This window comes from Plectrocnemia conspersa, unplaced genomic scaffold (assembly GCF_051122295.1).
Source record: "Plectrocnemia conspersa isolate PC_06_02 unplaced genomic scaffold, ASM5112229v1 ptg000012l, whole genome shotgun sequence".
Classification (NCBI taxonomy): Eukaryota; Metazoa; Arthropoda; class Insecta; order Trichoptera; family Polycentropodidae; genus Plectrocnemia; species Plectrocnemia conspersa.
Window position 1 is genome coordinate 18617209 of NW_028277176.1, and position 114597 is coordinate 18731805.

General features: G+C 29.7%; 2 protein-coding genes across 5 annotated transcripts; one reads left to right on the plus strand and one right to left on the minus strand.

The window, feature by feature from the left end:
* The first annotated feature begins 30286 nt into the window (after window positions 1-30286).
* Window positions 30287-84754, plus strand: Atf3 (Activating transcription factor 3). Of its 4 annotated transcripts, none has more exons than XM_088198976.1 (6): window positions 30287-30489; window positions 74611-75304; window positions 79109-79195; window positions 79275-79436; window positions 79513-79671; window positions 81744-84754. In XM_088198976.1, the coding sequence occupies exons 2-6, from the start codon at window positions 75038-75040 to the stop codon at window positions 82311-82313; spliced, it is 1245 nt and encodes a 414-aa protein (XP_088055102.1). In that variant the 5' UTR covers window positions 30287-30489; window positions 74611-75037; the 3' UTR covers window positions 82314-84754. The 4 variants fall into 4 exon arrangements, with proteins under 4 accessions (XP_088055102.1, XP_088055103.1, XP_088055104.1 ...); XM_088198977.1 differs by having other exon boundaries at window positions 79287-79436; XM_088198978.1 differs by lacking the exon at window positions 74611-75304.
* Window positions 84755-84872: 118 nt separating this feature from the next.
* Pcif1 (Phosphorylated CTD-interacting factor 1) lies at window positions 84873-93287 on the minus strand. Its single transcript, XM_088198975.1, has 6 exons — window positions 92721-93287; window positions 87975-88549; window positions 87586-87903; window positions 87234-87511; window positions 86885-87154; window positions 84873-86452 (listed from the first exon to the last, which is right to left on the minus strand). The coding sequence occupies exons 1-6, from the start codon at window positions 92974-92976 to the stop codon at window positions 86200-86202; spliced, it is 1950 nt and encodes a 649-aa protein (XP_088055101.1). The 5' UTR covers window positions 92977-93287; the 3' UTR covers window positions 84873-86199.
* Window positions 93288-114597: the final 21310 nt, after the last annotated feature.

Genomic DNA, 114597 nt, shown 5'->3' on the forward strand with positions numbered 1-114597 from the left:
TTCGAATGACCCCTAGGTTCAGACGTATTATCTTGTTGCATAGTTCCCACAGATGGAAAATGCAGTAAAATGCATATTTACGTGATAAAAAATATAAATCCCAAACTGACAATATGTTGACTATTATTAGAATGAATTTGCGTATAGACATTAATAATGCAAATAATTAAATATATAAAAAAATCGAAGCTGACAGCTGAATGTAAGTAAAAGGCTGTTTTCGCCTTCGATTGTCAAAATGTTGACGGAAAATCTATGAGATCGTGATGATTTATGGACAATTTGCCAAATACATCTATAGCCCGCATGCCAAATTAACAATCGTGATTATTCAGAGTTGTTGAAACGTCAAATCTTTATAAATGTATGATTTTTAACTAATTGACGTGTCGAAATATCAGTGAATTATTTATGTTAAGTGCGAGCTGATTGGACAAAGAGTGAGTGAAGGTAGAATTATAGTGAATGAATAAGGTTGGAAATTGTATTAAATAAAATATATATTAAAGTACAGAAGCTAATTACGAAGATTATCATGTAAAAAGGTTGCTTATTAAGTTGAGAAATAAATAAAAAACATGTGCTATGACGTGTCACTCAAAAACTCTTCGATTTGTCTTCACGGGCATAGAAAAATATATACCTACATGTGTGTTTTATTATACCTAGAGATAAACACAATTAAATAATAATAATATTTGCTTCTATTCTATTGACATATAAGTAATAATCATAATAACAGAATCATAATTTATGGGCAATAAACTTTTGAAATAAAATAAATTATATTACTAGGAAATTAGTTTCATTTAAAAATATTTACTTATCCAAGAATTTTTTTATTATTTAATTGAATCAAAGTTTGACGTATTTTGTTAAAGATTTAATATATGTATTACTTAATGAAGTATTAATAAGTTAATCAATTATATATTTTTGATCAGCTGGTATGATAATAATCAACCTTTCTGCATGCATATTTAATCCATCTCTGTTCAATTTTAAATACTCATTTTAATATTTTGATCAGATGGCATAATATTAGTCTGTATAATGTTCACTTACATTATTGAAATAAAAAAAATAATAATGGCTTTAAAAAAGTGAACTTCGGGTAAAGCAAGCTCTTTAATGATAAGTTCTTAATACAATTAAGTTAATTCATTTTTATTCATTGCAACGTGTAATTGAACATTGTCGTGCCGCAACCCATCTCTTTTCTGTTTACAAAATCAAGTAGGTCATTATTAAGACGATTTATTGTTCCCGGGAATTCAAAAATTAAAAAAATTATATATATAAAAAACACTGGGGACTTACGGATCACATTATCCAGGGGCACAGTTCTTTGAAAACGCACTATCTAATGGCTCTTGATGGCGAGGTGTATTCTGATTTCGTCATACTCAAAAAAAGTGCAGACTCCTGTCTGACCCTTTCTTCCTGGAGGCAAATTGGAAGATTACCGTCTGGGTGAAGAGGTCCTGTCCGGAGAATATCTCATTCGAAAGCCTCACATCAAGCCCTCTGCGGTGGATGCTGCTTATAATTGTTTCTATCTCTGGCACCTGCAGGAAGCGAGGTTTTTTGGGACTTCAATTATTGTTGACAATAATTGACCCACTTAAATTATCATTGCACAATAATTGAAGTGGAGCAATATAATACTATTGTTGATTTTTTTGTATTTAGATAATATATCTATTTTTCTACTATTTTTATGATTATGTAATTACAATTTTTCCTAAAACTTTATTTTTTATATAAAATTAGTAGTTTTGTACTATCGAACATATCATTTATTTTAACTTTTTGCTTTCTATTTTTTAGATAATTATTAAAACATTTCAAAACAATCTCACTTATACCTATAATCTCAAATACATTTAACATTATACTTTAACTGCTTTAATATTTTTTTTCGTATCTAAGTCATACCGCATACAAATACTAAGAAGTGCTTTAGAATTGAACGCGAAGTTGCGATGGAACAAACACGCCTTCGTAAAGTGTTTGGTGAAGGTGCCGCGATACTACAGAACAAACATACTTTATCTGGTCTCAAAAATCAAGACTGTCGAAGAAATTAGGAAGCATGCGCACGGGCAAAAGCTGCGTCTGCTTTAGAATATGAATACTGAGGCAGTAATATTTCTAAATGATGCTGACTACACAATAAGACTGCGTAAGACTCGAACATCCGACCTCGGCAAGTGAGTTATAACTTGTTAAGTCTGCAACTGATTGAGGGTCATCTGTGGATAACATTTTCATGTCGATTCCACAAACATTTGTGAGAAAATTAACGATCGTTACAGATTTATGTTTAGTAGTATCATAAATACGCTAATATTAAATATACATATGTACATACATATCAAAAAAAATAATATATACATATATGAAACAACATAAAACGTATAAAAGTTCGTTGCGCTTTCAATGATACTGAATAGCTTAAGGGTCACCTTTATGGGTTTTTACCGTTTGTAACATTCTAATAAGTCAACAATTTAAGTCTTCCACTATGTTTTAAGTTAAGCCCTGTTGAATATTAGAATCGTTCCGACTTTCAAACCCACATATTTTATATTCGAAAACATAACAAGCGCCATTTATTTACTTATAATAATATGGTGACCATAATATTTTTAAAACAAAAAGTATATTGTTTCAAAATTGATCAACTTTTTTTACTTGCAAATTATAAAGCAAAAAAAAATATTTTATTTTTAATTCAAAAATTAAAATAATATTTTTCAATCGATTATGAATGGTCACCTTAGCGTATGCGTGTGTGCACACAATCAAACATTCAAGAACGTATTTTTAAAATACATGGGTATATAAAGGTTAGACAAGTTTGTAAATTTACGTTCACGATTCATCGTGACCATTTTTTGTGAAATTAATTCCATTACTCATATTCGCCGTTAAGGTGTTGGGCTATTACAAAAATTCAAATGTACACATATTTTTTCCTTTAAAATGTTTTATTGATAATTTTGTAATATTCATTAGTAATTCTGATTACTGTGTAAGGTAAATAGTAAAGGAAAATAGCTTTGATTAATAAAATAAAAAATGTTCTATGAACTTTACTATTGGAATTATTTAATCTATCTAAATACCTATGTAGCTAATTATGAATCAAAACATTTTATTTCATATAATAGTCAGAATGCAATTTTGTATAATTATATTGTCTTTTAATAATACAATAATAATTGCATTGTTTAGATATCTGAATAATAAATCGACTTGAGTTTATATACATTTTTCATGGCAGATAAACATTAAAGATTTACCTTTTATTACAGAATATAATTACATTTGGTATTATACGATCTTCATTTAAATGAACCAAGTTTAAAATCCAATATGCTCTTGAGCTGCTGACAAGTAATAAATTCACTTTGTTGTGTTGCATGTTACAAAACGTTGACATAGGTAAATACCTATTTGCATTTGATAATTTATCAAAGGCACGTTTGCGATTGCATCACAACTACAATAGTCACCCGACTGAAGATTTTTCTATAATAACCTCAGAAGAAGTGGTTGGTAACAATGTTAATTATATATTATACCACGTGAAATGATCTTTGAATCATTTTGAAGGATGCATGATTATTACAAGTGTTGATTTAACGAATAGTTTTTTTTGTAAATTTTAAAGTGAATGATACTCAATCATCAATTATTTTGATCTATGTACTAAAATTAATGATATCAGATTATGATTGATAATGTCAAGGAAATGTATTAAAAATAAGTACCATAGAACCTTCAGACTAGTGAGTTTGTTTATTGTATTCTAAACTATTGATGTTTAATATATAAATAATTTTACGTAATAGTACTTATAATCAAAGCGTATCTTTACAAAGTCGCGAAGATATGTCATATTATGGTGCTACGTCGTAGTGGGGTGGACTATCTTTTCACTAAGCCATTGTTTTATTAGTTACCAATAAAGTTAGCAAAGGTCAAGTTCTTGACATTTACTATCTCTTTCCTGTATTAAAATATATAAGAAGTTATCAGTATAATCTTAAAAGGATTGAATTGACTAAGTGACTTTTTTAAATTATATCTTAAAGCACCATTCCGTTGATTATATTTTAAACATGATTTTATCTCCTGTAAATATCGATTCGATAATGAAATCGATAAGCTGAATACACAAGTTTATATTAAGTTTCCGATTATTAAATATTAATTTCGTATTAAAAGCGACTGTATTTGGAATCAGCAGTATTTTTAACGACTTTTTTTTTTGCTTTCAATGGATTATTTACTAATGATTTTCTATAACAAACACTATATAACTAAGTATTAAATGTTTGGTTGCCTACTCCTGACAGTCTGATCGTCACTTGGCACGGGCTTATGAATTTCGTATGAAATCAATTTCCCAGAAGTGTTAGTGAAGTAGCCAATGGATCACGCAAAGGGGAGACACATTTTCGCAGAATTTTCCAATAGAAGTAGCCAGCGGTTAGCGAAATAGGGTCAGTGTTTCGTTTTGGAAGCTGAGTTTGGCACTCATAGTACCGGTGCAATGATATAACAACCGATATCCGATAACCGGATCGAATTTTCCACCGGATTTATTATTCTTAGAACTCCAACGTTGCAGTGTCACTAATGAGATTTTATTTTATGTGAAAATTGCATACGATTTACATATAAAAATTATAATCGATTGTTTATATTGTGTAATAAAATATATGTATGTGATATTTCTCAATTTATTTATTTAGAAATACTAGTAAAAACAACATTAACATATAACTAGTTTATTGATTTAATTACAGGACATTTATTTTATTTATATAAATTTTCTCATCATTTATTTACTATATTGAACTACAAATAAATTTACGATAATCAATATTTCATAGGATATAAAATTTATTATTAATAGCCTTGTTATTTTATATGATATTTATAGACTAACGTTGTGTAAATGTATTCATTACTCTTCAGAATTCAAGATTATAGACTAAATACTATAATATTACTATTACGTAATTCTTTCATGATGTTTACAAAAGTTAAATAAACAGTTTTTAAAAAAAATATGTTCGTTTGTATATTTGCAGGATGTGGATATTAAACCTAATATCCGGTGATTCTCTATAAATTGAACATCCAAGAATCAAGACTCCATTAAATTGTACTAATAAACATAATTAAAAAGGTGAAGGTCGTTTGAATTGCATCTCTCTATAATAAAGAAGGTCAAAATGCAAATGAGCCTCGTTCTTTTCGGACTTATGGATATAAGATCGTGTCCTATTAAAACAAGGGGCCTTCGAAACGTGTTTCAAACAACTCAAATATGACAATTGAATACTTCCTTTGAAAAACAAGCAATGTCATTTATACGATTTTTTATGTATGATCAAGATTGCTTACTTACATATATAAGTAATATTAAGGAACTAAAATTAGGGTTATTGTTTAAATGCTGATATAAAATACAATTAATTATTAGTATGATATTCATATTTTTTACAAAAAACATATAACATTAAAGTTAAACGAACCGATCTGTTTATATATGTTTTTAAAATCACGAAGAGTACACCAAAGTAGTGTGAGTTAACCGAAAGCTTTTTATATTGTTCACCCATGGAAAATATAATACTTTAATATAATATTAAATTCATGTATTTTATGTTCATTCTGTACATAGTTACTCTTTATGACCACGCTATTAAAAAAATATAGTTACCCAATATAAATATATTAATCAGGAAACACAAAAGTAAATGTTTAGAATGTACTTTATTATTGGTATGTTTGCCTTCAAGATTAATGCATGTAACGCTTGAAATACTTGAATTGCTTTGACTTTTTTAGTAAATATTTTTCTACCATTTCTGATGAACCAATTTATCTAAACTATCAAACAGAAAAAATGTGTCTGTCACAAGAACTCCTCCCAATCAGTGAACAGTAGAGACGTGACAGTTGCCATTATTTGGTCAACTGTGCTATTTTAAAATTTTAGGTCAAGTTGAACAACGACATGCTGACGACCGATTATGTGCTACTGCAATATGTGTCAATTTAATCGCTGAATTGAATACAACTGCAATATGTGGAGACAAAAGGCTAAACATATTTTATAGAGCCAAATAAATAAAATCCATTAATAAAATAACATTTACTCATAGCTAACTTCGTGTTTTAAACACAGATCTGAATGTTTCTTATAATTGTGGTATATGTTTATATATAAAATATAAAAAATATAGTATTTATTGCTGTGTTGGTTACATAAATTAAACAATTTTTTTCTTCACAATTAGAGAGATTAACTCATGCTATTAAATTATAAAAAAATGCTAGTCTGGCTTGTGATAAAGCATTTTAACCGTCTAAGAAAAATAGGGTTCTGCGTAAAAAATAAGATACGACTGTGAAAAACCGTTTAACAACTTAAGTAACAATATCATAAATTACAAAGGATTAAAGATATCTATTGCCTTAAAAAAAGATATCGGGTTTGCCCTAAAAACGGCCGTTTCTAATGGCCGTCACCATTCGCCAACGGTAATTTATTCTAAAAAACCTAACCACCCTTTTGTAATTGGTCGTTTTACCGAAAAACACTGAAATATCCCATGAACTTGGGCAACCAATAATCACTTCCCTTTGGACACTTCATCTGAGAACTCTTCTGAGACTTTCTTATACACTTTTATTGCCATTCACACCTCGAGGTTTAAAACTTTAAGAGCTCTCAAACTTGGACTATAATCAAGAGGAATCCGAAAGCTCGCATCCACTAGTCTAGCTCAACTTTCGGAATCCAAATTGAACCTACTTTAAACATTTTTTAATTATTGCACAACATATTAGCAAATCACAAACTCTGTCTCTACAAAAAAAATATACATATATTGTGGCATTGTTTGTTTTTCATAGAATTCTTCAATTTATGTTATATACACTCACTGTAAGCGTTTTTTAAACAATACGGAAAATCCAATAATGCCAAAACAGGATATCTGCGCATGTTTCACTTGTGTCAACGATTAATCATTCAACCGCTTCTGTGTTGGTTTCTTTAAGCATTCCGATTTGGTTCTTTCGACGTCTAAATCGTGATCGGTAAATGAGTCTTAGCTAGAGGGGAAACGAGTCGTTTAGATTCAAAACTAATAACTATAAAATAACTAGTGGCTTTGACACTAATAATGTTGAATTGAAGTACTGACTTAGATGGAAATCTATTCATACTTTGCTTACGCATATAAAAGTTTCAGATAAATATCAAATGTGAGATGTATATCTACAAGTCTACGAACGGAATAGATATTACATAATTTTATTTTTTTAATGCATTTTTGAATTGTATATTGATTAGAGGAGTTTTAAAGGGACACGACTTGTTCATGGTAAAAATTTACAATGCGTGTCCACCAAAGGTCCTATTGCTATTTCTTAGCGTGACACTAGGCATTTGGGTTGTGGCACGGGTCAGACCGGTAATTGGCAACGTGCGAATACAACCACACCAAATACCTTCGTTTCTTATTATGTGTACTTAGGTGAAGGCTGAGTGCAGCAGGAGAAGGTGGTAAATGGACTTGGACGTGGGCTGATAACCTTTGTGACCCGCTAGAACGCCATAAGAAATAACTTATGCTACAAAATGCGTTTGATACTTTTAAAGAGGACATATATTGTAATTATACTTTAGGTAAATACTTATTAAATATTAATTTTATCTACACTTTACCACTCAAGTAATTATAATATCTTTGAATATATGTTAAATACATTAGATTAGCACGTTTGGAAACTAACGTATAAATTATGAGACAAAACTACTATATATGTACATATATGTAAATTGAATCAATCAATAAGAAGACAAATAACTGAAGAAATAATAACCCATAAACTATACTTTTATATGTGCTAAGATACGTTTATATACTATATTATTTGATGTAATTATTAACACATTATCATTATCGAAAAAAAATCTAAAATTTTTGATGAAGGGGATGTATTTGCTTATACAGTAATTCTAAATTATTAAACCCGATTCACGAATGCTGCGGACTGATTTTTTTTATGCGACACGAATAACTAATATAACGTCAATTTGAAATGCGTTCGTTTACGTGTAGAGAGAAGCTTCACATGGTCTAAATTATGAATACGATATCTTTAATGAAAGATTCTCTAGATGGAACGTTTCCACTGTGATCGTAGGAATATTCTGTTTGTGATTGAAATCGGGAAAATTACATAATATGGGATTTTTCAACGCTAAAAGGCAGACAGTTGACGAAAGCTCACCTCCATAGAGAATCAAAATCACTGTAGAAAAACACAACAAATCGGCATACAAAATAAAAGTATAATTTGTAACTGCCGTATTTATGTCGTGACTTTTATTAATTATTTACATGAATTGTTAGAAATATGCAAAATATAAATTCCATAGAAAATAATACATTTTCCTTGATAAGAAATTATATATTTCATAATTGACATTTATAAAAATAAAACAATACAGACAGACACATTGGCGCTGATCATTATTTACGCTATCTTAATTCTGATATCGTTTTAGCATCATTGAGAGCAAAGGTCTTTAATGCGATTTTTACATACCATTAAGCAAAATATTCATAATTGATGCTTCTTTAAAAAAGCGATAACCTTTCATTTATGTCATATTATACCAATTATGTAAACTAAAAAATCGTAATTCACGCAGAGCAATCGATAATTAAATTAATAAAATATAAGTTTTATCAACAGATTTTCCTTCAACATATAGAATGTGCAATATATGGATTATTCGTTTTATTAATTTAATGGTAAATTCTAAATTAGAAATATGTATTTTCTGAATTGTAAGTTATCACTAAGCTGTTATTGTGAATTTTGTCGCCCCATGGGTGGTCAGTCTTATCAAAATTAGAAAATAACTTATCGCTATTTTTTATTGATTATAAAGACATCCGGACATAATTATGGTCAATATTAAATGATTCGTCAGTATTTTCATTTATTATTGACTAATTATTCCTTGACCTTCGTTATTAAAACATGTTAACAATTCTTATAGTATTAAAAAAACCGTATCTATGATGTAAGGAGTTGTTGATTTTACGCTACGACTGGTCGTGATTTTCTTGGAAGGTGAATGCATGTCGATCTGGGGTAGGAAATCTTTATAAATAGATCCGCAGTCATGACGATGATCTTGCTCTACCGGGCTTGTGACGATTGATGACGATGACTAACTAAAAACGTCACGATAGGTGTGCCTACACCCCTAATCAAAGGTAATGTTCTATAATAAAATAATTTATTTAAAAAAAAATATTTACATTAATTTTAGCTTGGCTCGATATATAATAAAACAAATCTGAGGTAATGGTTTAATATTAAAAATATAAAAATAATTTTAATTTCCCATATTCAATAAAAATATTGGGTTTCATTGGTTCTGACCTTTGAATTGATAAATTAATAAGTTAATGGATATTATTGTGAATCCGTATCTGCAACTGCACATCTCAATTTCATAACAATAAATAATATTTATAACATGATACTAATAATAAAGTAAAAGACAAGTGTCATACTCAAATAAAAAAAATCATAATACATAATTCATTATAAATCTAATTATTAATGTTGGTGATATTTTATAAAATTGGCCTAATCAGATGATTGATGTGTGAGATTAATATTTTTGTATTTGTTATTATATATATGTAGATTTAAAATCAATTTAAATGTATTTTGTCCCCATATAATATATGTATGTATGTAAATACCCATGAATTTAAATATATAAATAAATGTAGTCAAGTTTGAAACTATTAAAATACATTTTATGCTATTAAATTTCTTTTGGCGGTCCATTTTCTTTTTTTATATCTTAATTAAAAAAAATGTGTAAATAATACAAATTTTATATTAAAGTAGTTTTCTGTGCATCTTGTATTTACTACAAATAATACGCTACTTGTGTGTGACGTTCAGAGAGCTTATGTCATAGAAAAACGTCATAAATTGCGGGGGTGGAAAACTCACGTCTACTAATAATTATTTGTTTTATGCAATACATCTCTACAATATAATACAAATATACTAATTAATGTACATATACAATATATAATATAATATTAAAAAAATAAAACGTAAAATCTTGAGGTAAAATCTAAAACTAATTTATAATTATTCAAATTAATATCAAAACACAGTATAAATATTTTTTTTAAATTTATTTAAGAATACCTTTATGTATGCATATGCACACAGAGTCTGAGAGGTTTTGCCCAAAGATTGTTTAAATAGCATATTCATTTTGAATGACTATATTGTGGTTTGATTAGTTAATTTTATTGAGAACTGAATCAACGATACTATTTTAACCGATGTGAAAATGTGACTGATCGCAATATTTATAAGAACAATGTTATTGCAAATTTTAATATTACAAAACGTTTGAATGAAGTTATGTATTTGGAAGACTAAAGAAGAGTATAGTTTCTATTTACATAAGATTTTATTTTTCTCTAGATTGAGAAATAATCCTATAAATGTTTGTATTATATATTTCTAAGGGATGTCCATCCATAAATAATTCGAAGAACGCAACCAAAATAAAGAAAAAACTATCAGAAGAGACACAGAAAAAATCATTGGTGGCAATTCGATCATCTAAAAAAATATTTTAATATTATAAAAAAATATTTTGAAGATTATAAGAAATTATTCGATTATATAAAAAAAATCATTGGTGACAATTCGATTATCCAATACAATTATTTTTTTAAAATCATCCAAAGAAGCAATACCTTTTTATATAAAAATTAAAAAAAGTCGTATTTAACACCCCTGATGTTGACAATACAAATGGCTCATAAAAAATAAAAAATATTTTTTTAGATGTGTGTATATGTATATGTGTGTATGTCCAAATTCATTTCAATTTCAATTAAGTTGAGCTTTCATTCATACATAAAATTAAGCTGCAACTGCTGTTATTGTTAACGATGATGCTCTAATGAGCATAATTTATTTGTTCTGAGAAATTTTCTACAAGCGTCAAGATGACAAATTTAATTGGCACATTCATGTAAATCCACACGCCATTCAAGACAGTTGATGTGTCATAATAATTGTTTTAATTTAAATTGCATATGATGTGAACTATTCAAGAAAATATACATTAAATTAAATGTGGAAATCCGGTCATGTTGCAACAACTGAAATCATCTTATGCAAATACATTTTAACATATTCTATTAAGATGCGCATGAAAAGTTACAGAATAATCCAATAAAATACACAACAAATTGCATATTCAACCGCAACATTGTAAGTTCAAAAGCATCTAGATAGTCTCATCGAATGTCGATGAATCCCTAATATCTTTCTCGATCGTGATTCATAGACGTACCAGGATCTGAATCTCTAACGAGATTTGCTCTACCTGACTTTGAACAGTAACTCAGGTGTGTGTATATGCATTCATAAAACGATGACCTAATGCCCATACAAAGATTTATACACTCATTCACCGACGGGTGTTAATTCTAAAAATACGAGAATTTTCTATCGGACAATTGATTTTGTTTATCTCATTTCATTAGAATTTATGTCCACATTGACCACAGTACAACCGCAAAGTAACACTATCGTTCAAATTAATTCTCTTATCAGTTAAAGAAGTGCTCTGATTACTATATATCTCTATGTTTATGTTTGTACGCACACTTACATGTACATTTATTGTTTCCCTATCCTATATAACAGATATTTTTTCATATAAATAAATAAATTATCTATACATATGTATCCGATTTAGCTCTGCTATAGGTCCAATTAGGAAAATGGGTAATGTAACCATAAAAGGAAAAGGTCGAATAAGCGAGTTATCCGTTTATTTAGATTATTAATACAATAAAGCAATTCAAACCATAAATGAACGGCCTGGCAAACTGAAATAATGCAAAAGTATATATTATTGTATAATTTTTGAAATGTTTGACTATATATAATACATAGTATTTTGTATGTATGAATTAACTACACTATCGAATACGTAAATTGACCTCTCACAATTCACTTTTTATCAACTTTTTTTTACCAGAAATAATTTAATTTCACGGGGAAGAAAGTTTTTATTTTAATTTGATGTAAATATTAAGGTGACTGTATTAGAAGCGCTTAGTTTAGAAATGTATGCATATAAACATTGAAATAGTTATAAACGATTTATTGTTAAATTAAATTATTTTGCTATTATTAAAACCATTTATTATTACGCACGGATAACAGTGTTTATTATATAAATTATATTACTTTAATGAGCTGCTTTTACTATTTTAAAAAAATATGAATTATAAATAATCCGCTGATATATCGATAAATATCTATCAACTAAGTATACGTAATTTACGTATGAAACTCAGAATTTGTAATACGGCGCAAGCGATCTTTGCTGATTCATAATTTATAATTCATCTAATGCTGATTCAATACAGATTGCGTCAACGGAAATGCGTTTAAGATATTATGTACTAGTAATTTGACACATTTTCACAGATGCCATTAACTCACCGCTATGTCATTTTCCGACCACGTTGAGCAACTATCATCCGCTCATATGAGTACATATGTATGTCTTAATTTGTGTTCGGGGTGTGCTTTTGACATGTCAGCCTCACAATCGAACATGTCAGCGCCGCCGACCTAATGATAGCCCTGGCCGTATGGTAAACAATGCGTAATCGCAATAACGTACTATAACATAAATACTAATCTGCCGCTTCTTTTGGGTCATGAAATCAATATTGGCCCAAGGGGCAATTACGTTGATCAAAGGGGCCAGCTTGCGGCGGCGGCTCTAATGTTAGTTTATTCACCGAACAATTATTGACAATCACTGTTATTTATTTGACTTTTAATGCACGGCCTACCATGTGAACGCGCAACTGAAAGAGTGCTCTCTTTAGCAAATAAATGCTACATAAATACCGCCAAAATAATGATAATTAAAGCTATAACAGTTTTAATACGTTGCTCTGAGTTTACTTGTGCAAGTGTGTCTGTGTGTGTTCATAAATTAATATAATAAAATAAAACAGATTTAGAATAATTCATTATGCGGTTATTCGATTTCATTATGACAAATCATCACCTCATTTAAATTTGTTCTCTTAAACAATCATTTGTTTTTTTATCAATAATATAAAAATATTTACAATTATATATCGTATAGTTATAATCTTATATATTTTTTATATGTAATTGTTTTGAGAAGTCTCAAGAAAATCGAGAATAGAAGAAATAAATATTCTCATTTCTCGAGAAATGAAAAATATTGAGAAACCAGAAATCGACGTTGAGGGTTCGTTTTTCTTTGTCCATTATCTTATCAAGTGAGTAAAATAAACATACTTTAAGGCCGGTTTCACACGTGCCGGATGGATTTGCTCGGCACCGGGCTGGCGTCGTGTAGTGGTGGTGTTGTATGGGCAGCGTCGGGCCAGCGCCGGATGGATTCGTCCGGCAAGTCTGAAATGGTCAGTACTAGCCCATACAAAACCACCCCCACTACACGGCGCCGGGCGAATCCATCCGGCACGTGTGAAACCGGCCTAACTGTCGTATTTTACATCGAGAAATTAATTGCATCTATTTTTTTATATTGATTTAAGACACGTATTACCTATTTTCTATAGCCATTATATGATTGTAAAAGTGTTGCATTCTTAAGTTTTAAGCGGATAGAAACAGAAAGAATTACATATAGTATATATGAATTTATATTATAAAAACCAGCTGAATTAGCAAAGTAAGCTAATAAAATTATGAATTTTTGAATTAATCATTTGAACGTCAAATGCGAGGACGTTTTTCTAATTAATTTTAGTGTCAATTTTCTTTCAAATATAAATTCAATCAAATCCAATCCGCTAATCTGTCATACATACGTCAGTCTGTCATTTTTTTCGTTTTCTGTATAGCCGAGAGCAAATCGACCAGAACCGCATCTAATTTTATAATTATAGAAGCCTTAACGTAGTTTATTTTATATATATTTCTATAATTGGCATGGTGCTAAAAATGTAATGATAAAAATCAATTATAAAAGTGTATATTTTATATTCTAGTAATAAAAAAAATATAATATATACAATAATTATTGTGTATATTTTTATTGGCAATATAATTCATTCTACTTATGCACAATATATTTTTATTATTTTTTTTAATAATAAGGAATTAGATATAACATAAAAAAAATAATGTTTAAAGTTCTACCATATTCTGACTGATTCATTCTTTTTAACATCACAATAATATTTTTTTTAATATGACATTAGTTTCACCATAAACATTTTTTTTATAAAATCCAAACACATTAATTAAAATAATTTATAAATAGTGATTAATTTGTTGAATATTTTTAATAGCAGCACGAGCGATAGCTCATTCACTTAAATTTACATATCGAAACGTCCGATTAACGATCGTGTTGCTTCACAAAAAAATCATATTTATATACGACTTAACCTTTTTGGGTGTTAAAAAATAATAACATTTTACACACATTATTAATGAAATATTACACATCATGCGTTTCAAGCACGCGTTTGAACCAACCGTGAAGTTAGCGTGACGAAGGCTTCTATAATATATATATTCGATTTGATATGGATAAAGGTCGGTCCTAGCCCCAAAGCAAAATGCTGGCCAAACCTAAAAGGCGTGATGATATTCTATAAAATCTCTTTTATTGTTGATCGGTGATCTCTATAATATAATATTTTATATGATTTTGTTGCGCTGTTATATTAAATATAAGTGATTATTTATTATTATTATTTGAGCGACAAAATGAATTAAAACATATTTTTTCCAATTATTACCATATAGGATATTTATAAATGTTTGTAGCGTTAATATGGACTTAACACATATTGTATGTACACCTTTTCTCCCTGACTAAAAGACCGACAGAGCATTATGTTTTAGCCCAAAAAATATGTATCGGTCTGTGTTTAATTGTGGCCGAAATATACGAGACTAAAAACAAAAATACTCAAAAACTGAACTAGGATCTCTTATCATTAAAATTCACTATAAAATAGTTGTATTTTACAAATATATGCATATATGCAAACAAGGGCCAAACCTCTTGATAAGCATAGAATAGCTTTTTTCTTAACGTATAATATAGCATATTTATATTTAAATTGAAAGCTAAGTTAAAAAAGTTTCAGTCGAAACTACTCCATATTACCAAATATAATTTTGCAAAAGCTTTTTTTTAGAATTCTGTATAGTCATTCGTCTTAATGTGTACATTATATTTACATCATTTTTGGTATGGGTCGACTGTACAACGCACTGTGGCATTGTGGCAGAATAATTAACGTTTGATATGTCAACTGGGCGCAGCAGGGGCGGGGCACCTTTTACCTGGCGACAAGTGAAACACCTCTTGCGGGGTTTATTATTACTAACTGACCGTTTTCATTACTGACCTAATTATATGTTACATTATCTGACTATGTGTATCATTATAATATATACCGGGTTCCGTACACAATCGTATCGATCCATCTTGTACGCCTACGCTTCTACTGACAACATATAATATAATATTAATTTCATTACATAGATTTAGAGACCATAGATATTAATAGTCTGATACAAACTGTATATCATTGCAAACTTGACTTAATAATGTCATATATAAAAAAATCAATATTAATTAGTGATTTAATTAATAACAACAATTCAACATTTTCGCACCTTTCAGACATAACTTATATGATTTCAAATCCTTAGATTTTTCATATTAACACTATGCGATTGAAAATCATCTGTGATTTCAATCATATTACTTATAATGCTATAGTATTGGTTTTTAATTGATGTTACGCAAAATCCAAGGGTATCGTACAATTTGTGCAATAAATTAAGGTAATTAAATAGATGCGTTCTGTGCTCAACGTGATCTTACAACTTAATACGATTGGAGATAAGGGAAGAGATTAACTCTTTGACCAATTTAAATAATTTTGAGGCATAACTGGAATCCGTTTTTATCTTTTAAATATCTTATTAAATTATGGCTCGCATTTTTCGGGTCAGAATTTTAATATGATTCGGGTCAGAATACTTCGTTGTTTTTTTTTCTTTTTTTTAATTGTAATCGAATCTCTACCTCTGGATTTTGGTGTTATAATTGTTGCCTATTTCATGTTCAAGACTGAGATAAAATATTTACATTTCAGATATATTCTCTAATATTTTTAAATAATACATATATGTATGTACATATGTATGTATGATATTACTTATGCGTAAAATTGATTATCGTTCATGTTATATGCATTTTTTAATAAATATAAATAATGAACAAGCAACAGCGGGTGGTATTTTTAATAAAGTAAACACGGCCTTCGCAATGAATAATTTTCACAACTAGATACAAATCATTAATCAGTCTGCGTTCTCTGAAGCTTCCGAAAATTATCATACAAGTCTCTAACTAATAACGCATATGTAGATTAGGGCGGTCAATTGAATAAAAAGATGTTAAATTACTTCGGTCACTCCGATTTAGTTTATCTTTGATTGCTATTTGATTTGATATGGTAGCACAAATAAACAAAGTTCAGATATATTAAAACACGTGCAAGATAAACTATAACAGTTATTAACGTAAAAAAAATATTAGCAAACGTTATGGGAAAACCAAAATGTTGCTGTTTTGAATTATATTATTAGCATGTATCTAGAAAATACTCTATATAAATATTTTAACCGGATATTATATTTTATTAGCATGCATGGTTTTCCTTTTCCGGTTCTTGAATATAGCAATGAATAAAAACCACGTGCTGTGAAAATATTATTGAGCAATACTCATAATAACAATTGACTTGAAATTATTAATTCGATTACCATTGAACTTAAAATGATCCATAATTTTGTTAATAAAATTTATGTTTGCACAGTAAAATCAATACAGAATCGCCGCCGCAAATATTATCGGCCCTTTGCCGCATCGTATATTTTCACATTTACATCAAATAAACATTTAGCAAAACTTCTAAACTTCGTCTGAGTACACAAACGGTCCATTCCAGACATTTATTTATACTGAATAGATCAAAAAGCGAAACGCGCGAAGGACAAGCGGGTCACGATCGTGTGACATACATTTTGCATTGTCCCAAAGGAAATCGCACGTCGGTTTTGCGGTCTAAATTTATATATATATATTACTTTGCAAATGTATTTTCTGCGTCAGTTTTTCTCCCGAAGAATAATATACACATACATACATAATCGATGTCGTCCATTAGCATAAAAAACGTCTCGGTCGAACGATACGATGGCATGTGATGATGGACCATTGATGCTGAGATATTCGGGCGATGGTGAACAGACGCCAGCATTGTCAACATATTCTCGGTACTAGTTCCACTATGTACAGATAGAATGTGACCATAAATCAAGAGGTCTTTCGACACTGTCACAATGAATCAATAATGAAAGTATTTTTCTTGCTTATTTTATTATTAAAAACTTTATTTAAATATATTTTAGTTCCTTTAGTTTTTTGTGTATTGCAAAATAAATCATTTTGGGTCTTCAGATGGGTCTTGTTGAACACAACAGGTGTAAAAATCTCGATAATGCATATAAAGTGTAATACGTTGTGTGCTGTCACTCCATTTGATTGATAGAAATCTTGGTATTCTTTAAATTGTTGGCAAACGATAGGAATTTAAGATGTTATACTTTTGATTTTTAAAAGATATGATAGGAATGAATCATTCGTGAAGTTTAGAATAGCTTATTACAAATTGTATATGATTTTTTTATAGATGTAATTACAGTATTTTTATGTAATTTATTATAGAAAAATATCGAATTGAAATATATAATACATAATACCATAACTCGACATTTGAAAAGTATTGTAGATTTATTAGTATATTTTTCGTTCGTTCGAATCGTGCTTTCGTATTACTTTTATTTATTATCATTTTGATTATTGTTGTTATTTCAACTTATATCATGATAAATTAAAATAATATCTTTTACATAATTTTAAAATGTATTATAAAGTTTAATTTCTTATTAGAAAATTAAATAACGATGATGTTACATATATCGAAATACAATTATTAAAAAAACTAAAGTACATAAAAATTGTTATCACGATGCAGAATTTAGTTTAATAGACACAAGCTTTGTTACCCTTCCTTTGTAAGCAAACTCCTGATAAATAAAACACTATTAAACACAATAGTAAATAACAAAGAAGTATAAGCTTCAGGGAGCCGATTTTTATTTTTATGTTGAAACAAATTTTGCTAATTATAATTCCTAGAATCAGCCATAAATCGTATATTATCAAACAATGGACTGACAAAACTGTTTTTTCTAAAAACTTGCTCTGAATACTTCTGTAAGCTTAGCGTATTTGAACAACTCTACTTGTTTTAAAATTACTTAAAAATATTCGTATTTTCGGGTTAAAGCTAATGCCGAAAAGTAGTTACAATTAACCACAGTAGTAATGTCATCTGCTATCTTGTCTCGAATGGCTTCTGCGCGAGCTTGTCCCCCATCTGCTGTGCATCTTTTATATACTTAATTTGAGACAGCTCTGGCGAATCACAGATGAGAATGTTAGTGGACCAATTGCATCGCTTTTTGCTCCCACCAACGAAGTATTGATATTATCTACGCCTTAGATTGAAACTGCAAAGTAGCCACTTTCGAGGTCGTTGTTAAAAGAAGTAGAAAACAATATTGGTTTTTGAACATTCTAGACATATTGTTTATCACGCATTCCGGGTCTAGTTTTTTCGGGTGCTTATGAGCGATCAGCGCCTCAGGATGAATGCGTTAACAGAAGGTTCATGAAATCTTAGCAATTATTACGCCAATGTTTAACATTATATTTAGTCATTTGTCAAGGCGAGTTGGTATTTTATTCTCGTGATATTATATTTTAATGATTAAACAAAAATAAAAATAAATATTATATTTTAACGATTACACAAAAATAAAAAATAAATATTTTTAGTCGAATAAAATACTTATCTAACCTTTTGAAATATATGAGCACATTAGGTACCTACGTATCTAATGTGCTCATATATTTCAAAAACTATTAATATATATATATAAAAATAATGCTTCGAAAATAAATTAACTGTTTGAAAAGTCCAATAACATGGAAGAGGTGTTGAAAGACGAATATTAGGGGTGTTTGTTCTATATTATGAATGTCAACTACTGATGAATGATGTGTACACACACAGAGTACATAATGCCTATCATATGCTATAATACCAACGCATTAACACATATATTACGTGAATGTATTTAAAAGTGTTAATTGCAACTAATAGTTTAAATTTGTAACAGCGCGTTAAGTTCTATAGGTCTATACCGTCACTAAATCTAGTTAATGGCTTTGAGATGACTATCGCTATATAATTTATACATATAATGAAAATAAAGAAATTTTTATATGCACAAAATTCTTGGAAATTTTGAACATCAAAGGACACGGACGTGTCATTGCATGGTCGCGTTAATAGAATGACATTTTGTAACTTCTGAAATGATCGTTAGTTAAATAAATCAAACGGTACGGTGCTACTGCTATTAACTGCAATTAATTGCAGTGCTTTATTTATTGCATCCTAACAATTGCATATAAATCACAAGCTGAATTTTCATTCTAAATATTTTTTGCTTGAAGATAATTTTAAAAATTATATTAAAAAAAATTAGTTACAGTATAAACTTATATATGAATCTAAGCTTGTGAATATTTGTAAATGTAAATACAGAAATCTCATTGCGAGGTAACAACACCAAATTATCAAGCGACAAAAAGAAAAAAACATATTTAATACATTTTATAAATATATTAAAAATATTTTTATTTTTTTAATTACTATTTTTTATAATAATTCGCTGCATTAAAATTTTAAATATACAATAATAACTTAGTCCTCAATAAATTAAAATTTGAGAGTGCCAAACATTACTGGATATTTACAAAAATATTTGATCTAAAAATGTGTCACTGGAAATCTGGTAATAGCTTATTCAGCGAAATATTGTCGAGTTATATTTAGTGGACAGTGTTGTTGAAGAAGCTGGTTGAGATGTAATGTTCTCTGGATGATCCTCTGAGGTCTCTCATTATTTATTCTCGAGCTCGGTGTAGTTTTAAAGTGTTTTATACTCTTTGATTCAAGTCGTCTCTGCCGTATCAGAGATGCAGAAATTGGTTGGTCAATTGCATCGCTTGCATATTTGACCAATAAAATATTTTAAAGAATAAATGAAATTTCTAGACAAACAAGTTTATTCATGATCTCGGTGTAGTTTTAAAATGTTTTATATTTTATACTCTTGATTCGAGTAGTCTCTTGTAAATCAGAGATGCAGAAATTGGTTGGTCCATTGCATCGCTTACATATTTGAACAACGAAATATGTTGAAGAATAAATTAAATTGCTAGATGAATAATCTAGAAGGTCGTTAATGAAATAATATTGCATTATTTACGCACAAAAGGGTTGTAAAATTGTACATCAAAAAAATAATTACAGCTAGAAGTAAAGTAAAGTTTTAAAAATATCGTTCAATTGAATTTGTATTTACAATATATCAAAGCCTATCATATTTAATCATAAAAATTCTAATTAAATTATTTTGAGTTTTTTTAATAGCAAGTAATTAAAAGTGATTAATGTTGTAAAAAAACTAGTTATATAATATATACTACTTCTAGTTGTACAGTGTAAATAGTAGTAGTCTTAGTCCAAAAATACATAAAATAAGTACTCCGATACATTCCTTAAAATCGTAGTTTATTTTCGATCATGTCACCGTACGTTAATTTTGGAAATTCTTTCATACGCCCAGAAGGCGTCTACGTATTAATATGAATGGTCTCATTAAAAGACGTCTAATAACGAATACGTTCTGTAACAGCACTCGATTGACAGGACAAAGACTGTTGGAGATAAATGGCCGTCTAGGGGCGTTTCGGATGAATATTACCAAAATATGTCTAAGCAACTGCGTCTATTTTGGAACCAAACGTGACTGTAATGTGATATATTGCCCATTTACAGTGCTATCTTCCCGAGCCACTGTTTGAGGGTGTATATGTGATTGATCTGTGTCCTGATTGCGACCGCCGAGGCGCTTTATTTTGGCGCTTTCCATTATTTGTTTTCAACTTTTAGAGAGCTTTAATTAATCGAGCGACATTAGTCTGTTTCACTAGTCTGAAGCGGCAGTGAATAATTAAGACAACGACTGCTCTGACTAAATGGTAACACATTTTTATTTGATACGTAGTATGTTAGTCTAGGAAAGTATTTTTGTGGCCATATTTCATATTCAAGCAGGTGTTGCAACGGTAGCTTAGTTATATTTAAGGGTTAACAAGAGAGTTGTATCCAATTAGCTTTGAAATATAACGATGTTTTGAGCTTACAAGCAACTATATTATTATTTTTTTTAGGTTTTCTCGTGTCAATGAATGAATAACAATAAACATTTCCACGAATACAAAACTTCGTTATTTATATAATTTATTTCTACAAGCAAATCTCTGTGAATCTAAACATATTATTACAATTTATGTATGTATGTCAGTTGTTGTAAAGTTCACCATTATAAAACATAAAAGTCAACATTAACTTGTTGATTTCCAACTGTTAATCCTTTAAGCTGTTTAAATTTATAAACTTGTACTATAAAATGTCTAAAGTCTAAATGTTTTATATGTTGAGTTTATTTCCATTTATACAATCACAGATATAAACTATATTATTTAATTAAAAAAGTAGAATTTTAAGATAGCATTACAAAGCAGATTTATGAGTAAAAATGTATGATACGTAATATAAAACTATCCTGCAGGATTGTATAGTACCATAAACATTGCCTTTAATTAAAATCGTCGATAGAAAAAAACACTTACGTGATGGAAAAAACATACTTGAAACCATCATATAATCTTACATATAAATCAGTATATTGCGTTCTTGTAGCAAAAACAAATGTTAGCCATTTTATTCCAGCGAATTTTTGCATATGGCTATGCTTCACACGTAGCTGTAAAATGATAAAATCGCAAAAAAAATCAAAAAACTAAGCACGCTGCTAAAAAATATATATTTTTTAATTTTTTCTAGTGATGTATGTACATATATTCAGAAAATTTAACTTTTTCTACTTTAAATCTTTAAAGTTAATAATTATTTTTTGTATACTATATTTAAAATTATAGTATAATTACAAATAGCAAATAGTTTTAGCATATTTAAAACACGTTTTTACATATAAAGTTAGTTTATCTTTGTGGAAAAAATAGTAGTTAAAGCAGGGTAAGCAATCAATACAGACACCAGATTGAAATCATAATCTCGGAATCAGTGACATATACTTTGTTGATTATAAATAATTCATATGTTTTTTGATCAACAGATGGCATTTGAAGCTGGGTCTGGTCTTTAATTATAACATATTTTTATAATTAAAAAATCGAATCTGCTGTGGGACAATTGGGCGACGGACAAATGGGCGATTCCGGTAAATTGGGCGACGGTCAATTGGGCGATGGTTATTTGGGCGACGGTCATATGGGCGACAGAAAAAACTTGCACGCTTTGCTTTATTGTAAATATTAATAAAATATACATTAAAACGAAAAAGTATATTAAATGCTAAAAACAATTTTATTTTCAAATTATTAACTCATATTATAATTATATACAATACCATGTAAATATTCTATGATATTTTTTCTATTGTACCTCAAAACTTTTATAAAAATTCTTTGGTCTGTTCTTTTTATAAAGATATCCATTCCAAACATATTTTTCCTTGTCTTTTTGACTTAATATGCCTGAATTATCCATTTATGAAGAATATAAACTGTGGTAACTCAAATTAGTCGTTCTCAACAGTGATCTATAAAAACCAATTATCTATAAATAGCACATAAAATATAACCCACATGTGAATAAAAAGACACATACTTATTTTCTTGCTGTACTGAATTTTTTACCAAAAACACAATGACACTGTGACAAAGTGTTTTAAAACCACGACAAAAATAATTTTCAAAGACGCAACGAAACTTTTTGCGAACATTTTCAGTCAAAATTCAAAAGTATACTGAGCGCTAGTTATGGGTTTTTATATTTATATATAACTACCCTATCTAGTTTTAAATAGATAACTGTAAAATATGCGATTTTTGTGAATTCGCAAAGTTTATTCTCACACTAATTTCCAAGGCGCAAAACATAAAAAAAATTCGCGTTAAGGGCAAAACCCACGATAAACATTTATCAGCGCTAGTTCTAGGTTTTTATATTTATATATATATATAACCACCCTATTCAGTTTAAAATAGATAACGGTAAAATATGCGATTTTTGGAAATTCCAAAAGATTGTTCTCACACTAATTTATAAGTCTCAAAACATAAAAAAATCGCGTAAAGGGCAAAATCCACGATAAACACTTATCAGCGTTAGTTCTGTGTTATTATATTTATATATAACTATCCTATCTAATTTAAAATAGATAACTGTAAAATATGCGATTTTTGGAAATTCCAAAGGTTTGTTCTCAGAGTAGTTTCCAAGGCTCAAAACATAAAAAAATTCGCGTAAGGGCCCACTATAAACATTTATCAGGTAGTATACTTATAATAAAATTACCGACTTAAGCCGTGTGTTTTAAGTGTTTTATGATAGCGGGTAACTCTCTCTCTAAAATTCTTGAATAAAAAAAATCACTGTTTAAGTGATATTTTATGATTAAATAAGCACAAATGATAAGTAAATATATACATACTATATCTTATGTAGGTATATTATATTTTGTTTAGACCAAATAATGTTTTCATCTCTTAATTCTATTCTAAAAAATATTACTTATATTTTAGTATGTACGTATATATATAATATACATATATATATATATATATATATATATATATATATATATATATATATATATATATATATATATATATATATATATATATATATATATATTTTAATATGTATTAAATTATGTTAATTATTTAATTAATTATAAGATCATGATTTACATCACATTTATTTGTAATGCATTATTATTCTATCGCCCAAAAGACCGTCGCCCAAAAGACCATCGCCCATTTGTCCGTCGCCCATTTTGAATCGCCCATTTGACCGTCGCCCAATCGCCGTCGCCCAATTGACCGTGTCCCGTGGGACTTAAGCCCACAGCCTCTAAGTTGTTAGTCCAGCGCTTTCGCATCAGCATATCGCATCGTCCTTGTTCTGCAGTTGCACAAAGTACGTAACACATACTAACTAAATTCAGAATTGAATAAAATAATTTTTAATTACTTGATAGGTACTTTAGTGATATAAAGTGATGGGTTCTTATGCTTACTACCGCCAGCCGGAAACTAAGAAAGCGAGCAAATAATGGCGTCATGCTTACTCACTAAAACCCAATAAATCTTAAACACAGCCATCTGCATTAAAGATTATGATGACTCGCTTTTTATGAACGAGGGGTAATTTTGGAACATTTTATGCACAGGAAGAATACCGTTACCAATACGACATAAGCAGGTCTTGAACAACCGCTGTACTTGTAAAATCGATGATTTTCACATATTTGGTTTCCTTAAGAAGCGATGGGAAAACATGGTTTACGTCTAGCGTACGTAGAAAGATTTTTTTCAATAAAATATGATTACAATTATTATATCATATACATATATTATATATATGTACATATCTGTAATATACATATTTTTACTAGAATGTTAATTTTATTTGATGGATTAAAGTAGGTTAGGAGCTCATTGAATGCATTTTAGTTAAAATCCACAATTTACAATGAGATCATAAAGCATATCTAGTTGTATATGTCATTCAATTTATTCACAGCCATCAAATTCAACACCATCTACAATGATAGGACCAATAGTTGCGATTACATGCCAAATTACGCTACACCCAACGGAGTGCAAAATTTCGCAAGATTAAACCCGATGGTTAGATTAATTGATGCCGATTAACGACGCCTTTATCAAATTCGGCGCAATTAATATCAATTGCGTTGTTTAGACCCGCAACGATGTGCAAATCCAAATTTTTTGGTGATTTATGGCCTCATTATTCACTCGGAAAGCCTATTGAATTAATTTATATTATGAATTTATGATCATAGAAGTTTGTGGATAGATAGATGTTTAAGCCGTAAAGCTGTCGTGGCGTCCATAAAAAATCATGACAATCGATCGTTCCTTTTAGAACGGACTGAGGATAAAAAATCACGATCGATATACACGCTATGTAGAATGTGGTATAATTTATTGGATCGAAATAGTTGACCGTTCGCGGTGCAACGGTTAAGGCCATGGACTATTGATCCGGAACATTTTATATATAATATGTATTTTTAATAATAATTTTAACATTTTTATAATAATATTTGTTAAATATTGTTTATGTCAATATGAACTTTTGCCCTTATTATAACAATTGCATAAATTGGCAATCGTATCTTATCGCAAATGATAACCGGATGGTAAATTCTTAGCGATTCATCTACATGTTTGATTTGTGATAAGATATGATTGTTGTTAAAATTTTGGTAGCTTATTATAATACGTATCTACGTTGCATATCGTAAAATTTGGAATTAACAACACATATTTGCTATTATATATACCGTTATGATAATATGTATACATATACCTTTTTCTATTTAAGTTGTTTTTTTGCCATTCTAAAATGTCTACTGCTATATATAAACATTCATTTATAATATTCCTAATTTATTATACATATTTCTATATTAGTGTAAAAAATATTAATTAATTCTTTCATAAAATGAATCATATGAGTGAAAGAGCATTAGTTTTCTTTCATCGTCTAAAATTTGGCAAAAACTTTAAATAGATAAACAAACATTTACCATTTTTTTTATCAAATGTGAAAATTTTGAACGTATATTATGTATTTATTGGAAAACTGAAATTCCTGCTTTATATTTTTTTCACTATGACAAATAAATTTACACTTATAAATTTAAATAAAACATAAGTTATTATTTTTCAATACCATTTTAATTTAATTCAGTTCCGAGAAAGAATAAAGAAAATAATAAAAATCATAATATATTTAGCTAAGAATCTGGAACCATTAAATTTGTGATTAATGGCTTAGCTTAATATTTTCTGGTGTGAAAAGAACAATGGTATTTAATTGTTGATATATTACAAAGATGAGTATAAAAAGGTATATTGTCAATTATTTGTATGTCTTTATTTTGTATAACTTGTAGTATAAAAAAAAATAGTGTTAAAAATGTAACTCTACAGCTAGCAAACATCTTATTAATTGTTTATATATTCGAATTTTATTTTTTGTAATTTTAGTAATGGCTCGCAATGACGGCAAGCCCTTTCGAGCAAATTTTCGATATTTTAAATTAAATTTAAGTTTGATATTTAACGCTCGATTTATATTTTATGCTACAACTCGGTTTACTTTGAAAAGTCGGTGACAAAGCTTGTTTACGTGTCTTTAATATATTTACTGCTTCATTAAAAATATTTGTTCAAATTTTAAAATGTTTTATGTAATTTAATCATGTATATCTGATATAAAAAAATAAATTGTATAATCACGTCTTTTAAAATTTAGTATATGCTTCAGAGAATGTGTATTTTTCAGTAAAATTATATTTTTCCTTGTAGAAGTATCACATTATTTCATTTATTAAGCCAATGAAAATGTATCAAACAATTGATTTATAATTTCACTGGTCAACATCAGTGAAATTGTATTGTTACACATATGTTCAGAAAATTTTGGCTTTAACAGGTGAAGTAACCAAACTCAATTTAATCTATTGAAATTAAAAAAATAGAGTTAATTTTATAGCTGTAAAATGATAATACTATGAAAGTGTATAAAAGTTTAATTAACAATGTAAAATAAAATGAAGAAAATAATAACCTGAGTGGAATCTTATTCTAAAAGCTCGTGTTAATGACTGTGACCAAAAATAATCATTCATCAAAATTTCATCCCTACTCCTATATAATATTAAAGATCATCGAAATTTAGATAAAATATTTTTTATACTATCTTTTATCAATTATGGAATGTAAAATATTAATTTAGCGGTAACATATGATACACACATATCCGGAAGAAAACAAAAACGTTTTTTTACTATTCGGGGGATAATATGCTTAGTACGAAAAATGCTGACCTTTAGAAAAGTACTTATCTTAACAGCTTACCGCCCGGGTTGTTTTTGCCGAGCTTTGCTTGGTGTCCGGGTGATTTCGCAGAATAATAGCAAATAATTATCTTTCTTAGTAAATTTCCTAAAACTTATAAACCAATTAAGGTATTTTATTGAAATTTAATATATAGCTTCCTTATGATTTTTCGCATAAATATAACTTTTTAAAATTAATCTATTAGAGTGTATGACACACCTTGAATTCGGGAATTCCACACAGATAAAAAAGTGCATTTTATAATTAAGGAATGCAGTACATTTAGTCTCTTCTGAATTATCGACCGAGACGCATCGCGAAAATTTCTCTTCTCTCAGTGATCTTTAGTGATTGTGATTTTAATTTTAAAAAAATATTTTCAATCACCCCGAAATGGACGAAGAAGATGAAACCTTTTTGTGAAAAATATAAGACAGAATGTCAAAAATATAAAATTAAGGCTCCTACAGATGAAACATGGCAGAAAAGGTAAAAGTCTTATCCAAATTTGTAAAACAAATAAGAAAAGTGGTTTCAAAATTATATCTACTTTTCATAACAGCCAGAATAGACACGGCAAAAAACCAGAACGACCAGCTTACAATATATAAGCCTCAATCTATAATGGACTGTAATAAATATAATATGTGAAGTGTCATCACGCCGATCAATACATAGTTACCTAATATTTAAAAAAAACAACGGAATAAACAAGCAAATGTTGTTTTTTATTTATTGCAATGCGCATTATTTTATTCGTTCAGTGCCTATCGAAATTTGATGGATGCAGAATTCAGTGGAATCTATCGATTCTGTAGACATTTCACCAGTTCCTACCACATCCTATCGTGCTTGTGCTGTCGATCCATCAGAAAAGCTTTTGGATAAACTGAAAAACCATCACCCAATAAAAATAAAAAAGTGTAGAGACATGTGAGAAGAAAATGTCGTGTTTGTTCTGTACATGGAATAAGGAAAGATACATGGAATAAGTTGTGAAATTTCTCTTCATATTGACGAATGTTTTGATACGTTTAAAAAATATTGAAATAGATAAAAAAAAGTGTAAATAATAAAAATAAAAAGTGATATAGTGATATATTGTGGTTTATACGTGTAATGGTGAAAATAAATATGTGACAGTTGTAAGCAGAGAAAGGACTTTGAAAATTTGGTGAGTGCAAATTACTATATTATATTACAAACGGATATTTTTCATAAATCGTTTATACAAAAAAATATAGAAGCATTTAAACATATATATTATTAAATAATAAATAACTAATTTGTAAATATTACAACCATTTTCAATTTACACAAAATATTAGAAATGAAAAATAAATATTTATTCGTTCATGATTTTATTCCTCAGAGATTCTTTTAAGTGCAATAATATTTTTTTTAAATTATATTATAATAAACTAATACGGGGATTATTTATCCGAATTGTAGCTTTTTTCTCCTGCTTTTTTAATTTATGAATCATTGAGGTTTTGACCCAGAAATTTATTTCTGTTAGAAGTGTAACATAAAATATTATTTTTTTATATGAAATAAATAATTATTGTTCATATATTGCATAAAAAATTTCACGTGCCTCAAAAAGGCGACGGCTCATTGCATTCCGTTGCAATGGGATAATACGAATCTTTTTACACAAATTTGAAGTAAAATATAATTTATTTTTCTTTTGATAGTACGTAGAAATAGTATACTTGCATTTTTGATGTTTATATAGTAACAAACTTGGTGGTATCCCAGTATATTTTAATGAAAGGAAACGCCTGACACAGGACTAATTCACGGCCATTAAACAATGTTCTTTCAAGACTCGTAAACGAGTCCACGGACATTAAGCTGTTAATATAAACAAATATTTTTTTTTTAATAAAAGGAATAATCTGAAAACATATGCAGAAAGCACCCTAATACAAAGAAGCCCTAAGCCGGGGCAGCTAAAGAAAATTAAAAAAGGTCACCTCGGACATTTTTCCTCGAAACAAACGAAAATGTCTGAGTTGCCTTTTTTTTGCTACAACCAGACATTTTTCTGAGGATGATAAATATCTGAGGAACGAAAGTGTCGAAACTAACGAAAATGTCTGTCCCAGTGTGAAACCGGAACAATCGCGGTCAAACCAGGACGTTTTCTGGTACGGATTGTTACAAATATTGTCATATCCGGGAAACACAAGTTAGATACAGGAAGCAGTGATTTATAGTACTAAACTTTAGCGGAATAGTATTAATTTATTTTTAGATTATTTAAACTTGGATTTTTTAATCCAAATAGTAATCAGATTGTTATTTAACTGTCGGTGTCTATGGCGACTGTATATATGTCAGTCACTAGTTACGCTACTGATTTTACTCAATTTCAAAAATTCATCAGTATTTTTTTATTTTACAAAGATAAACATTGAATTGATTTTCATATAAACGAAACTAGTTGTATATAGCACCTTTTTACACTACAAGGAAAAATTGTATATAAAAAATGACAGCTGCGGGGTAATACCGGACGACCAAAATGTCAAACGGTCGGCATGGCAACCCTGCCGCCGCGCCGTCTCCGCGCGCGAAGATAAAAATATATCCTGATCGAACCATCGAACAGCTTCCGTTTACTTCCGTCTCCGGCCATCTCGCGACCGGTCGCGTCTATTTTTTTGGCATAGACTGCGGGAGTTTCGCATCCCGCGTTACAGTTATCTCGCGTTTGACAGTTAGCCCCGGTCGTGTTTATGCCGTCTAGCCGGCGTTTTGATAGTGCCGCCGGCGTCGACCAATTGGAAGCCGACATGTCGTCATAGCGGACCAATCGCGAAGTTGCAATATGACGACATCGTCTATTTTTGGCCATAGCCGCTGTATTGGCGCTAAGCGGCGCGCGTCTTTGCGAACACACATGGGCGGGCCGCTGCCCGCCGCGGACGCGTTTGCAATCGGTGCATAACACGAAAAGGGTGGGGGTGCCCGCGAAAACGAACCGAACAGTGTTGCCAACGCGAGTGCTCCTTGACGTTTTTCATTTCATTCGATTTCTGTCCGTTGGTCGGTGAACGTCGAAGGGACTTCCGCGCCTGTGTCAGTTGCATATATTGAAGGTAAGACCGAAAAGCGCTTTTCATCAAACAAAACGCTGAAACGAAAAAAGCACGCTGATTTTTCGACACGTGAAGTGTGAACAACAGACAATCGCCCACAATAACATGGTAATGTTGCCGTGCAGAGCAATATTTTTGGATAATTTACTCAGTGACAACTTTGAGATTTAAGCTCTCCTATGGATTACCTCGATTATGTATTATACCAAACTACCAAATAATAGTTTTTAATGTGACCTTAACAAAGTTTCTTCGCTTGTCTACAACATCTCCAGTGCTTCGACATTTGCCTAAACATAATATTTACTTACATTTTTTTTATAAAATATACGCTTCTTCTCGTGCTGCTTTTTCGGTTTCTCAGTATTATTATAAAAAAATGTTTATAAATATATACCATTAAAGCATAAATAATTTGATGTAGTTTATAAATCAATTTATGTATATTGAAATAAAGTGATTTAATAAATTTACAAATAAACCTTTTGATGCGATAGGTTATTATCGCGAACAACTCAGAAATGTTGCAGCGCATCACAAAATATTTGGAATGTTCAGGATACTTGTCTTTTTCAACTATCGGTGCTCAAAAACATCACTCAACGTATGATCATCGCACGCTCTTAAATTTCTGCTCTGGTCGTTCGCTCTGATGAGCGGTACCGGTACGTTTAAGTACACAGGGCAATGTTGCATTGTTGTTTTCGAGCTACGTTTGTTAAGATCCCATCACCCCCTTCACTATTGATATAGTTATATGTTTTATTTGTTATAATCCTTGCCTTGCTCTACATATACCTTTCAATTATATTTAATTATAAAATGTTTAAATTGTTCTAATTCGGTTTTGTTCTTCGTTTATTTGTGTGTATCTCATAAAAACTGAGTTTCTATTAAATATTTTGGACAACAAAGTGCATTTTTCGATATTTTAATAAATAAAAACTTTGATATTTGAGTTTTGTGCTCTCCTATGAATTATTTGTTATTCTCGACTCACATTACTTTTTACTTAATATCTAGCTAGTTATTAATATTCACATGGTAGTAGTAGTCTTCGCTGTTATTTTTTTAATTTTGTCTCATAATCTTCTATATATCTGTCCTTGTCTGTGAATTTGTTCTGATGTTTACATTAGACAAAATTGTTAAACTACATATTAAATACATATGTATTGTACAACTAATGGCAAGTAACAATGAGGGTAAAAGATACATATAAATAAAATCTAAATAAGAGAAGAGTTTTGGAGCATACACTTAAACTGCTTCACTATCAGTCCAAATGTACACATAGTAAACTTGATTTCTTACATTTAAAACTGTATGCACTTTTTTAATGTTAAAATATATTTTCATTTATATACAGAATATCACCAGTCTATCTATCTGCATTATCTTTTCTTATTTCTAAACCAGTAATATATTCCTTTCATTAAAAATGAAGTTCAGTTATTTTCTTATTTGCTATATTATAAATGTGTGATTTAATATTATGTCAGAATTATGTGAGTGAAGTAGAATTATTAAGCTATTTTCTCCTAAAAGTAGAATTAACTGTCCAAGGAACTTAGACTATCTTTCCAGAATCTTTATTACTAAATTTAAGTATTGATTTTCTTATGAATTAATATCATATTTATTTAAATTAGTGAATACTTCACGCATTCTTCTCCCTATTTGGAAAATAATAAGTATTTATGTTTATGCTTCATTGCGGACTTTTATGTTTTGTACAGCAACGAATAATGAAACATATTAAAGAATAATAAAAACTGAAGTACTCTTGCACATGTAATTTGAAGAATCGTGTACTAAAATATGAGTTCTATTAATTATCTATTAACTTTAATATTACAATAAGGAAAATGTTTATCGCGCGTGGGTTATATTTATATTAATTAATAGTCGGAAACATGTTAATATTATTATTTAAGTGCATACTCACATGAGTAAAACAGTAAACTTTATAAAATTGTCCTTTAACAATATTAGAAAAAACTCTAATAAATTGTAATGAGAATACAAGATTTTCATTTTTCATGTTATATTTACAGAAAATGTGAAAACCGGTTTTTCCTACGCGCGAGTTTTGGAACATTAACAAAAGTTTCGTCTCAGTACTGGCACTCAGATTTTCTCGCACATATCTAAATCTATCCATCTTATAATCAATTGCGGATACTAAAATTTGGAACCCCCGCATAAAACCTAAAATAATTTTACGGGTTTCATAAAAAACTACTAATTTTTGAAAAATATCTTTTTTAAAAAGCAAAATTTTCGTTGAGAAAGTCGAGATACAATATTTACCTACGTAGTGCAAATTTTTGTTAATAAATGATTATATTTGTACTATTACGGTGCATAAAATCCGTGCGCTCCGGTGATGTACACTCGGTAAACAATGATTTAAAATTAAATAAAAAATACGGCTATTATTATGAATAATTATTGTAATATAAGTGCTGAAAGTTATTCAGTATAAATTTATTAATTTAACGCACTTAATAACAATTTTATTTACAGAATATTTTATTTGACATATCTATTTACATGATAATATAAGATGTACACTCGGTGTACATCACAGTAAAAATAAAATATTATTTTCTTTGTAGAAAATATCAAGAGCTAATTGGTTGCCAAGATTTTTTTTGATATTTTACTAAATATGATCGGTAAACGCATTTTGTGTAAAAATAGTATTATTATAAGTATCTGTATGATGACAATTTGTTCGTGGGGGAAACGAAAAAAGCTTTTTAATTTATTTCTTTCAAGCTGATATATAGCTGGTTGTTGACATTCACACAGTCGTTGTCTTTATTGGTGTTACCATGTTTATCAAGCACCATCTCATAAATATATGTTATTACAGATTGTTTTAGCACACGTTTTCTGAAACAAACATATTTCTATATATTTTACAGTTAATTATTGTTATTACTAAGGCTTCTAGTGCATTCGTGGGATCAATATCCATTGTTTCAAGTAATTTTGCTGTTATATTTATTTCTGTTTATTTTTTAGTAAATAAACATACAATATGAAAAAGTTAACTCAAACAGCTCCTATTGTTTTGATTTCTAAATTCATCTTCTCTTGCTGTTTTTCTAGTCCTTCGGTATGATTTTCGTACTGAAGGCTTTTATTGTATCTAAAAATTTAAATTTGATAACCAACAGTTTAATAATATATCGCTATGCTTATCATGTTGAACTTAATTCACCACCCAACTTGGACAATGATTAATAGAAATAACAATAGTAATACGTTTTAACAACTTTTTTTTCTAAATATATTTATCATTCAAGAAATAATAATAATCACGTTAATTTAATTGTGCTGATTACAATTATATTACCATTAAACATAATACATAAGGATACATCAAATAAAATATAATGATAAAATTAAAAATAATATGACTTAAACGGATTTTATTATGTATACCAATGCAAATCCGCTTATTGTAATAATTGTGGCGTGTTTATATTTTTTTGTTATTCTTATTGTATACTATCTTATCAATAAATATTGCATTAAAAAGTATGCATTCAATTTAATAGCTATTATTAAATAATATAACTAATATTATTTGTTTTACTTTTACATAAGCTATAATAATTACACGACTTATATTTAATGACATAAATAAACTTTATACACACATCTGTTACGGTTAGGAGACGCGAATATAGTTTACGATCTGTATGCATATTTATTATTTCAGTGGATTCTAGGAATCCTAATGGAGTCAAGGAGAATGTTCCATATGATCAAACGTACGTCTATGTGCGAATTATGCGCGTTTTATTAAATATAAGTTCATTAGAGTATTTACTTAGTTTAGAGATGAACTTTTCACAGCAACATTCTTATTTAATCAAATTTGAGTCAATAACCGTATAATATATTATTCCTAATGCCCATAATTAAATTCAAAGTATTTAATTAACATATGTACACAAAAGTTGTATATGTAAATTTTATCGCTTAGCATTAAGTCGAATTCGTGATGTATGAAGGAAATTTGTTCACGCATGTGTAATTTATCATTCTGCATCGATTTATTTACGTTTTTTAGTTACAACGATAACGTTAACGAAATAAATTCTAATAAAGCTTGCCTTTTACTTCTGTGATAAAGATGAAATATCTACTGCTAATAGAAATGCCTTATTCGATTATAAATCATGGATGTTTATTATCGTATTTTCCTTAAGCAATTACATATATTTATTTAATTGCCAACAAAGTAATAATTTATTTATGTGTTTACCTACTTTTAAACTATATTTAAAAAATATATTGTACCCAGCTTCATTAATCTGTACAATGTATTAAATTATTAATTATTAGAAGGCCGGAATTATCGATTTGTTTAAATACCAATCGCTGTATGGTCAAGTATAATTTATTATCACGTTTAAGTGAAACTTGTAAGGTTTAATTCTTAGCTAATTATATAGTATTAAACGCCATTAAATAAATGATCATTGTTATTAGATAATTACAATACAATATAATACACACAAGCTTGCTAGATATTTAACCTTTTGATATGTGTTTTATGTAGTTAATTTATGGACTATTTATAAATATGGATATCCATTGAAAATATTATATTATAGAAGTAGTCTAGCTAATACTAAATGCACCAGTTATTTCCCTAATAAATATTTTTTATTGAAACTATTATATTATGTTATATTTATTATCTAAATTAATATTTCACATTTTACGTATTTTGATTTTGTGTTATATTGTATTTCATTATATTATCTTACATAACAAATATGAAAAATATCATCATTTAATACAGGGATATCCAACCTTTTGAATCTTCATAGTCCGACAAAAAATTATCAAATGCTGCATGTAGAATTTAATATTTATTTTCTGCAGTGTAACCTATATAATTATACCAATGGGTCAATTACATTGCTTTTTACAGAATAAACAATAACATATTATTCATAATGTGTACATTGAGCTTGTTTTTTAGATATCAATACTGGTTTAATAATGGATTAATCGTCTAAAATTTTAGTCATGTCTAAGACATGTGATAAAATAGCAATTAAAGCAGCATATTTTTACTGTTTTCGTGGCTTTGTTCAGGCAATGTTTCAATGTGAATAATTTCGATTTGTGGCCATAATTTTAAATGCCATCGCTGTTTGAAACATTTAATTCATTAGCTGATTTTTATCTTGAAGATGGATGTTCAGTTAATTTAAATATGCTGTGATATCCACTAGAAATGTTAAATGAGCCATTTTTAAATTCATATACTCTAGACTACTCTAAGATATCAGCACATTAATATCAAATAGTAGTCAGTCTATATTTTCATTCGTTCTTTTATCGTATGTTTTGCATTTTCATTTAACCAGTTTTATTAAGAGATAATGTAGAAGCTATGCTAAATATAATGAGTAAAATTGAAATATTATTATTAATTTAATTTTTAGCTGGCTGGATTTTATATGTTCTTTACTTTAAGATGTACGTTGTATCAAAGGTTTTTTTAATGTGACTGAAAAGGAAAATTATCTACTTTATGGTATTATTATTAACAGTAAATGAAATGAACATAATTAATGATAATTTTATGTATTTCCAACTAACCTAACATTTAACAAACATTATCTGAAATCTAAATATGATTTCCCAGAACGTTAAAACGTTTATTTTATAAATGTTTATTATTTTATGACTAAGCAACTAGTTCATAGGTTAATATAATATTATTAATTATTTATTTTGAATCGAAAGTCCAGTCGTAAAACGAATATGTTTTTCGCTTCATTTTTGTGACTGCATATGAGAATAGAATTTTAATTCTCTGGTCATGCTTATCGATTAAAAGAATTGCCATTTTTGTATCTTGTCATCCACTCAAATGTCAGGGCCAGCAAAAGTTTTTATCTAAAAGCGTCCGCAAGATATGGATCGGGCAATTCAGACTTTTCCATTTGATTATCTTTTATTATTTGTGCTTAAAGAGCTTTTTATTAATTTACATTACATAATGTGGTATGATTATTTCTCATATTATTTACGCATTAAAAAAAATAATGTTTTAAATTTATGTAGCATATCCATGTGCATGTTAGCTACGCGTGTTCATATTTTATATATGTTAGTATTTAATTTTTATACATTTTGGCATCACACGCTAGAGAGTTCAATATTTATGAATTTTACTTGTCGAGGAAGCGCTTTTATATCCATAGCTAACGTGTGAAAATATGGCAAATTTGACAAGAAATAAACACCTTGATTAATATACAAGATCGTAAAACGTAAATTTAATTAGGCGTTAAATAGATGGGTCAATATTTTTACGATCACTCTGATGTTAAACATTTTTTTGTTTGATCAATTCGGCACTATCGTCAAAATAGTTCCATTGGATTGTTGTCTCTCTGAATCGAATTATTGGCAAGTAGCCATAATGAATCCGCTGTGATCTTATCTGATTTATGCTTTCGCAAACGGGCGAATCTTTCGTGTCGGTGGTTTATTTCAAAATATGGAACTCTTCCTAATTATTAGATACGTAGAGATATCCAGGTCGACCGTTCGATAGAAAAGATTGTTATTGAGATGAAGGAGTGCCAATGTTGCCGAAAGTAACGGTTCGTTTATTCGCACACGACGAATGCAGCGAATCGAGTGAAAGTTCGCGCGTGGGTGGCGAAAAGAGTGGCGATACACTTTTCCAATTTGGAAAGATGGATCTTTTCTATCGAGGCGATCGAACGATTCTATGGAAGATTTTTTTCTCGACTCGTTTGCCAATAAATAATGTGTTTATTTTTTATGCATGTAAATAAAATTTACATGTTAATTTCAACGCTGATTTTGAATTATAATTAACAAACGAGTTTATTTTTGTACATTTAACTGAATGCCAATAGAACATTTAATGACTGAATATCAATTTAGGAAATATGTTATTAATATTTTTAAGCTTACAATGAAAACTTATGGTAAGCCTACCTATTCAGTCTACTAGAGTAAAAACTTAACTTGATAAGATCGGGAGAAGTGGAGTTAAATAGGATGGGGCGATTTTTTCTAAATAGACAAATCACTTTAATTTGGTTAATTATTTTTTAAAGAAACTGCAACATTACTTGGTTTGGCCGCGTAGCGAAAAATATAATTGTCTTCTTTCTTAAATACTAAATTTTTAATAGAAAGTACATATAGTGTTTATTATGAAGTACTGCAAGTATGATAATTTTTAATTTTATTCTAAAAATTCTTTATCGCATTTAAATAAATCTAAAAAAATCAAAATGTCCGGAACGTAGCAAAAAAAAAACATTAAGATTACGTTCAAAATAGTATGCATAGTCAGTATAATATGGTTTTCACCCTTAGTAACCTTGTTCATGCAATTATCTGTACACTCTTCCAATCTTACCCCTTTAGATATATCTAGTGTTGTTTCTCAAAAAAAAATTATAAAATGTTTTTTTCTTTGTATTATAATAATTATTTTTTACACATATTTTTAAATGATTTACAACCGCTGCAATTTTGAAAGTAAGTGGTGATTTACATATGCTAAAATAAATGCATTAAGAAAAGGGACAGGTTTCTGAATAACTTTCCGAAAACATTGCTTGACAATATGAGTTTTATGACCGACACTAGGAATTACGATTAGCAAACATTTGGTATGCATACTAGATAGGTATGATATTTTTATTTATATTTTAGTTTATAAGATATAGATATTTGTAATGTCTCAAAAGATTGATTTTAGTACCATGTCTTTTAAAACGTTAATTGCTGTAGCGCTTACCAGTGCTCAGCACATACCAAAGACGTTGCGGCATGGTGTGCATCAGTGACCGGCAAAGATTAAAATCTTCTTGATCGGTCACTTCAATGGTAGGATTTAAACCAAATATTCCTGATATGTTTTTGTAGTCCAATGCATATAATAAACATTTTAAATTATTTTTTAAATAATGTGTTAATTTTGTTAATAACCCAGCGCAATTTATCTTTTAATCTTGCTTGCAAACGATTTATGATTATTATGATATTTTATCGATCGCATAATAAATATAAGATTGAAAGAGTTAATGTTAACTATCTTAAACGTAGAATCGTAATATGATACTTGAATATTTGTAACATTTCCTGTATTCATATAGTTAATAAATAAAATATATAGTTTGAAAGTGGAGATGATAATTTAATTGCTTAAAAAAACATATATTTCAATAATTATTTACTATAACCGTAGTTAATTCTAAAACTACGGCTAAATCACTTGAAATTTTTTAAGATGTTTTTATGAAGGGTGTACATGACATAACCTTGTTTTGCCTAAATCTTACACAGATTCATGATATATTTTTTTTACTTCGCCTAAAGTTACTTTTGATAATAATAAAAATACACGCATGAAACTACAGATTAAATTAATTGTCAAAATGCATTTAAAATTGTTAAATGTAAACTGTCTGTCTGTAATTTAAATAAGTACAACTCGATTAATGCTAATACTGATATTTATGATAACAAATAAAAAGGTTAAATGTCATTATAAATGCATTTTATTAGATTTGTTATTAAGATTCGCTTCGGTATTGTTACGCATTTTAATCCGTCGGACACTAGACTGGTCTCGAACAAAAACCTGGCATAAATTTCCATTGTATTTTATTACCGAGCCTAATTCATGGCCGATATTTTATACGCCACGAGATGGAAATGCGCTATTAAAAAATAATACAAGCGTGGGCGTGTTGTTGTCGCTATTGTATAACTATAGCTAGAGAAACATAAGAGTTTTTCATATACATACATAGATACATACAGTCAACCATTTTCTGTATGCGAAATTTCGCGTGCTTAGCACTGCAAAGCGACTGTTATAAATTATTCAATTTTTCGAAATGGTAAAGCGAGTAATTTGTCTGCCTTTTTAATCCTCGTGTCGTATTTATATGCATAAGTATAATATGGTCATTTTACATAGTACGCATTAAATTTTGTCAAATTTTATGTACTCTTACCACACTCATCTCTGCTTCTGGATAGTCTTGTGTGAATATATTAAATTAATTGTTGAGAGAGTGGATAAATTAGTAATGTTTTTTTGTGTATGAAATTATATTTATCGAACGAAGGGAACGAAAATGTATTGTGTTACTCGTATGAAAAATAGTTTTATTTAGATTCGGGTCAGAACGCGCTGTGAAGCTAACGATCTCTTGATGTGTTTGACGATTTGATGAATTGATTGGATTGGGATGCTGTTAAGCGTAGGATTAATGATTCTAATGGAAAAATAAAGAAAAATGGCAAATAATCATTCACCAATGAAACATTATTTTGAATACATATCTAATCGAATGGACTCAACTGCTTATTAGTTAGTATCCCCGTAGTGATTTTATGTAATACATCATATGTATATTTTTGAATAGAAATATTTTTAATAAATTATCTATTTTATTCTCTCCAGATTATACCAATGCAGATAATCTATCTATTATATTTAGATTATACCAACACAGATAATCTATGTTTTTAAATGTCACATTTAAAAATTGCTTAAGGCACATTATGTTTTTTATATTTAAATTTAGAGAGAAAACCTCACGTGAATCACCTAACGGATCTTGACTTTTTAAAAAAACTGCTTAGGAAATACTCTATATTTTTTGGAAACAAATATTTGATTATTTGCATATCTTTGCTGTAGTACGTGTCTAAAAGCTTTCACTGACATTTAAAGTAAATAATTGAAATGTAGGTTAAACAGAAAGAAAAAACATATTTATATAAAACTATTATATTTTAATTTTAATTAACCTTATTAGAGACAATAAACATAGTATTATAATTCACCTTGAATTAAATAATGTAATTCGTGAATTATTATGAAAAATTTTCTCCCTTTTTAGTGCCAGTTTTTTACTGTCAAGATAACCCAATTTATAGCTGCGTTGATAATTTATATTACCAGCGCTAATGAGTTATCTTCATTATGGACTGTGGCTAATTTGCATACTTATCTTGGATGTACGAATTTAAACACGCCGTTGTGCTTACAAAACCTTAGCTAATTTGTCCGTCTATTTGGACGTAAAATGACATATTGGATTATTAAGTTTTTACAAATAAAATTGTGAAAACTGTCCCACCTTGATGGTTTTCGTAATAGGCCGTTGCATCGTCGCCGCGTTTAAAGTATTCCTCATAAATCAAGTAAACTGGAAACATTGATTAATGGCTTGCTGGATTTAATTTTATGAGAGAAAAATTAACTAAAAACTCGTATATACAGTGTGCTTAAAAAATATACATACACACAAATTTATATATTTTTATGAAACTGTCTACAGTTCAACTTTCGTGATATTTTTATATGTATGATTTCGAATCGCATAACTAAATATTGAGGTAGACTGGTAATGGATTTATATTAGTTACATAAAAAATAATATGAATTATTCATCTATGTAATTCGGCGTACGATTCATATTTTAACAGTAACAAGTACACAAGACCAGTCACTAAAAATAGCTTTTTAGATTTATGGAAAATAAAGGACGGATCAATATTAATAAAACCTTACAAAAATTTACAACATTTCATGACCAATGTATATCTTACATTTAGCTACGGAAAAACAGTTTTGATGGAGTAGAATATTTTTCTTGGAAAAATAACAATGAATTAACTTGGTCTGAAAATAATGTTTCGGGTTAAAATATAATGAAACTGTTGAACATAATGCAATACATATGGATAAACTGTTTAATGAAGTGGTAATTGCAAAAGTACTGAGCTACTAAATTGTAGTGAATTTTTCAACACGATTAAAAATAACAAAGAAGTTTAAGTTAGTAATAAATATATTTAACTTTTTATTAATAATAAGCAATTAAAAATTAATTATTGCTTTTACAACGTAATTATTGCTTTTTGTTCAGCCTTTTTAATCATAAGTACCTAAACTAAGTTACTTTCAGTTTTAGGCAAACTTCCAAAATTATGGTATATTATAAGTCTAATTATAATATACATAAATACATACAATATATACCATTAATATTTATTTTTAGAATTTAGAAACAATTCATTGAGTTGATTTTTAGATTTTTCTAAATTAAAATTTCTCTATGAAATATATGTTTTTTTACATCCTTTTAGCTTTTAATGCTTAGTGTTAAATGTCATTTGGCTTACACTGTACATTAATTTGAATAATTGTACACAAAGGCAGGCTGTTAGATTCAGTATTAAGTAACGTTTTATAAGAAATTTCATTATGAAATAATTCTTGCTATTTTTTTAAATTTATTCATAACGTCTTAGTGATTTATATTCTTGAAAGAGCGACATTAAGCGCTCTCTATTCTTTCTTTTTACTGCTTTTAGAATTTAACACATGGAAGAAACTGACGATAGGCCATTATGTGCGGTCGAGACCCTCGTTTTTTTATCGTTATTTTTCATATATATACAATAATAAATTATAACAATAAGCAGCAAAAGAGTGGTGGAGCTTTTGCAAAAAGGAGGTCACGAGGCGATTAGGGCCCCCGTCGTTGAAGTGTGTAATTTTTTTAACGTTTCGGCGCATTTGATGCGTCCATTTTAAGCCATAATTTTCCAACGCTGCAAATTAAGGTCTATATAGCGTCTGCTCTCTGCTCCAAATTGGAGCATGGAGTGTGCAAAAATTTCAACAAGTTCGCGGAGTGAGTGCCAAAAAAATCTGCCATGTTTTATTAGCGGCCATCGTGCACGGCGGACTATCGAAATATTTGTCGACGAACAATATTTACATATTTGCGGAAGGCCAAATTTGGCTTCTATGGAGTAAATCAATAAGACGTGATGTGGAGTGTTTTCTAAATATTATAATTATTTGTAGACTTCTCTCACTTATTAAAAAAAAAACGAACCTTTCGATAAATTGAATACTACACTTACCTACGTATGCTATTAAGTATAATTCTATTTTAGATTAATCAAATATGTTAGGTTTAACGTAGCTGATTGTACAATATGTACAACATATAATATATGTATGTTTGTATACTATAATGAATCTATAGTTTGTTCTAAGAAAGAGTATAAAGAAAACAAAGCTGTTGAATGTTCTAAGAGGCATGAATGTGACTCAAAACGGCTTTGTTTATAGTATACGTGATTTGACACACACTAGAATGTTTAATTTTATATTTGTGTAAATAGTCCGTTTTTAATCTGTTTTTAGTATTGTTTGAATTTTGAGTTATGATTTCGATATTAAAACAAAGTCATACAAAACTCGTGATTAATTAATCACAATTAATCAAATAGGATCACAATATAATTTCTATGGTCTAGTAGTTTTCATTTGAAATCAAATCGAGAACATTTTACTTATGAGTACAATACATTCAATACACTTAGATTCCTGTGATATTATATTTTAAAACGGATTTGTAACGCGTTACTCGTTTTACGCAATTTATAAATAACTTATTTTTTTATATTCTTCATATCAAACATATTTGATTTCACACGTGTAGCGCGGCGCGAGTACAATAATATGGATTACTTCAATTTCTTGCACTTTTGACCTACATATGGAACCTCTCCCACTGCCCATGCAGTGTGTCCTGAGTTGCTTTTTGGAGGACACGCGCGTCACTGAAGTTTTTGTTATAGTTTAAAAAAATGAAAAAAGTTTACGTGGCTATTATTTGATCGTTACGTGATATATCACTAGAATAATAATAACCGTCAGTAATCATAATTCAAAGAAATTATTTATTAAAAAATACAGACATTTTTGCAAAATTATGTAATAAAAATAAGTTCGCAACTAAGTCATCAAGCAACGGTTTATCATGAATTCGTGCAATTAACGCTTAGAAGCGCATCTTTATATATTTGTTAACCACGCATGTATTAACATTGCATTTGAGTAACGAAGATCAGATCAGATGATTGATCAATAAACTCTTGGGAAAAGTGGATATCAAATAAAAAAAAACTTGCATTGTTGTCAACAGTAAAGGAATTACGCCCAAAAATGATTACCGATTTTGACGTTTCACAGTATATTTTGCATCGTATTTGCAATAAATCACAGCAATTTTGTAAAAAAAATACAGTTTATATTTCATTATTTATCTCGGCTAATATTCAGTTCTAAACATTACTTTTCTGTGGTGTCATATCTTTGTTGTATATAATAATAATCATTTTTTAAAATGTGTTATAACATAAATAAATAATTATTACAAATATTTATAATTAAAAATAATTATAAACCAGATAATGCCAAGTCTTTATTTAGAAAAAGTAATATCACATGTGGTGAAGTTGATTTTTAGTAATGAAATAGAAAAGTTAAAATTAATTTAAAACATAATTTTAACACAAAATAAGTAATATTAGTGAATTACTTACAAAATCAATCATATAAAATATGTTTTAGATACACTGAAAATTAAAAAAAAAAACAATAACTTTCTTCAATAAAGCTTTTCCCAGGAATGTTCAATTTAATTTTTTTTTTAAATAATAATCGAAATTCAACGAATTTATTAAAAAAGAATAATAAAATATCCATTTTATTTCAAAGTACTAATTTGTACAAACAAAATATTTGGACCTTAGTGGTTTTCAATTATTTCTATCTTGTCTGAGAGACCGGAATTAGTGATTATTATATAATTATGATTCCGATCTATCAATACAGTTTAGGTTGACCTAGATTTTCCTAATCTCACAGATGAACATATTATGTATTGCAAATTCTCTATTAATGAGTTATTTCAGCCAATAGATATTATGTTATATGTATTTAACAAAAAGTGCTGAAATTTAGAGAATCTCACAGAGGATTAATTGATCAGTTCACGCCATCTCGTCAACACATTTTTGTGGACTATTTTTTATTCTGTCAGCCGCGACCTTGTCGAGGTCATGACAAATATACATTAGTACTCCAATTGTCAACTATATGCCATGTGCAAGCTAAACTTGTCACGCAATTATAAAAAGCTTGATCATACAATGAAAATATATTAATTAACTATGATCTTCACAGTCGATAATGAATTATTACGAACCGGCAATACTTTGGCATTTGACCACCACTGACTGGGATGGGAGTGGTATACGATGGTCTTGACCCGAAATAAGCCAATTAATCAAATCAAGAGTCGGTCGTGTAGCGCCAGTTGTGTGTTTTGGAATCACTATAAGTATGGGTGTATATATTAAACTTTTAGGATAATAATAATTTCTATTCGCTTCGATTGATTCCTGCGCTATTTTGGTTTTGAGTGGTTTTTGATTGCTATGATTTGGGAAAAGTCGAGTTTTGCGTGTGAATGAGTAGCTTTTCGCTGGCGTTGTCGGTTTCCTGTAATTTTCCAAATGCGATTACTCGATTTCGGTTAAAACTTGAGACCTTGATGGGGTGTACAACAATGGACGATTTGCATAAACAATTTTCGAGTACCATTAAACGTCCACTCGGTCTTCACGGATTGTTGACCACATTTAATGACATTAAGCATTTTGCTGCAAAAAGACGCGCGATTTGCATATTCTCACGAGCTTTGTTGTTATTTTTTGTATATTGCGGTGTCCTTTTGTTAATTTGACTATAAATGAACATGAAAATGTATTTAACTATTTATATTCCTTAAGTAATAAATTATATGCATACACCTGCCATTGTTACACTGACATTGAACAACTATATAATTTAATTTTATATATTATTCCTAAGAGCTTAGAAATATTTTGGTGCAATAGAATACAACATATGTACCTACATTTAAGTGTCTAAAATAAAACACTTGTAATTTATTATTTTATTAGGTATTATTATAATCATTGTAAAATTCGCCTTAAATCCGTAATAAAATATTTTAGTTCGTGTGTATATTTTCTGTCGTGTAACATCGAAGTAGTATTCGATTTAATTTATTCGATAAGGCTACTACCTTTTTAATCATATCTGTTTTCCATGATACTAAACTGTTCACCTATATTTTTTTTAATATCCAAAGAAAAATCAACTCCTACACAATATGCCTTTTGTGCAACTGTTTAAGAACCCAAAATATATTCAATAAACACACCAGTATTTTTTATATATGCTGTCGTAACAGAATAAGTGCGTTACGTGCCCACTTTATTTGCTATTCTCTTCACAATCGATTTTGAAGATGTTCAAGAGCGAGAAGGAAAATATACGTTCACATTCCTTCCCAAAACTCGCCATCACATCGAACAGCTGTTTTTGACAGTTCTTTCCGTCTTCTTGCACTCGGATTGCCAAACAGTAATTTTGCACTCGGTTAACCTTTGGCTTTAGCACGTGTCGATCGTAACTAGGAAATGGAGCACTTAGCGGTCGACGGACGTGAAAATGGTCGCAATTATGCAAATGACATCCCGCCGACGAGAAGAAGATTTTCGTTGGCGTCAGGCAAACATTCACTTCCCCTTATTATTCAACGTCTTGCATTAAGCGCAAGATTCATATTGAGATATTATGATCGTACTAAAATTACCATTAAATATCTTTACCAAAATATACGACTGGATTAAACCTAATGGTATTTAAATGTTATGCAGCATACAACATAATATAATAACATTAATAAAATGTATACATATACATATTTTTACAACCGAAAATTCATATATACTTATCCCTCGATTTACGCGGTAGATACGTTCCAGAAAAGTACTTGTTAACGTTTCTTTAACTCAAAAAATAAATGAACAAAATATACAACGACACGCGTGCACTCAAAAAACGCAACTAAGAGCACACTGCATGGGCAGTGAGAGCGGCTCCATATGTAGGTCAAATGCAATAAGTGGGAGTACGCTAATAATTAACCCATGTGTTTGTACATCGCCGCGCTACACGTGTAGAGCCAAATATGTTTACTTTAGATTATTTAAAAATAAAATGCTTTTTCTTAACCGCATAAAAGTGAAACCGTGTAAATTGAGATAAATGTAATACGTATGAGTAATGTGCAATCTCTGTCTATAACAAAATTTAAGTCAAAAATAAATATTTTTTATTTTAATTTGCAAGCGATATAGCGCAATGATGCAAAATATCATAATTTTGAGGTAATCAATATTATTTTAGAAATAAAGTTTTTGCTATACCAGCTGTTAATTATAATAAATATTTTTTATTATTATTCATTGTTATTTACTTATTTCTAAGTTTACTTTTTACTTTAGATATTATAGAAAACACGCTTAACATTAAATCAAAATATTTAAATATTTAAGCCATTAAAAAGAAATATAAGTAATTTCTAAAATTTCGGTAGTTACAAAGTGTTTCTTGGTTTTTAATAAATTGTATTAGAATCTCGAGTTGCTAGTATTTTTTTATTTATGCAAGCATCGTGTAGAATGTAGCATTACTTCTATATATTAACATTACATATTTGTCAAAATTTTAAATATTAAAAAAAAATAGAATAAATCTGACAATATTACGAAAATGACATCACAATATGAATATTATAAATAAATTAAAACCTTTTTATCATAAACAAGCTTAAAAAATAAAAAAATCGCATATTGACTGATTAATAAATATTATAAAATCGTCACTCTTAAGCTGTGACGTTATCTAAGAATAATCTTTATATGAATTAAAATTCAAGCCACATTTACTAGGCACTACAGTACTGTCATGAATAATTTACTAAATATGACTATAAACTACAAAGTGGCGCATCTAAAAAGAGCTTATTTATTTTAGCTCCATAGATTGCATACTAACATAAAATATTTTGAAAAAATATTGGTATTTATGTATATTATATAAAAGACTAGTTAGATTAAGATCAAATGGATATATTTATTTTTCGTTAAAATACAAGTGTATTTTTTATATCGAAATTATACATATATTGGCATGTATTTTATTAGCAGTTTCGCCTTATTTTTGGTAGAGAAATGTTTGGGAAAAATTAGTATCATAAAACAGACCTATTCATGATCTTGATCGTGTACTTATCAAAACAGGTGATTGTTTTGAGTTTTGTTGAAACATTGATGTTAGATTAGGCCATTATACGATGTTTTTTTAATTATATACATATATTTTTAATATATCTCATAATTATTTTGCAACTTAGAAACAGCCTATATAGTTTATTATATGATATAAAAAAACACAACGCATTTAGGTAATCGCAAGTTTATTAATAAGCATGTCCTATACAAAATTAAAATTGATTTTTAAGTCGAGATTGTAGAGAAATTAGTGGGAAAAAAAACTATATACATAACATTTACATGCCATTATTAATTCAACCAATTTTATATATTTAATGGTCTGATAGTGAAATCAAAATTCAATCTAAATGGATCATTGCTCAGTTTGAATCATTTGTATGTTTTCATGGGTCGCCCATAGATATTTGCGGTAGTCTAAAAGTGAATAGCCAAGCATCCTAGAACGATAGGCACAAAAGACTCGTTGTGCGAATGATTAATAGGCACAAATCGCAACGTTTATAATGGACGGGCTCGAAAAGGGGTAACGTAACGAAACCGTTATCTATACATCGATTGCCACCCATTCACCCACGGTGCCAGAGGCGTACGAATAAATAATTTACGATCAGTCATTAACATTCTTCATGCGTTTCGAAGTGGTCACCTTGTTATTTGCCCAGTGTACACGTTACGACCACCTCACGTGCCCCATTGTCACGGAGATGGAAAATCACGTAAAAGCTACTTTCAGCAACAACAAAAAAATGTAAAGAACTTTAAATTTAGGCAACCAGTGTTACATGATAATATGTTCATATTACATTTTTCATCTTTAATTATGATATTTTTACTATACAACTTTTCATTTTTAAAACAATTAAAAAATACAGATAAATATGTTAAATATTTGGTTTAACTACATTTATGTTAGTTACCACGTTCTTGCTTTGACCTTCATATAAAAGGCTTTATAGTTTTTATAATTAAAATGTCTAAATATTCCAATAGAGTCAACATGATATTATTATTGAAAATTTACCATGGTAACATAACAGACATTAGTTTAAACTTTAAAGCGTTACAGCGTATAACAATACTGTAGACAAGCAATCAAAGTGGTATAAACACAGAAACATCATCAATTTCTGCTGTAAATCTATCCTAAACCAATACTTCTTTGCTTTAATATGAGTAGTGAATACGATGTATTGAAATTGTAATTATGTTGCAAAGCTACCGGCGCGTCCGTAACGTAATAGTAGTAACAGTGGGTTGAAATAATTTAGGCAACCCAATTTAAAACTAATCTGTTTTTATTAGTTGTAAATTAATTTGATTTTATTTTTTTATCAACTGATACTTTTTATTAATGGCTTAATTTTAAATGATTTTTAATTATTTTTCGACAATTGAACATAAATTTAATATTCAAAATAATATGCTTAATAAAAATATTAAACATTTATTTTTAATATTCTTATATTTTTATCGTATTTAAAAAAATAACAATTGTATATTATTATGATTAATAAACGTATTGATTTAAAGATTATCTTTATCTATAATAGATTATATTTAAATATGAATTTATAAGATAATTCATAAATATTTCCATGTTTTAATTATATTTTCTTTTCGTTTCAGGTGAGTTTCTTTGATGTCCATCAAACTATTGTTAAAATTGTGAACCAGTGCGAGAGAATTTTACGAAGATCACACTCCAGTCTCCACAGCTTGGCATAAGTGGAATAATATTAATGCTTCTCAAATGGCAAGTCATAAATTATTTGCAAAGTATACCCATTCACTCCCACTTGGCAGTCAATTGGATCAGTGTTAGACTTTAAGTACCCGAGCGCTGGATAGCACACGCGCTACGGGTATGAGATAATTACGATTGACACAAGCTTCTCTTCATAATCCAATCAAACGGCGCTTCTCAAACGTCCCTTGCCATATATTCTTGAAGCTTATCGTAAACAACGCACCTTTGATGTGCTCAAATCCGTTTTCAAGCGAAGCTTTATCTGCTTGACGTATGACCATCTTTCAGCAGATATGTTTGGGTCAGTGAGGCAAGGATACACGTCAAATCTTTATCTTAGCACTCTGAGAATATAATAAGTGTGCACTTTATATGCCGCTAGTTAAAGTTAAATTATAGTCTGCCTTCAACGGCTAGGACTTTTGAGGTCAGGCGTATTTCATTGTTTCTTTGGCTACCTGTGCACGATCAGTGAGCGTTAAGACAATGCGTTTTTTTTATATATAATATAAATAAAAAAGCTTTTCAATCGAATCGTCTTGAACGTTCACAAAAAATGTAATGTTATTTTATTGTATATGATTAGGCGATGATTTTAATGAAAAATCATAGTAGGATTTGGGTCAATGATTTAGTCGTAGTGGTTATCCGATATCTTCAAAAGAATTATTTTCGTTGTGCAAGGTGACAACGAATCGTTTATTTGACTATGGTTTGATTATTGCCTTCATTTATCTCGAATTATATTCGCACGAAGTAGTACATTATTAACTTTAACACTCGAGAAGTGCGTGAAATATTAAGAAACACTGCACAAGCCGTTCGTCTATCAACTCCAAACAATAACCGTAAATAATTAAACGCTATTTATATTTTACTATAAAATACACTGTTACGTGATATTGTTCAAATATTAATATGTATAGTATATTTCTTTTTATATATTAATAATATACTTACTGTGCTTGGAGAATAATATTTTTGATAACCTTATTTAGTTAAAATTGTATTGATAAAAAGAGATACGATTATTTATATAGAGAAATTGTTTTAATTTTGCTTCTTGGCCCGCTGAGCCTAAAATGTGTACTATCTGGCTCTTTACATAAAAAGTTTGCCGACCCCTGAAACTTTTTAGCTAGATTTTATTTTCAACATGTTAGGTAAACGTTTAGTGCATATGAAACCCATGAACTGAACTATTCAATTAGAGCACATTACCAGTTTTTATGATAGTAAGCAGTGGTTTATATTAAAATTAATTATTCTACCATTCATATATCATTGGCTTATCTAACACAGACAAAGAGTTGGCAGTATTGAGCTTTACCAGTGCTTCCATCCAATTCCAAAGGGCATAATCTTGAGTTCATCCATGAGTTGATCTAAAACATCGCCCGTCATATTTATACTTGTAGAAGGTATGATGTAATTTACGCATTATTGAACACTTGGTTCCAAAAACCAATTTAGTGTTACCTTATGAATATAATTGAGCTTTTTGGTTCAGCATTTATAGCGAGTCAGAGTCGCGTTATCGTTACAAAGAATTTTGCACATCAAAAACACGGAGGTTCCTCGATTCTAACTTTGCCATGAAAATATGTTAACTCAAATTAAAGTAATCTACTGTACATCAATTTAATAATTATTACGGATTCATATTTGAATTGTTATTTCTCTAAAATCTATTAAGAATCTCTGCTCTAATCCTATTCATCTGAGCTTTTCGCGGTTTGGCTCAAACGTAAATCAAGCTTCCAGTTTTGATCTTTCAAATAGATCGTCGTATAAAAAAACAGTAGAGAAGTCGCAGTAACCGTTTATATTGGCGCCAATCCGAATCTCTAACATTGGATGTATATCATAGGATTTTCACGTAGGTTTTTCTTTACGATTTTCTTAACGACGTTGAATCATCTCTAATGCTTTATGAATTGGCTTGATTGGCCTGAAAGCATTGCTATGAAGCTTAATCGAAAGTAATGATGTTTTATGCGCAATCTTGCACATAGACGCTTTTGACTAAATTTACATTATGATGTTGAAATGATATACATAAGCTGTTAAAATATTTGCATACTCCCATTGTGTATGTGTACATATATATTCGATTGAAAAAATAATCAATATAATGCATTGCATATATCGGTTTCTTCGATTCAGATTGTAGTGTATTTTTTACATATATTGTAATATTAAACTAATCATTATTCTCTTTTTTTAAATAAACATGCAAATGGGTCGATTAGTGTACACTATATAGTTTGCGTGCATCTCAATTGAAATATAAAAATATACTCTAACCCAGTTTTAATAATATCCACAACCACAGCGGTTAACAGCAAACCATTATGTTATACACACATAGTTTGAAACAATAGAATAGATATAGGCAACACGTATTTCAGAATGTCAATCAAAATCTATTGTCGTACAAAAGTGTTGTTGTTTCAACAAAAGGCTCGCCTCCAACGAAATATCGAATTGCACGGGTCGAAAATTTCGGCCTTCGATAATATATATTATATAGAATGGTTTATGTGTGTAGGTTTATTATTATTGTATGTATTTTTAGAAAAAAAATATTGATACGTTCACACGAGCCGTCAAATTTTCAAAATGGGCCTCTGAAAGATCGCGTGTCGCGTTATCGCAATATTTATACAAATTTTGGATCTAAGCCAGAGAATAATCTTCCAATTTTTCACGCTTTGTTTTATTTCTGTATATATGAAGTGCATGTGTACTAGGTGTGTTTTTGATGCAGGTTTCCTGTTTCTATCTCGATTTGGCGTGATATACTATACTGTGATTTATATTTTCAATAGCGAGTCTCTGGAATGTGTCTAGATAGATTTATAGCACGTACTGTTTCATTTTTTTTTACCACGACAATAGATCAGTCATATGACCAATTAAGATAAAAAATAGCTTAACTGAGTCATTTTGTTTTTTTCTTATATATATGTATGTACATATATAAAGGAATTCTTTAAAGTTTAAATAACTGTATGTGTTGTTTTCTTAAGCTTGAGCTGTTGAGATGTTTTGTATATTTTCATGTAAAGAAATATTAAATTATGTATTACAAAACTTGTACTACTTCTAGAGCACATGGAATTAAATGGAATCAAAATCATATTTTTAGAATAATGTTTTATAACTTATTTTAAACAAATCACACTATTAATATTAAATCTAATAATTAAGTTTAATTTAGTTTTAGTATATGCGAATAAATAATTTTACATAATAGGCAGTGATTTTGAGTTTATTCGTAAAAAATATTATACATCCTTCAGAAAGCCTGCCGAGAGTGGGGACACATTCCCGTTCTCCTTGAGGGGTCCGATCATAGCAAGAATATGTTTATTAAAAAAGTGAAAACTGACCTCAAATAATGAATCTGATCTAAACTACAGTTGTTTGAGATGCATGTACTGATGTATTTCATGTATAAGTATCTTCAACTCTTTTTATACATACAATAAATAAAAGGATCGGAACATTGCCTTCAAAAGCAGTACTTTCACAATAAATGTTATTATTCAAAGGGACAGATTATAGTTTTTTGACGCGGCTCCGTTTGTCTTAAAATTTGTTTGAAAATTATTGTTGACTTTTTTGTTATTTTTTTACGAAATAGTATTAAGACTTTCAACTAGATAAACTATTTTTTTAATATTTTAAATTAAAATTACAGTAATCAATTTAAATTCAGAAATAAACTGGATTTTTATTGCTCGCCATTTCACTCAGTTAAGACGTCAACCGCCGTTTATCGCTACGCAAAAACGCGACAGGATTTATCTTATGGCTGCTTTTCCTTCGCACTCATGCTATATTGTTATTATCATATTCAACAAATCGGATTTTCATGCACGTACACGTTCGTTATTTGGGACGACATGTGTTTTGGCACAGTGCACGCTTTCTCCGCGCGAAATGCATGCAGAAAAGACACTCTCGTGTGTCATTTTATTACACTAGATGTGAAAGATAAGCGAAAAAGCTTCATTATTTCGAAGGGTCGAGATAAAAATCCGCAGCCAGGAATCATAAATCTTTTAAAAATAAAAATATAAATCGATCAATCTTCTTGAGGCAGATTGCATTCAAGTTACTTTTAATTAGAATTATTAAAAATGTAGTAATAAAAATTATATTTAGTTAGACGTAAACACAGTCATAGTATCTGTTAAATTTCAACCAATTAATTCGGAGCCTTGTCTTATAAGAAGATTTTTCTTCAGCCCCCGCGTGATGCTACGTCGCCAAGTCAGCAGCAAACTGATCGCTGTCAAGTCTTCAAGAAGATTACCTTGAAACTTATTGATAATATGTAGCGTTACACGCATTACTGACTTCATTGCAGTGGGTTGTGTGGCACATGCCCTTCAATTGCCGACACTTGAAGCAATTTTCGTTTAAAAAGATATTGATTTAATATAAAAATTCAGAAAATTATAAGTTATTTTAAACGCAATCATAAGACAAGTGTCAATACACAGCGCTTCTTAAAACCATTATTTCAGAATAAATACACGCGTTTGAATACTACGTACCTCATAAAAAATGATTGTTTACATACCCACTTAACGATATGATATTTTCTACTTAAAAAAATGGCATTCATTTTTGGCGACTTCAGTTTTACATCTTAGTGATTATTCTGCATCAAGATCAACCGCCGCTTCTTAGACTATTTTAGAAGCAGGGGCATTGGGGGGCAGGTGGGGGCCTCCCTGAATTTGCTCAGAAAAAATGCATATTATTTATTAAATACTATGAATTTTAATGAAATCGAAAAATTAAAAAAAAATACCGCTGTTTGGCTAACTATTGCCTCCTCCGGGAAAAGTTGAAATGACGTCTCTTTCAGGAAGCTTGTTAAAGTTGTTAGTATTATCGTAAAATCTCTAAAATTAAATGGCTCCATGCAAGAATAAGCTTCTTTATTATTTATTCTGTCAACATTTATGCATATTGGCATTCAGTTTCGGTCAGTCTCTAATAAAAACTCAGCTAAAATATCTTTTAATCCATCTTATATTTTATGAAATATGGGACGCCACTGAAAATGAAACTGAAAAATATTATGAATGTTCAAAAAGATTAACTGCTACTATTTATGAATCGGATCGTAAAACTATTCACATTAAAGTGTTGTGTGTTTCAACATAATTGTCATTACAAAAATATGCATAAACTATAAACATAAATAATATATTACATTTCTTAGTTGAGGCGAACGCGCAATATCTGTACAAATGGAACGCCTAGAATTGATAGTATTTATTTTTAATAAATTAATAAAACATATTGTTAAAACTAATTCATAATATATCGTATTGTCAGATACAGTGTGTATTCACCTTCATTGACCTATATTCATCGCATTCTCTTCAATTCTAACAATGATAATTAAACAACGAACGACGTCGTATGGTCTTTAAGCATTTAAATTATATATTGCATTATTAAAATATACTAGTAATAATCGTTATTAAAAGTTTTTAATGCCTATCATAAAATCGGTTTATTGTCCTTCTACCAATAGCGCACCGAATGATAGCAATCTATTTTGTTGATTTAGTGCGCATTGTAAAACGGTTGAAATGATCTAGAACCGAGAAGCTGAAGATGTTGTTTATTTAAATTTAGAAGATAAATTATCATAAAAAAACTTGCATGTACAGCTGAAGTGGATTTGTCGGTTTTAATTTAACTTTAAAGCTACACGAGAAAAAATTGAAAGCTTCCATATGAGCTGGTCGTGTTTACACTGTTGCTAAATGTGTTTTTCTAGTTTGTCTCGAAAGCGGTAAACGTAAAAGTTATTAAATCAAGACTTTAGTCGCTTAGTGCTAAGCTTCGTTATGCAAACATTAAGTATGTATGCTTTGTTGCAATTTATGTAATGTCTCTACTGTGCTAGATTTTTTAAAGTGATAATATTTTTTATGAAGACTACTGAGCTATTATAAAATTTTGTAGGAAAAAATATTTTACTGTATATCTGTTATCAATATAGAATATTTCTAATATGTAAAAATAGCATCACTAAATACCTTTATTTTTTAATAGTTTTATAACTTTATTTTTAGTTAAAATATTATTTCATTGTATTCAAGTATCATTTTAAAGTTTATTTTCTGTATTTTGGTAACATTCAATACAATTTTGTTATTAGATATTTTAATGAAAAATAAGCAAAATGAGCATTTTTCGCATGAATTCAAAATGAGTGGTAAAAACTGAATAATATCATACTTTTATTGTGGATAATTAAGGGACATACAGTGCAATAGTGGTTTCATTTTTTGTTGAGAACGAGAGACCCTCATTAAGCTTTTTAGAGTCAATAATGCTATTGTCGTGCAAGAGAATAGGTCCTTTTCAATTATTGATTATTGAAAAGAGAAGACATCGCATCTTAGTGCATTTTCTCGGTTTTTTCACTTTAATTTTCAGTTGTAAAGACTTCGCAGGTATTAAAAAATTGTAGTGGATTATTCAAAGCGCAGAATCATTACTGTCGCTTTTTTTTGTAAATAATACATATTTTATTTAGAAATTGATCGTTTTTTTTGCGTAAAAGCGCATAAAAAACTTCGCAATGACGATTTTTTTAATTTTCGTTCAGTTTGTGCGGCACCCACTTGTTACATTTTAATGATTTTCTAAGCTTTTTCAAGTGATATGATATAATAGAAGTGCATTTCGAGCTTATATTATGTCTGTAAAGTACATTGGAAAATAAAAACAAAGCAAACTAAAAGCATGAAATTTGGTATACGTTAAAAGACCATAAATCAATCCTTCCATAAAAATTTCTCACGACATTGTGGCGCGTTGCTAGGGCTTTTGTCCGATATATGCCATTGTGCATATTTTATTTCGTCTCTGATTCAGCTAAAAAGCTATGCAGAGACTTTCTACAAGTGCTATTATCATATATTAACAAAGAACAGCACGCTTTGATTCGGAACGAACAGGTTGTTCAAAATATTTGTTGGTCCATAATGTAAAATTTCCGGTAAGAAAACATACGAATAAATACAAACTCAAATATTCGTAATTAACTGTTGCAGCGAAAAGTGGGCGAATAAGTGTATAAAACTACATACACAATGCTTGAATCTACAACTTCCGTTTGGAACTCACTTTAACAAAAAAATTCACTTAAGGTAGCTAACTTGCACACACGGGAGTTTGTAAGAATTCGAAACCAAGTAAAGTAACGCCGATTTTTGACATACAGAGTAGCTGCTTCTCTCTTCACATCAACTCTGGTCCAACTATGACGTATGGAATACATAATTCAACCCGCTTCGGAGACGATTAGATCCTTCAGACGCAGACTAATTGTTACACAAACGTAAATTAAAAACTAAATAACTTTGTCTTGCATCAAAAACAATCTTTCTGAAACTTGGGCTTTTTTATTTCAACTCTAAAATTGAAATTTTTAAATCGCCGAAATAAATAATGAACTATCAGAAATATATTGTCATAAACCTAAATTATTTTTATAACAACCTAATGTAGGCATACAGTGATTGCAACTTTGTTTAAGAGTGTTTCACAATACGAGCAAATTTTTTAATCAATTTTGACTTGATAATTGAGCAATGTCTCGCAATACGAGCAGTATGTATTGCATGACTTTCTCTCCAACTGAGCTGATAATAATTTTCGACAGTCAATGATTATTCTTGCAGTTAGGAGATACATTTTGGAAAATAATTTGCCACTCGCTCATATTCCAGACCTTGCGGATGTATTTTAGGTATAAGTTCCTTCAGCCCTTTTTATACACACAAAAAGGAACGGAACATTGCCTTCAAAAGCATTTACTATTTAGGTACTACTTTCACAATAAACATTATTATTTAAAGGAACAGGTTGTAGTTTTTTGACGCGGCTCCGTTTGTGTTAAAATTTGTTTGCAAATTATTGTTAACTTGATTGCTTTATGAATGTTTAAAATATAATAAATATTCAACGAATATAAATTAGTAGCAGTAAATTTCTTAGGAATTCGATCTGAATTTTCAGATCGAATACCTAAGGAAGAAGCAAAGAAATAACGAAAAATCAACAACAGCGCTTGTTGAATTATATAAATTTAATATTTTTACATATTGTATTATCGATAATTTGAGAACTGGATTTAATGCAGCATAATAAATACATGATATATTTAGTTTCATGTAAAAACTAAGAAATTTTCTTTGAATGAACGAATTTTTCCGGAACTAATTGTGTATATTTTGTGTATTAATTTAAATACATTTCTTCATCGTTTATTATATAATAGAAAGCTCCGGTTAACAATATATTTTTATTGCACAAAATGATTTCAATACAATTTATAAATTAACCCATATAAAACGAAAACCTCAATTTTGTTGCATTGTTCGCAAAATGAAAAGCAACTAATGAAGCTCCGATAGGAGGCTATTGTGTGTAAGACCAAAACCAATCTGCGGCTTTGTGGATAGTTTTTATACACTTGCAAAATAATGAAGCATTCACTTGTGTCCATAATGGTCGATTTAATTAAATAATTAAAATTGTAAAAAAAAACTAAAAATAGTACTTAATTATTAATAGTACAAATTGAAATTGCATTTCATTCCCTAATCGTAGAATCGCGTTTGCCTATACCGCATTCAGTAGTGAGTTGATATTTTATTCATATGTTTTGTTTTATGCATATCCTTCCGGTAGCCATTGTTTTATCATGGACAGCTCCATTATGCTGTTGAGGTGTTCCCACAACAAATTTGCTTCTGTATTTATATGTAAATGTGTATTTGTGATACGTACTCATCACATTAAAAAATAACAGTAAAACAGTTAACATTTTGAAGATGATGTTTATCTCGAGCTCCGGAATACAAATGTTTTATTTTTTAGCAAAGAGCAAAAAATAAAATAAAAGAGTAAAAATAAAACATTAAGACATTTGAAATCCGGTGGCGTACGTTTTGCGTTGGCGTTGTTGCTTGCAATAGTAATATATAACTGTTTAAAATGGAGGTTCCACGGTATCATATGACACGTTTTTTTATATTTGTATGTGTGCTATTTTATTTATTTTATTACATATTTAGAAGCGCTTCTTTTCAAGGCCGATCTATTTCAGGAGTTCAATCGGACGCACATTTGGCATGTGTAATAATTTAGTGCTTCGGTATTAGAAAAAAATATATAAATACTACTAGATTTGATACTTATCGATCTTGATTAATATAGTATATATTATTTTAGATTCAACAATCCATAGAATATATACATTACAAGTAAATAAATGCCATTGCCTATTTTTTTAGTTCTATAACTTTGTGCTAGTGTAATGAAAAAATAATATTAATATAATTTTATAGTATTTATGCATTAAAATATATATTATTATGCATGTTATATTGAACTTATCATATAAGTTCTCAGTGAATGTCAGTTAATTTAATGCCACATACCTATAACAGTAAACTATTTTAATAGACTTATCAAGATCTGTTCATTAAAGGTGAATTAGAATTCTTCAATTGTGATCTAATCTACATACATGGTTTCTAACTTACATTTACAACCAACATTTTCCGGATATTATCTATATTTTATTTTTTAATATTTTTCATAATGAATCAGATCAAAGCTCTTTTGAAGGTTTTCTTTTTTTTTTAGACGCACCCACAAATTCTTGACATTATCCTCCATATTAGCATGCAAAGAATAACTTATTATATTATATGTCTATATTATGATCAGATAAATCTCATGTATAGCACATAACCCCGGGCGATTGCTCGGTGCGCGACTAATGCGTTTTCTACACCCATTATGCATACTTTGCGAATGATCTTTTATAGGTTGATCTCGAAGATATGCATAAATATAATAATATTATAGATATAGTACAATTTGCTCGCGTTAATTTCTTAATAGTGTTTGTATTATAATATAGGGGCCACACCTGAGCGATACGATCATCGTCTCAGGTGTGTCTCGTTTTTCTCCGATGATGTGCACAACAATTTTCAGGTGTGTAATTTCGAGTCGTAAATTTGCGTCCTGTTATTTGATAGGTATAATAAAAATATGGACAGATCGACCGTGAGTCATTAGAAAATTGTCTTTTCTCAAAAATTAACAATGGTGACTGTCTACGTTTATAATTTATCATAAATTAGGATGAAATACGGCATTTATGAATACTGTGCGAATTATACGTTTTAATATAATATTTCTCAGATTGTTTTATATTTAATAAAATATAAAAACCAGTTATATGTTCTTTGCTGTTATTGTAAAGAATATTAATTTTTCATGACTTTTCATCAGATGTGGAAAAAAAATCACTGTCGTTATCTAAAGTATTCTGATGATTGATCATTTTGAGAGATCATGGCGTGCTTTACATGCGTTCCGCACGCCCACTTCTTCTCACTCTCGTCACTTAACACGCGAGCGAGCGAAAGGGAATGTTTCTCACCGTACGCGCCTGGTAGCAACGTATGTTTGATATTAAAAAAAAATATATAAAAAATACCTCTATAAGATTTTTTGTATTTTGTAATGATTTGTGTATAAAGGTATTCATAAATTATTTTTAAATCATGTGTTGTTCTCGTAGCCTTGTCTGCGTCTCGGAATACCCAAGCCGTCCCCTTATGTCCAGTAAAATTATTGGACTTCATAGCTGGTTATGGTTTGACGTGAAATGGAATGCGGCTGCTTCCTCGGTCTTGTCGGTCAGTCTCGGTCGTTGCTCGGCGTAGCTTTGCTTAGTGCGATATTGGACGACCATTGACTTTCGGGAGTTTCTCAAGGATTCAATCAAGGCCCTCTTCTCGTTATTAATTAATGAAATAAATAAGGCAGTTAGGAATTCCAGTTTATTTTCTATGCTGATGATTTAAAATTGTTTAGATGCATTCGATATGTTGCGGACTATTGAAATGCTTTATATTCTCTATGGAGATGGGCATTTATGTCATTTTCCCAATCTCATTCGCCATACGAATATTCCTACGATCTTGGTGGGAACAGAACAGCAAAGAAAGACGGAATAGCGTAGTCCGTAACGTCTCAGACTAGTAATTCTGAGGTTGCGGGCTCGAACTCCATCAGCGGCACTTGAATTTTTATTTATAAAAATTTGCTATTATTAAAAAAAACGAATTCAGCTGCAGTGCCATCTATTGATTATAAATTGTATAGCACATAATAATTTATAATTAATAATATAGATGTCGCCGATTCCCAGACTTTCAGTCTGGTGGTTAATGTAGGAATTTATTATATCTGCCTCTCAGTTGGTACAGATTTGCCCGCTGTAACGCATTCGGCTTACGCCTGTCAGGTTACAACGAAAGATTTAATAAAAAGAAATAATTTTCATATTTTTTTAGAGCAAGTGGAGCTTCTCTACACGTAAACGACATTTGCGAAAAATCACTCGGCTTGAAAAAGATGCTCGGCTTTGTTATAAAAAACGTATATGAAAATCCATTAGTCATTCGTGTCCTCTATGACACTTTAGTTCGCAGCATTATTGAATCGGGATCTATAATTTGGAATCCCCGAATAACCATATATTCTTAATCGAAAAAGTACAGAATAGGTTCCTGCAATACTTAGGTCTATTTGAAAGATGCATTTGCAAGAGGCTCTAATGTGTTCAAATAGGCGAACAAATATTTGTTCTTAGTCCTAGATACTAATGGCTAGCATTTTTTTAAATTTGTATTAAATGTCTAGATATAAAATTTTCAATGTGTACAATGTGTACTTGGATCAATTGTGTGTGTTTATCTCAAACAAAATAAGCCATGTTGTAAAGAATTGACTAGATACTTTCAGTGTCCATCTGAAAAAGGATCTAAAGATAAATAAAGAGCAGTAGCTCATTAGTAGCTCAATAGCTACGATTCTCCTCTATTGCATTCATATTTTGAAATCGTCTCACTCGTTCAATCTCTGCCAGTCAACAAACGAGCTTCCATTAAAGCATAGCCCACCGATGCCTACCATAATGGAACTCCTCCATTACACTATCAAAGACCAGGTAATGAATTTTGCAAGAAGCATCAGTGGCATATAATATCATGGTGAGTGGGTTGGGTGTCAGAGAAGGAAACGGCTGTCCGGAGAGAGTCCGGCTTTTGGCGACTCTGGCTCTGAATCTGACTCTTTAATATGCGTATTCACGGATTAGAGGATGTGACTACCTGTCAAAAGCGATACCACCACCTCCCACGGCAGGTCGTTAGAGGTCACTCCGCCAGGTAACCATGTGAACACGTTCCGCGCAGGAACACCATAAACATAGTATACATACGAACACATGGCAAATATAATATAACACAGAGTGCGCCCACTGAGGTACCTTGGAGCGGAGGAAGTGTGCATATGTTGATTTTTTCTGTGTGCGATCTGTTGTTCAGTAGATCAAACGATTTTTTAACCATATGGTGACAGTGTTGCAGAGACGGTTGCGCTAAGGAGACTCGTTAGTTTATCAAGTGGCGAATACATTAGCATATATCTACACTTTAGGGTGTGGGATCAAAAAGTCTAGGTTAATCTCCAAACCTTGAAATAGAAATGGATTTTTAGAATTAGGACTAATAATTGCTGCGTAAAAACTAACAACATCTTTATGCTATTTGTTAAAAGGACAACTATAGATCTATATTACAGAAGTTAAATTTCTACTATGTAATATATTAAAATCTTACTTTTTAAACATTGACTCTTTATAAAACCAATGTATGATATGTATGTTATGTAAAACACAATATAAGCTTCTGTCAAGGAAAATTCTTATTACCTAATTGTAACGGTCTCAAATTTCTAGTACCTTCAAAATTTTAACATTTTAACAACAGCTCGTGCTGTTGTTGATTTATCGTTATGTCTTGCTTCTTTCTTAGGTATTTAATCTGAATTTTCAGATCGAATATCTAAATTTACTGCTACTGATTTACATTGGTTGAATATTTTCTCTCATGTCTAATATTTTTTAATGGTTTAAAAAGCAATAAAGTCAACAATAATTTGCAAACAAATTTTAACACAAACAGAGCCGCGTCCAAAACTACAATCTGTCCCTTTGAATAATAATGTTGATTGTGTAAGTAGTACCTAGAAAGTCGATGCTTTTGAAGGCAATGTTCCGTTCCTTTTAATTTTTGTGTGTATAAAAAGGGCTGAAGGAACTTATACGTGAAATACATACATTAAACAACTGTAGTTCAGTTCAGATTCATTATTTGAGGTTGGTTTATACATATATTCTTGCTATGAGCCCCGGGAATTTGTCCCTTCTCCGCCCCCTCTCGGTAGGCCTGCCTACAGAGAGTAGATAAGAGAATTTGATAATATTAGTTTTCGGTAAAATCTAATAGATTGCGTTTTGATAGTTTTTACTATGCTATAAATATGTATATTATTTAAGTTGCATTTATAAAACGAGAAGTAATAACTTATACTTAAATGCTTTTGGTTTTAGTCCAATTTGTGATTCACGACACTTTTCCTTTTTAATTTAAAAATATGGTTTTATTTTAAAGTGTGTATTTTCATTATTTTAGCACTTAATTTAAACTTAAAAAGTTGTCAAAACTGGCTAGTAGTTCTCAAACATTATATATTTTTAATGTTGCAATATGAGTATTAATTCATTGCGTTACAACGAAGTAAACACAACCAACAACCATTACTTTATCAATTATAAACTATTATTACAACTTATAATCAATATACAGCGGAACCTCGGGTAATGAGCATAATTCGTATCAGAAAAGTTCTCATATTTTAAAGCAAATTTCCTCATAATAAACAATGCAACTAGTTGATTTGTTTTAAAACTCAAAAATATTTGTATCAAAATGATTATAAAATTATTTTATCTATTAATTATTCATATTGGAATCACTAATAGCTCAATGAAATATTTTTTTTTCATTGAACCTTAACTAGGAACCTATCCAATGACCCTTGCTTTTCTTCTTGCCTCCTTTTAAGGATTTGGCGAAAGTGTGTCATTGCATTGTCATTAAATAGATTTTTAACTACACTGCTACAGTTTTTTATGGGTGGTGCTTTTTTTTTTACAAAATTGCACTAATTCCCACATTTTACAGATATCCCTAAACTTATTTGAAGTGAGGGTTTTTCTCATCATCTGTAACCTTGTACTGTTGCTTTCCTTGCAGATGTATTAGTTGTAATTCTCGAATATTTTCCTCAATCACCTCCAGTCCCAAAGACACAATTTCATTGACAATTGGCGATTCCCGTTCATGTTTTCCCCAAACAGAATTGAGTGTTTTCTTGGTAACCCCACGATATGGAAATGGCTTTTCCAAAAGTATATGAGGATAAGATCTGTTCCTTCGGTCATTTCGAAGCATTGCTGAAATATTGATTTGGTGTAAAGTTCGAAATGATCTATTGATTCATGGAGTGGTGTTTGGAAGAAAAGTCTTGTTCTAAATTAACTCAATTTCCTCCAGTACGTAGTTCTCAAAGTCTTGAAGATAAGCAGGAGTATTATAACCAACAAGACTGAGTGAAAAATTCTTTTCGAGAATAAGCATCGGCTCAGTTGGAAATAAAGTGACGCAATACATATTGCTCGTATTATAAGGTTTTGCTTGTTTAGCAAATCAATTTTTTTATCGTATTGCGAAACACTCGCAATCCGAGGTTTTACTGTAAATCAGGCAAGTTCTAGCTTCATTTATTTTTAATTAGTCACCACGATATTCATCCGTGAGATATCTAGTAAAGCCTAATCTGTGATGTTCCATCGGAATTTTAATTATATGATCTAGAAACTAGGTTTCATTTGAGATTCAAACCCAGGTTTTTCGGGTATTAGTCATTGACTTATACCAACGGTCTATTTTGATGGTAATACATAATGTTAGTATATAAATTATGAGTTACTATTTTTTCACGCAAATCAATCATATTTTAAATATCATAATTTTGATTATAGACCGCTTTTAAATTAGTCAAACAGGAAAACACGATAACCTTCAATAAAATACTTGCAATCTTATTATTCTAATAACAGCATTTAATGCACTTTTGGAACCTTGCATTCAAGGAGAAGAGCTATACGAAAATTAATATTTGTCTTAAAATTCACTATAATTTTATTTTTCAAGATGCTAAATCATATTAGATTGAAATATAAATATGGCAATGAAAATGGAAAATATCTAAGAAAATCTGTCTTAATAAGACGTCCATTTAGTTAATTACCATTCAACTCTTATAAATGGCTAATAAATTGATTATGAACAAAAAAATCTTCAATACCATTTACTAAGCAATAAACAATCGTTAATCGTGATTGCTCTTAACAACAATACATAAATAGGAAAATACATTTTCCATGATGCATCAGCGCCATTGTTTGGCTTTTCTAAAGGCGACTGTACTCGACCGATATTTAAATAACTTAATCAGCGCTTAACATAAAACAAAAACAGTGTATTGGTGGTATTCTGGCCGCAAATAAAATTAGCAATTCCAACAATAAAACCGCAATAAATCTCGATTGCAAAACCATGCATCGATGCAGCAGCGCCATTGTTTTTATCCGAAGGCCGCACAGCCATAACCGGGCGATCTATGAAAGACTTTTTAATTGGAAAACGTGATCGATCGCCAGTATAGGGTCAAGGCGGAAGATCCATTGACTAGATCTCTGAGAGATATCCTAAGATATTCATGAATGAAGCATTGGCGACCACGCAAGTCGAGCCGGAGCGTCCGGAAACTGTTTATTGTATAATAATGGATTACATGTGTGTCTTAAAAAAATTGGCAGTGCTATAAAAAAATCGAGCATAATAAAGAACGAAGCAAACTAGACGTGGGAAAATTTAATTTAATACGCGAAGGCTACGACGAACTAAATCTAATGCTGTGCCGTGACAAGATGAATTATTACATGTGATTTTTAGATAATAAGGGCTACTTTTAGGTGCGCCTATTCTGCGCGTAAGCTATATAATTTTAAAACGATTTGTGGTTTAAAAAATACGACTCAAGGTTTGCATTATAATAAATAAGTGATATTAAACGACTTAATCAGACAGACTATGAACGGCTAATAATAGTATTATAAACAGTTTAAAATAAATTTAGTAATAATTAGATTTGAATAAAGAAAACGACTCACATTTGCTGACCTAGAAAACTCAGTGTGTGGGTTGCTAATTGTTTTGCGCCAATAAGACTTTGTATACAGCAATGATATATTTTTCCTGCTTTAATAAATAAAAATATTTTTTATACGCATTATCAGGTTTAATTAATTATATGATAATATATAATATCTTATTTATGAGTTCTTAGAAAATAAATATTACCTTAGTTCTTATTTACAAATTTATGGATTATTTTCGGATATTGTTAGTTTATAGGACTAATTGAAGCAATGGTTGACTATACATATATAGACTGAATTTTTGTTATTGCCGTGTATATTATTAATATTTAATATTTTATCATTTATATGACGCGTATAGCCATTATTATATTATTTCCATGAAATTACACCTGATAGCATTTTTGCCACAAATAGTTAATAATCTGATTTACATGTACAAGCTTGTGTCGATAACAAAAAAAAATACACGTGATAGAAAAAAACTAATGACAATTTTTATCAATATTATATATCGTGTATGCAAACTTCATTTAAAATGATGTTATGTTTCAAAAGTTGATTCATATAAATATGAATATGTTGTAGAAGATTATAATATATTTTTAGAGTATTAACTTCTGTTTTTTGTCTTGTTAAAATTACGCGAATCCTGTTGTGATAGTATTTATGTGGATTTAGTAGTTTAGAGCGTAATTGAATGGCTTTAAAAAATAGTAACACTTTAGCCAATAAATGTAAAAGTCAATGAAAACGCTATCTCAATTTAAGAAATGATGCCAAATAATTTTACTCAATTGCCAATCAATATAATGGACAAAAAATAAGTGACCAGTAAACTAGCTCTGAATCTAAGTGGATTATCACGGTTTTTTAACTATTCATTGTTCTAGTATTGTCTAACTTTATTGTGTGAAGTTTTTGTTTATATTTGTAATAGATTTTTTTATTTCTAAAAACAGCCAAAACCAAGTCATTCTAAAAACAGTCATGTATAATATTTTTATATTATAAAAACACAGGTAGTATTTTTTTCTTTTCCGCTGCATTATCTACAGATTTTTTTTATTTTGCGAAATTGCTCTTATTATATTTATTATAATATTAATAACCGCCAAACAAAATAATGAAGAAAAAACACTTTGTAACTGCCGAAATTTCAGAGAATAATTATATTTCCCAGATTGTTTCATATTTTTTAAATCAATGCAAATATTTGTTTTTATTTTAAGTCTGTCTATAGTAATTTACTAATAATACTTTTTATTGTTTCTATAACATATAATTACGTGTATTCATGTATTCATGAACTTCGGTTCTTTATAACTTTATGAATATATTCGATTATTTTAATATTTTACTGTCTACTACTCGATAAACTCTACTCTCAATGCAACGTGACTTTAATTCTTAGTCAATAAATAAATTGTCCAGGTTGTAGTGTCTTATGGTTTATTTGCTTAAGCCAAAGATAGTTGTTATTCAATATGTTGCGCAGAAGTGGGCTCGCTCTATTATTCCGGACGTCGAGCAGAACTAGTGGATGCGAAGAGAAAAGCGGCGGCTTCTGCAATCTTCGCTGTACTAAAGTTGAGTTGGCCTTCTCTTAGTTGTAGTCCAAGTTGGATGGCACTACAATGTGGATGTTCAAGTGTAGATGCCAGTAGTGTCAGATAAAATATCTGAAAGGTAGTTCTCATACAGGTGAAGTGATGACAGGAAGTTCTCAGACGAGAAAAAAAGTGATTTCTAATTGCACGCGCTCCTGTATTTATCCATGGGACGACCAATTAAAAAAGGGTGGCAAGTTTTTTCAATCAAATTGCTGTTGGCCGCCAAGACAGGTAAGAAACAGTCGTTTTGATTATAAACTCGAATGCACTGGTTATCTCTTCTCAAGGCGGCAAATATTTAATCCTTTCTGATTTATGGCGCGTACCTTGTGACTTAATCCGTTAAAAATCCATTTTAACGAAGTACCCCATTTTTTCATTAACGATTAAAACCATTAATCATAGGTAGAACTAATCTTTCTTATGATTCAACAGCATAAGTTAATCCCTCCAATTGTGAATAGAAAAGTGGTTCAATTAATAAACCAAACAGTCAATAAGTCGCCACTCTTCTCATGGATTATTGCATTGCTGTACCTTTGAACGCGATTGTATGTTTTTTCTCATAATCTTCGCTCAATGTGATATGTATTAATTTAAGAGATGAATGCTTCTCTCAAAACTGAGAACACTATACGGGCAAAGCAATCACTATTATATGGTACTATAAACTTTGTCATTAAATCAGTGTGTAATTCGATCTAAAATTTGAGTAGTCATTGTGGCAAAAATCTTGTAATTATGGTGTAATTACTATATATTTAAATGTTAATTGATTGAATATATGTTCAAGATCAATTGGAAACTGCAACCGTTAGTTATAGTTAGAGATGATAAATTATATACATTTTTTATTCTTACATTAGCATAGGTATGCGCTTAAGATTAATAGTATATGAATGTGTTTTTTACATCTATAAAAATAATTGCCTGATCGCTTCTTATAAAATATTTTATCGATATAAAAAGTCAAATTATTATTTTTTAATGTTTAGAAACACTGGCTTAAGCGAAAATTCATCATTCCGTGTAGCAAATGAACCGCAGTTTGCGTCTAGCTTGAATTTTTCTCCCGATGATTTGTATATCTGCGTTATTAATGGATTCTGCATGTGTTAATTCACAAACTATCCAGGGTTATTTATATATATATATTTTTTAGAGGCATATTGAAAATATTTACTTACGCTATAAACACGCTATGGCATGTGTTGCATAATGTAAATTATTTTAATGTCACAAAATTTGACATTTTTTTGGCTCTGTTGTACATTGTGATTTTTGTATGAATGTTGAGAAGTGCAGCTTGCCGAGGTTAAATAAATAGGAAACGCTGTCAGTTTGCACTACTCGAAAAAAGTCAACTGTGTAAACAAACTTCATTATTGACTTGAAAGCGCTAATTGTCATGCGTGAAATGTTTATTGTGCTAGAACTTTATGCATATGAAAGTTGGCCAATGTTGCAATAAATGTAAAACGAGTTGATCCTTTATTAAATTTTGCAATACACGTTGTATCTAATTTGAACACTGACAATGATATATATACTCCTTAAAAATTATTAACGAATATCTTGAATATTTTATGTATGTGTGTATTATATTAATATATATAAATAAATTTGTTTTCTTGATCTGAAAGCGGATTTCTTTAACTAGTTGTTTTTTTTGTGATATCCTATCTTCTTCGATTACATTTCTAAACAATCTCGTCGACGAGTGTTGCCAAGTTGTGGTTTCTTACATATTACTATAACATACACCATATGGTTTATTTTAAATTTTATTTAAACAGTTCTAATTGTTTAATAATGTGCTTTATGCTCTTTATATAACAAATCATGTGACGCTTAATTATACATCCGTGAGCTTATAAATATCTAAGAAAAACTAATATTATTATTATTATAATATTATTGTATTTGAATCAATGTCTTACACTACTGATCTTATCTGCTAATAAGAATGTATATTCAATTACGATTCCATTTATGTAACGGAACAGAATATACCATTTTCTATTATCAACTTGTGGGTAGGAAGACTCAGTGATAACGATCGCCAAACGACAAATGTGGTTTTGCCGTAAAAGATACGTTGCACATTAATTTTTGCACGTATAAATTAATTTAGAAAGCACCATTTTTTAATAAGAATAAAACATGCGTTAAATCAATAAATTGTCATTAAGATCAGATAGGAGTCTTGGGCGTAGGAGAAAATCCCACGTGGTTATAAAAAACTTAATCCAGTGTTGGCGGTCTTATAGCTACATATAAATATATATATTTATTGCTATATTATAAATCAATAAAAAATGTGCAACGCGTTTGATTTTAATTTAAATATGGTCAATTATATTTTGATCATAATGGATATTTTTTCTGATTCGTCACTGTCTAAAATTTAATTATCATTGTGAATAATTGTATAATTAGTGTACTCCATTATAACGCAATAGCCATTTTTCTTAATTCACTAGAATTACATTTTCTTTATTTTTTGCTCTTCCGACTCTCGGTTCGCCTCCATCCGAATGCATATCTAAATTATGCTTATCCTGCCATTCGAGATTGTGTTCGAAAAAAGACAAAACTGCTTTTTTTCAAGGTGAATACCCAACAAAAATTTTGGTATATGTGCATTTAGGTGTTCTCTCTACCTTCGCAACTCAAAGTTTGTAACAAAATAATATTTTTATGAATTTATTATGAACATTAGGAACAATATAAAATTGATTAATGAGTGTATGGTTTTGTAATTTAATTAGAGGATCAACTCTAAATGTGTTAATGTACTTTATATATTGTGTACACAATACATTCTAATTTTTCTTGAACATATTTTCAACTCATATTTTGACAAATTTCAAGTATCATATAATAATCATTACTAATATTTTTTTTAAAACATCCAAAACATAATATAGTTTATCTTGATTCTTTACATTGATTCTTTACTTTGGAACATCCAGTTAAGAAGACATAAGATGGAAGGAAACACTAAAAAATGTCGTATATACATTTACATATGTAAGTAAATCTAAATGAGGCTCGATTTTAGCAAATCAAGATATTGAAGTTGTCGAAAGCATATTATTTCTTGAATATCATCTTAAGCTGAAAATGTCTCATTTTGTCCGTTTTTTCTGGACAGTAAAGTAAGAGCGGATGTTCGTAATATGATATTATTTCTAAAGGAAATCTAAATCGAAATTAAAAATCGTAAAATTCTTTGAACCCTCATTTTTTAAAACAAATCGAGCGATCAACTCGTTGATGTTTTGATGGATTTATTTTACGATTTTTCCCCTCTTTATGGCTTCTATAACGAGCACGTGCCAAAAATTCATTCACTTATATAACCGAGGCTCTTACACGTGCTGGTAATAATTACGCCGGCGGTTTGAGAACCGGTGAACAGCCCAAATTAATGGTTCTGGCCTTGTGCCCTATCGCTCTTTGAGCGGGTTTTGTTTTTTCCTACGTTCGTGAACCGCTAATTAAATTACACGACAGTCAACGCGTAGATAATTGTACTAGGATTTTTTACAAGCAACGCCCGCATTTTCCGCAATTTTTAATAAAAAGTTCCATTATGGCAATTATTAGTATGTATACAAAAAAAAATCGCGCAGGAATTTGTGCAGCTCGTTCCGCAGGAAGATTGTGTGGAATAAAAAATAATTTCTCAGAAGGAACGCGCCCTTTTTGTTTGGCCGGATTTATGGCTTTTTGGGTTTTGTTTGCGCCTTTTTGTTAACTTTAACCTCTCGGCGTTCAGTCGCGGTTTTGAGCTTGAATCGCAAAGGTGTGTTATGTAAGTTAAAAATCTACATATTTATTGCACTTCGCAAGCTTTAATATATGTATACGTAATTTATCTAATATAAACTTTTTGAACGCCCCATTCAATTAGTAAGACAAACAGGTTAAATAAACTTCCGACACATTTTTACACTCCAATCTATTTCGTGACCGTTTACGTGTGAATCAATTGTTTGTGGGTTTGTGTGAAAATATCATAAATCATTGATCATCCATTATCAAAATGTTATTTATGATCGAAGAATATGATTTATAATATATGAAAATTTTTTTTAATACAAAATATGGATTAAAATAGTTTAACGTGATTTATTATCTAAAGTGCTCATAAGTTTTTAAAACGCCCACTATTGAGCTTTATTTTAATATTAGTCTGAAACTCGCTGATTTGGATCGTATAACATAACCCAAGCAAAGTTACTTATTAATTAATTTGACAATGGTATACTAAAACTATTTTTTTATATTTAATATCAATATTTTTACAGTAGTATTTTCAATATTTCTCTTTATATAATATTTTTTTTGTTAGTTCGACCAACAAAAAATACGTTATGGTATGGTATATATTATATATTGCTGCATAATTTATAAATCAACCGACGTACGATTTAATAGCCAATGATTGCTTCGTTCAGGTGGACGTTAACATTAAATAGTCGTTGAGGTAGGTCGACGGTTTCGTGTCGTCTTCTAACGAGCTAAAGTAGAACTGTCTACATCAAAGATGGTATTGTCCTTAGTTGGCCAGGTCAGAAGTAGCATCGATCCCGACGTTGACGTATTAATACATCTACAGCTTAAAGGTCATACTTTAACAAAGTTGTAGTCCATTTGGTAGAGACCGGATCAGCTAATTCTTGAGGTCGGTCGACAAGAAGATTACATACTCTCTCATCGACCGGCCGAATTTTAGATATAGTTGATGTGTAGTGGTCTATCCAGTGGTTGAAAAATACAAAAGCTCACAGTTTGTACACCTCAGAATGAGTGATTTTGGGGGAAATATAAATTTTGGTTCCTAAGCAGGCGTAAGATTTACGTTCCGAATGTTAGTGTTTGGGGGAAAAAATATCTGTTTTTTTTAACTATAATCTAAATATGTTTTGTTAATTATATTTATATTGCGGTAATAGCGTATTAGTTAATTGTCGGAGACAATGTTCAATTCGAGCAGGTGAATTGAATTTTAACTATTTATACATTGCTACATTTTTTTTAATCTCCTGTAAAGTTTGATTTTTGCAGTCAATTTGTCTGAAGTATTGTTATACAACGTTTTTACAGCAATACATATATGCATATTAACCCTTTGGACGCGGAAATCGACTTAAGTCGCCCAATTGATTTTTTTATCTCTTTACACAAAAATCAGTAAAAAAAATGTTTTTAAAAAAAAAAATTTTTTTTGTGAATAAACATAAAATATTATTTTAAATAAATAAAAAATAAAAACTTAGAATATTTAAACACATTATCAAGGTAAAATTTTCATTTAAAAAAAAAACAATTTTTTATTTATTTTTGATTAACGCGTCCAAAGGGCTAATTAAATAAAAATACATTACCACCTCCATCGAGCTCTCTTATCCATTATGTATATAATTTCAGAACGAATCATCCATTATTTTGCGTTCATTTATTGTTTTTTTTTGCTCTATGTCAAAGAGTGTTGAATTAATGTTTGGTACATTAACCCAGATATGCCCAGCAAATTTTGTTCTCTTAAAATTGTATTTTGATCAATGAATTTGCTTTATATATATATATATATATATATATATATATATATATAAAATCAATATAAAAAATAAAATAAAAAATTAATCGCCATTAGTTTTCCGGAAAAGTGCCATCCTACCTGTAGGTCAGTGGGCAATGGGGTATTAAAAAATAATAAAAAAACTAAGATATTTCATATATTACAACACATTTAATAGTTGTTAATATGTACATTGTCACAAAATTATCAATAATAAATTTTAACACATAAAAATATTTAAAAAAATTAAAAATTTGCTTTTTGGTAATCGATAAAACATTTGGTGTGCAATCCAACATCACATTTTCTACACCTTGTCATACATTTACAGTGGCAATGTGCACATTTGGTTTGTTTTTGATGAATTATAATTAGATGGTCCATTCTATCGTATCGTATGTCAATATTTTTTTTTTGTAGATACTCGTCCTTTTACATGTTGTGAATTTTGTCCATATCCTTCTAATATGTTGGTCACAATTCGCCTACAGAAATTCAAATTATCTGATCTTTCGCCAGTTGTTTTATAAATTTGCCATGCGTTTTGTTCTGCAGTATCAAGAATATGTGTAATAATGGGAAAATATCATTTTTTCCTCTTATAGATGTTTTATATAAACTTACGTTCTGATCAACACGATCTATTCCACCCATAAATTCATTGTATCGATTGAAGTCATTTGGCTAGGATACCTTTATAAATTTACGGTCTTTTTGAGAATACCTAGTATAAAATCATTGACAAATAATTTAATTATGAGACCATCAATAAATAAGACAAAAATATCCATCGGACTTAGATTATTATTTACAAAGTGCATATTTGGCCATTTTTCATATGTAGGTTCTAATATCAGCTAATTTCTATTCTACTATTTTTTTCTTCTTTCTTGCTAATTTGGTTTTCTCTTTAGAAATAATGGAAAAAGGAACGTTAAAATCACTATCACTATCACTAAAATTGTTTCTCATCATTTGTTCACCTTCAGACAATAGTTGGCCGGTAGAAAGACTGTTTATTGAGTTTTCATCTTTATTTCCATCATCTTCATCGGTTAAATTTCCATAATCTTCGTCAGTTATATCTTCACAACTATTTATCAGAGGCAGTATATTAATTATACTTTTATCCTGGTTTGCATTTCTTAAATATTCTACGATCTTGTGTAATTTCATATTCCTAAAAAATAAAAATAAAAAAGCCGCTTCCCACTGTCCCATGTGTAGGACAACGATGTTTGGTACCAATTTACTACAATAACCGATGTATCAATAAACAAAATACTTTCAGAAACTATTTGCTTAGACTAATAATAAACTGAAAACATTTATTTTATAAAAATATAATAAAAAGAAACTCACTTTGGACGACTCATTATCAATAATTTCGACGCGAAAAAAACAGCATAACTTCAACAGACGACAAACAACACTATACTTAACAATATTCCGGATTTTATTGTTTAGGATTTATTATTAGACCCTTTTTATGAGTTCATTCACGTTTTGACTCGTGTAAAAGTAATAAAAACGTCATAATTATAAAAAAACAGTGACACAAGTTTAGTGTCCTACCCATGGGACAGTGGGCATATCTGGGTTAATGGATATACTTTATATGAGCTTTTGTGTAATATTGTAATACTTTTGAGAAGTTCTCTAAGAAGTGCTTTTCATATATTGGTAGAAATGGCTTATAAAATGGCGTACATAAGATAAAAATAATTGCTGTTGTAATTCAGACGTTTATGATTAAAAAAATACTTTTTTGCAATTATTTTTAATAGAGCTATTTACCTTTATACAAATAGTGAAAATTTTAAATAAGAAAAACAATTCATTAGTTAATGATTTCTTGCAGCAATCCGACGGAAAATATTTTTATTTTATTTTACATTTTCAGGTCGCAACTGCGCTATATCCATGATCCAGGGAGTACGATGTCACATAAAGCCGCCTTCTCAGAAGTGTCGACTTTTCGATAATCACATAAGAAGAAAAAGAAGAAAGTGCACACAGTGTCGGGCAACAACTACGCTTTCTGTCGGTGATAAATTCTGTGTTTTAGATTTAATAAGTGACGGCAGTGCGACTGCCAGTGTAACGTGAGTGCAAAAATAAAGAAGTTCCTCCTTTTCGAAGTTCGACGGAAAAAATAAATATACCATTCTCGAGCGCGCTTGCACCGAGCGCGCGATAAAAAGATTGTGATCTGTAATGTTTAAGGATTTATTTATATATACACTATAAATTAAGAGAAATGTTTACACGATTGTAGTGTGAGAAGATATATATTTTTTGTAAAAATATAAATTTTATAAATCGAAGAAATGAGCGTGATAACTTCGGCCGCTAGTACGATTCCGACGTCCAACACTTCGAACACTCACGTCACAAAATCGGCCAAGATGTACAATTTGAACGTGAACGTAAACTCGGCGGTCAGCAACTCTCTTGTGAGTAACCTCCTGGCCGTGGAGACTGCTTGCACCACCCCCAGGACTCCCGAGATCGTCAACTCCTTGATAGCGATGACCAACCCCCTCGACGATTACAACTATAACGCCAGCGAAAAATGCGCAACTGGCGGACCGAGGGTGAGTCTTTGAACTACGTATTTATGTGTGGTACATATACGATGTGCCCCTTTAAGAGACGGGTCGTTCACCTCGACCCTATTACTCGGAAGTACTCATTTCCCCCTACGTAAAACTATTACGTTGTGGAATATTGGATTTTATTGCGCATTTTCTTTTTATTTTGTTGCTATGCAAACGTTCTTTTGATGGTTCTGCACATAGAAAATTTGCTTGTTATCCGCATATCATACGCTAGGAAGCACTTGATGTGGTCAATCAAAATATTGAGTACTGACCTATATATTATAGTGAAAAAATACGTGGGTTAATAAGCTGTCCCGTTACAAAAAATATAATAGCAAAAATCTTCCGTAATTTAAAAAAAATCATTAGATGTTGCAATTTATGTTTAGACATATAATATATAATAAAAATACAATAGTTACAAATGGCATTTGTCATTTAAATCTAGTTAGTTGCAGTCTTTGATGATAATATACTTGCTATGGTTTTTAATCATAAGTTTTTTTTAATTTTAATCATATTAAACTTTTCTGAAAAAATTATCTTGTACATATCTTAGATAATTTAATTAAAAAATCCCCACTATAAAGAAAAAAAATGTCCTGGCTATCTCTTCCTTTTCTCGTAAATATCTAGATATTTATCATTTTTACGTTTACGTTTTTTCAAGCTTATTTTGAAGAACATGATTTTTTTCATGTTCTGTTTATGTACTACCGTAGTTTTATTAATATTTTTATCAAACATTTCTGAAAAATTTACCTACTACATATCTCGGATAAGTTAATTAAAAAACCTTGATTCGCCATCTTATTTTAAAATGGAGTCTATTGGAAAAAAACCGCCATTTCGTTAAAAAATCATAAAAAAAAGATTATCTATATTAATAACGAGAAAAACAATAATTGTCCTGGGAATCTCTTATTTTTCTCGCAAATATTTAGACACTTATCCTTTTTAGATAAATGGCAAATTTTTAAAGCTTATTTTAAGGAACAGGGATTTTTTCATGTTCTGTTTATTTATAGCGGTCTTATATGACACGGTATCTACCGTAGTTTTATTCATATTTCCATCAAACTTTTCTGAAAAACTAACGAAAGCTTAATTCTCTATCTTGTTTAAAAATGGCGACTATGAAAAAATCTTAAGTTTAAAAGATTATATTTCATTACCAATAGCTAACGATATTTTTATGAAGGGTATGCATGGCATAACCTCAAATATGTTTTCGGTAAAATAATGATTTCTGGTTGTATAACAAAAGGTTTTTATCACAATATTGGTTCACCATAAGTTAATGGACAACACCTTTGTAAATAAGCCTATTTATAAATTTGCTTTTATCATGAGGTAAATCATTGTATTTTAATTAGTTAGAAAATTTATCAATTTTTTTTGTAAATTATAATTATATATTTTAGTCAATTATATTTATTTGGTTGTAATAGCGTATCAGTAGTGTGCAGGGCTTATAACCAAAAAAATGTTCAGTTCCTGCAACATTATTATTTTACAATTTCAAATTATGCTACATAAAACTAGCATATTAGAAACAATCTATCATAAAATTCACAAGAACAAACGTCTCTAATTATTAGTATTATATTTTACAAGCTGAATGATTAGGATCTATTATATTAAAGCATTAGATTTACAGCAATAATAGTTGTACAACAATCAAACTAAAACTTCAACGATTATTCAGTTCACATTATACTCGATTTCCAAATAACAAAGTTGTGACATTTTGCCAAGGAACTAGATAAAAAATAATAGACACAATAGTTCCAAAAAATCCTTCAATTATTTATAGCAGAAGTCTTCAACCTTCCACGGGCTTTGGAACCCTTCTAGTTTATATTTTTCAAGGAACCCTAAAATTATATAACAATTTAAGAGTGTTTCTCATATTTTGATTGTCTACTCAAGTTCCTCCTAAACATTATTTTACATACAAATGGAGGTTGATTTCCCCAAAAAAAAAAATGTAATCGCAGACCATTATTTTAGAAACACTGGTTTATAAAATGAAAAGAAAGATACGAAATAAAACTTTGTTTTCCATGAAATACGTATATACAAAACAAACTAATACACACAGACAAAAAAATACAAAGTAACACAAATAAAAATTATAAAAAACTAGGTTAGGCCTGCTTTTTTATCGCTAATCATATTTATAATATATCCGAAGAAATTGTTGAGATTTGCAAATGAATGTCATCTTACGCATCTAACCTATTTTTGTATTTAGTCTTCGTTGCTGCGTACAGAGAGAAATATCTTTCATACTAGGCATTAGGTATTTTACAGCTCGTGTAGCAATTTCAGGAAATTCATTCATTATTTTAAGCCAGAAATGCATAGTATCTAATTAACTTATGTATGTATACTTATTTTATTATTAAAATTGTTAAATTTCGTCTCGGTAGTCTATCCCATAAATGCGGAACCCATTCAAAACTTTTTCGGAACCCAGGTTGAAGAACTGTGATTTATAGAAATAGCAAAGATTATCATTATGAAAATATTGTCACGTATTTACTTAACTCAAAAAAACCTTGAATGGCCATTTGTATATGAGGACAACTGTTCACAATAAATAGCTAATCTATCTGAATTACTTTCTTATAATTTTATGCTCATAATAAAAACAGGAAAATCGCTTGAATTATATTTTTATAAGATTTTCACTTGAAATTTGACCACTCTTCAAAAATCATTAATAAGGAATTCCACTTACGTTCTCCAATCCATTACATAAACGAAATCAAGTTATTTTTTTATAAATCAGTCAATCACAGTCAGAGATAAAAACGTTAAGTTGTGTTTTTATTTAATGAAATAAAAAATATATCTTCATACAAATAAAAATATAAAAATGGCGCACGTCGATCTATCGACACGTATTAAATAAATGTAGTAATAATGCGATTTTTAGCTTCGAATAATGTTTGCTTTGAAAATCGTTTATTTTTTCCACATAAATCTCGGTTTAATTGCTCCTCAGCACTAGACTGACAAGGCCATCTTCAATTTTGTAGGTCGGATCGCTCACGAATCGAATGTGCACACATACTGGACTCCTTTCGGATAATTATTAAATTGAAGCTCTTAAGCTTAGTTATTTCTGTGTGAAAATTGCTCGCACAGAATTTTAAAAGCGTTAAAATTGCCCGAAGATTATATATATTATGTAACTGAGCAATTTATTTGATTCAGTAATTGCTACAAATTAGATTGTATAAATATTGTATATAAATATATTTTCGGTTGAGTATCCCTGAAATTTTGCTTTTGTGGGACAAAAATCCCAATCTCGTCTTTATCTCAATAAGATTGACTTACGTAAAGCACTAAGCATAAATTGAGAGCTTCAGATTGATATCAAATGTGAAATGTGTCTTCGAGTCTACGAACAAATCGGTAGCTGCAGTAGCTGCAGTCCAACTTGTGCCCTCCTTTTATATTTTAATTTTAATTTACCTAGTAGTTATTGATTGTATTTACACCTTGAGGTTAATAACTGTCATGCTGCAACGAAAGATTTTCACTAAATAAATAGTAAAATTTAATTCCACGTAAAAAAAATCAAGTAAAATGAACGTGCTGAAACTGGCATTATCTCTAGAACCGAGATAGATATTTTCTATGCAATATTGTTGCAATTTGAATTTTTACTTACATAAAGTTATTTTAAAAATTTCGTATCACGAATATTTTTTATTCGTATTAAAATCCTTAAAATTTTTAATCTAACAACTTGATAATAATTCATTTTATTTTTCATTTCAGAGTTTAAGTGGTATAGATTCGAATTCGAATTCCAGTGGTTCACCCCTCGGATCGCCAGCCAATACTTCCACACCCAGTATACAAAAGGTAATATTCTTACTTAAACTTACAATGTAACATTAAAAGCATGTGTATATATATTTAATATTAATCATACTAATTACAGACATGTTCCCAGCTCATCAAAGCAGGTTTAAAACTATCGATAGAATCCAAAAGAAAAATGTCTGGAAGTGACACCAGTGAAATGTCGGTGTGTAACAAACGGCTAAAGAAAGAGGAGGTGAGCGACGACGACTACGACGATAGCTACCTCAGTGGCAAAGGGGTGAGTCTTACATATATATATTTTATAAAAGTAACATTAGAGATTTACGTTTATTAATAAAAAAAATCAATTTCAGCTAACGCCCGAAGACGAAGAAAGACGACGGAGACGAAGAGAACGAAATAAAATAGCCGCGACAAAGTGTCGGTTGAAGAAACGCGAAAGAACCGTGAATTTGGTCACGGAGTCCGAAGTGCTGGAGACGCAAAACTTGGATCTAAAATCTCAAATACAGGTAGCACGATTAGTTTGAAACAATTTATCATCGTCATCGTTTGTGATGAGACAATGATTAAAACATGTGTTATGTTTTATCAAATTAGGTATCATTGTTAATGATGCACAAGTGTCGAGGTCATTTGAATAGCTTGCTATATCGATTATTGCCTTTCAAATATCCTCTATAACGTGCATTGCATTTAAACACGTCTAATTTAAAATTGAATATAAATGCTACTGCTTTTCTTTTTGTGTTCATTCTTAAATGGCATACACTTATGCTATTAAAGTTAAAAAAAAAAAAGAATTGCCGCTTTTAAAATATGATTTAACAATGGACTAACTCATTCATGTTCAAGAGCTAGTTGGAAACAGACAAGTTCTTTCAGTTGGTTGCCATGTCTAACTAATTATTTTGTAATGCACACTAAGAACCTTCACAAACCATGTAAGTGATTAATACTCATTAAATTATATGCACTTTTTATTATGAAAATCGTTGACTAACATTATTATAAAACCATGAAAGTTTCTCGTTCTTCTGAATACCCTCTGAATAATTAGTAAATGTGTAAACTAGTGTTTCTCAAATATCTAATTAAAAAAAATTTGACATTTTCACCACCGTTTTGTTCCCAGTTATATTGTATTCTTCAAATCAGCATCTATTGTCAAGGTTGATTTGATTCCATTACACTGTGTAATTTTTATATATACAAATTCCTCAGCATCATGATAGGACTACCAACTTTAGGGTTAATTGGTGCTATGGTAATTCAATAAAATTCAAAATTTAAGAACTCAAATGGATATCTAGTAGCCTTTTCTTCGTTCATTATCATGTCAATTGAGTAAAAATAAATGTGCTACAACTGGCATCATTTTTTGAAGAGAGAAATTTATTTTATTTACTTAAACATTGACTGGCGCGCATATTACTCGTTCTTGTAGCCATCCGTTGTAAGTAATTAAAAAATATTTTAATTACTTTCCAAAATATCAAAGACTATATAATGACAGTTTTGTTTGGATGCCTTTTACTGAATGTGTTCTATATTGTTGTATTTTAAATATGTATCTAACTAGATAATTTTCATTATCCTAGAAATTCGCAGCAGAACGTTCTGTAAAAAATCACATCGCTTATGCTCGATTCACTAGTTATTAATGAGAGTCATTTCACTTTTACAACTTCAATAACTACCTCATATGCTTACTCATACATTCGCATCAACACTGTCTTCTTCTAGGAATCTACTTCTAATACCATAATTTTTTCAATCACCTATTCTAATGGGCACATTTGATTTAAGAATTTATAAAATTATGTAATCTAATTTTTCTTTTATACTTTATCTAGACTTTATTTAGTGTTCCGGATGTAGCAATTTATTTCCCATATTAGCTCAACAAAAATAACTACAGTTCATGTAACATGAAAACTATTTCATACACTTCTTGCAAAGTGCTGAAGAAACTACTTTAAAAACAGCTTCAGTTACATATTTTTAAGTACTTCTACATTCTAAAATGTTTAACAGTTTTCACTGTAAAAAATATATCTTTGAAGGATGTTGACAGATTTCTAGGAATTTGCCTGTAATATTTCTTCAAAATACTACATTTTTCACTAAGGGCTATGCTCTTTTCTTAGCTAGAAACAAGCTTTTTTAAATCTACGAATAATTTTTTTTTATTTGTCACTCTTTTCACTTTGTTAAGAAACTGAAATGAAAACTTCATTTACTCAAGAACTTTTCTGGAACGCACGCCCACCCAAAATGGGCACTAGTTTCACAAAAAACAGTTTGCAAATTCTGATTGGTTTGTAAGGTTTTGATACCCTCCTTTCATGAAAAGAAAATTATTACTCTAAAAATTTACTGCATCTTTAATGTTATCACAAGTTTGTAGGAATATATCTAACAAATATTTAAAGCAAATAAATTACCGATATCCTTAATCAATTGTAAACATTCAATATTTGTTCACACATGCATTCATTCTGTCTGCAAACCAAACTTCATTGAACTTTATTAACATCCCTCTTATATAACAAAATTTTAAACCATTTTTATCTTATTTCAGGAGTTAGAAGTACAGCGTCGACAGCTCGTGGATATGCTCTCTCTTCACACGCCCACATGCCTAAAAAACAGCAACTCTTCACCGCAAAACTCGTACAACTCGATCCAACCTCCTTATGACTCACCCACGAGTTACCCCAACAGTTCGACACCTTACGAAGCCAATTCACCTTTCATCAGAGCCGAATCAGCGAACGTCCTAGCATCCAGTTACAATTGCAACATGGACAACCCCCCGTCGAATTACAACCAGCCAGTAGACCCTCTCGATATGGGCACGCCATACCGAACGATGGGCACGCCGACGTCCGAAGCCGGTTACATGAGGCCGGACGACACCAATTACGTCACAAGTGAAAATTATGTAAAAAATTCCAATATGTTACTAATAGACAATCACAATCAAAACGAATACCAAGAACAAATACCGCAGTTTGAGAACCAAGATATGAACGGTTATCAGTACAATAATAACAACAGTACCGTTCAACAGTGTCACAACGTAAACGCGGCCGGCGCGAGACGGAACAAATTTAGAAATACAGGAATGGACAACGGATGTATGGCGTAGTTCAGAAGCGCCCAACCTTCAGCTTTGTCGTGTTGCGATTTTATATATATGACGATACAAAATAGAAGCGTAAACACTTCACGTTACATTCCAATGCTAGTAGTTTCGTAAACGGATCGATCAACTCAGTGTTAGTTTTAGAATATATTATGACTAATTGATTCTTTCAAGCTTTGTAAGTTATGGGTTCTTGATACTTTTGAGGACAACTAGAAGGAGGCCATTCCGTGTTTGTTGTGATGCTTCAGCACTAAACATTATAAAAGACTAAGTCTCGTAATTCTTCCCTAATGATATTGATTGTTTTTAAATCAATTCTCTTATTACTAAAATTTAAATGGCCTCTTCACAGAAATAAATAAGGCTAGTTTTTTACACATCTTACAGATTTACTTTCTATTGTTTCAAGTGTTCTCGACTACTTGATCACAAACACTAAATATCAAATAACAACAGTCTTTTAATCAAACTTTTTTGAGAAATAGAATATGTGATATATGACATATATCATTTGATTGACTAAATTTTAACAAAAAAGTATCAACCCATGAATACAATCACAATATTTTTTATAAAATAATATAGCTATAGTTATAAGATTAGTTATTCATCTTGATATATATTTTTAATTAATACAGGTAATCTCATTATTCATAAAAAAAATTGAACAATCGGATAACTAATTTATAATTATAAAATCTTCCTATGCTTTATTTTTTTCTATTAGTAATATATATCGGAAGCTTTCGATCTAATTCGTCTTCCAATTTGTCGCGTGCTAAAAATATATATATATATAAAACGTATAATCGACGCCGCAGGTTGGGAACCTCTGTTAGTCTATAAGTCTAGGTTTATTTACAAATTATCACATGACAAAAAAATTCAACGTTTATATATTTGTATATTTACATGTGTTAAAAAATGTACGTTATTTTTTTATTTACGCGATAAAACTATGCTTTAGCGATAACGTAGGCTTTAAAAAGTAATGTGTAAGATGTACTACATTGCGAAGTTTCACATACAATTTTATATTTTACATAATAATTATATAAATTACTAATTGACAGTTTTGAATTTGGGTCCAATAATATTGTAATAAATTAATGACAGTTAACGTTATGATTCAGAATTTATTGTATAAGCAGGTTCAAATCAAATCGCACAAATTCGGTGCCATTATATTATGACAATGACTTAATAACTATTTGCGCATAACTAAAGCTTGTGGAAATTATCAACTTTGATTAAGAAGTTATCGAGTAAAGCTCTAAATTGCGAAATATGTATCCCCTATTTCAAACCATTTTTATTTTTAATTGTACGTTTTTATAACGCACTTCATCATCATTGAGTTGGGGAGCAACTAATTTTTTTGTGGGTGCTGTTTAAAAATCATATACTTTTTTAATATATTATAAATTACAAACGTGGAAATGGTAAGATGACTGATTTTGATAATGTTTCTATAGTCGAATCTAAATACGTTTCATCTCAATGTGTATCAATAGTTTCAGTTCAATATTATTTATTTATTTTTGAGTTCTTATCATTCCACCATTGTCATTCACGCAATCTACCTCGTTTTCTGATATACTTTGGTAAAACAAGAAAACACGTTAAGCGTGTGCATAGTTTATTTTTCTTATAAACATATTTTTATATGAAAAATTAACTCGACGCAAATCTGAGATATTGTGATATTTTTGTCTTGTAACAAAGATATTCATAGTCGTTCTTGGATTGAAAAACATCACATATATATATATATATATTTTTTTTATTACATCTGTTGATATGTTTACGATAATGAATCTATCTTGTTTGATTTTCTATTAAATATTTGTACAAATGTATAATGCGTTGTTGCCATATTAAATATCAAGATAGTTTATTAATAATTTTGTTGTATTTTTATGTTATTTTTTAACATTGTAAAAACAGATTTGTTACGTTGTTTTATCATTTTCAGATCGGCGATTTTATATCATCACATATTTTATAAAATACGAGTGCCATATTAAAATGTAAAATCGATCTAATATGGTGTAAATGTACATAAAAAAAACAAATTCCATAGTTTCCGTTACACTCGTTACTTGTTCACAATCGAAATATATTCTATTCAAACTGTTAAACGTTACAAATTTTGCTTATTTTATGTTCTGGTCGATTGCTTACACTTTGAAAAATTGTATATTTCGGCTGTAAAACTTGAGTCACAACATGACAAGACGTATTTGCGTCTTTAATTAGCGTATGTTTAATGTTACCAGATTGGCTTTAAATCTTTTGTATTAATCGTACTGTTCGGCTTTACCACTTTTTTATACGTAAAACGTACCTGTAAGTACATGAATTCAGTGCCTAAAAATTTGTACTACTTCCATGCAAAAATAACGGACTAGTTGAGAGAAGAAATAAAATATTGAATACAAGTTTTATTTTTTTATTTCTGGGATAAAAAGGGGATGAGAAAAATAATCAAGTCTATAAATCTGTTTTTATTAAAAAATAAAAATTTCAGAATAAAAACAAAAAAGAAATGAGAATTTCTTATATATTTATTTTTTTCTTTCCAATATTGTGTATTTGATAAAATTCTGATTTTCACGTTATATATACACAAAAAAAATTGCACACGATATTAGTTTATGGTTATCGTTACCCGGGACGGGGATAGTGTTTATAAATTTGATATGTAGAAAATATATTGTAAATTAAAAAAATCATGCGAAATGACTAGTTCATCAGATGGAATTAAAAAATATATCCGTCGTTCGTCAACGTCAAAATAGAGTAAAATATTCATACAATTTGTACACTCGATTCGCTGTTCCAACGATTTTTCAACACGTTCACTCTCGGCGTATATTATAATATAATGTAATTCACATACAATAACAGATTAATTCGCTTTTAATCACAAATTGTAAATGAAAACAAGTGATCCGATTTAGTCGCATCACGCATTTTCACCACACAACAAAATATAATCAATAATAATATTATTATGTATTTTTAATATACAGTATCGATCATTGAAATGGCATCAGTTTTTTTAAAAAGTACAATAGCGCAAATTTAGCCGATCTTATTTTTACCTAATTTAAACTGTTTAATACATCAAGTTTATAAGTAATAAAAGCATTTGAATATCCCTATTTCGTATTCGAATTCAAATAGTCGCCATAAAAAGTTTAATCTATATTACAAGAGTTTAGTCAATTTTTGCTGGCGACCATTTTTTGGAGATTCGAATGAATAAATTCATAAAATTATTTCAAATAACAACTTATCGAATCCATAGGATTATTCGAATAGCGCAACGCTAATCATATCCATTGAAAAATCAACAGAGTACTTAAAACTAGTATAAATTAACATTTTCTATATATACTATCCAAGGAAAATATAATTTATTCACAATAAATAAATTTTAAAAACAGTTATCTAACCCTAAGTATGTATGAACCATTCAAAAATATTTCTATATTTTACAAAAGAAAGCTACAACCTGCCCATGATTATTAGATCATCAATAGCTGATGCAGAGTGTTCGGAGATATATTGTTGTATGAGAATAATATTATATTAAATATATGCAGACATCTATAAACAAAACAATAATAATAAAGCAGTAAGTAAAGCTAGATGAGTTTAAAACCATTTTAAAAATAATTATTTTATTCTTGACTTCCTGGATTCCAAGCGGATCTGGATGTTTATTATTAAAATAAGATTCGCTAAATGGCCCAGTTGTATTTCATAAAGAGAAAGTGATGCGATTTCAACGACCTGTGTTGTATAAACATAGAATATTTATAGCACTCTGATAAATTTTCTAATTTGATTTATGTACATCTTCAAGTGAATTTCGAGATCACGTAACTCCAGGAGCCGGGCCAGAAGCGTGGGGCGTGTGGGGAGCGTGGGGGTTGTGTATGGCGATCGGAGCGGGAACCGGAGGTGGGCTCAAAAGTTCTCGGCGATCTCTCTCGCGTTCGCGACCTGGTCGCCATGCGTCTAGGAGAGCTTCGACTCGGTCGTCTGTGGGGCCCCATCGAGCGAAGCCTGCGGCGTTTTGCAGCCACACTACAATAGTGCCGTGGGCTGACCGGAAATGAACTTGAGATCTGAAATTATTGAATTACACAATTAATTATATATTATAAGAATCCATTACTATACTTAAAGACTGCTACTAAGGATATGAAAATGCTGATATCTAATTAACCTTCAATTTTATAAAATAGTGGTCACCAACAAGTTAATATATTATAGATATCATACTATACAATTTCAAACGGGACTAAATTTAAAGAGAACTTTTAACAATAAAAAATGATATTTTATCTGTTATTTCTTTACATCTACGAGCAATTTTTTTTTATATAATATAATAAATAAATTAAGTCAATTTTAAACCAATAAAAAATGTTTCATTCCTCTTCAGAGCTTATCACGTGATTCTGTTTCATGTATTGATTTTAATAGGAAATAAATAAAGAAAATTCCTCTGTATTTAAAATTACAACAAACGGACTAAGACTAAATGGAATTCATACTTTGGTTTAATATGTTGGAATCCATGACGGTACTCATGCTCAAACGGCGGAATCACAACTTGTTTTCTTTTGAAATGAGAGGCGTCCAGCTTGAGGAAGACTTTTGGAGGTTGCTCTTGCCACTCTTTGAGGAAAACTATGAAACTCAACGGTTCAGGGGAGTCCGCCAGCAGTCGTTCTATGTGTCTGACGGTGGCATCTAAGAGTTCTTCGCAGTAAGGTGGGTTGACTTCAAAAGAACCGGATACAGGTTTAAATTCTAAAAATGGTCTGAAAAAATCATAAATTTAATAAGTACCATATGATGTCTATATACTATTTCTAAAAATAATCTCTAAGATAATAATACCCTCTAGATCCAAAATATGAATCGGTGTCCGAGAATGCAGAACAAAACTGTCTAAAATAGCAGTTTAGTGGGCTAGCGTAACATTCGAACGTAACTCCGAACATTTTGTTGAGGCATTCGAAGACGGCAACGGGGACAGCCGATTGACTGATGTGGCTTTCGCAGTTTGGGCCGGTAGCACCTAAGAACGCTGAGTAACGTTTTATCATACACCACACCCGCGATAGAAAAAGTTCAAATTTTTTATCGTCGAAACAATTATATCTATACAAGTGTTCCTGGAAAATAAAATAAGGTTAAAACTTTCTATTTATCAAATCAATTTTTAAATTAAAATTGGGAGGATAATTACTAATTTTTGTAAATATAGACTGTTCAAGACCAGGTTGTCGTTCTGGTAGCGGATCATGGCTTGGTCTCGGTCCAGGAAGTGCTCGACGGGAGGCGGCCTCAGCGACGGCACCACAAACTGGACGGGATAGCACCAGACTTTGCGAGATGGAATCTGCTGGGCGGGCGGATTGGGCTCCGGTATTCCCTGTTCCTTCAGCAGTCCGATGTGCTTCTCCTTGATCTTCTTGGAATACTCGATGGACAGATGGTAGATCTTGAGACAGATGCCCTCGACCGACTCCTTGACGGTCTCGGTGAGGTGCGGTTGACATTGGCGCTGAAACGTAAACGGACGAAGACGGTTTAGAACGCGACGGCGACGAGTCGACTCTTCAGTCGGCGTCTCACTTTAAGATGAGCCAATCGATCCTGGAAGTCGTCGTAGGTGGCGCCGATGGTCTTGCGCAGCCATTGAAAAGTGTCTTCGGCGTTCCACTTGACCACCTTGCGGCTCTCCGGCGAAGCGTTCCTAGATTCCATCATTTTTTTAGCAGCTTTGGCGTAGCAACTCAACTGTTTGCGAGCGTCTACTGTGTATTTCGGTCGACAGAGTTTGATCGGAATGTCATTCATGATCTCGTCGTACATGGATCGTGAGATTTCGGGGGAGCAGCGACTGGGGAGTAACGGATCGCAGCCGCCTCGGTCGTTGACTTTGCGTTCCAAGAGCCAACGATCGAACGAGTCTTTAGGGGCGTCGATAGATTCGCGCGAATGGCACAGTTCGCTATAGCAGACTCGCAGTTTGGCAACGTGAGCACAGCGGAAGGCTTCTATGTCAGGATGAGGCTGAGGCCAGCCGCACGGAGGGCGTTCCATGACGGCGCAATTGGTCGGTACTTCGAGATCCCAGGGTCCGGCGAGCCAAACGCCACCACAGGGGCGCTTTCCTCCAGGCCCATCTTCCGAAGCTCGCCGCTTAGCTATAAAAGAATGAAAACTGATGTTAAAATGTGAACATATAATATAAGTTTTCATGTGTGTATATCATAATATTAACTGCAATTATTTTTAGGTTTTTCAATAATCTATCCCTGTATATTACTTAAAATATCATTTTCTGACAAAAAAAATAGGGAATTGAAAACTATGTATGTGGGCTCACGACTTCTGGATTATGGCTGTAGTGGCAGAGTTCGAGTATCATATCCAACATTGGGTCAACATGATTTATCTCACTGGTGGTATGTGTATAAAGAACTACCAATGAGTAGTTCTTCATATAAAACAATGTGTTTTTTCAATAGTGGTGATATTTCATACCTATATAAATCGATACTACTCATTTTGACAACAAAGAAGTTAGCTACAATTGTCAGTTTTTCAAATAAGGTCTTCAGTTCACAAAATCTTCAGTGTTTTGTTTATAGAAGGTAATTCGAATGAAAACTTTAAATATTTACAATAGTACATAATGTCGTTTATATAGTGTCCACGGTTTTCAATGTAAGTTTTCCAGAGTTTAGAAAGCGCAAGGATACCTCTATTGCACCTCGTTCCATCGATTGGTCCAAACATTTTGAACTATGTGAATGTATGGAAGCGTTGCCGTCGCACACGTCATCACTGTATGCGACCGTGCACGTGCCACGAACGCGCGGCTATGTGTCGAAAAAAGTATCATCGCAAGTGTGCTTATTGTGGAAAAAAATCAAAAATAGAGGAAGTTTCATCTCAAGAATATGAACATTGAATTTCATAGGTTTTCTCTCTATGAAATTTACTTAAGCAGTCCTACGATATGTTCAATTGGTAAAAACAAAACTAAAATCAAGGTATATGTACACAATTGTGGAAAAGTGTAATCGAATTGTTTCGAAAAAATAATAATATTGTAATAGACGAAATGAAAAGATCTCTCACAACATGGATAGAAAATCAGCACAAAAAGGTTATCCTTGTAAGTCTATTGATTATTCAAGATATAGCTCTTAGCTTGTATGAAGATTGAAAAATATATTAAAAGAATAATCTGCTACCGAATTCCACCCAAGTAAGGACTGGTTTGAAAAATTAAAAATGAGGGCTGCCAGTGCAGATAAGGTAAGCACTCACAACTTTATTTCCACGTTCTCCAAAATCATCAAGGATGGATATTCTCCTTGTTTAATATTCAATGTAAATAAAATGGAACTGTTTTGGAAAAAGATGCCTGCACGTACATACTTGCCCCTGGACATAAATGTGATTTCAAATTGAAACTAATACTAATTTATCAAGTAAAAAATCATTCAGCGTTGAAAGGAAAAAATAAATAAATACTTCCAGTCACCTGGAAATCAAATAAAAAAAGGCTGCCACTGAAAACTTTTTAAAGATTGGTATAATCTTTACTTTGTGCCAGCCATTAAACAATATTGTAGAGAATAATTTAACATTTAAAGTATTATTGCTCTTAGAAAATACTCCTGGACAGTAGGGTAATAGAGAAAAATACAGCATGTTACAGATCTCTTTATCAAGAAAAGAAAAAGATTTGCGCTATACAGTCATTTATTGTCACATCTAAGTAAATTCCGTAATTTTTGTATTTATAAATGTATTATTTTGTTTTGTATTGTATGTATTCATTCTAAAATAAATATTTAAGAACGAGTTTTTACATTGCTCTACTTTTCTAGTCAAATTTCGTCAACATTTCCAGGAACCGATCATAAACGAAAGTTTAGGACTGCTTGTATATAGCATCGGATTAAGATTTCAATTATAAATTGTTATCTTCATATCCCTTATTTTGTACGCACAGTGTGAATTTCAGTTTATAAAGATAAAATATTTAATTTTGTGTGAGAATAATGTGATTAAGACAACTCGGCACCAGAAAACTCAACAATGCATTAAATGTTCTTATTAGTCATTTAAATTTGAAATAATTTTTGATACATAATTATTACTACAAATATTATAATTGGTTCATTTATATACTTTTTATAAAATATTGGAATGCAAATTAATTAATTTAACTCAGTTTACTGAAAAATATAGATATCTATGTTGATTGCCTTATATTAATTTCTTTCTCAAATTGAAAGCTGCTGGTGTTTTTTTGCCAATTTCTCTAGTATGTATTTAATACATACATATGTATGAGCAATATCTGAAAAATATTGCGATATTTATTTAAAATATTACGCACAAGCGCACGTTATATCTACAAGCATACGGATGTATGTAATATATACATACCACAAAATTTGACAAATACCAACAGCTGCTTTACAATATGAAAAAGAATAGTAAAGCAATTAAAATGAATATGTATGTTTTTCTTTTAATTAATATTCAATTCAGAAATCACAGTCAGTAAACAGCATTTTATTGATTAACTCTCGTCGAATAGTGTAATTTTAATATTTATTATTAGTATTTTATTATTGCGGTTCTGGTCCTTAAATTCTGATTGTGATACCCAGAATATTAAAATTTTTTTTACGGAAATAAAAGGTCAGTAACCAAAAGGCTTTATTCCGAACACAAATAATTCTCATATTTATGATTACCCTAAGTAATGTCATTTTTTAGGATAGTAATTGTTTCGTCTAAAATATTTATATAATAGTCATCATCTTCACTACATTCAAAATAATTTTTCTGGATTATAAATTTAAAAAAATACACTCACTTAATATATAATTTACTAATAAATTATAAAACCAATGAAATGTATGCATAGTCCAAATAAGAATGGATTACTGCAGAAATACACAATATGTTTACGGCGATACATCACAACACAGACTATTGTATCAAGCACCCATAAAAATTGGCCTCTTTTTAAACCGTTCCCTGATATTTACAATAAAAAAAATAATATCAAAATATATCTAAATTATTTGAAAAACAGCTTGAAAAAAAAATGTCGAGTCCACCTCGACATAGGACTTAATTTATTTTATATATTTTTAATTTATTGGTATTATTTTCAATAAATATGATTTTATTCATTATTTTTCCAGTTATATATATATAAATATTTAACTATCTGGGGTACCTCAAAACAACGAAAGATCGACCGATCCGCTCAAAGGATGTATTATATACAACATTTCTTAGCAGAAGACGAGAACATTCGTCTCGTGGCGCTTTATTCGTTACAATTGCACAACACCTGAAAAATCGAAAATCACAGATTAGGTTATCCGATAAGATTTTCCTAATTTCAAATTAATATTGTGATAAAAATGTAAAATAAAATTGAGCTAGGTTGTGCACAATTACATTTATTGATTGTTAGTTTTAATGGTAGTTTTAAATCAATAAAATAGATGTCACTGATTTAGAGACATTGATTTCATGTCTGGTGTCTAATTTCTCACTTAGTAGTGTTTACCCTGTTGTTACTCATTGTTGTTGTAGTTCAAAATCTAAGAGTTGTTTGATAAGCGACGCAACGACGACAAGGTGAAACTTCAATGACTGGTGATAATAATTTTGACACTCGATTACACTCGACGTGCTTTTTTTAGTATTGGCTTTCATATTATTTCTTTTAAATGAAATGTTATCATATTAGTTCTTTAACACTAGATTTACGGAGCCCGTCAAATTGACGGGTTTCTGATTTGATTTATATCAAGACAGTATTTTTTCTGCGTTTTTTTAGGACTTTTTATTTTTTAAAATCTGGTCACTGTATACTATTTTTATGACACCGGTCAAATTGAGGTTAAGTTTGGCGTCAAGTGAAATATTCGCAAAGCTGGCTATATTTTATCAAAGGGTTTGTATCCGGTTTATAAGTAGTCAATGACAATCAGTGGAATAATATTTTTTATATGGTTTTGAAATGTAACTTTTAAATTATATTTTTAAGACTTAAATAATCGACTTTGCACTTAGGTTTTTGATTTAATTTCGTGTATAGCTTTGATAATATAATATTTGACATTCACATAATCACATATTTGTACACTTTCACAATGATAAGGATAAAAGGATTTGTAATAAAGTATTTTCATAATAACAATTATAATAGATTCTGATAACCAACAAGTTTAGAAATGAATAAAATTGTGTTAATAAAAATGTTCATTTGTCATAAATAAAAACAAAGGAAAGTTTGGAGCGGAAGAAAGAATTGGGCTCGACGATTACCTGGGGGTCCGGCGTTGGAGGGCGCAGCCTCCGGAAGTTCCCAAGTAGACTCGCCCGAAAGCCTGTTCCAGAAGTAGACACGGTTCTCTCTGCGAGACCAGAACTTGCGCCAGCCTAGCTGAAGCAGTTCGGCGGGAAGCTCCTCGGCGAAGGCGCCGGCGAGCGGGGGCCCCGCGGGAGTCTGCGGTGCTTGCGGCGACTCCGCCTCGGGCGGGGCAGCCTCCCAAGTCGAGGGCCCCGCCGCTCCCGCGCTCATCGCCGCGGCCGCGGACTACGAACGCGCTCGACGCGGCGGCGGTGTTGCCATTTCCGAGCGGGATTTATTTACGTTCAGACCGCCGATCGACCGCTAGCGAGGCGGACGCTTCCGACGATATGTCTCCGCTCGGCCGAGATCTCGCCTCTTTTCGCACTGCGCCGCGACTCTTTCCGCGGCTCGTTCTACCGTGCGCGGCTCTTTTCGATCTTTTCGCTCTGATCGCTCCGATCGCTCCTTTCGACGCGTAGCAGCAAAAACGAATCGTATCGAAAACTTAGTGTTGCCATGTCGAGCGCACGCAACGAAACAAAGGCGGCTAGCTGTCACCGTTACCTCCTTTCCAGCCATCTGCTTCGACAATTTAATTAAATAATACTATTATTATTTATTCAAACATATATATATATATTTTAGGTAACCAGACAACTAAATACAGGGACGGTTGCACACAGTGGAAAATCAACACACCGACAATTGAACGAAATCATTTTACCATCGTGAGGTGAATGAGCTTTTTTATTATGTCATGATCATTTGATAAACTAATTTATTTATCTAGCTAAATAATTTAAATATTTGTGACAAAGATAAAACGAGCATTGGTAGAGTACAATATTAACATAAAAGTAACCTATAGTCATTTTTGGATTACAATTCAATTTTAAAAATGCTCTATTACTCTTTATACAAAACAAATAAACGCCTACATCACTCTTTTCATTATTAAAAAAATCAAGTGCAAAAAACTATTTGGAAATTACATGTTTTTACTATTTTTATGTACATGTTTTGAAATAAATTAAACGTTTTATATTATATATAAAACATGTTGAATGCTATGCTAAATATATACAAATATTACGTTTCGTGATAATTCTATCACAGCAATTATATTTTTATTTTGCTTATTATGGTTTACCTTAATACTACCCCTCTCCCTATTTAATATTTTTCCAACTTCTGAAATATGAAAATTAAATAAATTTAAAAATTTTAATTATAATAAATAATTACATATTTATATACTAATTTCAAATGCTTCTCCATACTGCGCTGTGGGGTATAGAACTATGAAATTATGCCATTGTCCTGATCCGATTTTTGTTTTCATTCACTTTGCTATATATTTAAACCAGGCGCGGGTGGTGAGATACTTTCCCTCTCGATCGCTCGCTTGTTACGTGACGAGAGTGAGTGAGAAATAAGAGCATGCGGTCAGTACGCCCTTATCTCTTATTGGCTTGCTTTAGAACAGCATTCTTGAACGTTGGCGTCCTGTTCGCAACAGTTAAGAATAAGGGTTAAAATCGCGACTCTCTTAAAGATTTTCATCCAGCAGGCGATAGCCACCGAACATCGACGGATTGTCGACACCGCCTCTCAGATCCATTAAGTATATGCGACGCCTTTTAGACGGGAAAATACTTCTTTATGGCAGAGGACATCGAATGGATATCAGGAATAGTTTTAATCTGCGCATATGGTATGCTAGGGAGACTTATATACAGTCATTCTCCTGAAAGCAATTGTCGGGGCTTAATTAACTGCGCAACTGCGGTTTTGTTAACAAAACTTCTGTACTCGAAATCATTACTTTCTTAAGTATCCTGCTTAATACGTGGAGTATTTGAAATTAATAAGTTAATGAAATTCTTAATCTAAAGAGGTAGCACACCTTATAATCTTAAATCCAAATGTAGTTCTGTGAGAGTATGGCATATTACTATAAATTATGGTCGATTTTAATTTACAAAATAACAAAAATCGAATCGTGGGAACTTGACTTTATACGCAGGAATCTTTCTTTGGCAGTAGAGTGGACATAGGCATTATCTAGAATCTAAACTCTAGATTTTATATGACGGAAAGATGAAATACTAAGTAATTTGCGGCGTAACGACGGTTCTGAGGGTGCAGTCGTTAGTCGAGTAGTATACCTACATAATTGCGTTCGCGACCTAACTCCGACGGTAATAGAGCGACAAATTAGCGCAGGACTGTGTGTATTCAGCTCGCGGTACTTTTGAAATAAAACGACAGACAGGATGAGGTTTAATGAATTATTAAAAAAAGGATTCAGCCATTAGGCAGGACGCGCGTTCGCGGTCGAGCGGTTAAATCCTTTTCGGTTTGAAAGAAAATTCAATTATGTCACAAGTAAATCGTCTCGAATTTCAATCGGGATAATTGAGGTAATGTTTCATGATTGGAGTTGTTAATTTTTGGTATTAAGTAAATTACATGTAAAGGGGTCTAAACGTTTGTTTTTTATATTACATGAACATATATGTATTATAATCATAATGTTACATAAAAATGTATTCTTTAGATTCTTCAATATTAGCATTTTTATGTGTTGTATATTGATCAAGTTAATGACAGTCTATCTTATGTATTTTAACCCTTTAGTTGTCGAGATTTTTTAAATTAGTATCCACTATATACGTATTACATAATAATACAAAATATGTTCAATAAAAAATGTCATTTGACTCTGAAACTAATAACATAGAGTCCATTAAAAATATATCTGAATTTTTCATAAATTATCCGGAAATTGTTGCCAAAGTAGCAAAATTAAAGCTCGAATTCATCGAAACGTTTTTCTATATTTTTTAATTTTTAATTCACTTTATTTTTCCACAATTAAAATTATAAATGAAAACAGCCACGTAATGCGTTTAATTACAGCAATGCTATGAAATGCTACACAAGATAATCTTAATAGAAAAATCCCGGGACAGAATCCCTAAGGTCACGGAATTTTAAATATAATACATCAGCAAGGCTTTAACATGTTACAAAATTATTTTTTATTAAAGATAGTATTTTTTGCTTATGATTAATTGAATTATTTTCCATGATTCGAACGAGCGAGATGCGTTATAAATTATTGTGGAAATGCGGACGCAAACTAGTTACGGCCGATATTAATTTGTTTCTAACGCTGGTCGTCTCGTGATCAGAGCCCATTATCGCTCCAACTTGGTTTCATGCCGTTTCTTTTTGGTGAAATATATTTTAAACTAATTAAATGAAAATAAAAACAAACGTATAAATCTATAAGGCCAAAGAGCCGCCACCCGCGGGGGGCTAACCGATTACAGAAATCTTTGATTGGCGCGGGAAGACCTTTACTCATAGTACCTTTTTCACTCTTGTGCCTGAATGCATGTTATAGCCTCGTCGATTTTAACCATGTATCATGCTTATAAAGTTGGCGCCTATGAAATGTCAGATTTTTATTAAAATAATTTTACTGCGTATTCAATATTGGACAAATGATCAGGCTTGAATTATACATCAAATATTCACGTCTGAATAACTTGTGCAGAAAAAATCCATGAGATTCCTCAATTTCATGCGGAATTACGTGAATAAATAAATAAAAAAATACGAGATATTAAAATTTTATTTTTATTGTAAAAATTCTTAAGATTATTTTTGGATACTCGATCTTTCAATCACTACAAATAACTAATTCAACAGCATATTTCTGTTTATTGTTACAAATGAACCAATTATTTCAATTTGATAAAATCAATTATGTATATTGCTGTCCCTGTTGAATGCTTCTCTCGGAATCCTGATTGAACTGCTGTCAGTAATATATAATTTTCAACAAAATCTTTTCACTGACAACTTTGAGTTTTTATTTTAAGAAATTTTATTAATGAGTCAGTAATACTATCTGGTATATATTTTAATACTTATAGATGTTTATGTGTATCCATTTGAAAAAAAACACTTATAAGCTCGTACATCACACACTTAAATTAAATTACAAGTTTTACATAAAATAATGAAAATAAATAAATTACGAATGTATTTGAAAATTAATTTCCTTGATTTAAAATCACACCAAGATTTTAAATCGTTATCTCTTCTCACTTAAATGTTTATACATACAAACGTTGTATAAATAAATAAACATTGAAAACCAAATTGATAGACCTCCCGTCGATACGACACATAAACTACAATCGTGGCGCTCATGCGACACATTACCGTTCAAAATATCTGCAGTATAAATTCGATCACAATACCTAAATTTGCATACATATTATTTTTTTACAAAGCTAATTTAATTTTTATACAAACAACGGCATCTGAAGTATTTTTGCATATACTTTGATATATCATAAATATGAACGATTCGCATATCTGACCGATGAAATTATGAATTCATGTCCGATTCCAGACCATCCGGCTGTAGGGCGTAATATATGGTCCATAAAGATGGTGTGCGAAAGCTCGAAACATCACATCCGAAAACGAAAACAAATCGCGAATCATTGAGCGTAGGAGGCTCTGTGTTTTTATAATGCGTGCATCTGCTCATTCTTCATCGCCAAGTATCCATATGAATGTGAATAATGTATGTTGTATTGTATTTTTGCCTATCCCGAGGTCATATTTTAATATCGCTAATTGGCCGCTCGTTCGAACAATGCGCGATTAATTTGCCGATCAATTCATATAAATCAGGGATATGAAAGGAATCAATTAAAAACGAAAACGAAAAAAATATAAGCTTTGATATGAAATTATTATTAAAAATATTTATTAGAAAATGTTTAATACGAAAGGTTAGTGGTAGGTATTAATTAAAATTGAACTAGTATTTTAGAAATAGTATTTATAAATAATATTTTAAAATAAAATTACATCATTAACTACAGATTAGATTGTCCTATATGTTTTAATCTTGTGAATATCTTGGAATAAATAAAGTTCGGCTCAGGGTAAAACAGTATACGAATTACGATTAGTTAGATGAAACAATTACATAATATTCATTTTGTACAAGTTCTTAAATCAGCACACATCAAAACATATAGCGGCACAGTCGCCGCATTATTAAAATAAATTACTCAACATATAAATAATATTATAATATATTGTTTTCGACCATCGTGACGCATTGGGGTAACCTGTTAGATTACGATGGTTTTAATTGAATCTAAGTAAATAAATAAATTATATTAAAGGTATTCATTAGATCCGATTGATTTGCCAAGTTGGTACAGATTTACCCCATTATAACGCATTGGGCTTACGCCTGCAGGTTAAAACGGAATATTATAAAAAAGTCAAGTAATAATATTTTTATGAACATGTTAATTTTCGGTAAGGTTAGCTTTCAGGTGATTAATTATTATTAGTGTAATTGTTTAGCTGTGAATTAAAAAATCTACTGATTAGTTACTTCTATAATACAAATATTTTTCGCATGCGAAAGAGTTTTGAAGAAAGTCCCAGAAAACGAGACAAAACAAATCTAGTTCAATAGTCTCGATTTGCGAGAATTCCGAGGAATTGATTTTCCTTTGCTTATCGATAAAAATTTTCGATTTTTTTAATAAATATTTGTATGAATATATGTGTTAAAAAGCATACATATTTATTTGTTAAAAAATAGTTAGAAGGCACATTTTTTTATTATTTATAACAATTACAAAAAACAAAATTTCAATTATATGTATTATATAATTTTATACAAAGCAGCAGTTGTATAATTGTAACATAAAATGAAAAATACATAAGTTTTTAGAAATACTAAGGCAATGATCGAATCATACAATCTACCAATTTTCGTAGTGAATACTCGCTCGTTTTTCTTTGATGTTGACTGAATTGTGAGCAAAAATTTTTAGTTACTTCACCAGCTGGTTGCAAAATCTAATTGTTTTTTACCGGAACAATATTTTGGTATTTAATTAGTTGTCTGTTTAATTCTTCTTCGATTCTCAACGTCATATTAATAAAATTGTCATCAGTATTATTTTTATTAATTATTTCAGTATCTAATTCCGAACCATCCAAATTATACAAAAATCGTTCCAATAAATCTTATATAAATATTTTTTTGGGATCAACTTTGAAAATAGTTTTCATTACCAACATAGTCAGGCTTTTGTAAAAAATTTATTAAATTAATGATTTCATTCTAAATTAAATTCCCAGCTTGATTTGATTCTGCAGTGCAATTTAAAGATGCTAACTTAAATCTACGGTTATATAATTTTTATTGTTATAAAATAATTAGTCTTCATAATATATCAGAATATAGCAGTAAAATAGATGAGTCGCTGACTATTGACCTGAAAGAGCTGGGTTCGAATTTCATATGGACCTTAGTGATTTTCAACTTCTATCGTATCTGGGAGATCGAAATTATTGATTATTATATACTTATAATTCCGATTAATCATCACATATTAAGGTTTTCTAGTTTCCTAGTTTCACGGATAAATATCGTAATGATTATATAAAATCAAGCTAGGTCGTACATATTATGTATTAAAAATTCTCTAATAATGAGCTATTTGAGCTCATTGATAATATTTTATAATTGTAAAAAATAGTGTTTAAATCGTGTGATATATAGTACGTTTATCTGTCACATATTACAATATTAAAATCTCAGATTAATTTTAGTAAAAAAGAAACGAATTTTGTGGCATATTTTTTTTGCATTGCATTATTATTAAACCAAAATTTTCAAGAGTCAGTGCATAAAAACGTAATATAGTCCTAAATTGCACTTAAAGTCTCATATAAAAGGGTAGCTATTATTTTAATACTTACTCACTGCATTTTAAAATTGTTTTTGTGAAATCCAAATATATTGACATGTTTCCATCTATGATTTTCTTATGTGTAAAAAAATATTTTATATTGATTGAAATATATATGTAATAATACGTATAATTTTATTAATCGCAACAATATTATAAATGGTTTATTTCATTGATTTTAAAAAATCTGTTGCTCAGTGCGCTACAATAATATGAACACAATAATTATATTGAAATCAAAGTCTGTAAATCAGTAACATTTTATTATAAATTATTATTACAACTTACTATAAATATATAACACTATAGACGACCTAGCTAATTTTGATTATTCATCACGATATTATTTCATGAGATTGGGAAAATCTAGGAAAAAATTTCAATTATTTAAAATATATAAATATTTTTTTTTTGTATAAATCATTCTCAGTATATTTTTCTAATATAAAATCAATATAATACATCATCTTAGACTAAAATAAAGAATAAAATTAATTAAATTTAATAAATGAACATTATCTATATGTAGTATGTTAACAATTTTATTATACATAATTCCATTAAAAAACTATTTATCTCATTTTAATTTGGTATATACACGTTAATAATTATTATTGGGGTAATTTTATTTTAAGCTCTTAGAACAATATATAATATTTTTTAAATTAATGCTAAAAGTCAGTGACTAATACCTAAAAGACATAAGTGAAATATCGTGATGAACAAATAAAATAAAATTAAGCTAGCTTTTTGTATATTGACAACCGTAGATTATAAGCGGTAATTATAGTTTAAAATTAATAAATATGTCATTGATTTGAATCCGATGTTTCATGACTTACTTTGTAGTTGTTGATTGTATTGCCCCCATTGTAACATTGCATTTATTATAATTTGATCTGGAATGTTCCTTTCTTCGTGTATTTACACAGATTTCTCTCCGATAAAATTTGCGTTATTAAAATTTACAATTCGCAAAGACGTTTACGGCTTATATAAAGTTGTGGGCACAATAATGGCCGTCTCAATAATATACGATTGGGTCGCTTTGTTCGTTTTTGTGTTAATTTATTTGACCGTTGGTGCCTTTGTGCAAGGGGCGAGGGTCATCCTCTCACCTGGAGCTGTCACGATTCTTTTCAATTACATATCAAAAAAATAAGCGCTCATGATAAAACACACACTTTATCGTATTGGTGCTCATTATCAACGTCTCGCGTTTATTATATAAAGTTAAATACGACGGCCGCGCGATCTATATGTCGCAAACGTGTTTTATCTTATGAAGCTATTTCAACGGAATCGGTTTTGTATAACATTTTATCGACGCGCTTTAATCGAAAAAGGTTAATTCGATATTTTGTAATGGGTATGTCGAAGCACGCGTCACTCACGAGTAGGGGTTGAATCGACCAATTCCGAAATGATAAGGTTTATGTTTCAATTAATGATTTAATTAAGTAGATTATAGCCGTTTTAATCGCTTGATTTATTAAGTCAAACTAGTAATATATTATTTCGAATTTTTTAACTGAATCTTATGTATCGAGTAATTTTAATCATTAAATATCTAAATACAGTTTTGATTAATGGATAAAATACACTATTTTTAATCAATGCTTGGAATGCTTTGAAACAAATTAGAACGCTCGTTAATTACACGAAAAAATATTTGTAAAAAAATATAAAAGCTAAACGCTTATTAATATTCCTATTCAATTTCTTAAAAATAATTTAAAAAAAATCTTGACTTGCTTATTTTATTGGAAAAAATGCTCTTTAATTTTTTAACAATATATTCAAGATCAAATTTTATATTTCAATAATTATAAAATTTTTGTAAATATCTTGAAACTTGGTGAAAAATTAATGCAAACTTATCATGTTATTTTTAGTATCTTTAAATAATCAGTAAATAAGTATAAGGCCATTATTAAAGTATTTAATATCGTAACGATATATTCAGATCTGAGTACTTCTTATATATAAACGATTTTTTAAATATGCCGAATTTCTATATACGATTTTAAGTTCTCATTCCCACAATCTATATTACCTTAACAAAGATATTGTATAGATTTTCACTAGAAAATATTGTGGTGGCTCATCAAAAAAAATTCTTAATTGTAGCAGTATCATATAAACTTAATAAGAAAATCATTCTGCTAAAAGATTTTTTTAAAACAGACGTATTATTCGAAATTGCGCCTCAGGTTATTGTTACAGTTTTAGATCACATACGAAATATACAGTAGGACCACGCAACGGTGACTTGAACTGTCGCAAATTTAATCTCATTTGGATAAGCATTCTGTTATAAGGAATATAAGAAACTTATACTTAATCAACGATATTATTGGTCAATAAAAAAAATAATAATTTTCTAAACATGCTGTATAGCCGGCGGGCCAAACGGGCAAAAAAGTATAAATTTACGACCGCCGCATAACCGACTCGTGCTTTATTTGTTTAAACTATTAAAATAAATTTCATTATTTAAACATATAAATATTTAAAACGCTAATTGAATGGCCCCGGACCTTTCTTCGGTAATTTATGATTGTCATATATCAACGGCCCAACTGCTTATAATAAATATTAAATGTAAAGACGGAGACAGGTACAACCCTTCGCCATACATACATACAACCTCCACGAGCAACATCATCATCGTTTTCAACGGTGATATCAATAACCATTGTGGTGTTAAGCTTATTATAGCCGACAAAAAATATTAATTAAAATAATCACCATTATATTTAATTATTATACATATTGAAACATTTATATGTTTTGTTTAAAATGCAAATTAAAAATAATATATGTGTGAAATGTAAACATATTTAAAGTTAATTGAAGAACTTCCTGAGGGAACCTTTCTGTCATACAGCATGCCTGCGGAATGGTCCGAGCCCTAAATTTGAATATGTAATAAGAAAATGTTTCGCCGTTGGTTGGTTTTGGCTGGCGCCTGTTTCGGCAATCAATTATGTTCTGCTGTCAATTTGAGAAAGGTCTTTTTGTTTCTTCTCCTTTGATTTACCGCTCTTACCTATTGCTAGCTTTTTAATTAACTATCCCATTTATTTTCTTACGATCCGCTAGGTAAATTTTATCTACGACATATGTTGCTGTTTTGTATTTGTTTAACTGATGCATTAGAATCTTGATCATTTAAATTATAAATAAAGTATTATTCAAATATACTTTATAAAGAACTGTATTCGTTAGGAATTTTAAGAAATAAATTCCGTTAAAGTTAATCAATGTATAGTTACATATAATATCAATTGACAATATTAAAATATGTTTATACTACCTAAATACATATATAATTGATATTTCGCACTAAGTGCACTTCTTATAATGTGACATAGAGAAAATGTAGATTCCATAAAGTCAAAAATGTTTGGGAATTACTGGGTGAGGCCGAAACAATTATCTGTTAAATAAATCTAATTTTTCATCCACATTTCATCAGCTGAAACAATCAAACATGATTTAATTAATCTAGCATCGGTAAATGGCTTTCTTTTATTAATAAATAAATGAGCTGACTTTAGTTAATGTCTTTTTAATATTTTTACTTTTACAAAAAAAATCGTTGTTTAACTTTCCTACTATTGCTGCGTTTTTGCGAGTTGTAAATATCGTGTTAAGTGCATATTGTATAATTTTATATAAGGTCATAGTAAAATAAATATAATACTTTGACATCTAATTCTATAACAAAATAAATTACGCTCGACACTTAAAATTCGATAGTAATTTTTTTCTGGATTTGGCAGTAACATGATGAATATTCACGTGTTATAAAATGAGAACTAAATATCTCAAAAAACGTTACAAGGATCACTAAGGATGCTGTCGATTTATACCACGTAACGTCACAGTAGAATGCAAAGCAATAGGAGCACCATATACCGTCATATCTCGCAACTCCTTAACTCGACGGTTGGCCATTCGGTTATAAAGCATACTTTTTTGACCTCTAGTTTAGAGGAAAAGAATATCTTGATTTGGCCCAAGAGTTTTCACAGCGTATAGAAAAATATACTGAAATTTTTTTGCATGAAAAATGTCTTGTATAATATAAAATACTTTTTAATTAATATTTATACAGTCATAGATTTTCTTGAATTTTATTAACGATTTATTAAGTAGCCAGTTTAAAACCGAATGTTCCACTACCGACGATTAATTGAACTTAACTCGGATGTAACATGCTGTTATTTCGGTGTTTGATCGATGCCATTTGCAGTCCAAATCGGTGTTTTCGCTGGGTGGGGCTCAGCCCTACTGTGGATAAGCAGCGATATAAAAAAAACTTAAACGCAATTCTCGCCTCATACGCACGCCAGATATTAATATTGGGTATCATTTAAATATCTTCACACACACATACGAATTGTAAGCGCATATAAAAATTATAAGTTAATTTAGAAGTCATTATTGTTCATTTTTCACCGAAATAAGATAGTCGGACATTGCTTGCACTCGTTACCGTGTAAAATTGTTATCTTAGCCCTTAAAGCGTGACATTGAAGGCGTATTAACACGCGAACCTTTATATATTATTAAGCCGAAACTAGTTAAGTTGCTACGGCGCGTATATATTAAGCAACTAATAAATTATGTTCTCCAAAGCAAAACAGATATAATCGGTCGTCAAAATTTTAGTGCGTAATTAGGAGAAAATGGCTTCAAAATAAACCATATATCACATTTCAATATCTCTCGGTCTCGCATGATGTTTTTATGGCATTGTCGTTTATGATTTATGCGATATTTAATTAGTCGAGTAAAGGCTTAACGATAATTAAAAATGTTAAATATAATATATTACCTATTATATTTTTAAATAAATTTAAATGAATACAAATCAACTTTCAATAAAAATATATAATTCTTAATAGATTATAATTATATCAAACATATCATATTCCTGGTTATCACAGTCAGGCCTGGCGAGAAAGGGGAAAATTCCTGGGGCCCGTTCTTCTTGAGAGGCTCAATTCTGGGAACGCTCGATAACGAGCGTTCTTACTACGATTTTATTGCCTTTGACGTGAATTTTTGACTTCTGAAAAGGAATAATTGTTTTTTGCGTTCTCCTGTTGGTCAAAATTCAGTTTAGATGTGCTTTATTTGATTCTCACTAAACATTTTATACATATAGATAAGCATTATCAATATAATTAAAAATAATTGTGCTATTAATAAATTTTAGGCATGTTTATTGTTTTTCTTAAATATATAATATATTACTGATAATGTGTAAGTTCACATTTTTAAAAATAATCTCATATAATTATTAAGTAAGCCAATTTACACAAAACTATTGCTATTGAATTGAATTTGAAGTTTAAAGTAGATTATAGTTTTAGTTTCCATTGGCAACTAGGAAAAAAATACTTTTGTGCCACTTTGCAATCTATAAATAGTACTCAGAAATATTGATGACCGTGTTATGTCATATTTCTATTAATAGAGCTATACGCATACACACATTTTTATGGTACAATCTGTAGAAGCCTAAAACATGGCCGCCGCCATGTTTCGCGAGGAAAACCAAAGCGCCGTCCTTGTCTCGTCGCGGCAATCAATTAACCCCGACTGGCGCGGCGATAAGCCAGTTTCTAATTAGCATTAATAAAATATAAGTTAGGAGTAATTAAGAGCTAGAATCGTGTCAGAGGCGTGGCCGCCCTCGTTAATCGCTATCGCTTGGAATCTACCGCCGACGGCCAATTGGCCCTTTCAACCCTTCGACTTCGTTCAAATGGCATACTTATGGCACTACAAAAATTTATTTTTGGGAAACGCACACGATTATGTAGTAATTAGTTTTGGAAGGAAACTAAACAGCGAGAGCTTCCTTTATGTTTGTTTTTTACCTCTCGTTCTCAGTTGTATTTCCTTCATGACGTATGTTAATTCTTACACAATTAACTCGATGTTTATGATGTTAAAAACTAGGCGCTTTGCGTGCAGTGTCGAAATCTATGTTAATTATGATGATAATTCAATCGTAAATATTTTTTAATCAACGAACATAATTAAAATATTTAAAAATTTAATTTTTAATTTACTCATATCATTTAAAATCTACATTAAAATATATATGGAACAAGGTTGTTCTTGAACATAATCAAGACAACTGCGATCAAATGATTGTCTGAAACATTCTCTGCCAAAAAAACAATCCCGGTTAAATTGCACATATTGAAAAAATATTTTTTAAGATCCAATGCATTTTTACTTCATATTTTAAATTAACTAAATAAAAATTAAATTTAGTAAGCCTAAAAATTAAAATAAAATTAAGTATGCAACTTCAAAAATATTTAATGATAGTTAGCATAAAGTTAAACTGCATCCTATACGTGATATTTTTACTAAATTTGTTTCTGTGAATAGTTAAGATTATATATTAAAAACATGGATTATAATGATCCTACTAATGTTATAGATGAAGTACTGAATATTGGTCAAAACGTATATTTTAAATGTGATATTAATCAATATCTATACTTGGGCCTAATCATATATTATTAAAGAATGCATTAGAAATGCATTACCTATACAAAAATCTTCAATTTTAAAAATATTAATAAATAATTTTTCATTTTTTACTCATAAGAAATCGTATTTTTTTTGTAAATCTGTGTTACAGCAAAGTAAGCACAATCAACAACTACTAAGTAAATGGCGAGACATCAGACTGAAATCAAATCAATTTTATTTACTTTGATCAGTTTTATTTAAATTATTCGTCACGATATTCATCCGTGAAATTGATAAAATCTAGAAAAATCTAATTTGTAATTATCGATCGAAAATAAACTTATATTAAAATCACAAATACCGATCTCCAAGACGCGATAAAAATTTAAAAATATTTGGGTCCATATGCGATTCAAACCCAGGTCTTCAGATATTAGTCACATACCTGTCGTGCTGGTATCACGCGTCCTAATTAATTTAATTGATTTTTTTTCAATAAAATAAAAATTGTGCTAATATTATAAGATATAATAAGTAACAAAAAGTTTGTACAATGTGTAAGGGCGCGTTATACACGGACAATTAAGTAAAAATAATTTATTTTTTATCTTAGTTCCACATTAAAAATAGATATTTAAAAAATATGAAAGTGGGTCATAGGCGCTGTGTCTTCTCTGATAAGAGCATGCCCCTTGAGGGCCCAATTCTATGGTGCAGTTCTTAACACGTCTCTGCGAAGTTTTATCTATTTTTTTCTTATTAAGGGCAAAGCCACGACGGCGGACCCCATTCGTAGTTATGGCCACAACTGTAATCAAATAAATTACATAATATATAAAAAAAGTGAAAAAAATGTTTCATTCATTATCAGTCGAAATATTGTAAATATTTAATTTATTTAGTGACGAACACTTCTTGATTACGGTTAGAAAATCATTGATTAAAGTTTGTTTTTTCTTTATATTGCATATAAATATTTCTTACCTGTTCTTGACGTCTTTATTTATTAATATGTTTTTTTAATTTTGTAGCCCATTGAATTACTTCGCTTCTTAAAAACCATCCGTGCTTAAAATTCTGTACCTTTGATGTAATTCTTCAACTCTTTGTTTATATTTCTGTCCATAAATTTAAAGAAAATCCATTTTGTTAAGCATCTTAATCTAATTATCATAAATTAATTATGGATTTTTTTCAAATTTAAAAAATAAACTATTAGTTTATAATCTTAGTTGTTAACGTGATAATTAATTAGGTGCGTATAAATAAAATAATATCTACGCAGCTATGACGCCCCCACTAGCGAATGTCATTCATAAATCGAGCTGCATATTTATGGCAAAATATATTACAATTGCGCAAAGTTGTACTATTAATTAATCATAATAAATAAACTGATTTTGCAAACATGTGAACATATACATGTATGTATTAAATTAGCGTGATTATTAACACCTGAAGATTCAGGAACATTTTATTATAAATAATTCTGTTTGATATTATTTATAATATATGAAACCCTTATAATTTATAATAATAAATATAAATGAACCTTCAATATATAGAATTAAATATGTAGATATTAAGTAATGTATCATAATATTTATTGCACAGTAATAATACTTTATTGAAAATATATGTAAGGTGGCCTTTAAACTTAATTGCTTAATCAAATTAATAACTCGGTTTTACGACAATAAGCAACGTTAGTAATTCCCTCCCGTGACCTGAAAGTTTTTTTATAATATCTAACTCAATAAATAGTATACAGGCATGGTTTGGGTGCCATATCTTTTAATTAAAACAAAAGTATGGAACCCTAATTAATTTTAATGTCAGCTCATTACCATGCTGGTGCGCTTGACGCTTCACAAACAAGAAAACATAAATACTTATTTGTTCTTCTCGGAACATCGTGCTTTGATCTCGGCCATAGCGACGGCCATGTAAGGCATATTAAATATAGGGGATCGTAATATACACACAGGGTCTCCCGTCTGACCGCCTTCGCTTAAATAATTAACTTAACAAACAAACGCTATAAATTTTAGTTAAATTTCAATATTTATGTTTCTACAGCTCGGCTACGCGCACGCGATGCCTTTGGAACGACTTTAAAATCCATCTCGCTCGCGCCTGTGTATTATATAATATATACATGATTAAATAGTATTATATAAGCTTTATTGAGAAATTGTTTAATTAATTATTGATTTAATTTTCTAGAGATAATAAAATTATCACAGAAAAACAATGATATATTTTTGCTAGTATTTTTTTTATTATCTATGATTTTTTAGTTTTCATTTTTTTAGGTTCATTGTTAAAGACGCTTTATTGCTGTAAAGATCTAATAATTTCTAGGCATTTATAATATAACTAAATAGCCGCAATTAATCGACTATAGCAAAGAATATACACCAGATTCTAATATTAGCATAATAACATTAAAAATCGTAACTGGGCAATATATTTTTATTGACTTGTGACATATAATTACATTTATAGCTAAAACTCAGCTTGGAATCAATAGTGTGTACTATTTTTCCACGCGAACGTATCGAATATAAAATAAAACGAGACTGTACAATAAATAAAACTATATAATTAATTAACTAATAAAATACTTATTTCAATTTAGCTTGTAAATTAACACATAAATCTTTGTAATTTAAAAAATATATAAAGAAAAACAATTTTGCTGGTCTTAGAGTAAAATTGTAAATATATTAAATACTAGTTAAACTGTGTATTTAATGTATAAGTCAATATATTCCTCTCTCTTTATGTCTCTGAAACAATTTTTTTTGTTTGTAAAACTTAGACGCTCACTTTTATTAATATACCATTATTGAGTTAAGGTCGGAATAGCGTAGTCCATTAGGCCTTAACTAGTAACCTAGTGGTCGCAGGTTCAATCCACGGCAGCAGACTCGATTTTCTTTTATAAATATTCACTATTTTAAAATTCGACCTCATCTGCAAAACCGCATCTTTTGATTCAAACTGATAATAGTACCTATTATAATTTAAAATTATTAATATATGTCACTAATACTCAGACTAAAAAGTCTGGTGGTTAATACTTACTAATAGATATTCATTATGTATGATTGATTCACCCATTTACAACGGAGAATTTTAAAAAAAATGTTGAGTTGTATTATTTTTACGAACGTGGTTAAATGTCGATAAGGTTAGCTTTACGATGATTTAACATTATCAGTATAATTGTTGATCTGTGAGTTAAGAAATCCAGTAGGCTTGTTACTTTTATAAATATTTTTAGCATGCGAAAGAATACCCGGGAAGCGAGACAAAAAACCCAGTTATGAAAATTCCTTTGCTTCTATTGAAAATACTATTTTTGAAATATATTTGTGAAATTCCATATATATTTATTTATTAAAAAAATAGTTGAAAGGCTTATTTTTTAAATTTATTTATTATTTATAACAACTAAAAAAACTGCAATTCTTATTATATACATATATTATATAAAGCAGCAATTATGAAATTTTATTTTAAAATTAAGAATACAAAATTTAATATAAATACCAAGGCATTTTGTAATAAGTCTATAGATAGGAATACTCGCTTTTCGTTGATGTTGGCTTAATTGGTTGGTTGTAAAATCTTAAATGAATGTCGTCTACTACATTTATTATTTTCAACCGGAGAAATATTCTGATCGTTTATAAATTGTGTGTTTAACTATTCTTCAATTTTAACGTCGTATTTATTAAATCGTCATCAGTATTATTTTCATTTATTATTTCAATATCCGATTCTGAACTATTTAAATTATATTTTTTATCTAATTTCTAAGGGTTCAAATAATTACTTGTATGTAATTATTAAATCTGAAAAATGTACCCAATTAATACAGATTTACTCTATTGTAACGCATTAAAATAAAAAAAAAATTAAAATGAAAGTATACATAAATCGAATTACTTTGAACTTACCCCCTCACCATCTTCGGCCTTCCTACGTACATTTATTAACCCATAACTTACCTTAAAAGACTTCCGAAGTTTTGACGCTATTATTTAGATCTGAAAAGACCTCAACCTGGCAAAAGTAGGTCAGTGACTTCTAATCTTTTTTAAACACAAATCTATTTTTATTAAAAAAAATTGCCATTTTACTTATTAATTTCATGCATTGAAAAATAAAAAAATAATGCTACATACAACGTTTTTACGGGTCATTTTTTTAGTGTTAAAATAATATTTACAGTTTAAATAAACGATTTTTTAATACAGTAACAAAACAGATTAAATAAAATGATAAGCAACTATCTCTATAAATATATAAAAAATAATTAAAAAGATAAGCAAAAATCTCAATTTATGGAAAATCATACAAATTCTCGCTGCGCGGTCAAATACAACATACTTGTGTATTTTTTGCGACTAATTCGCAACGATTTTATTTAATAAGTAAAATAATAGATTTTAAAATAAATTATACATTTGACTAGAATAAATTATCAAGAAGCACTAATGATCATTACTGATGTGGAAAAAATATATATTGACTTGATTGTATATAACAATAATATGGTATCAAATCTGATAAAATATTGATTAATATAAAATAATGAACTGTATGTATTAGTTTATGTACTGCACTACTGATATATTCAACATTATTTACATAACCACAGAAAATTTTGTAAAAATTGGATTTGCCTTTAAACAGTCACGACTTAACACGTTACAGCAAATTTCATATTATTGGTTTTAACTACAAAATTGTTATTTTAACTCTTGCGGTTTCTATGTTTATGTTTAAATGTCAAATATAATCATGCATTTATGTTTAAATCTAAACTTAAGAATTTTAATAAATAAGGATCATGAGAAATTTGACATGTACTTATAGTACTTTCTATCTATATAACATTATATGTTATAAAATAAAAATTAACACAAACATTTACACCTTCTAAATATAAGAATTATAAAATATAGTATAAAAAATCAAATCGAGCAAATAGAAGCAATTTGAACTAGAATCATAAAATTGAAGGCACACTTCAAAACCACAATCTCCTATACTTGTACACGGTAATAACGCATTTTTCTCGCATTATTTTTTATTTGCGATGCATATACCATAAATTCGATTATGATGCCATAAAATAGTGAGTGGCTTTTATAACCGTGATCCGTTGAGAGATCCGCGTCACAAGTGTGAGCGCTTGCCCCGGGGCCCGACACACCGTACGGCTAATCGAACACATTCGAACCGGGCCTACGCAATGAGGGACCAGCGGTTCCCAAAGTGGGTGACGCTAATGAAGCGGCGCTATTCGTAGCCCTTATTGTTGATTAGGAAGTGATAATTTATATGTGTGATGGGTGTCGTTCGTTTAAAACCGGATGTGAAATCGTATGAATTTTATGATGATGACCGGTGTAATTAGTGTGATATATGTAATTATACATGTGTTACAATTAATTATGTAATTATTTATATATTATAGTTATGTAATGTATCCGCTATGCAAAGTACTGTAATTAAATGTAAATATAAAACAGTAAACTAAAATTTATGATGCAGAAATAAATTTATATTTTTCCAACTGAAATACGTTTCTTAATACATATATGGTATGATTGTGAATTCTGACCAAAAGTACAGTTCAAGTTTTTAGTTTTATTTAAAAAAAACAATTTAATCACACTGTAATGTATTTTTTATCTGACCCCTAGAGATTAAATATATTATCTTTTTGAGTAAAATAAGATTTTTCTGTAAATAAATAATTGTTATTAAATTATTATACGGTTTATTTAATAAGAGTTTATTTTAATATATTCGAAATGTTACAGCTATAGCTGAAATTATTTCTTCTATTTCAGACAAAAGTCAAGAGTAATCGAATTAATTTGTCTCTGAATAATACATTTTCATGGTTTATTCCATAATATAGCTTGTCTGATAATAAGTCCAAATGGCTTGATAGATTCTTACGAAAAATCATATATCAGAAGCTTAACTTAAACATCAATAAATACTTTTCCAATGATAATTACCTACTTTAGTTTTCTAAAATTTTCTTCTATAAAAGCAATATATTTGATAAAAGCAATATTGCAAAATATATTTATTTTAGAAAAACATTTAATTCGCACTTTTCTTTAAATATGACATACTTTTGTAATTCATCACATATATTTTGTATAAAATAAAGTGGAGGATTTTTTCCTAAATAAATCAATAGGTTGTAAATTATTTTGGGCAATGGTTGCTTTATTAAATCATGTTTATTTCTTGACTGTTTAAAACATATTTTTTGTGCATTATGATTATTTATAGCACAAAAAATATTTTTTAAGTAGTATTTTATTTTTATTAAGTCATAATTATCATCACCTATATTTTCCATGTACCAACTTTATTTTGTTATTCTCGTTTCTATTTATTTATTTATTACAACAAAGACTTACAAAACTATTATATTTTGCCAGAGGGTTGTTCATGCTTTATATAATATTACAAATATAAATTTATTTAATTGTATTTTAGTAAATAATAACACGAAAATGAAAAATAATAATTTTATATAAATTCATATTTTTACAAATCGAGGCTTGAAAGATTTTTTGATAAGCAATATTTTGTATGAATCTTCTTTCATTGTTTACAAGTTTTCGATATTGTGAATTATCTTTGATTTCATTAACATTTTCAGTTAATGGTGATTTTTTATATGTTGAAAATGCTACGTAAATTTAATCATGAAAAAACAGTGCTTCCTTGTATTATGGGTTGATTTATGGGTAGATACGCTCCACAAAAAACATATAAAAATATTCATGGAGTTCAGATAAAATGTGAGGATAAGTTCCAAAAAATCATGTAAAAGCACAAGAAATTATATATACTATTACATTTAAAAATAATTAATTTATATAATCATATTTTTGATTAATGCATTGTCAGTAGGTGTCGAATGACCATAAAATGTAAAACTTAAAACTAACGTTAGATTATCTTATTTTTCGTTACTTATTATGAATTTACTAAATTTTTAAAGCTATAACAATACTGGGATCGTTATTTATCTTCATATTTTGAAATTGTCTAGCTAATTGGATAACTACACTTACATTCTTAATAGTAAATAAAATCTGTTTTTTTGGAATTATATTGATCGATTTCGGTATCAGGTTGTCTTTAGTTATTTTATCTTCGTCAATATATTGATTATTAAATTATGAAAAACCATCTCGATATGCCTTTAATATTGAGCTCTTTATCTCTTGGTAGAGAATTACCTAAAAAGCCAATTTATTTTTAAATGTCAGTGCACAAAAACATCGTTTAACGCGTGATTATCATATGATCTTAAATGTCTGTCCTGTGATTATTCAATCACCCTGAGGAGCGCAACCGGTATGTGTAAATACACAGAGCGGTATTGATGTATTGTTCTCTAGATTATTATATTTATTTCTACTTACACTATTGTAATTGTTTATTATGTTTTAATTATTATATTCATTACCTTGATTTATGTGTATTTTAAATTTTAATAAATTTCAAGATTATTATTATATTTTTTATTTGTTTTTAAAAATTTGTTCAAATTCAGTTCTATTACGTAAATTCTACGTGTATTTTTTTGTGACAGAGTGTACAACTATTCTTGGCAAGAGTGACTTTTTAAATATTTTTATAAATATATTAAATATTACTGTGCTATACTATTAGGTCTGACTAAAAATATGTAATATCAAGTGACATATTTTTATTCAATCGAAGATGAATACAAGACGTTCAACCATATTTTTCTATTTTTTCACAAGTAGTGTTTTTGTTATTATTTTTGCACTCTCAATGATATTAATTTCATAAATAAATCCTATGAGAGGCATTTGTCTGTTGTTGATTAATATTTTTGAAGCTAGTCTACAATAACAACTGTTTAGATCGTTTTACGACATCTGGGTGCCATAGAAACAATAAAAAATAAACAAATGAGTACTGTATTAACTGACCGAGAAAACAGCAACGTTTCAAAGTATGTACATTACTATTAGAAATATTATTATTTATCGTTTTTTAAATCAATTAAAACCATGCACAAATAAAACCATAAAAATAAAAAAAAACGATTTTGATAAACAGAATTGGAGCAATATTGCTTCATGATATTGTAAGACCTCATTAATGTTGCAAAATTAAATGAATTTGCCTCAACCTCAATGCCTTTTTCCTCACAGATTATCTACGATTATGGTTTTTAACATGTAGACTTATTTCTACAAAATACGAGATTCGTTAAACATATTGACATTATAAAAGCCTTGGAACCTGAGAGGTTTTGCTCTTCACGTTATTTAATAATGACATAAATTAACAAATTATAATTTTCGTCTGTATGCAGATAATTTAATATTATTTATGTGGGGACTCCTCCTCTCGAGAGAGTGATTTAAATACTTTATGAAGATGGGCTTTCGTCAACCGTCGTAAAGTGCCATATTGTGTCATTTTATCGATCTCTTTCGCC

What these genes read in the sequence shown, in the direction of transcription:
- Atf3 (XM_088198976.1), top strand. Translation starts at nt 75,038, where the DNA reads ATGAGCGTGATAACTTCGGCCGCTAGTACGATTCCGACGTCCAACACT. An exon ending in CCACACCCAGTATACAAAAG is followed by an intron (nt 79,196 to 79,274) that starts GTAATATTCTTA and finishes TACTAATTACAG; the next exon opens with ACATGTTCCCAGCTCATCAA. An exon ending in ATCTAAAATCTCAAATACAG is followed by an intron (nt 79,672 to 81,743) that starts GTAGCACGATTA and finishes ATCTTATTTCAG; the next exon opens with GAGTTAGAAGTACAGCGTCG.
- Pcif1 (XM_088198975.1), bottom strand. Translation starts at nt 92,976, where the DNA reads ATGAGCGCGGGAGCGGCGGGGCCCTCGACTTGGGAGGCTGCCCCGCCC. An exon ending in CTCCAACGCCGGACCCCCAG is followed by an intron (nt 88,550 to 92,720) that starts GTAATCGTCGAG and finishes ATTCTTTTATAG; the next exon opens with CTAAGCGGCGAGCTTCGGAA. An exon ending in GTCTATATTTACAAAAATTA is followed by an intron (nt 87,512 to 87,585) that starts GTAATTATCCTC and finishes TTTATTTTCCAG; the next exon opens with GAACACTTGTATAGATATAA.